General features: G+C 36.7%; 5 protein-coding genes across 20 annotated transcripts in view; 3 read left to right on the forward strand and 2 right to left on the reverse strand.

The window, feature by feature from the left end:
- The window catches only part of iqce (IQ motif containing E), a 24,122-nt gene extending 22,922 nt beyond the window's left edge, over positions 1–1,200 (reverse strand). For 3 of the 4 annotated variants that reach the window (XR_015475529.1, XR_015475528.1, XM_087235211.1), the window contains exon 1: positions 729–1,193. Coding sequence is in view for 2 of the 4 variants with exons in the window: in XM_087235211.1 (XP_087091337.1) it covers positions 729–779 (51 nt within the window). In the remaining 2 variants the exon portion in view is untranslated. Of the gene's footprint in view, positions 1–728 lie in introns of all 4 variants that reach the window. The other variant, NM_001287204.1, reaches the window with a different exon arrangement.
- Positions 1,201–3,667: 2,467 nt separating this feature from the next.
- snx8b (sorting nexin 8b) lies at positions 3,668–19,648 on the forward strand. 4 transcript variants are annotated; one of them, XR_015476296.1, is made up of 13 exons: positions 3,668–3,976; positions 4,518–4,568; positions 6,892–7,041; positions 8,539–8,659; positions 8,765–8,901; positions 9,030–9,110; positions 11,105–11,265; positions 13,076–13,205; positions 13,378–13,446; positions 13,630–13,761; positions 16,608–16,757; positions 16,842–19,047; positions 19,400–19,648. XR_015476296.1 is itself a non-coding variant. In XM_087236772.1 (12 exons), exons 3-12 carry the CDS (start codon positions 6,904–6,906, stop codon positions 16,977–16,979), a joined length of 1,257 nt encoding a protein of 418 aa, XP_087092898.1. In that variant the 5' UTR covers positions 3,668–3,976; positions 4,518–4,568; positions 6,892–6,903; the 3' UTR covers positions 16,980–19,648. The 4 variants fall into 4 exon arrangements, 1 of the variants encoding a protein (XP_087092898.1); XR_015476297.1 differs by having other exon boundaries at positions 3,745–3,976; positions 16,611–16,757; XM_087236772.1 differs by having other exon boundaries at positions 16,842–19,648.
- A 333-nt stretch (positions 19,649–19,981) lies between these two features.
- Positions 19,982–96,305, reverse strand: grk4 (G protein-coupled receptor kinase 4). Of its 7 annotated transcripts, none has more exons than XR_015475799.1 (17): positions 95,951–96,273; positions 69,787–69,882; positions 62,293–62,405; positions 61,748–61,825; positions 61,493–61,593; positions 56,434–56,526; positions 51,411–51,474; positions 50,518–50,658; positions 40,944–41,134; positions 36,802–36,839; positions 33,226–33,315; positions 32,932–33,140; positions 30,426–30,563; positions 30,184–30,321; positions 29,139–29,270; positions 20,904–25,218; positions 19,984–20,771 (listed from the first exon to the last, which is right to left on the reverse strand). XR_015475799.1 is itself a non-coding variant. In NM_001362619.2 (16 exons), the coding sequence occupies exons 1-16, from the start codon at positions 96,000–96,002 to the stop codon at positions 25,153–25,155; spliced, it is 1,740 nt and encodes a 579-aa protein (NP_001349548.1). In that variant the 5' UTR covers positions 96,003–96,305; the 3' UTR covers positions 19,982–25,152. The 7 variants fall into 7 exon arrangements, 5 of the variants coding, with proteins under 5 accessions (NP_001349548.1, NP_001073455.1, XP_087092123.1 ...); XR_015475800.1 differs by having other exon boundaries at positions 29,090–29,270; NM_001362619.2 differs by having other exon boundaries at positions 19,982–25,218; positions 95,951–96,305.
- Positions 96,306–100,340: 4,035 nt separating this feature from the next.
- tspan5b (tetraspanin 5b) lies at positions 100,341–117,155 on the forward strand (the record flags this gene model as incomplete). The annotated part of the gene is given in 9 exon segments (NM_001008591.1): positions 100,341–100,691; positions 103,914–103,964; positions 104,053–104,199; positions 108,860–109,030; positions 110,781–110,906; positions 111,186–111,233; positions 112,788–112,904; positions 113,685–113,746; positions 116,193–117,155. Coding segments are annotated over 9 exon segments (816 nt in total). The 5' UTR covers positions 100,341–100,610.
- Positions 117,156–132,139: 14,984 nt separating this feature from the next.
- Positions 132,140–144,179, forward strand: part of slc24a2b (solute carrier family 24 member 2b) — a 38,633-nt gene continuing 26,593 nt past the window's right edge. For 2 of the 4 annotated variants that reach the window (XM_087236338.1, XM_087236339.1), the window contains exons 1-3: positions 132,140–132,247; positions 136,854–137,917; positions 141,631–141,687. In XM_087236338.1, coding sequence (XP_087092464.1) covers positions 137,006–137,917; positions 141,631–141,687 — 969 coding nt within the window. In that variant the 5' untranslated portion in view covers positions 132,140–132,247; positions 136,854–137,005. 4 annotated transcript variants of the gene reach the window in all.

A 144,179-nucleotide genomic window follows, 5' to 3' on the forward strand; every position in this document is an offset into this window, starting at 1 on the left:
AGGTTTATTTTGGCTAGAATAAAAGCAGTTTTAAGAACCATTTTAAGACCAAAATTATTAGCCCCTTTAAGCTACATTTTTTTCGACTGTCTACAGAACAAACCATCGTTATACCTAACCTACATAACCATACCTATATAACTTGCCCAATTACCCTAACCTGCCTAGTTAACTTAATTAACCTAGTGAAGCCTTTAAATGTCACTTTAAGCTGTGTAGAAGTGTCTTGATAAATATCTAGTCAAATATTATTTACTGCCATCATAGCAAAGATAAAATAAATTAGTTATTAGAAATGAGTTATTAAAACTGTTATGTTTAGAAATGTGGGGGAAAAATCTTTTCTCTGTTTAACAGAAATTGGGGGAAAAATAAACGGGGCTAATAATTCAGGGGGGTTAATAACTCTGACTTCAACTGTATAGGCTAAGAGATTATTTGCTTGAATTCAAATATAAACCATGGCACTAAATAGGTTTAATATTTATTTACCATGTAATCTACACAGCTAACTATAACTGTATGGAAACAAAGTTGTTTGATTTTTGTTGACATGTTTACACGCCATGGAAATGAGGCTGAAATACAGCAGATATCCAGGTGATTGCTTCACGTGTATCTGTAAGAGGTGGTAACGTTACTGTACTTCAGGGTATTAACTGTTAGCATAGTAAATACAGAAGTACTTTGTGAGTGCTGTTGCGGTTTAAAACTGTTAATGTACTTACCAGATCCTCTACCTCCTCTTCAGTGCCAAGTTCTCCAGCTACCACAGACATTATAGCCTATCTGATAGCTGCTTTTATTTTATCATCACCTTTTACAAACAAAGGAACCATAATACTCTCTCATCGCGTGTGATTTATAGAGTTACGACCTGCAATGTCCGCGTATTATGATGTCGCCTTATTTCAAAGATGTGCATAAATCCTGATATCAAACAGCCTAAACGAGCTGTGAAATGGGTCTGTTTTGTTAAGAAGTTCCCAAGATGCAGCGGTTTGCTGATGTCGCCGTTTAGAAAAGCAGCGGGTCCTGCGCCGATTTTATGTTTGAAAGCTATACAGGTAACAGAGTAATGTTGCTCAGCCTCTTTTCGCGTCTGTCGTCGCTGTACGGATGTATTGTGCATTATTGTCGTCAAGCAACCGAAAATGTTTAACATGACAATAAACAGAAAATCAAACGTGTTTAAGCGCGTCAGCACTGCGCACCACTTGTGCACACCGTGAATGAGCGGCGGTCTGGGCGAAATGCAGCTCTACTAACGTTACATCATAAAAATTATTTGGTGACACAGATTGGGAACATTTTTTGGCTTATTCGGAAAAAAATATTTTTATCTAATAAAGCTGTCAAAGTCTCAATAAAAATCATTCATAATTGCTACCCCAAAACTAGCTAAATTTAATAACAATATTTGCCCTAAATGCTCATTTTGTTCTCGATATGAAGCACTAAATCATTTATTTTGAAGAAAAAAATTAAAATGTCATATTTTTTTTACCTCTTTCTTGCACGCACACATAATAGTAGAATCTTTAAAATATCTAGGCTATATAAACATATCTACAATAACAATAAAAAATCTGGTTTATAACATCAGATGTGTCAACTGCTATCTCTATTATGTTGGTGTTTTTAGATTATATTGTACACATACATTTTTTTATTAAAATCTACTTAAATATGTCTATTTTTGTGCTTCTTTCATGAGATTGATGAGTTGTATAAGTTTTGTATTGTTTTTAGGATGACAATTTTAACATCTGTTCAGGGACAACGAACAAAAAATATCCTTCTGGCTAATTCTAGAGCATTTGCAGAAATGCTATTTAATGGTCCTGCCCAATAAAAAAGGTAATAAATTATTATTTATTTTATTATTATTTTAATACCTTTTTTATATATTACTTCATAAATTCTGAAAAAAATTATCAGACCTAGAATTAAAAAAAAACATACAGTAGAAACCAGAAGTACATACATAACCATTTAAAAAAAAAAAAAAAAAAGTCTGATGGTAAATCATACTAAACATTTACTATTTTAGGTCCGTTATGATTACCTAAATGATTTACGAACGTTTTTGTCAATCGTTTACATCCATTTCCTTAGTATTTTTTTAGTTTTGCTTTTAAACTATATAACTTTGGTCAAAAGTTTTGGGTATCCTTCCACAAGCTCCTCGCAATAGTTTGAAGGAATTTTGGCCCATTACTCCTGACAGAGTTGGTGCAAGTGAGTCAGATTTGCTGGCTGTCTTGCTCGCACAAGCTTTTTCAACACTGCCCACAAATTTTCTATCGGATTGAGTTCAGGGCTTTGTGATGGCCACTCCAAAACATTCAGTCTGTTGTCCTCAAAGCACATTTTAACTAATTTGGCTGTATGATTAAGGTCATGCTCTGTTTGGAAGACCCATTTGTGGCCAAGTTTTAATTTCCTGGCTGATATCTTGAGATGTTGCTTCAGTATTTTTACATAATGTTTTTTCTTCATGATGCCATCTATGCTATGAAGTGGACCAGTCCCTCCTTCAGCAAAACAGCCCCACAACATGATGCTACCACCCAATACTTCACAGTTGGGATGGTGTTCCTAGGCTTGTAAGCTTTCCCTGTTGTCCTCCAAATGTAGCACTGGTCATTATGGCCAAACAGTTTAATAGTTCCATCAGACCACAGGACATGTCCCAAAAAAATATTATTTTTCCCAGAGTAATTTAGCACATTGTAATGTGACTTTTTTGTTGATTCTGGCTTGTTGATTTTTCCATGTTGTCACACAAGGAAGCAGTGTGTTTGAGGTTTTCCTTAAATACTATTCTACAGTTGTGCCTCCAATTAACTCAAATGTTGTCAATTAGCCAATCAGAAACCTCCAAAACCTTGACACCATCAACTGATCTTTTTCAGAGGCATAATAATCTTATTGTATGTAAACTTGACATTCAAGAAAAGTTATACAAATTTCTCAACACATATCTCTCTCTTTATTCTGCTATTAAGCATAACAGAAACAAATTTGATAATCCATACTTACCTAAAAGAGGAAAAATTTAGTCACATTAACATCTGCCCTTTTTTAAAAATTGTTATGTGCCTTTTTATACAGTGTATGTAAACTTCTGGTTTCAGCTGTATATGCATATAATGTTTCATACATTTCATAAATACATTTCCCCAATATATCAAAGTAGCTATGTGACATACTAATTTATCAAATTGTGATGATTTGATAGTCATTAAAATAATGTTATACAGAAACCGGAAGCGGTGAACAGCTGCAGCACTACAGGGGACATAATCCTCCACTGCTGCTATAATTTAATATTTAATGGTAACTGTGCAGGGAAAAAGCAGTGCTTATGACCTTGCGTTGGTCATTTAGCACAATCACATTACCCACACGTGATGATGGACATCTCATACTGTAGATGGATTTGCTTTAGGGATTACAAGAGTGTATTAAAAGCCACCTGTTAATATTGCTTTAATAATTTCCTTAAAACAATGTTCAGCTATGCTCTTCTTTTCCATCAATGAAACTGTAATGAACGTGTAAGTGTCCTGAATCACCCTCTCTTGCTTGTTTCTAGTCATCAAGCAGCTCTGTTGCAAAGCTTTTAAAGTCTGTACAAATACCCTAAATCTTGTGCAGAGCCATTCTCATTATTATAACACAGTTACATAAGCTTTAATTCCAGCTTGCCTTCCAAGGCTGTGATGTTTTTTTTTTAAAGAGGTCCTATCCTCTTAAGGTGATTAATGGTAATATGTGTTGAGGGATGCGAAGAGGGAGGGAAAGAGCAGTGATGGAGAGAGAGAGAGAGAGAGAGAGAGAGACTGTTATCTGATCTGTTAGTCTTTACAGCCGCAGTCAGATGTTGAGCGTGAAGAGATCAGATCGGGTCTAAACAAAGGTCCCTTGGGAATCACTGAGTGAAACGAACACTGAACACATTGGCAATCTGGTAAGCAGCGAAGAAACTTTACAATCTCAAGTCAGCTTGTGTGTTTGACGAATAGAGGAATTGTTTTATTTGTGCATTGTGTCTACATTAATCTAAAATATTACATTTATTTTTCCTTTTTTAGACATGTTTGTGACATGCTTGTTTTAATAGAGACACATTTTTAATCAAAAGTAGAAAATAAATGTACATGTATGTTTATATTTAAATTTATATATTTTAATGATGTTCAAAACAAATGATAAAACCTTTTTGGTGTATATATGTGTGTGTATACATATATATATATATATATATATATATATATATATATATATATATATATATATATATATATATATATATATATATATATATATATATATATATATATATAGGGACAAAAAAAGGCTGCATTATTAATAATGAAAATTAATTTAAAAATGTATTATATATTTGTATATATATATATATACAAAAAGACATATATAATAGACGGTTTTGTCATATAGCTAAATGTGAATTATAATATCAATTTTAAACCCTTTTTTACCCTCATCAGAGCACATCAACTTGAAGATCACCTGAGATCACCTATTGCTCCAGTGACAAGGTAACAAAACCTATTTTTACCAGCAGCTTACAACCCTACAGCATGTACTTACACACCGAGACGCGAGAGACGGACAGAACGTACTGATATTGTGTTTGCATTATATCTATATAGAATGAATGACAAATAGTACAACGTATGGTGATGAATAACAAAAGTTATTAATTAATGTGTACCTATAGGCGTATGCACATTAATATCAAATACCCCATAGATATTTACGTCAGAAATGTTCATTTTAAGCATCGCTTTTACATTTATATTTACATGTAGTCATTTAGCAGACGCTTTTATCCAAAGCGACTTTTGCTATCCGATGTGAAATAGGTCACTTTGTTCTGCTGAAGATTAAAAACGCTTCACTTAAACCATATTGGGGATGACTCTAAATCCATCACAATATTCTGCTGTATGTTTTTAGTAATTTGCTTGAGTGTTATATAATACAAATGGATATTGAATTTTTTTACTTAATCAGCCACTATTATTGAGAAATTCAAATCGTTCTGGTGTGGATAAATGTGAAGCAAAAGTAGCCATTTCAGTTAATGCCAGAATGGACATAAGTCTCTTATGCTCGCCATGCATTTATTAAATTAAAAATATAGTAAAAATATGCACATTATGAATTATTATTACTATTTAAAATATATATTTGCTATTTTAATATATTTTAAAATGACGTTAATTCTTGTGATGACATTTTCAGTGTCACATGATGCTTCAGACATCATAATCATCATGCTGATTTGGGGCTCAAGAAGTTTTTATTAATCATTTATCAATCTTTTATTGCTTATTAACGTATGTTTCAGTTAATGCATGCTTTATTGATGTGCGATTAATGTAAAGTTCAAAAGAGCAGAATTAGATTAAGGTATACACTCATCGGCTATTTGTTAGCTACCGGGTTGGACCCCCTTTTGCCTTCAGAACTGCCTTAATCCTTCTTGGCATAGATTCAACAAGGTACTGGAAATATTCCTCAGGTTTTGGTTCATATTGACATGATAGCATCACGCAATTACTGCAGATTTGTCGGCTGCACATCCATAATTCGAATCTCCAGTTTCACCACACCCCAAAGTTGCTCTATTGGATTAAGTTCTGCTGACTGTGGAAGCCATTTGAGTACAGTGAACTCATTGTCATGTTCAAGAAACCAGTCTGAGATGATTCACACTTTGACATGGTGCGTTATTCTGCTGGAAGTAGCCATCAGAAGATGGGTACTGTGGTCATAAAGGAACGGATATGGTCAGCAACAATACTTGGCTGCGACGTTGTCACAATGCTCAATTGGTACTAATGGGCCCAAAGTGTGCCAAGAAAATATCCCCCACACCATTACACCACCACCACCTGCCTGAACCGTTGAAATAAGGCAGCATGGATTCATGCTTTCATGTTGTTGATGCCAAATTCTGACCCTGCCATCCGTATTTTGCAGCAGAAATCTAGACTCATCAAATCAGGCAACGTTTTTCCAATCTTCTATTGTCCAATTTTGGTGAGCCTGTGTGAATTGTAGCCTCAGTTTCCTGTCCTTAGTTGACAGGAGTGGCACCCGGTGTGGTCTTCTGCTGCTGTAGCCCATCCAACTCAAGGTTGGACGTGTTGTGTGTTCACAGATGCTCTTCTGCAGACCTCAGTTGTAACGAGTGCTTATTTGAGTTACTGTTGCCTTTCTATCAGTCTGGCCATTCTCCTCTGACCTCTGGCATAAACAGAACTGCTGCTCACTGGATATTTTCTCTTTTTGTGACCATTCTCTGTTAACTCTAGAGATGGTTGTGTGTTAAAATCCTAGTAGATCATCAGTTTCTGAAATACTCAGACCAGCCCGTCTGGCACCAACAAGCATGCCATGTTCAAAGTCACTTAAATCACCTTAATTTCTTCCCTATTCTGATGCTCATTTTGAACTGCAGCAGATCGTCTTGAGCATGTCTACATGCCTAAATGCATTGAGTTGCTGCCATGTGATTGGCTGATTAGAAATTTGCATTAACGAGCAGTTGGACAGGTGTACCTAATAAAGTGGCTTGTGAGTGTAAATATTTGGAATCAATTTCCTGTTGATTTTGTTCATTTGATCGCATCCTTAATTTAACAAAACATGTTATTGTCTAAATAAAAACATCTGAATGGGAGTCTATTAATTGTAAAATTATGTAAACCAACTGCATACGCATATACAAAAAGACACATTTCTTACTATTAAAAATGCTAGGAATTTTCATTAACTTTTGTATTGACTCTCCTGAAAGTCATTGTATAATGTGCACACTTTTGACTGGACCTTTCGTCTGTTTGCTACCAGTGTTTGCTGAAGATGCATCTGGGTCAGCAAGGCCCTCTGATGGATGGGCTCTCCTTAAAAGAGCTGGGGGACAGTGTGCTGGTGGAAATCGAGCCCCGGAGGAAAGGCCTGCCCTTTCTCAAACATGTGGAGTATCGCATTGTTAGCAAGGTACACTCAATTTCATTTCTAATAACAAAAAGAGCTTTTTTAAAGCAATACTTTATTTCAGTGAGATGGACTGTTAGCACTGTCGCCTCACAGCAAGAAGGTCGCTGGTTCGACTCCCAGCTGGGTCAGATGGCATTTCTGTACTCCGGTTTCCCCCACTGTACAAAGACATATGGTATAGGTGAATTGAATAAGCTAAATTGGCTGTAGTGTATGTGTGCATGGGTGCTTCCCAGTACTGGGTTGCAGCTGGAAGGGTGTCCGCTGTGTAAAACATATGCTGGATAAGTTGGTGGTTCATTTCCTGATGAATAAAGGGACTATGCCAAAAGAAAATGAATGAATGAATGAAATACAAAAACTTTGCACTGACAGTAAAGTTGAGCAGAGACGAGTAAAGTTAATCACTATTATTCACATTTACTTATTTTAAGACACATCTAACCATAAACAATTGTTTAGCAACTTATTTTGTAACACCATAAAAATTAAAATTTCTTCTTGGGCACAGCATGGTCCTCAGTGCACTTTTTTAACCTCAGAGACTGCCAAATATCCGCTTTTTATTTGCTTTTAAAATGGCTTTTTGTGACTGTTACACTGAACGACCTCTAACAAACTGCATGAGCAGTACCTCTGGTCATTTTAATTTATACAGTCAAGCCCAAAATGATTCACAAGCCATTTCAGGCTTGACTGTATGAAATCTATTTCTAACTTTATGTTTGATCTTTTTACATGTTTGTTTGTGTAATAATGATGTAAGTAATAATAGTTTTGTAGTTTGTTTGTAGTAGTTAACATTATTTCAAACAAATTATGATGTTTTATTTTTTAAAAGATATTTAAAACCTTGAAGTATCTGTTTTATATAAAGTAATTTGATATTTAAAACCGTAATGTAGCTGTTTTATATGTGTATATAAAATAATCAGATACTTAAAATCTTAAATTAGCTGTTTTATATAAAGTAATTTGATATTTAAAACCTTGAAGTAGCTGTTTTTTATAAAGTAATTTGATATTTTAAACCTTAAAGTAGCTGTTTTATATGTGTATTTAAAGTAATTTGATATTTAAAACCTTAAAGTAGCTGTTTTATATAAAGTAATTTGATATTTAAAATCTTGAAGTAGCTGTTTATGGTAATTTGATATTTAAATCCGTAATGTAGCTGTTTTATATGTGTATATAAAGTAATCAGATACTTAAAATCTTGAATTAGCTATTTTATATAAAGTAATTTGATATTTAAAATTTTGAAGTAGCTGTTTTATATTCATTAATTCATTTTCTTTTCGGCTTAGCCCCTTTAGTAAACTGGGATCGACAACACTACCTACGGTGCACTGCGTCGCCTGCTGTTTTATATGTATAAAGTAATTTGATATTTAAAACCTTGAATTGGCTGTATAAAGTCATTTATTGAATTAATCTTTTTGGGGACACTAAAATAGACCATTTCTTGACCAACATATATGTGTACTTATTTGACAGTGTTTCCAGATCCCGGTTCAGCGCAGGTACAGTGATTTCGAGGTGTTTCACGGTTTGCTCCTGCAAAAGTTCATCTACAGGATGGTCCCACCTCTGCCGCCAAAGCGCATCCTTAAAGGCGGTGAGATTTGAACAAATTTCTCTCCAGTTGAGCTTGTTTTCTTAGGTCTTATTAGTTTTCAAACAACTAAATCCCCACCCCCTCTCTCTTCCTCCCAATTCTTAGTTTTGAACTCACTATCAGACAGAGAGTTTAATGACAGTCGCCGTCGTGGTTTACAGAGGTTCATGACCCTGGTGATTAGACATCCAGTCCTGGCCGGAGATCAGCTGGTCAACATTTTTCTGTCAGCCAGCAGTGCAGTAAGTCCTGTCAGCCAGCAGAGGGGGGACAGTAATCCAACTTTAGAGGACTAGTTTGTTTGCGTATGAATATTTGTTGAATATTAAAACAGGAGTTCATCATGTTACTTTCTATTTGTATGTTACAGGATGTCCAAAACAAACTGCGTGATTCATATAAAAAGACAGGTGATGAGTTTCTCATCTCCCAGATTGCTTTGCATGGCAAGGTGAGTAAAAGCATTTATTTTATGCTAAAAAATCATTAGGATGATATATTGTTCCATAAAGACACTTTCTAAATTAATTCCATCAAATATTATTTTAGTAGCTTAATATGCATCACTACACTGTAAAACCCAACAGTCAACTTTATCAAATGAAATGAGTGTAGTTAACTCAAAATTGACTGAAAGTTAATTCTGCATATTTGAAAAGAGTTTTGAACTCAGTGTTGAAGGTAATGAGTTAATGAAATTCCTCATTACTTCAACTTAAATTTAGCAAGTTCACATTTTTCATATAAATAATTTTTTAACTCAAATGGTTTGTAGCAATAGGTTTCCTCAAATGGTTTGACTTGCCTTAACGTATTGGGTTTCACAGTACACAGATGGTTTGAGTTCTCTTCATTTATCTGGATTTACTGTGCTCACGTTGCTTGGTTTACTAAAATGGATTAAGTTCACAGTACTCATTAGGATTAGTTTTTGAACTTAAATGGTTTGTTGCAATCGGTTCCCTTATATGGTTTGAATTATCTTAACTTTTTTGATTTTACTGTGTAAGAACTTAATCTGGAAAATTTTCTCATTTTGATAACTGAGATTCCTATTCATCCAAAATCCCGGACATACAGTTGAAGTCAGAATTATTAGCGCCCCTGTTTATTTTTTTTTCCCCAATTTCTGTTTAATGGAGGGAAGATTGTTTCAGCACATTTCTAAGCATAATAGTTTTAAAAACTTATTTCTAATAACTGATTTATTTAATCTTTGCCATGATGACATTAAGTAATATTTTACTAGGCAGGTTAGGGTAATTAGGCAAGTTATTCTATAACGATCGTTTGTTCTGTAGACTATCGGAAAAAAAAATTGCTTAAAGGGGCTAATAATTTAGCCCCAAAAATAGTTTTTAAAAAATTCAAAACTGCTTTTATTCTAGCGGAAATAAAACAAATAAGACTTTTTCTAGAAGATAAAATATTATCAGACATACTGTGAAAATTTCCTTGCTCTGTCAAACATCATTTGGGAAATATTTTTAAAAAAAAAATAATCAAAAGGGGGCTAATAACTGACTAATAACTAACTGACTTTAACTGTACATCACTGGAAAGCTTAGATAGATTTCGAATTATGTTAACATCTTAATTTCCAAAAATGTAGCTTTATGAGAGGTTTTGTTGTCCATGTCACATATCATTTGGAAAGAAAAAAACATGTTATTGAGACGTTGTGTATCACCACAGTACATTAGGCATAAATGTAAATTAGGAGAGTGAAATGTAAATGTAACCCGGCCAGTCCTACGCCACCCAACCCGCTTCATGCTGGTATCGAACTGGCGACCTTCCGCATGGGAGTCAGGTGCTCTCAAGGAGGCTAAAGACCATGACCTCAAGCGTCTGACGCTAGAGCACCTTTAGAGGTCAGAGGAGTGAGGTTTACCTGCACAGCACTTATAGCTAGCCTCTTCTACATAAAGTCAGAGTTATTAGCTCCCCTGTTTATTCTTTTTCTCAATTTCTGTTAAACGGAGAGATTAAACAGATTGATGGAAGATTTTTCAACATATTTCTAAACAGAATAGTTTTAATAACTGATTTTTAATAACTCATTTTGATATTTGCCATGATGACAGTAAATTATATTTGACTAGATATTTTAAAACACTTCTATAGCTTAAAGTGACATTTAAAGGCTTAACTAGGTTAATTAACTAGGCAGGTTAGAGTAATCAGGCAAGTTATTATATAACGATGGTTTGTTCTGTGGCCTATCGAAAAATATATAGCCTTAAAATGTTTTTTAAAAATTAAAACCTGCTTTTACTCTAGCCAAAATAAAAAACAAATAAGACTTTCTACAGAAGAAAAAATATGATCAGACATACTGTGAACATTTCTTTGCTTTGTTAAACATCATTTGGGAAATATTTTAAAAAGAAAAACAAATGAAACGGAGGGCTAATAACTCTCACTTCAACTGTGATTTTCAAGGTGTACCTGCCCGAGGACATCCAGAGCCAGGCGGCCGCCAACCGAGAGGTGATCGCCAGCATCCACAGCAGCTTCTACAAGCTCAGAGATGTGGCGGAGCGGATGGCGCAGCGCTCGCGGGAGAACTCCACAGACCTGCTCATGTTTGGGAAAGACCTGAGGTGAAAAACACTGCAGTCTGTAGATGTCATATTCATTATCTACAACAGTGTTTCTCAACCACATTCCTGGAGGTCCACCAACACTGCATGTTTTGGATGTCTCCTTTGTCTGTCACACTCATTACAGGTCTTTCGGTCTCTGCTAATGAGCTGATGATCTGAATCAGCTGTGTTTGGCTAAGGAGACATGGAAAATGGTGGTCCTCCAGAAACGTGGTTGAGAAACACTGATTTACATTAGAATTGCTTCTTGAGTCTCTAAGATAAACCTAAATTATGTTTCTAATCAAAAAGTTTTGAATAATAACACAAGTTATAGGACATTATCTAAAACAATACCTAATGTTTGTATGTGTAACATCTAAGTGATGTCACTTCCTCCGGCGGGAAATTCTGGAAGATATTGAGTCATGTCATTACTCTTTTATTACTTTTACATAATGTTTAGGATACACCAATAGCAGCCTTCAATAACTTATGTACTTGTGATGTTTCAGTAAATTCATTCATTTTTCTTCGGCTTAGTCCTTAGTATTAATCTGGGGTCACCACAGCTGAATGAACCGCCAACTTATACGGCATGTTTTACGCAGCGGATGCCCTTTAAGCTGCAACCCAGTACTAGGAAACACCCATACACACTCATTCACACACATACACTAAAGCCAATTTAGCTTATTCAATTCATAGCACATGGCTTTAGACTGTGGGGGAAACAGAGCACCTGGAGGAAACCCACATAAACACAGGGAGAACATGCGAACTCCACACAGAAATGCCTACTGACCCAGCCGGGGTTGTTTTAGTAAGTTTCTTATTTAAAAAATAAAATAATATGATGAAAACACATCAAATTCTGTTTTTAGACATGGCATGTGGCATCTTCTTTGAGGTTAGTATCTTGAGCTAAAGCACATAATGGTGGAAAATATCAAGTGTCTTATGTTTGAAAAAGTGTGACAGTATGTTTAATAAGTTACAAACCCTATCAAATTAAACATTTTGCATTATTTTACATTAATAAAAGTTAATTTAGTGTAAATTATTCATTTGTTGTATCTCATCCCAAAAGAAATTAATGGAAAATTCTTAAAATGTAACCACAATTCTGGAATGAGATTAGATATATATATTAGATAAATAAATAAATAAATAAATATATATATATATATATATATATATATATATATATATATATATATATATATATATATATATATATATATATATATATATATATATATATATATGTGTGTGTGTGTGTGTGTGTGTGTGTGTGTAAAATTATAAAATTAAACAATAATATAACATAATCTAATTAGATTTAGTTGACTGAAAACATGATTTTTTTAATTAGCAAGATGAGTAGTGTGTACACTGTAAAAAGTCATTCTGTGGCCTTGAAGATTTCATTAATATCAATATGTGCACTTTATTTAACAAAATTATTTTCTTGATTTTGTTTTTAGGGCAGTTTTTGCTTTGAAATTATTTTTATGTGTCTGTAATAAAATCTAATCAGTTTTATTTTAAGAATTTAGCTTTTATTTTTTAATAATTTCAAAAAGAGAACATATTGATTAAATCCAACTTGATTGAAATGTGCAATTAAAAATTAGCCAGGGGGCGTTAAGTCAGGGGCAAATGTCAGTATGTCTAGCTGAGGAAATGCTGCCCTCGTTGGATACACGAGTGATGAGCGCCAGTCATGACCTATAGGTGGACATCTCCGAAATAATCAATGTCATCAATGCATCATTATTATGTTAAAACTGAAGTGTGATGAAGGTATTACTGGATTTATCTACAGTGAACTGGGTTCAGACACATCAGACCTGCCAGAGGACGCAATAGTGAGCAAAGCCTGGAAAACACAGAGGAAGTCACTAGTAGAGCTGTCAGGAGAGTTTGGTCTTCTCGCAGACAAAGCTGCACACCAGGTATTAAAACAGGAGCATTACTGCATTAATACAATCACAAACACCACTGCACATAGTCCGCAGATCACTGGAATAGTCTGACACCCACAATAATGTGACTGTCATTTCAGTTTCTGAGGGAATTCTGTTCTGGAAATTAAACTGACTATTTCAAACCCCTTTTCCACACCAGGGCACCAGAGAAGAAGATGAAGTGGTGGAGAAACTCAACCTTCTTCTTGAACAGCTGCAGTCATATAAAGTGAGCACTGTCTCTGATAATTAATGTTAAAGAGGCATATGCAAACTAACTATATAAGATGGAGTAACTTAGGAGTTCAGTCATACACTATTTTGGAGTACTGATGTTTTAAACTTTAACAATACAATATAAACAACATAGCAATGCTATTATATATATGTATTTATGTGTTTGTGTTTGTAGGACTTGTGTGATCGACATGATAGCGGTGTGTTATTAGAGCATCAGAGAGCGTTTGAAAAGCGCAGCGGGCCTGTGGGTACACATTTAAAGTACCAGAACAGCATTGAGCAGCCAGAGTCTCGACTCTCACAGGTAACAAATACTGTACACACACACTTAAGCAGACAAAGCTATACATACAGTTGAAGTCAGAATTATTAGCCCCCTGAATTATTAGCCACTGTTTAATTATTTTTTTTACCCAATTTCTGTTTAACGGAGAGATTTTTTTCAACACACTTATTGTATAAAAATATAACTCATTTCTAATAACTGATTTATTTAATCTTTGTCATGATGGCAGTAAATAATATTTGACTAGATACTTTTCAAATCACTTCTATACAGCTTAAAGTAACATTTAAAGGCGTAACTAGGTTAATTAAGTTAACTAGGCAGGTTAGGGTAATTAGGCAAGTTATTGTATAACGATGGTTTGTTCTGTAGACTATTGAAATAATATGTAGCTTAAACGGGGCTAATAACTTTGACCTTAAAATGGGTTTTAAAAAATAAAAAACTGCATTTATTTTAGTCGAAATAAAACAGTTTAGACTTTCTCCAAAATAAAAAATATTATCAGACATACTGTGAAAAATTCCTTGCTCTGTTAAACATAATTTAGGAAATACCTAAAAAAGAAAAACTAATTCAAAGGGGGGCTAATAATTCTGACTTCAACTGTAAGTGTAGACTAAAGGGGACCTATTATGCAAAAGTCACTTTTATAAGGGGTTTAAACACAGTTGTGTGTGAATATTACCAGCTTCTAATTATTAAAATGTATTCATTTAATTTTTTTATAATCACACTTTATAAAAGCAGACCGAAGAAACACTTTGATTGACATTCTCCGATTGTGTGTGTCAACAGTGGGCGAAAGCCCTGCCCATTAATAACCATCTCTCCCTCATTAGCATAGGATGATAGTCTTGTTTTTGAATGTGCTACTATGCTGACACATAGGCATTTGTAGCTCCGCCCTCTTTTAAAAAGAGCACAATCTCATTTGAATTTAAAGCAAAAGTCACCGAAATGGCATAATAAGCATCAAGGCCTTAAAGGGGCTGTTTCAGAGTTATAAAACTTTATTTGTTTTATATATTGAGCTAAAACTTCACATACACACTAAAAATCAAAGACTTATTTTACATTTTGTAAAAACCGGTATAATTGGTCCACTTTATATCTAAAAATTAAAAATATATCTTTGTTCTGACAGTCACTTTGTCAGATTATGTGACTTTGACTCATCAATAGGCCCACACAGAATCTATACCCACCGATTTTAAACCTATCATTCAGTCTATTTATCTATTCATTGCAAGTATTTAAGCTCAATAAAACTAATAACATTTTCTTTTAGTCAATGTATTATACAAAAGACACGTTGTTGTGCTTATCGAACAAGTGGTTGGATATTTTATGTGTTCAGATTTCAGCTCCTACACTTAAAATAATTGCGCATAAATCTGCAGATTTTTTTTTACTAACTTAAGCAACACAGAAATAGTAATATAAAATGTCTGGAGATTGTTTGGCCCTGCTCACCAATTCTTCTTGTATTGCCAGATTACATGTTGCTTCTTTAGCAGTGCATGATGTGGGGAACTAGTGTCTAACTTCAAGGTGCACTCAAGTTGCTGTAAAAGATGCCAAAAAAAGCAGGACACAATAGTCAAATTAAATGCAAATGCTTTTCAAATGATTACAAGTCATTCAATCCAGTGACTAAGAATGACTGGAAAGGTCATTAACAAGTCATGGAAATTTAAAGCATCTAAATAAGTATGGAACCCCTTATAAAACATGTAGATAAAAAAAATAAATAAAAGCCGGAATGGCAATATTTAAAATTCTTGTACCATATTAAACTTGAAGGTGAAAACTTTTATCCGATTATCATTAATCAAAAATGATCAAATAACCTTAAAGTAAATACATATTTAAGAAAAGCACATATACACTTAGATTCTAACAGCATTTTAATGAGCACAAGATTAAGCAACTGCTTATATGAAGCGTGCTTCACACATCCTGAAAAGGGAAGGCAAAATATTTTGAGTACCCCTTTATGGTTGGCTACAGGTCATAAACCCTGCCTTCTCCATTTTAAATACTCCCCTATAGTGGCTGCCTGTAGTATAGCTCATAAATCCCATTCTCTTCATATAAAACAATTAGACCATACCTGCCAACAATCCCGGTTTTCCAAGGAGTCTCCCATATTTTAGACCCATCATTTCTCCCAGAAAACTCATGTAATTTCACCCCGCTCCCGGTCCTCAGCTTTTTAGATTTTTGGTACAGTCTGTGACACCCTCGGAGCGCCATCCTTGGAATAGTATCCGATTGCATTGGCCATCCGAAACCCGGTCCATCGTACAGTAACTAACAAAACAGTACAGTGCAGTTACTAACCCGGTTTTCAACTGTGTTATTCAGAGACAAACACACGTTGCCACCGCACTCCCCTAAAATGTTGCCAGGTATGAATTGGACCACTGTTTCTTAATCATGTTACTGGAGGACCACCAGCACTGCATGTTTTGGATGTCTCCTTTATCTTTCACACCCATTTTAGATCTTTCAGTCTCTGCTAATGAGCCGATGATCTAAATCAGCTGTATTTGATTAAGGAGACTCAGAAAAAGTGCAGTGCTGGTGGTCCTCCAGGAACGTGGTTGAGAAACGCTAAATTACACAATGCCAAATTAGAATATTTTGTGCACCCCCTGGTGGATGGCAGTAATATAGCTCATAAACTTCATCCTCTCCATGTAAATAAATGGGACTCAAACATTTTGAGTGCCCCCTAATGGCTGTTTGCAGTATTAATCATAAATCCCTCCATGTAAACTATTGGGACGTGAGCTAAATCAAATTATATTTGAGGCTGCAGTATCTAGACGAAAATCTAACTATCTCTTTTCCTACAGCAGGAAAACACAATTATCACCATGGAGATGAGGAGCTATTTCTCCCTTTTGTGTCTGCATCAAGAAACCCAGCTGGTCTTCACTAATCTGCCCCTCGTAACTTCAATACTTGGCACATTTGTCAACTCGCAAATACAAGGCCACAAAGAGGTGCGTTTCAAACAAGTCTTTTGAGACTTCTGGTTATTCTAGTCGTCGAACGCTGTATTTTGATTGGTGTTTTTTATTTTTCAGATGGGTGATGTGTGGGGCGACCTTCATCCAAAACTGAAGGATCTTTTTCAAAGCGCTGATGAAGCCTCGTCTCGCTCCTCTTCTCAAACAAACTCCTCTGGAGGACAGAAGAGCTGTGCTGTAAATGGCTCCACATAACCTGGACAGTAAATGAGGGATAATCCCAGCCTTTTATCAAGACGTACCCAAGAACTCAGTGTACCGCTTAATGCCACGTGCTTTTCCTATCTTGCTGATAGTACTTTAACTCCTTTCTATATGGCTTTTCCAAAAAATGTAAATACAGAGAACACAGTGGTCCCAAAACATACACTCGAACACTCAAAGAGCACCCTTCAATTTAATTCCATGCGAAATATCAAAACTTTTTACACATTAATTCGGGTTAATATTTTAAAAAGCGATCACAGTCAAGCTGCTGAGCCTTTTATTTCAGTATGTTGATGTTCATGGACTTTGGGGCGGCATGGTCGCTCAGTGGATAGCACTGTTGCCTCACAGCATGAAGGTCGCTGGTTCGATTCCCGATTGGACCAGTTGGCATTTCTGAGGAGTTTACCATGTTCCTCCGTAGGTTTCCTCCGGGTGCTCTGGTTTCCCCCACAGTTCAAAGACATGCGCTATAGGTGAATTGGGTAAATGAAATCGGCTGTAGTGTAGTACTGGAATAGTTGGCGGTTCATTCCGCTGTGGCGATCCCTGATAAATAACGGACTAAGCTAAAGGAAAATGAATGAATGAACATGGACTTTCATGAACGTTTAATTGTAAAGTGTTCAAATATATTTTGAGGCCACTAAATTTTAAGATAACACAGAAAATATTTATTTTTAACATTTCCAGTGGAAAAAACACCATTTGAGTCTAACACAGTGTCTTTGTTTTGAACTTTTTCATTTAATTCCTTCTTGTTTACCTTTTCTTTTATTATACATGTTATGAATTCAAATAAATGATCCCAGATCTTCCACAACCTGTGCACGATTTGTACATATTTCTTAAGTTAACCCAAAAATAATATTGGATTTTGGTGGGAACGTACATTATATTCAATGATTATATGTGGTATCATTGAAATATAAGGCCACAATTTGAGGACGAGTGAAAAGGTTAATCAGAAATCTTGTTTGCAGAAATACTTTTTATGCAAGACAATGTTGACCAGTTGATTCTTCTGTCTTTTAAAATGATTTGTAGCATTCATATATATACTGTATACAAGACAAGATATTTTATACAAATGGCAGTGTGTTGATTAATAATTCCAGACGCCGTGTTTGACACAACACCTCACAGTTGGCATCCATTAAATGGCATGTTGGCACACGTAGTCATGCAACTTGCAGCTAGCTTTAAAAACTAAATAAAATATTTATATAAATAACTATTCATATTAAATATACAGTGCTCAACATAAAAGAGGACACCACTACAGGTTTCTCAAAAAAATATCAATTTCACTTTTAAACTAATCCCAGCATGCACACAATGTCGAAAGAAGTTAATATTAGGTTAGATTTAGGCTGTGACATCAGGTGAACAAAATTCAATGTCTATCCAGCGTCTAAGGACAATGTTATTTTGACGTCCAGTAACGACATTAAATGATGCTGATATTTGGTTGACAAGTGACCAAAATCCAACATTGAGCCAACATCTTAAATCAACATCATATTGACAGCAAATACTGACATTGATTCGTCAGGTATGGCAACCAACATCCAACATCTGATAGACGTCATAGTGGTAACGTCCACACAACGTCAAGCTGTAACATAATTAGACCTTATGTTGTTGATTTTAGGTTGCGTTGGAAAGTGACCAAAATCCAATGTGGAGTCAACATCTTGAATCAACATCATATTAACATCAAATACTAACATTTATTCATCAGGTATGGCAACCAAATCCAACGTCTGATTGAAGTTACAGTCGTAACGTTCACACAACATCAAGCTGTAACATCATTAGACGTTGATATTTGGTTGATTTTAGGTTGGACGCTGGACATTGACATCGGTCTGACGTTGAGTTCTGACATTAACCGACACTGGGGTACAACGTCAATCTGACGTCATGTTGACATCCTGTGCCTGCTGGAATATTATGTGTACAATAATATTTTGTGAAAATCTGTTTTAATGGTTTCACATACCAAATTCAAAACTGAAACAAAAAAACTTTTAGGATCATTGCGAAAGAATAAGTGCACCCCAATAAATGTGTTAACAGTATAAAGTTAATCAAGATTGCCAAAAAAAATTACAAATTAAATATTACCATTAATATTACATGTGTACAATTAAATGTGACTATTGTGTATAGTTTAATTTATTATAGTATTAAAAGTTTTAAAATTTAGTGTATTACTATTATCCTAGACTAGGGGTGTCCAAACTCCGTCCTGGAGGGCTGGTGTCCTGCATTTGCTCAAACTTCCTTCAAGACACTTGCCTGGAAGTTTTAATATACCTAGAAAGAGCTTGATTAGCTGGTTCAGGTGTGTTTAATTGTGGTTGGTACTAAAATATGCCAGACACTGGCCCTCCAAGACCGAGTTTGGGCACCCCTGTCCTGGACTCAAGGTGACCATACTTTTGTCAATAAATATGTGTGTCTGTCTGTATATATGTGTTTTTTAAACTTGTTTTGTAAAAATGCAGCAATATATATTGTCAATATTCACAGAAAAATGGATTTAAAAAGAAAAAAACTCTTTTCCAAGTGGGTTGCACTCATTTATGTTAAGCATTGTAAATTGTCTAAGAAAATGTACACAAAAAATAAGAGAACAACAGATCAAAATTCGTATAAAATTATTTGGCATTTCTACAACTGACCACTAGATTTATGTAGTTTCTAAGCCATTACATTACAGTCTCTAAACCAAAAACAGAGTGCCAAACAGCAACAGAAAGAGCTTTCTTTCAATGTCTGATTGAGTCACAAAGTCTAATCCATCTCATATTGAACACGGTTTTGAATAATAAATTATTTTTATTATATATAGAATATTTGAATCAAAGATGTGACCACAGAGAAGGGGGCAAACAGGATAAAAGGCAGTGTAATATATACAAGTTAAAACAAACGTCCTTGTGAGTTATAGAGAATAAAAAAAGTACATTATAATGGCCATATGTCAACTCATAACTTTATTGTCAACTAAAGTGAGTGCTCATCCTCTTGTAAAACCATGGACACAGTAGAACATGCACACATATGGGAATAACAGAAGAGGAGTTGTTTTCAGTTCACAGCTTTGCAAACGGGACCATAAAGATCCTCATAAAGACAAAAATGGGTGATGGAGGTAAAATAATGGTTCCTATTTGAGCTTTACTGTCAGTGCTGAAGCATGTTATAGCCCCGCCCCCGACTCACGCCATTGGTTGGGACTCTGATTTCGAAGGTGCGTTAGACAAAAGCATTTTTTAGATCAAAACTAATTTCCACTTCCTTCATTTAATTCAAATGTAATATTATGCAATTTCCGAATGATACATTTGACATTTGAATACCAACGCAATTCTAAATTCGTAACTTTTTGATGTAGTGGCTAATTTGTATTAATTGTACGATCTAATTCGTAAATTTTAATAAGATTCGATAATTCCACCCAATGACGGGTAGGGTTAGGGGTGGGGTTTGGGGCCACACCCACTTTTTAAAAATTGTACGTTTTCATACAAATTAAATTGTATGCATTTATACGAATTAGCCTCTTTTCTGACATGTAAAATAGTTCCTCGTGAGATCGAGCTGCTAATTCCCACCACTGAATGGAAGCAAAACTAATTTTCACTTCCTCCATTTAAATCAAATGTAATATTACCCAATTTATGAACAATACATTTGAGACTAATTCCAACACAATTCTCAATTCGTAACTTTTTGATGAAGTGGCTAATTCATATTAATTTGTACGATCTCATATGTACATTTTAATACGATTCACTAATTCCACCCAATGAGGAATAAGTTTTGGGTGGGGTTTGGGGCCACTCCTACTTTTAAAAAAATCTTATGTTTTCATGCAAATGAAACCGTACGAATTTGTACAAGTTAGCCACTTTTCTGATGACATGTAAAATAGTTTCTCGTAAGATCGAGATGCTAATTCCCATCACTAAATGGAAGCCTTCATTGCGATTAAAATATGCCACACAAATACATACAAAGCAAAATGTAAAATGTGCAAGTGTTTAACGAACAAACTGCACAGTCATTAATTACATCATATGATTATCGTTAAGGGATCGATCGATACTCCGTTTGGAATGTCGACCGAACACATGACACCTAAGGCAAAATCGACAGCTCGTTCAAGAGCAAATTCAAAGATGAAGCTTATTTCGTTGGTTTAAAGTTTCCTGATGGCACTAAATGTAACCATGAGAGTGGATATTAGCAAACAGTCAACAAAACGGAAAAAATAAATCATTTCAGATTAGCGGCCTGAAAACTACTGACACATAGCTAGAGTAATTAACATTTCCTTGTATCAACTCCAAAAACCGAACAACAGCCATGTTAATGGATAGTAAACATTTTATATGTTCAATCGTATGTGGGTTTTGAGTAAATATAGTGTAATATGCCATCATTCAGTCACTTATTTACGTACATGTCCATATTACTAGGTACTAGATATCGATTATCTGCCACTGAAAAAAAAAACTCATATTAGTCTATCGTTGAACAACATGCCTGGTTCCCTGTCGTTGATGCATCTGAAAGCTACGGTGACTACGTTAATTAACATACATATGTGTCTTGTTAATGCGTAACCAAAACTGGGATTAGTCACCCGATGCACAGAGATTATTGGTTTCATGCATTTCGTTAAAGCTGCATGAATTTAATGAAAGAACAATTTTACGACTAGTGCTGACGTTCACTTTTTCTGAAAGTATTTGCCTGTTCATTTTACCATAGGGATTAAAAAATATTTATTTTTTTGAGTAATAAAACTGTCTAATCATCTGAGGTGAATCACAACCTTACAAATCTGAGAAGAAGTACAAGACATACTGAACAGGTTAAATGAGAAAAAGAACTACAATCCCATAAAGCATTGCACAAAACATAATCAGATTAAAACGATTAAGAAATAAAAAATTGTTCAATTAAAGGTGTTTGTTTTATCCATATTTTAAGCTTTTTTGGAAAATATTTTGGGGTGCTTCATGGAAGTTTTTGGAGTTAAAGATCTCTTGACGTGCTATGTTAGCTGCAACTGTCTAATTGGTGGGTTTTCTGCACAGCATCATGGGTAATGTGGTTGTTGTGTCCCAATTCTACCATTAAAACGCTACAACTGTCTGATTGGTGGGTTTTCTGCAAAGCATCATGGGTAATGTGGCTGTTATGGCCAAATTCTACAATCAAAAATGCAGCAACTGTCTGATTGATGGATTTTCTGCACAGCATCATGGGTAATGTAGTTGTTATGGCCAAATTCTACTATCAAAAATGCTGTAAGTGCCTGATTGGTGGGTTTTGTGCACAGCATCATGGGTAATGTAGTTGTTATAGCCAAATTCTATAATAAAAAATGCTGCAACTGTCTGATTGGTGGGTTTTATGCACACAGCATGTTGGGTAATGTAGTTGTTATGGCCAGATTCTACAATCAAAAATGATCGTTAAAATAAAAAAGGTGATTTAATCTGAAGTTGCTTTGTTAGCAGCAACTGTCCGATTGGTAACTTTTCTGCACAGCATCATGGGTAATGTAGTTGTTTTGGCCAAATTCTACAATCAAAAACGCTGCAACGGTCTGATTGATAGGTTTTCTGCACAGCATCATGGGTATTGTAGTTATGGCGAAATTCTACAATTAAAATCGCTGCAACTGTCTGATTGGTGGCTTTAATGCACAGCATCATGGGTAATGTAGTTGTTATGGACCAATTCTACAATCAAAAAAGCTGCAACTGTCTGATTGGTGGCTTTTCTGCACAGCATCACGGGTAATGTTGTTGTTATGGCCCAATTCTACGATCAAAATTGACTATAATAAAGTGATATAATGTAAAGTTGCTTTGTCAGCTGCAACTGTCTGATTGGTGGGTTTTCTGCATAGCATCATGGGTAATGTTGTTGTTATGGCCAAATTCTAAAATGTAAAATGCTACAACTCTCTGATTGGTGGGTTTTCTGCACAGCATAATGTTTAATGTGGTTGTTATGGCCCAATTCTATGATCAAAAACACTGCAACAGTCTGATTGGTGAGTTTTCTGCACAGTATCATGGGTAAATTGGTTGCTTTTGCCAGATTCTACAATCAGAAACGCTGCAACTGTCTGATTGGTTGGTTTTCTGCACAGCATCATGGGTAATGTCGTTGTTATGGCCAAATTCTACAATCAAAAATGACTGTTGAAATAATAAAGTGATTTAATGTGAATAGACAAGTTCAGCAACAGCATATACAATCAAGAACCTCAGAGCTCACAACAAGACTGCAGTTATCAGTTTAAAAAAAAAAATTCCCTATGGAGAAAATGAATGACGTTACACTTCCACAACCCGCAAGTTACACATTGTTATTAGTCATTGGATTGGACCTATTAATCATCTGGTTGTTTTGAGGCTATTGGCACTAGCTATTGGCACACCCATTATCATTAACATATGTATGAACACTTTCCTTTTGTACAAAATCCAGACAGCTTGTCAATGAGGTCAACACACAGGTGGGGTTCAGAAGTCTGAGGACACACTGAAAATCTGGAGTTATATATTCAATTTAGCCCTAAAAATAAACATTTACAAAACAACAACAACAACATAGGCTCACTCTAAAAACATAGCCCTATATACATTTAAGAAGATCATGAATTATGTAGCCAGAGGTACATATGGCAGCATTTCGTCTTTAAAATGAAGGCTACAGGGTGGTCTTTTCTCGCTTTCCAGCTGACCGCTGACTTCCATGTAAACAGCGTTTCTACTGTTATCAGTTTGTCCAGCAGCTCGCCATGTATGTCGAGTCATGTATGACTTGAGACGCAGAGAGGAGTTGACCCCAACGACAGGGTTCGAATGGTTCCAGAAAGCGGGTAAGACAAAAACAGAAGCCAAAAAATAAAATGAAGTAAATAACGGTGAGAATGTGGAAAAATCTGAAAACATGGTAAAAATCAGGCAAGGGCTTTTCTTTTTTTGGATTGCTTTTTAAACTGTCGGTTGTGGTTAGCGAAGGCGGGTCAATCGGTGCTATTGGAAACACTATTGGTTGGGTTTAGGGAAGGAGGAGGGTGGGTCAGTCGGTCAGTCAGTCAGTTGACAGCAGCCTCTGGTGGATTTACGCAAGAACAGCAGGTTTAAATGGTACTTGCTAGAAAAAATTTAGATTTTAAAAAGCATACACAGCGGCCTCTGGGGAATTCGAAAAAAAAAAGCAAAAACGTAGCTCCAGGGATGTAATTAGTGCTCTCCAGAAATGTATACGGGGGTACATTTTCAGAATGAGCCTGGGTTGAAGAAAAAGGCATGTCAAATTTGACAAAAATTGGGGGGGAATGAGTGAAGGTGGCAATAAAGCATTAATATGTTTTAATACATCAACATTAGGCTAATTTTGAAATTATGAGTATATTTCCTAACAGTTTGAATCTCAAAATTAGCCACATATTGCTTAACAAAGGTGTTATTATTGCACGCAATTCATTTTCAGTCCAGATTTTTCTGAATATATATTTTGAAGCATTTTACTTGGTATTCTCAGACTTTTGAACCTCGTTTTTATATATCTAGGCTATATACAGTTTGTTTTTTTGTTTTTATTTGACCACAGCCACCCCTGCTTTTGATATTAGCATTCTGGTTGACCACTGTAAATGATATGATATGAATAGATCATTTGTACTGCTCCCTCTTTATGTGTGATTGATCTTACCCTGCTGTACAAAAGAAGCACGGTTTACTGTCCAGCCAAACGATCTAAGTTAACATACAAACAAAGGCAGTGCTAACAGAGCGTTAGCATTGGAAACAAAAGGTGAGTGTTTATATTGTGCTTAAAAAGAAATACACATTTCATATTCAGTACAGATGAAAAATAATAACAATAAAAACATTATATATGCATTCAAGTGGTATTTCTATGGCTTTTTGTACAATACAACCTTTAGTGAAAATATACATCTACACATAATTCAAGTACAAATGTACAAAATTCTTTAAACTCATACCCTTTTCTTTAATTATGATACAGTTTGATACAGTTCATAAATACAGTTGAACATTCATACGTTTAGCATTCTGATTGGCAGCTGATGGGAAGTGGGAGTGGTTTTAAGTCAAGATGGCTCCTCCTCCTTCTCCTCTTTCTCCTCCTCCTCACTGTTGGCACTCCCAAAACAAACCTGTACAGGACACAGTGACCATACATCAAATGAAGCAGGTACACCGCAAATATTAGGGTTTCTGATGTCTAAAGGTGTGGTAATGTTAACAGTATATACACTGTCAATACTGCACAGCTCACAGAGACGCTTTAAGACCAAACAGCTTTCTGTTGGGCAGTCTAACAAATTCACATGACCTTTTTAAAATCCACATATACAGTTGAAGGAGAAATTATTAATCATGCTGTGAAATTGTAAACATTTTTCAAATATTTCCCATGTAATATTTAATAGACGCAAGAACATTTCCACAGTATTAACTATAATCATTTTTCTTGTGAATTAAGTCTTATTTCTTTTAGTTTGACAGAAATAACAGTATATATACACATGTACAACTGCTCGTTAACACAAATTTCTAATCAGCCAATCACATGGCAGCAACTCGATGCATTTAGGCATGTAAACATGCTCAAGACGATCTGCTGCAGTTCTGGATGTTTCCCAGTGATAGGTTGCAGCTGGAAGCAATAGAGTCTGGCTGCACTTGCACCTCCAGGCTTGCAGGCTCGGACTTGCAAACTCAGGCAACCGCGCTTACTCTCAATTGACGTCACTTACAATCGCCACCTGTGGCTGCTTGCATGAAAGTCCTTTGGTAATTTAACTTAAGGGTGTCCCTGAGGCGGAAAAATCTCTGAGGTAACGGATTTCATCAAGATCGTTGCAGCAAACTTCTTATCTGTCACCCTTACTCAAGTGCCTTCTTTTTTAAGCGTTTCGCTGTGGTTTCTGGCAACATACGGCGACGGGCACCGCAGTTGCTATAGTTACGTAAACAGATCATAACGAACCACGAATGCTTGCCTTAAAACAGCTCTGCAGAAATGTTACACATCATCTGTGTCGCTTTCTTTCGTTAAGCGAGTCGAAACGTTCCCGTATCTCGACATTGTGTTTGGAGGACCTATAAAACTGGGCTGGGATCATGTAGAGACTGTCGAAGCTGCGCTGCAACTGGGATTTCATATGGATGCACTCCTGCGCAGACGTGTTTTCAAGAATAGTTATGAAGAATAGTTTCCCAAGTCGTTCAAGAATCATTGCTGTAAGTCTATAATGTGTTTCTGTTAGTTGTAATACTACCACTCCTTGAAATGTTTAAAATAAAAACTAAAATTCTAATTTGTCTGGTGTTTTTTTATTCATAACTGTGGAAGAATACCTTGTGTGTATATTTAGACTGATATTTAGTTGATATAAATAATAAGCTTTACTGGTATGAATGTTAATAGTAGCCTGCTTTGGTAAAATTACATCAAAGCATATAATCATATGATGAATATACTAACTGCTTTTCGGGGGGTTGGGGGGTCTGTCATGTTGTACAATGTAAGTAGACTACTTAGAATTATTTGACAACGCTGTCACTGGAAACTTACTTTTGGTTTATTTGTGTTGATTTCAAGTGACGTGACGGGTGCAGGTGTCGATTGTAAATTACGTCACTTGCATAGGAAGCGTGGCATTATTATATGCATATTTTTACGGTGTAATGTCTTGGCTGTGCATAAAAACATGACCGTTCCTTTCTTTTCATTCTGGCTAGCTTCACACGAGCTTGTGACGTGTCTCTGTAACCAATCAGCGTTCAGCTGTGCGTGTAGCTCCACCTTTTGGTACCCTTTCTCGTGTTTGTTACCCTTTCGAAAGGGTGCCGAAAAAGTGGTACGGTTCGGATCGTTACACCTTTTGACAGCGGAAACGTCTATAAAAGCGCACCGAGCCGAACCGTACTCATAATCATTTTTTGGGTTACCTGTCCCTTTAATTGATCGGTTGTTAGTTTGCTAGTCTCAGAGAAAACAGTCAAAGAATGAACTGGAAAGAGTAGTGCTGTACGTGGTAAACCACATAGATTCAAGCGTCTAGCCAACTAGTCATCAAGTCAAATAACCATCAGCTTTGAGCTTTGCATTACTTTGGTTAGGGTTAGTAAGCCTAAATTAAAGGGTTAGTTTTTAACAGTGTAATAGAGGTTTGTCCCTATCACCACACACATACGCACACACACACACATGTTTGTTTTTGTGGAAAGTGGGGACATTACATAGGTTTCCATTCATTTTATACTGTCCAAACTGTATATTATATTGCCCTCACCCCACCCTACCCCTAATCCCAACCATCACAGGAGACTGTGTCCAGCTTTACTCTCTGATTAAACTCATCCTGTGGAATTTATAAGCTTTTTGAGAAATGAGGACGTCACCAATGTCCTCATATTTTACCTTCTTTTTGTAATACCTGTGTCATACCCATGTCATTATACAGATTTGTGTCCTGACATGTCACAAAAACACAAACACATACACACACACACACACACACACAGTCACACATAGATACACACAGACACACAATTCATAGTCCAGGGCTTAAAATCAACAAAAATAAAATAAAAAAGAATTTATAATTTTCTGTTTAATTCATGTGGCATGGTGGCTCAGTGGTTAGCACTGTCACCTCACAGCAAAAAGGTCGCTGGTTTGATCCTCGGTTGGGCCAGTTGGCATTTCGGTATGGAGTTTGCATGTTCTCCCCCAAATTCACGTGGGTTTCCTCTGGGTGCTTCAGTTCAGTCCAAAGACATGTGCTATAGGTGAATTGAAGAAGCTAAATTGGCCAGTGTGTATGAGTGTGAATCTCAGAGTGTATGGGTGTTTCCCAGGAAAAAAAAGCATCCAAAAAACTGGAAGGGCACCCGCTGCATAAAAAAATATATGCTGGATAAGTTGAATTAATGAATGTTTAGAAATGTGTTGAAAAAATATTTTTTCCGGTAAACAGAAATTTGGGGGAAAAACACCCGTTTCTAATGTTATCAGTTAATTAAAAGGGCGTTATCAGTGGTTATCAGCCATTATCAGCTGATAGATATGGGCCAGTAGGGGCCTTCTTTGATAGACTAGACTTCAGATCCAGATCTGCTTTTACATTACAGTGATGGTTGGGTTTAAGGTAGGGGTAGACGTTAATAAATTAATGGGATATTTATTAATTCATATAAATAATTCTTGTTGATAGCTGATTAACCATGAATATGGATGATTACAGCCTTCTGAGCCTACCAGTTTGCGTAAACGGCCCCTACTGGCCCATATCTATCAGCTAATAATTACTGATAATGCCCATTCAATCGAGTGATAATATATGTATATATATATATATATATATATATATATATATATATATATATATATATATATATATATGTATGTATGTATGTATGCTTAACAGAGGCCAGCTAGAGAAGTGCTATGCAGGTAAACCTCATCTAGCGAAAGACGCTAGAGGCATTGGTCTTTAGACTCCTTGTTAGAGCAACCGACTCTCATGCAAAAAATCGCCAGTTTGTACCCAGCTCAGACCAGGTTGGGTGCAGTAGGACTTGTGGTTTACACTTGGGGGGTCTTCCTGGATGGGAGTGAGGTTTAGGGGGGTTAGCATAAACGAGGCCAGCTAACAAACTTTGCAGGTAACTCTCACTCTTCTGACTTCTAAAGGTGCCCTAGCTATAGACGCTAGAGGCCATTGGTTTTTAGCCTCCTTGTTAGAGCAACCGACTCTCATGCAAAGAATCGCCGGTTCGATCCCAGCTCAGACCGGGTTGGGTGCAGTTGGACTGTTGGGTTACATATGTATATATAGTGCCACACTAATTACATGTAGTCAGCCCTGAAGTATGAACACTGGCAGACAGACTGAACTGAGACATCGTCTGGCCATTGAGAGACATTAAAGTTCATAAATGTTCGAAAAAGGTGAACTGGAAACAAAACCAAAGAGTTGGTGTTAGAAAAGTCTGTGCAGAAAGATCCAGAAGTACCTCAAGCCCCTCCCCCTCTGAGCACGGCGGGCGATGCACTACCACTTGCCTCTCGGTGAAATAAACGGTAGAAGAATCCTCGCTTCGGTGCTGGATTGGGTCTGTTCACATCCAGATCAGCACACAGCGCTCCGTCCATCTCGAACACGTTGATCTCCTTAAAACACTCCATCTCAATCATCTGAAACACACACACACACACACGGTTCACATCATGTTTGCATTATAAGTGTAGTCGATTTTGCATTTCTAATTTTTAAAAAAAATTCAAATCCTCAGCTGACACAGTTTTGAACACACTGTCACTTTAATATATACAAACATAGGTCACACTTTACAATAAGGCTTCATTAGTTAATGTATTTACAAGGGCTGCAAGATTTGGAGAAACAAATCTAATTGTGATTTATCTCATCAAAATTGAGATTGCGATTTAAAATGCGATTTACCATAATCTTATAAAAGAGCAACAGGTTTGATGTGGTGTATTTATTACATGTATGCATATATAAGTACACACATATATACATATTTATTCGATTTTTTGCATAAATATATATATGTACATGATACAAATTAAATATAAATTAAAAAAAACTATGCATGAAAAATTGTTTTGTTCAGATTTGTTTTATGTATGTGTGTGTATTACATGTATATATAATAAATATATAAAGTTCACACTCACATCTTATATCAAAACAAACTTTTATTTTGAATGTGATTAATCTTTGCCCAGTACTATTGTTAATATATCTGTGATCAAATAAATGCAGCCATTAAAAGCATAAGCATGTTTTTATTTATTTTTTTAATGAATTAACATTATGCATCTGCTGCATAAAACATATGCCAGAGTAGTTGGTGGTTCATTCTGTTGTGGTAACCTCTGATAAATCAGGGACTAAGCTGAAGTGACATGAATTAAATAAAATGATCAGCCTGAATTAGATTAATGTTCAAGAATACAGTTATTTTAATTGCTGATAACTCTTTACTAAAAGCACAATAAAACATAAAAGAAAAAAAAAGAAAAAAAAAAATATATATATATTAAAAAACAACTTTTAATTTACCATACTAGAGTGTAATACCTCATTTTGCCATGGGATGGAGACACTCCCTGTTACAAACTTGTGGTAGAAATCGTCATCTGTTGGGTCCAGGTTTACACCTTTGACTGTCGAAAACTGCTCTATGTCCAGGACGTCCTTACAGTAAACTGCTCGCGGCTAAAACACCACAAACATCCATTTTAAACTATCATACATGCTCTGTTTTTTTCATTAAAGCAGATAAAAACTGTGGAAGAAAGCAGGCAGTTTTCTGGACTCACGTCTGGACAGAACGGCGGGTCCAGCATGTTGGCCTCCAGCCGCTTGAAGTTGATGTTGCGGAAAATGGGATGCAGTTTGACTTCGGCCGCTCCACTGCCCCGACAGCCCAAGCGCTCCTTTGGATCTTTACATAACAACTGTGGAAAAGAGAGGGAAAGAGAGGCTGAAATCCCAGTGGAAGTCAAACTGACCTCGAGGTCACAGTCTTCCATGACACCATGAGAGAGGACTAAACAACACACTCCTCCACAAACTCCGCTTTCCCATGCAGAAAACATTACTGATCACAAAACAACATTTACATTGTCAGCTACAATTTGACAAATGAATAACAGAGTACAAGATAAAGAAAAATAATATAATGAAACAGTAATAAAAATGTGTTGAAAACAGTTTACAAGCTTATTTTTTTCACCTATTCTAGGTATTCATCCTACATTTTTCAGTAGATTTAAATTCAATGAAATCTGTTGTGTTTTGTTAAATACAACTATTAAAATTCTTTAATTTTTCATTGTTTAAATTATATAAATATATATATATACATACATACAAACACACACACACACACACACACACACACACATACATACAGCCTCTTCACTCTTCTGTATTACTCCGCCCACAGAGTGACAGCAGACCAATAAACTCACTACAGTTTGACATATATTGCTACTGTTGGACAACATAATGTACTTTTGAGGCTTTTTTAGGCATGAATGTAGTTGTTTAGATTGCAACTATGCAGTTTATAAGGACAGTGTCTATTTTAAAAATCTATAATTGCAAAGATTAAGCATGTTGGCAATACTGAGCAGAGCAAAGACAGTTGTGCCACAGGATGGCAACAGAGACTGCATAATAAGTCCTTAGGGGAGAAAACTATTTATTAGCATGTTTTCTTTTCGTATTTCAAACTACAGCTGATCAAATAATTATAAATCAGGTAAGTGACATTCTAAGTCGATTTCTCTCATTTGTATGTTGTAGTGCTGCATTTATACCATAGTAATTTGCTAGTGTTTGCTTAGCTTTGGCTTTTTCGGGGTTTATTTTTGTAATCTTCCAATTGCAAAAGAGAAATACTGGGAAATCTCTGTAGACTGATGGCAATTCATGATGTTTAGCCCTATAATCTTATAATGTGAGCAAAATCACCTGTTTTGTCATCAATTTAGACATTACACTAGAGAACCATTCAAATGCTAGCTCTAAAGTGACGTGTTTTTAAGCAACGGTTTCTGCTGTTCTGACGTTAGCTGCAGATGTGAATGAATGGCTGAAGAAAGTAGTTCCTTGTGCAAAAGTATTTTTGAGACTCCGTGTTTGATTTACTTTTTTATATACACATTTATAAAACTGCTGTATAAATGCAAATTCACAATCGTAGCAGGTCGCACACCAGAAGCACCGCTCGGTGACGTGCAGCGTCGCGCCACGCACTGCCATGAATTTTACAATTCTAAACATACGTTTCTATCAAAGTACACACACTGGCGCCGCAAGTCGGCGACTGTCTGAGGTGCCCAGCCACAACTCAGGACACTATTGATATTTCTGGCGCGCCACAGAGCGCCATCTGAATAGTTTCATTTTAAATAGCATGCGAATGTGCTCATCTGGTGTGAGATACTTTCAACTGTCATGTGCGCACCGTGTCGCTGCGCTGAGCTTCGCATCTGGTGTGTGACGCCCTTGAGTCAGTGTAATGTCAATGTCAGTTATATATACAAAGTCAATGTTGAAATAAATTGAAGCGGAAATTTGTAAAAAAAAAAAAAATTAAATTTAGTTTTATCTATATAAAATAAATATACTAAAAAAACACTGATGTGGTTTACTTATCAATTACAATCAAAAAGTGTCTGCTTCTTGAATTAATGTGTGAAGAAGCTATGCAAAAATTTCAATGATCTTTTAATGAAATAAGTTTATATACTCATAAATTATTTTCATCCCAAAACTTAAAAACAATTAATTAATTTTCTTTTCGGCATAGTACTTTTATTAATCTTAATTAATAAAGCGGAATGAACCGATAACTTATCCAGCACATGTTTTACACAGAGGATAATTAAAAACAATTGTATAGATATATATATATATATATATATATATATATATATATATATATATATATATATATATATATATATATATATATACATACACATACACACATACATACAATTGTTTATATATATATATATATATATATATATATATATATATATATTTAAAATTTAAATAAATATATACATTGTAATATATACATATAAGAAAATGTATAATTGTAAATTGTGTTATGCCACTGATCCTAGTATCTATTGAATTCACTATAAAACTCACTATTCAGGAAAAGTTTCCTGCAAGAGTTTCCCACTGGTTACAAATGACTTCATTCACATGGCTTCATTCACATGTTCTCATCTCATTAATAAGATCCTTCCTGCATTCTCTTTACGAGCAACAGCACAAAACCCCTGAAGAGCATTAAGTGTGCACCTGACGGCAGATGTCTTTAGCATCTTCTGAGAACTTCTCAGTATATTCCTCCTGGTCCTCACAAACTCGCCGGTCCACTTCCTCTCTCTTCACTCGCTCTTTACGGCGACGGAAAGGAGACTGACCCTGAATCATTTCGTAAATTAGACAGCCCAAACCCCACCAGTCAGGACTGAAGGTGTAGCTCTCGTTCTGGATGACCTCTGGTGCTAAAAACACATATGCATAAGAATGAGGTCAAACACTCCACGACAGGCACAGCAAAAGAGATAAGGGAAAGTGTCTGGCTCTTACCCATGTACCCCACTGTGCCAACACGCCCTCGTATCGTCTCGCCCTCTGGAATTTGCACGGCCAGTCCCAGATCAGAAATACGGATGTGCCCTGAAGAACAGCATTGCATTAAAAATCTGCAGTGTTGCCATTCCTAACGAGTCTAAACACGACATGCTTCAAATCAGCTCAGGTAAAAAGAATCTTCCCTCTAGATCCTGTTTTAAACTGCATAATCAGCGATCACTCACATCGCCGTTTACACATGATATTAACTGGCCCTTCAAATTATGAACACATTTAGTCGGGTTTTGTTTAGATACCTTCCCCTTATTTCATCATACTCAATATTGCACCAAAGTAAACTCGCCGCAACATTACTTTCACTTTCGATTTTGCAACTGTGCACAAGTTTGATCGTTATTAGTTTGCCTACAGGGAAAAACACTGCACTGAGGCACTACAGTCATTACATTCATTCTGCATTCAGTCACAAAGAGCATGCAGGAAATCTTGCAATGGCTGCTTTTCATAGATTTAAGCTTAACCTTTAAAGTCTGTGTGAACCAGAAGACTTTCTGCAGACTTTATTTCAGTATGACGATGTATTTTCAATGGGGTACATGACCACAGACTTTAGTTTTCAGTGTCCTTACATTTTCTTGTCATTACGAAATGGTTACGTTAAAGACTTAATTTCTTTCAAAATCAGAGATCTTCTCTGCCTGATAGATATACAATATGAAGTGGGTTTCAGATCAGACAAGATGCACTGAAAATTAATTTTCCCTGCCATTACTTTAACATATATGAAGCTTTATTTTACAGCACTATTTTTAATGAAGTTTTTGCTTTAGCCTGCTGGTACTGACGCCACTAGCGTTTACACGTTATTTCATCTCGTTTTATGCTTGAACAACTTAATTAATTCTGGAGTCTATTTAACTGAATGTATTTTAATTACATTGCAACACTGGTGCTGTAAAAGAAACCTTATTAAATTGAAAATAGTCACATTAACCTGTCACCAGAAGTTTATCATTGGCTGAAAAACACTACCTTCTACCTATGCCGTTTAAAGGCAAAAGGGGTACTAGTAAGGTGTACCTAATAAAGTGGCCAGTTAGTTTATATCGCTAGATTATAGTGTTTTTATTTATTAAGTCCAAACAATTCGATCCATTTCCGTATTATTTAAACTTTAATATCATTCATGTGTTTAAGTATTTTCTATAATGAGCTTAAAAATTCGAGATACCCAGCCACATAGCAAGTGGACTTGGCCCAAATGTGGCCTCATTATGGCACTGCTGGATTGTTGCTAGCAATGGCTTGCATAACGTCAGCCGAATGTGGGCCATGCATGGCAATGATGGCACTGCATGCATGACGGCAAATTACATTTGGGTCAGTTGTGGATGGGAGGTGTGTGGCCAGGTCAGTGTAGCAGTTGTTCACATTGTTTAGGTAACATTAGGCTGGGTTATGGCTCAGTTTTTGGGGTTTCTAGTTAAAGTGTAAACTTATAGCTGAGAATCTGTACCAATAATAAACCTGTTTTGGCCCAGTTCAGGGGCAGTTAAGGGTGATAAATTGGCTGAGATTCGGTTATGGCCCATGTGTGGCTCTTGTCTTTAATCCAGTTATGGGCCACTTCAGGCCTGTCATTCTTTGAGGTACTTGGGCCAAGGGAAAAGTTATTGTGTGGCCCAAAGCTGGGCCAGAAAAGATTTGTTATGTGGGCAGGTAGCAAAGAATTCTGGCCCACATTTGGCATAAAGCTGGCAATGCAAGCATTCATCCGGCACTGGCATATAGCATGTGGGTCAAACATGGCCCGGGTTTGTCAGAGGTGGCACCCTCTTTAAGGCAAACACAAGATTTAGGCCAGATGTAAAATGTAGTATTTGGCCCAGAAGTTAAAAATTGATATGTGGGCCATGTAAGTTTGGCCTGTCTTGACCCATTTTTAAAATATATTAAAATTATTGGTAACACTTTAATTTGATGGTCCATTTGAGTATTAGCAGACTGTCTGCTTAATATCTGTTGATACTGATTTATACTTCTGCGTCAAACGCCGGCGTATGCTAAGGCGCTGACGCATAGCCCTTCGCCGTGGCCGTTGGTGTCGCTGATGTGCACCTCTCAAAAAATGTAACTACACGTCGCTACGACGCGTAGCGCAAGCTCTGTGATTGGTCGGCTTGGTAGCGCTAACGAGTCTGGGCGGGACCGAGAGCCGCGTGAATAGCGCGAGCCTGATAGAGCGATTGTTTACAAGTGTGGAGTCACGTGAAGGAGCTCCGGATGGAAAGTTTTGTTTTGTGTTTACCTCATAGTTAAAGTTGTTACACGTCCGCCGGTTCCTGCCTCAAAATGAGCAAGTTTGAGCCACTTGTACATCCCAGAAGTGTTCAGGAAAAGCAAAACAGAAGCGAAGAAACTCGACACAGAGGAACATTTACACCTCACTGCCAAACTAGCGTTTCAGAAGTGTTAATGCAGACCAACAGAGACAGCGCGCAGAAGTATAAATGCACAGCTACGCGCGTTGCATGCGCCGTGGGTTACGCCGGTCACTTGACGCAGAAGTATAAATCAGGCTTAACCCTAACCTCAACCTAACAATCTACTAATAATCCAATAAGATTTAGTTGGCATGCAGATGCATTGTAACTTAAATTCTACAAACGAACCATCAAAATAAAGTGTGACCAAAATATTTGCAAAAGAAGTAAAGAAAAAAATTCTAACAATCAGGTCACTTGAACAAAAGCATGCCCATAGTGTGCCTTGTCAATTTCATTGCAATCGTGACACACCAACCTATCTGGCCCAGTTTAGGCCCCGTTATGGGTTAATAAATTGACTGAGACTTGACCCAGATATGGTCCATGTTTGGCCCTTGCCTGGAAGCCAGATCTGGTCCATTCATGTACCGAAAATCACTGCGGCATATGGGTCAAGCAAAACCAGATTGTGTGGGCCAGAGAAATTTGGCTATGTGGGTATACACTTAAATGTGTTTCAGTTTAACTAAACCTGTTATGTTAGTCGACAAAAGAGTTGAAAAAGTATGTTGATGGCAACGACGATACTTAATGTAATCGGGTTGTTTTGGTGCGCTTCATCACAACAGTATATACAAATGTTTGTTCAGTAGGCAGACTTCTGTGGCTGTTCGAATGCATTTCACCACATGAGCATCTGCACGACAAAAGTAATCAGATCAAATGCTTTTCTCAGGAAGTGGTTGAAAGTGAAGGAGCTCAAAATACTTTAGTTTCCATTTACACGTGAGTTCAGGGTACTTCACTTGTGATCGTACTGAGTAAAAAGCATCTTCATACAAGGAAAAGCCAGATTTGTATATTTTCTGAAGGAATGTGAGAAGTTTTTGTTTGTGTAAAACGTGCCGCCGCTGTGCATGGGTGTTTTGGGTGAACGCCAGGACATTGCAGTGTGGTTACTAAGATGTTGCTTACAAGCAGAACTCAAGAGAGCGCATATTTAAGTCAAGATAAACATGAACAACATAAACGAGAGGGAAAGCAACAAAAAGAGGCTGTGAAAAGCTGAATAAGAAATGCTTACCACGATCATCTAGCAGAATATTTTCTGGTTTCAAGTCTCTGTGAAAGAAAGAGAAAACATGAATTGGACTGAACTGAGTGCTAACTTTGTCATTACCTAAATTATTTAAAAGATTGTTTACTGCAGGATGATTTTTTTTTGGCTTATGTTCATCAAGGATGCATTTATTTGATCACATATGCAGGGGAAAAGATAACATTGTGCAAGAATCATTACAATTTACAACAACCAGGGTTTCTGTGGGTTTCATCAAGTCAGATTTAAGACTTTTTAAGACTCCTTTTAAGACCATTCTAAAATTTTAGACTTATACAGGGCTAAACACTAAAGATTTTTTGTAATGAGTTGGCGCCAATGGAATTGGAAAAAAAACAAAAGTAGTTTTTTCTAAACCACATATTTTATTGTGTCAAAACAAGAGAATTTTTGTTGTGTACACTTTTTTCACCATAATGTTTTTTGACAAGTCAACATTCTTAAAAGTATATTTATTATAAAGAAAATTACATCAATAATCATATTGATTATACAAACAAACATATATATATATATATATATATATATATATATATATATATATATATAGTTTCAATCAGAATAATTAGCCCCCCTTTGATTCTATTCTTTTTTAAATATTTCCCAAATGATGCATAAAAGAGCAAGGAAATTTTTACAGTATGTGTGATCATATTTTTTTTTTCTGGAGAAAGTCCTATTTGTTTCCTTTCAGCTAGAATAAAAGCAGTTTTTAAATTTTGAAAAACAATTTTAAGGGCAAAATGATTAGCCCTTCAAGCTATATATTTTCCAATAGTCTACAGAACAAACCATCGTTATACAATAACTTGCCTAATTACCCTATCCTGCCTAGTTAACCTAATTAGCCTAGGTAAACCATTAAATGTTACTTTAAGCTGTATAGAAGTGTCTTGAAAAATATCTAGTCAAATATTATTTACTTTCATTATGACAAAGATAAAATAAATATGTTATTAGAAATGAGAAATAGAAACTATGATGTTTAGAAATTATAAAATCTTTTCTCCGTTAAATAGAAACCTTGCGATGTCTCCTGCCTGTTTTTAAATCTTATGTCCACTCACCCTTACTTCTGTAAATAGTTTTTGTGGAAATGGATTATGTGAAGGGATTTATTGTTGTTATTATCATGAGAAATTGTTGAATTGTTTTACTTTTCTTTTGCTGATTTGGGTATTTAATTAAGAGAATGTGCTGTAAAAATGTCTAATAGATGTTGTGAATTGTATCACTTTGAATTAAAAACTTAAATACATATAAATAAATAAAAATATATAGATGGATTGCTGGTGATTGGATGAGTTTCGGCCTGATTAGCTTTTAAAATTACCTTTTAACATTTCAAATTAAGACCTGTTAAAAATTATTACAAATTTTTAATTTTAAAATGCCGGCAGCTGGCTCTCTGCATCTCTCCTATGGTCGCCCACTGAAGCTAAGCAAGGCTGCACCTTGTCAGTACCAGGCAGTGGCGTAGCGCAAAATGCGGAGGCCCCCCTGCAGGGATCGCTGACGGGGCCCCCTGATGAAGGGGGGGAAGAGGGGAAATACGTCATACGTCAATTTGCATATCACTGACGTCATCACGTTCTGCCGTTTCTGTTTGTTTAACAGCATATGGTCAATAAAGGGGTATTTATAATTGCACTACACTTTATTTAAGTATGTTTATTTAAATAAATTTATTGCTGTTCGAATAAAGTATGTCATTATAGATGTGTGAATGTGCAGTAATCTCTCATATGTAATAAACTCAGACAAGTTCAGAAACTGTCACTAAAATATCTGTGATTGTGAACAAGAAAAGAATAAACGGTCCAATTAAATTGTTAAAATAAAGTAGAAGTACATCGGTTTGACTGTAAAAGGGAAATACCTTCACACTGCCTGTGCTAAATCATTTGTCGTCGGTACGCAGAGGGGTGATCTGCTCTCGGGCTGCAGGTGGGAGAGGCTGCTGTAGAGGACTGACTGGGCCGCCTGTCAGGGCTGTGAGGCGGGGGAGGGGCCAGCGGTATCACACGCAGCTCGTTGAGAAGAGTAGGGACGGTACAGTATGGACAAATGACAGTCTAAAAAAATCTCCAATAACCCACAAAAAAGTCGCTAGATTTGTCGCTAGGGGGGTCTGAAAAGTCGCTAAATCTAGTGACAAAGTCGCTAAGTTGGCAACATTGGCGGCAAGCAATCAGAATGAAGTAGTCCACCGCTTGAGAGGTGTTCAGAGAACACAGACCTGTGAACTTTGGTTCCGACCACAGTTGTTCCCAAGAGTTTGATTATTGCGGTTGCCGGTGGATTTTCAATTACTGCGGGCCCGTCCGCTACGCCACTGGTACCAGGAGACCACATGGGAAAGCTACGATTCTGCTGGAAGTGGTGTTAGTGAGGCCAGCAGGGGGCGCTCAACCTGTGATCTGTGTTGGTCTTAACGCCCCAGTATATTGATGGGCACTCTAAACTGCTCAGTGATATGTTAAACCGAGGTCCTGTATCTCTGTGGTTGTTAAAAATCCCAAATTTGCCCACTGGCCTCTGTCCATCATGGCCTCCTAACCCTCCCCATATCATAATTGGCTTCATCACTCTGTCTCCTCTCCACCAATCAGCTGGTGTTTGGTTTGCAATCTGGCACAATATGGCTACCATCGCGTCATCCAGGTGGATGCTGCACACTGGTGGTACATAGATTTCCCCAATTGTGGACCCACATAGGAGACTTCCCCCATTGTGTAGTGCTTTGAGTGTCTAGAAAAGCGCTTTAAAAATTTAAAGAATTATTGTCATTAAAGACCTACAACAAAATATTTAGAGAATTTAGGCCTAAAATTTAGTTTTTGAGTTGTAAGACATTTTAAGTCTTTTTAGGACCCCGCGGACACCCTAAGAACTGATTTCTATTTGATTATATTTTACATGTCAAAGCAGATTTTTCAGCATCATTAATCCAGTCTTCAACCCCTCATAGTCCTTCAGAAATCCTTCTAATACTTATTTGGTGCTCAATAAACATTTCTTCTTATTATCAATGTTGATCATTTTAATAGTGCGGCTTAATCATTTTTTGTTTAAAACCAGAGTCCATTTATTAAGGATTCTATTATTAAAAGAAAATTCAGAATAACATAACATAACATTCACTCAGATTAATAATACTACTAATAACTGCTTATATTTATATTATTTTCTGGACACTCAAAGCGCTTAACATATTTTTGGTGGGAATCTCCTCATCCACCAGCAGTGTGCAGCATGACATGATAGCAGCCATTTGGTGCCAGACTGCAAACCACACATTGGTGGAGAGGAGACAGAGTGATGAAGCCAATTATGATATCGGGATGGTTAGGAGGTCATGATGGACAGACGCCAGTGGGCAAATTTGGCCAGGATGCCAGGATTAAACCCTTATTCTTTTTCGAAGGGCATCCTGGGATTTTTAACAACCAAAGAGAGTCAGGACCTTAGTTTAACGTCCCATCTGAAAGACAGCGCTTACTGAGCAGTATAGAATGCCCTTCGCTATACTGGGGCATTAGGACACACGGACAACAGGTTAAGCACCTCCTGCTGGCCTCACTAACCACTTTCGGCAGCAACCTAGCTTTCCCATGTGGTCTCCAATTCAGTTACTGACCAGGCTCGGCCCTGCTTAGCTACAGTGGGCGACCATATAAAAGTTGCAGAGAGTTAGCTAATCTGTGTCAGTGCTAAATAAAGGTATTAAATGGTTTAAAATAATAATAATAATGACAATAAATTACTAACATGAGTAAAACTGTGGTGACAAGGTAAATATAAACCGAATCTGCCTGCTTTGAATAAAAAGCATTTGTTTATATTCCTTTTGCATGAAGCATGAGTCCTGCCAACATAGATGGAAAGTAAAGATTCCCAAATATGCACACAATTTAAATACATTCAAATCCTGCAGCTGAACATCTACGTGACCACCGGATTTCTCTATTTTCAAAATTTGCAATTTTTACCATGCAAATTGTGTGAAAAAATCTCCCACATAGTAGCAAGACAAAATCTACAGACTGAATCACTGATTTCCTGAACAATCTGTCTGAAGATTTGGGAAATGTATGCAAACGCACCTGTAGACGATCCGCTCTCGATGCAGATCCTCTAATCCGCAACAGATCTCTGCCGCGTAAAAGATGGCCCGCTGCTCATCGAAACCTGAGTTTCCCATGTTATAGATATGAAACTTCAGATCACCACCGTTCATTATGGTCAACACCAAACATAGAGCGTCCTTAGTCTCATACGCATATGCCAAACTAACCTAGAGGCAGAAAAGAAAGACATAAAGAGGCGCATTGTTATCCATTCATGAACGTATGAAACATGAAACTCGTGCTGCATGCGAAACAGTCAAATGAGAAATGTTTGTTCAGGTGTGAGCACACTGACGTAAATCATCTGGATGACTGGCACCTGTAATACTGCGCAATTCAGTAAGTGCACAGTTATTCCTGGAGAAACAGACTAAACTGTACAGTCCAAAAGGGAGACACAGGAAGTGCACTGTATATGGTTTTAAACTGTAGTGCTTTTTGTCTCACAGAGGCTAATAGGGATACTCAGGGCTGTGTGATATGAAGTTAGAAATTCATTCATTCATTCATTCATTCATTCAATTCATTCATTCATTCATTCATTCATTCATTTGTTTTGGGCTTAGTCCCTTATTTATCAGGGTTCGTCACAGCGAAATAAACCGCCAACTATTCCGGCATGATAGACATTGTACTGACAAAATATAAAGTCGGTCGTTTCATATTGTGAAGTTTCACACACTAATTTAGAGAGGAGCACGTGATATTATTGACTGCAGCTGGTCACTTATCTGCAATTATTAGTTAGCCAATCAGATTATTCCAAACTCACTATAAGTAGCCTAGCAAAAACTACTCCCTTACCTTCGTTTTCCAAAGAAACCCCCATCTACCCCTTCTCCCACTCTCCTCCTTCACTACAGGGAGCTCTCGAGAACCACCTGATCTCGTACTCCCCTTACATGCTCTATCAACCAGGCGGGAGCCCTGGGCTCAACTATCTCCGAGCTCAGGGTTTTCTCCCGGGACAGCATGCCAAACCTGCTAACATTTGTCAAACAATATCTAAGTGTGAACTCTTGAAATGCTCTTTCATGATGTCACAAAATACATTGTTTACTGTAATATTTTTATGAGCCCAATATTACACACTATTACAGGAATGCAGACAGAAACCTGAATAACGGCATAGCAATTGCAATGTTAACCCCTTCCGACCCGAATAGTGTTCAAAGTTTCTGAGACCAAATTGTAAAAATAAAAATTCAACACCCTTTAAGTATATTTATTTTTGACCATTTCAATGGACATCAGGTCAGGGGTGTGTTTACAAAAACCATCGTAAGCCAACTAAGGTCGCAAGTTGCATTGTTTCAAACAGTTTGTTAAATTGGCGATTCCCAAATCCGTTGTTCCAACGAACATTCGCAATTTTTTACAATTCAGTTTGAGCAATCTTCATACTGACAATTGTGCTCCCTTTGTAGTGCACTTTGAAAGCATTGATGTCATTTTAAACACAGTCGTGGGTCAGGTGACCTATTATTTAAAAGTGGAATTTACATTCAACACCAAAGCTTGTGAAAACAAAAATATATAGCATTCGTTAAAGCTTATATTTTCTAGTAGGTTATTCATTAAGAAATATATCTGTACTGTATATGACATGGTTAGAACATTTCTGCAGTGGTTTAAATGTGTCAAACTGTAAAAGTAGACTTAAGAAAAAAACAATATCCTACTTAATAATAATACATTAATAATAATAATAATTATTATTATGAAGTAGTATTTTTTTCTTTGCTTAATAAACAGCCTACTGTAAATTACAACCATTAGCCTAACAATTTATATGATTTATATGAGATAAATCATATAATTTTGCCAGGATGCCGGGATATAATATGGAAATATTAATATGGAAAATGAGTGCATGTTTTTACTAAAACTAATATTGGATGTTTTTTTTTTAAATGTGTGCGTGTAAAACAATATAATTTGCACAAAGAAATTCTGGGTTTAGAGTGTCATTATGGGCATTTTACGTTAGCAATAACATGGTTCAAATGGATCTGCGACAAAGAAACTACCCTTTTGGAAATTACTCGTCACTGCATTGTTTAATTTTGAAGATTTAGTTGTATAGATTGCACCTTGTTTTTAACAAATTTTATCTTCAGAAAATTCTTCTTCATTCTATTATATTCTTCGTTCCAGCATTAAATTGATACATTAATATAGTCTCGTTTTTTTACATAAAAAGTTAAATCAGCATTACTTGAGATTTAATTTCACTAACAAATCCCATTAAACCTATTGTACATCCTAATAGACAGACATATTTGAAAAAAAATCCTGATGTTAAAAAGATTTTAAAATTTAATTAGTAAGAGCAATCTCTGTTTTTTACATACAATCTATGAAATACTGATAATACTGATAAAATATTAATAAATCTGAATAAAAACATTGTAAATGTGGCTTATGTCTGTGTATGAAGTTATACCATGCTGCTTTTCAGTGTAGTGGATTTTTTTTTCTTTTCAAATTACAACATGCCGAGCCTTACTGCCATTTGATTGGCTGATAATCACCCACTCTCATGGACTGCAGGCTTTAAATGAGATGAAATGCTCAGGAACCACAAAATACATAGGCTGGCATGTGATGTCCATTGTAATGGACACAGCGTCCAAAGGGGTTAAAAGTACAATGTTTACATTTTGCATTTTATATAGAGATGTTTTTAATGTTTATTCATTTTTTTAAATGTTTTTTTTTATATTTTATTCATATTTATTTCACAAAATCGCCTGAAGTTCTTAATAAAGTGAGAAATATGATCACATATGAATGAGTATATTTCTGAGTACAGACTTTAAAATGTAAAAAAGAAATAGTCCTTTGCATGTGGTCCATATATAAAAACTATTAATTGAATTATATCTACATCGCAATTTCTATTATTACATATGCTAACATTCAATCCATTGCATCATTTAAGGTGTTTGAGCAAACTTTGTTGTCATATTTTGGACTGTACTTGTCTTTCCTGAGGATGTTTTTGTTTATGTGGTGAGTTTTTGATGAATATTTATGTTTGAAGCCATTATTACACCAGTTTTAACATCTGCCAGACTGAATAAAAGCATTGAAAAGTGCAAAAAGTACCATACAGTTTGAGGAATCACTCATTTCTGTAACCCTAAATGACTAGTAACTTTAAGTTTAATACTCAGGATCAGGAAAGGTTTAGAAAGAAAGCCTAAGTTGCAATAATGATGGTGACGTTTGCCTCAGAAAGTCTGTTTAGAAAGGTTAAATCCCTAGCGGTGTATTATTATAACAGCAGTATGTCCTCAGCCTGTGAGTGACGTGTGTGCAGAAGTTGGAAACCGCCGTGTGAAGGAGGGAGCGGTTCTCAGTCTTCAGCTGTTACACCCAGCATTGTGGGTGGTTTGGGTTTCTGAAGCAGACAGATGTGGGAACAAGCTGTGAACTCAAACAAGAAGATGATGGTGCTGTGAAAATCTGCAGCGCTACAAGACCACGAGGACCATCAAAAGACGCTTTACAGGAAACACAACACCAAAATCCGAGTGGACTGAAACTAAACTGTGAGCACATGCAGTAATTTAGTCATTTGTGGTGAAAGTGGTGCTTTGTTTTTAATTTAAAGGAAATAAATGATTCCTCAAATACTCTGGTAACTAAACAAATTAACTAGTTGAAGCAGCTTGAGTTTCCAGAACACATACTTCATGTAAATATACTAATGGCCGATTCACACAAGGCTTCAGTGTCAGTGCTTGACGGAGGCCGTGTCTGAAGTTGGGGCTGACACTATCATCATAGTAGCCAATGAAACAAGTCCGCAATCGGCAACTGTCTGAGCTGGGAAATTTGCATGAAGCGATCTGATTGGCTGATGCTTCCGTTAGCGCATGAAAATTTCAAAAATTCCCAAATGTTTTCAGCAAGCAACGCCCCTAATGCAGCCCCGAGGGACCCACAACTGAGTTCTGCAACGCTTGACGGGTAAAGTCTAGATCTGATATGTTGTTTAACGGAAGTGCGATATGCACATCAATATAGCAGCATTTTTTAGGACACTGTATAACATTAATTCATATTTTTACAGTACTGTGACGGTTGGATTTGTGTTTAGTGTTGTTGTGGGGGTAGACATAAAAAAAAAATTTAATGGGTAATTTAATAGATAACATAAATATTACTCAATACAATCACTGTTTTTACGTTACTGTGACGGTTGGGTTTAGGGTAGAGATTAATAAAATACAATTAATGAGAAATTTAATAAATAAAATAAATAATTTTTGTTAACTTCTGGCCGCAATCGTGTGCGATCTAGCAACAACCCACTTGATGTTAACCATTCAAAGTGAATGGGAAGTGTTGATGCTGATGCCCCGTGTGAACGAGGCGTAACATTTGGGCAACTTTTTTTCCCCTTAAATAAGAAATTACTACTTTTTTATTTATATACTTTTAATTTTGCCAAAATTAAACCCAACACGTGTTAAGCTTTGAACATTAATTCTACAGAAAATAGTTAAATTGGGCGACATGGTGGCTCAGTGGTTAGTAGGCATGGGACGATAACTGCGTTCAAGGTATACCGCAGTATGGAAAAGTCAAAACCGTTAAAGTTTTCTGTATTATCGTTTCTAAGGTATGTGTAAGATTTTTTATTTACATTTACTTTGTTGGTTTTTTAGGACAGCAGTATCTTCAGCAGAAAAGATATCCAAAGATGCCGTTTTAAATGGTAAATAAATCTGTGATTTTGAAACTAATGAATACAGCAGAAGTCAATGATTCATTGGAATTATTTGGCCTGACGTGTTTACTGCTCCAAAATATTTTAAATGTTTCTCAAAATAAAATATAGTGTGTAAAAAAGAGAAAAAAGTTTTAGTTTTAGGCCAGTTGGCATTTCTGTGTGGAGTTTGCATGTTCTCCCTGTGTTGGCAGTTTCCGGTTTCCCCCACAGTCCAAAGACATGCGGTGTAAGTGAATTGAAAAAAATAAATTGGCTGTAGTGTATAGGATGTAGGATGTATCCCAGTACTGGTTTGCAGTTGGAAGGGCATCCGCTGTGTAAAACGTATGCAGGATAAGTTGGCGGTTCATTTTGCTGTGGCGACCCCAGATGAATAAAGAGACTAGGCCGAAAGAAAATGAATGAAAAAATATATTGGATTACACTAATTTAGATTAAAACTGAAGGTTCATATGATTTTATTTTAATATTATTTAATTATTGTTTTTACCCTGCAGGCACAGGACGCCAACATGATGTCATATTGATGTTGTACCACAATGTACCCCAAAATCAAGGGGACATTGGATTTGATTTGGAAATGAAAATCAGGCTGACATCAAAATCCAATGTCAGGCAGAAAATGTCTAACGTCCAACCTAAAATCAACATCTAATCATGTTACACCTTGTTTGGTTTTGGTCACTTTCCAACACAACCTAAAATCAACCAAATATTAACGTAATTTGAGTTCCTTTTTGGACATTAAAATAACGTCGTCCTTAGACACTGGCTAGACATTGAATTTTGGTCACCTGATGTCATGACCTAAATCTAACCTAATATTAACGTCTTAATATGCTGTGTGCCTGCTGGGTAGCTATTATTATTTTACTTTCTTTTGTATTGTATATATATCGTATGTTTTATTGTAATTGTTGTGTAAATGTTTGTTGCAGATGTGTTTGAATATTATATTAAAATAATAAACAGAGTAAAAAAATTAATATATTAATAATATATTATATATAATAATGACAATAATATATATCATAAATATAATATATCAAGCTTTACAGAAGACTTCCATTTTAAATAAAGGTTTGTTTTCTCATCACGCACATATGTTGATTACAGTTGTGTGTTGAATAAATATTATTTAAACACACTAGTACATGAAAATACAAGTTCAGTTCTAGTTCAGCTTTTTTTATTTACTTGAGTGTGTTTATATAACTTGCAGTGCTTTGCATTTTTTTTACATGTGTGTGTGTGTTTGTTTCTTTTTTAAGTATATATACACATAGTATATAGTATGTTAACAGTGCAATAAGACACAAGCAGAGAACAGCGAAGAGCATAAAAGCTGTTTCCCATCACACACAGCTCATATTAGTCATGCTATTATGTCACTTTATACTGTTAGAGTTTACTTGTCGTCCTCAACTTTTAAACATGAGTCTGTTTATACATAGTGAATGCACTCTGGGGCTGCAGAGTATGTTTGTGTGTGTGTATGTGTGTGAAAGAGAGAGAGTGTGTGTGTGGGTTTAGGGTTTAGAGCACTTGACTTCACTCTCTAACGCTGCTGTTTGGTCAGTGTTGCCAGGCAACAGGGATGTTCTCATTTGTGAAGTAGTTCATGAAGAGCAATCGTTCCTGCCTGTGGCATGAATGCACACAAAGACACACACACGCATGCTTTTGCATACGCATAAATACTCATTTGTCTTTGCTTTAGATTTGGATTTACATTATATATTTAAGACACTTGCGCATATTTGCAATGCTCAGCACCTCTTACCTGTGTGTGTGTGCGTGTGGCAGTGTGTGTTAGTGTTAGTGTGTGTTAGTGTGTGTGGGTGGCCAGAGGCTCAGGTGCTCTACAGCTGTAGTGGAATGAATCACAGGCCGACATTACACTGCAGGGACTGTGTGCAACGTCTGTGCACATGTTCTGCTGCCTGCTCTCCTTTAAAACACAATGCTTTTCAGATCCTAGGTTATTTACAATGGAGCCACATTCCATGTCCTCAAAATTCTACAAACAATACCCCATAAAGACAATGTGAAAAAAGTTTATTAAAAATAAAAAACCTGAAAAATCACATCTACATCAGTATTCACAGCCTTTGCAATGAAGCTCTAAATTGAAAACAAATCAGAAAAATAAGAAACAAATGTTTCAGCAGCTTAATTGGAGTTCACGTGTGGTAAATTCAGTTGATTGGACATGATTTGAAAAGGCATACCTGTCTATATAAGGTCTCAGGGTTAACAGTGCATGTCAAAGCACAAACCAAGCATGAAGACAAAGGAATTGTCTGTAGACCCCCGAGACAAGAATGTCTCGAAGCACAAGGCTGAGGAAAGTTACAGAAAGATTTCTGCTGCTCTGAAAGTTCAAATGACCACAGTGGCCTCCATCATCCGTAAGTGGAAGATGTTTGGAACCACCAGGACTCTTTCTAAAGCTGGCCGGCCATCTAAGCTGGGTGATTGGGGGAGAATAGCTTTAGTCAGGGAGGTGATCAATAACCTGATGGTCATTCTGTCTGAGCTCCAGCGTTCTTCTGTGGAGATAGCAGAACCCTACGGAAGGACAACCATCTGTGCAGCAATCAGGCCTGTATGATAGTGTGGCCAGTCAGAAGCCGCTCCCCGCCTGCAATTTGCCAAAAGGCATCTGAAGGACTCTCAAACCATAAGAAACAAAATTCTCTGGTCTGATGAGACTAAAATTGAACTCTTTGGAGTGAATGCCAGGCGTTACGTTTGGACAAAATCAGGCACCGCTCATCATCAGGCTAAAACCATCCCTACATTGAAGCATGGTGGTGGCAGCATCATGCTGTGGGGATGTTTTTCAGCAGCAGGAACTGGAAGACTAGTCAGGATAGAGGGAAAGATAAATGCAGCAATGTACAGAGACATCCTGAATGAAAACCTGCTTCAGACAGCTCTTGACCTCAGACCAGGGAGACGGTTCATCTTCCAACAGGACAATGAACCAGAGCACACCACCAAAATATCAATGGAGTGGCTTCAAACAACTTGGTGAATGTTCTTGAGTGGCCCAGCCAGAGCCCAGACCTAAATCCTATCTAACATTCCTGGAGAGATCTGAAAATGGCTGTACACAGTCACTCCTCATCCAACCAACCTGATAGAGCTTGAGAGGTACTGCAAAGAGGAATGGGCAAAAATTCCCAAAGACAGGTTTGCCAAGCTTGTGGCATCATATTTAAAAAGACTTAAGGCTGTAATTGCTGCCAAAGGTGCATCCACAAAGTGTTGAGCAATTACATTAATATAAAATAATTGAGCAAAGTATTGACAATTGTGTTAATGTATTTTTGATCAAGCATTTGACTCAAAAAATAAATAAATAAAATTCTGCTTGTTTAAAAAATACTTATTTATAATAAGCTGAACCAACACAATTCTAATGTTTAATTTGTACAAACAATTAAGTTGACTTGATGAATTTGTGTTAAGACAATGTGAAGGAAGTCTTTTTTACAGTATTGTCTGTGAATGTTCAGCACGGAATTTTGATATTTACATTGTTACCAAATACCAAATACATATAATTCAAAAACGTGTCAAGCTATTTCAGTTGCAATTGTTCTCTATGGGACCAAAAAATAAAAAGAGAAACTCTGTAAAGCCTCTTTCCTCCATTCAGTGAAAGTGAATTTTTCAGGCAAAAATGATGATCAAATAGAGCTTTATAAACGTGGTTCTTATAACCTGTGCATTGAAATCATGTAATATCCTTGTGTAAAGATTAGACAAAAACACACAAACCATTATTCTCTATTTTTGTTCGAAACATCACAAAGCAACACTTATACAAACTTGGAACAAAGATTCCCATAAAAAAAAAAAAACAGTACAGTTGAAAATAATGACAAAATCGTTTGAACGTTTCAGGAATGCCTTTCCAGCCTTAAGTGGGTGACTACTTCAAGATTGTTACAGGACTACCCTGTGAAATATGCTTTGTTTGAATCTCTTTATACCATGAAAATAACCTAAATTCCTCTGTTAACACAGCAAATATTAAATGAATTTTTATGGCTTGCCGCAGCTGAACGGCTGTCATAAACCAGCAGCATCGCTTTGTGGTTTAGCTAGTCAGAAAGTAAACAATCCATTTGATTTTGAACTACTGCTCTGAGCAAGATTTATCCAAACTGCTCATGACAAATGCATTTGAAATAGAGATTTGCCTCACATTAAACTAGAATATATAACAAACCTTCACACCTTATGAAAACCTCACAGAAATTAAATCACATAGATAGACAGTTAGATAGATTGATAGACAGACAGACAGACAGACAGACAGACAGACAGACAGACAGAGGCAGATAGATAATTGATCAGACAGACATAGAGATAGATAGATAGATAGATAGATAGATAGATAGATAGATAGATAGATAGATAGATATATAGATAGATAGATAGATAGATAGATAGATAGATAGATAGATAGATAGATAGATAGATAGATAGATAGATAGATAGATAGATAGATAGATAGATAGATAGATAGATAGATAGATAGACAGACAGACCAATAGACAGACAGACAGACAGACAGACAGACGGATAGATAGATAGATAGATAGATAGATAGATAGATAGATAGATAGATAGATAGATAGATAGATAGATAGATAGATAGATAGATAGATAGATAGATAGATAGATAGATAGATAGATAGATCATTACACAAATAATACAGACAAGACCATCATGCAACCATCACATCAGGTCAAGTAAAAAAAGAGGAATAAAAAGAAAGTAGTACTTACTACAAAACTACTGTTAACTTTTTCTAAAATGCGTTTTTCATTTAATGCCATTGCTTCACCTTTTCTTTTCTTCACACGTTTCTTCTCCAGCTTTTTACAGGCGTACATCTTACCAGTGGCACGAACCTGGCAGGCACAAACCTGGTGGAAAGAAATAAACATTCATTTATTTATAAAATTCAGTGTACTTATAGGGCCACACACTACTTTTCCAGCCGATTTCAATTTTATCACTTGATTGAATAGGTGTTATTAGTGGTTATTAGCTGATAGATATGGGCCAGTAGGGGCCTTCCATGCTTGTGGAAGGCTCAGAAAGCTGGTAACATCCATACTCATGGTTAATCAGCTATTGATCACATACGGCTGCAGCCAAAAGTTAACAAGAATTATTTATATTATAATCTGTAAAAAACAGATTTGGATCTGAAGTTTTCTCTATAAGTATGCCTACTTAATCATGTGGATGGATGATAACAGCCTTCTGAGCCTACTAGTAGGCGCAGGAGGCACCTACTGGCCCATATCTATCAGCTGATAACCACTGATAACGCCCATTCAATCAAATGACAACATTCGAAGCGGGTGATTATTTTAATGTTATTTTTTATATTAGTGTTTACAACTTTTATATTTAACTGTAAGCAAACAGTTAACAGCAAACAGTCATTACAAAAGAACAGACTTGTTAAAAAAAACAGTTTTTGTTTTTATGTATTTTGTAATCACTGTTTTATTGACTATGTGTGAAAAATTTGTAAGAAAATGTAGAATTAAATAACTGCATTTTACTTAACAACCACTGCTGTCCCTTTTAACAAGGGTTATTGTTTAATATCTTAATAGGACATGATATCAAATTCTTAAATAAGCAAAAACATTAAACTACTCACCTCACCAAATCCGCCCTTGCCCAATACCCTGTAATGTCTGAATGTGTTTTTGGTTACTGGTTGCCTGCGAATTAAATAGAGTTCAAGTCAATTCATTGCATGAGTCATAATGCACTAATAACAATGCACCGTAAATCCCAAAGTATACTTTATTCGTACATACACAATTTACACATGAGTTTTCAAAATGTTGTCCATTATTGGTTATGCATAACACAACTTCTGTTTTTATAAAAACATTTCAACTAGGGATGTCGAAATTATGGATCGAAGGAAAAAAACAGCAGGAAATGTGAGCCAAAAAAAGCAGCTTTCACACCAGACATGGAAAGAGCTAAGCTATGAAACCCATTCATTTTAATGCACCATCTAAAGGCTGCTGTGCTGTCATAGCAATGCCTTTTTAGTTGACACCTCTAGACTCATTTAATGTCAATGCCCATGAGATTGGCTGACATTTTTTAAAATCATTGTTTTAAACTATGATTTAATAAAATAATAAATAATAATTTCGGTTTTCGTTTTTGGTTCAAGTACATCCAAAATGTTCTGTTTTGTTCCGGAATATGTTTGTTGCTTTCTTATTTAAGTTATGGACACTGCAGCTTGTAAGGCTGATATTCAAAAATAGTTTTTTCCTTTTGTTTTTTTTTGTATGATGGTCTTGTTAAAGAGATATACTAAAATTTAAAATGTTGTCATTTATTATACACCTCCATGTTGTTTGTAAAACATATAAGACTAGTGAGACTGGACTTGAATGTCCAGAAAGGTAGCAAAAACATCACTGAAGAAGCTGATGTCACTTCATGTGCAAAAAACTATTTTCTTTTAATGTTCTTTTACTTCCAGATCAATTTCCAGACAGGAATAAGAGTCAAAATGAAACTTTTACTAAGTTTGTATGTTTGACTACTTGCATGTGCTTACGTGTAATATATAAATTATATTTTGGGCTTTAGTGCACATTCATGATAAAATTCAGGCTGAATCACTGGACGACCTCAATGGAAGCATTTACACATAGCATAGCTACAGATCAGTTATGACCCATGATCATATAAGCAGAAAAAATAGCACATGAATTCTGATATTTTCAGATCGGTTTCAGTCCTCATTCAAATGTGGAAATAAAATCCAGTGTTCCCACTCTTAACCAAATGTCCAATTCCCTGACTTGTTAAAAAAGCTGAATTTCCATGGCCTATAATGAATGGAAAAAATGCCATGCTTTGCATAATATTGAAATAGTTTGAGCTTGAATATCAGTTTTCATGAATTTAAAGCCATTATAAAAGCAAAAATGGGTAATTTACCTTAACATTTTAAAACAAAAGTAAAAGGAATGAACACCCAGTCTTTTAAGTGATTATTTTGAAACCAAAGCTCTTGAAAATGTACATTTTCTTTCCATGTTTGTTGTAATTAACAGTTTTATCGTGGTGACTACACACGTCTTAAGTGACTGCCAGGAAAAGGATAAAATGGCATGACATGTTATCAAATATTTAAATTTTGATAAATGACAACTAAAAGCAACAAACAAAAGACTCTTAGGGTGCTTTCACACCTGTGAATCGATTTAGTTGTTCCGAAACAGGGATTAAAATTGTTACATTGTTGCTCTTTGCGCGGTTCGCTTTCACACTGCAAAGTTTCTAATCGGACCAAAAGAGCTAAAACAAGTCACATGTGAGTAAACTCTCCTCACATTGGTCAGAGAATCAGGGTTTATTTTGCAGAGTCCCTCTCAGCTATCAGGGGAGGTGGTGGTTTGATGATGCTTGACAAGGTGTGCGTGACGTGTCTAAAGAGCAAGGAGAGATGCAGTGGGGAGGGGTGAGAAGCGTGCACGACGTATTTGAGGACCGGGAGGGAGACGCAAAATTACCTGGAGATTATCACTCGTTTGCGGGCATTCGGGAGACTCCTGAAACCTCCCGTCCTACTCATAATTCTCTCTTCATTTAGCCGTATGCCTATTACATATCCATAAAACACTGTGATATAACCGTGCTCGGATTGTATTGCTTTCTCACTGCAATCGATCCGCTCCAGAGCTTGTTTCAATCGAGCCGAGACCACCTCATTCAAGCGATCTCGAAGCGATAGATTTGGCGCGGATAACTGGGCAAACGAAACAGGTTTCGAAACAAAAGTGTAGTTGTGAAAGCACCCTTATATTCTATGACCTGGACTAACATTTTCTATCACATTCCCTAACATTCGATGTCTGGAAATTCTAAAACTCTACGATACTCCAGAAATTCAATAACCAGTGGGAACCCTGAAATCTGATATGAATTGAATTTGCGCATTTGCAACTGCCATTTTAATAAACGGATCAGATATTCACCTGTCAATATTGTTTGCAAATAACATTAAAGGGTCACGAAACACCAAAACACATTTTTTGAGCTGTTGACAGTCGTATATGTGTCCCACACTGCTAAAAACACTATTAGGACACCTATATTTCACTAAAAAGTGTAAATTGGTTGTTTTTGCGTTATTTCAAGCAAATTCGTACTTCCGGTTTGAAACGAATTTTTGAAGCTGCGTCACGGTCATGACATAATAGCGTTGTATTCCAGCGTGCAGACTGGACGCCTGTGCCAGAGTGAGTCTTATTACGTCTTACAGTGTGCTGCATTAATGCATGAGTAAGGCTTGGTTCAAACCAATCAGCGCGCTCTATTGTGCAACTTCATTAATATTCATTACTATCACCGTGTTTTCAGGACAGAGACGCCACGTTGTGTTGGCAAAACAAGCGTGAAGTGTTGCTTTTATAGTTTGCTGCGGTTAAGTTTCGTTTTCATTTTCTCTCTGTGAGAGCGCAGCTGGAGTCACGTGTGGATTAACAGTGTACGCGACGCTCGACAACAATAACTTACGTGTCTAAGGAGGATTATTGTTTACCTGAGAGCTGTTCTCATCTGCAAACGCTGAGATCTGGATTCGTTTGTAGTATTCTCTTCATAAAGACGCGGCTCTAGTTGCTGGTGATTGTCCTGTCTCTACAGATTTGGTAAGTGAGCGACCAGTGCTCTTTGTTTATTCAGTTTGTTCGTATCTAACAAACTATTGCACAGAGTGTAAACACATTAGCACCACAACCAAACTTTAACCTCGTGTAGGGTTTTTACCGCATTTAGTGACCGGAATAACACGCGCGGCTTTCTGACACTACCTGTCGTGTGCATCTAAGTTTCTGGGAAATGCGGAGGGTTTTTTTCTCTTATTCGCCGTGCGGTATAAAACATTGCATGAAAAATACACGCTTAGAGCAGTTCCTCGAATCAAATATCTCGTGTGTCGCGAGGGGCATGAATGAATTCCCTGAATGAAAGAGCCAAACTGCAGTTAAAGTCCACCATTTAATAATTTGGCAAATAATTCGACTAGATGTCCATGTAGGTTAAACACCATCACTTTCTCCTGTATGTGTGTGTGTATTTTGACTCTGAAACTCACGCGTGCCCAAATAGACACTCTCACACCATCCCACTTTTCTTCCTCCGACACTCCCCCTAAACAGAGCTGGACACGCCCACTTTTCTGACTTTTTCCAAAGTAGAGGTGTGAAAACACCCTGCTGAAAAGAGGGGGTTTCATGGCACTTTAATGCTGATGTTGACATCAGAAGTAATTCCTGCATGTGTTCTAAACCTTTAATCTCACATTTAAAAACAAACCACATTTTGTATTACCATGTGGTAGTATACAATATATAATAAAGAGAGTGAGAGAGAGAGAGTGTAACAAATATAAAATTATTTCGGTCAAATGGTGCAGAAATCACATCACATGGCCATGATATAGGTCAAAAAAGCATAGATTAACAGAAAATAGCCAAATGTGAACTTTTCTGTAACAACCTCACAAATCAACTTTATTAGGCTGTCAAAAAAAATATGCTTGGCAGCAGTGTTGAGAGAGAGAGAGTGAGAGAAATAGCACACAATGCCAAAGACGATTTGCACAAGGAAAAAACTAAACACTGTGTACAGATTAAATACAGGAAGCAAGCAAAGAAATCCCTTTTATTATCACTACAGCTATCAGTCAGTGGCCACTCTTCAGACAAAGCGAGAACACAAGTACAGTACTGAATTGTATAATAATATTGAATTGTTTTATATAATAATAAAGACATTGTATAATAATGAATTGTCTTGGTCCAGTGCTTCCACTGATTCTTATAACTGGGTTTATTTTTTTTCAGGGTCAGAACATCTACCTGGGTTGTTTTGCTTTGTACAGTATTTATGCAGACATTGGATATGAGTTACTTTTAAAAGAAAATTTATGCAGCTCACAAAAAAATAAAAAATAAAATCATATACAGTCCCAAAATCGACATTGGGTATATAGACCTGCAGTGTAAATGTGGCCAGTATTGTCTATACTACCCCAGCAGGCACAGGACGTCAACATGGCATCAGATTGACATTGTATCCTAACTTCGTGGGATTTTCGTATTTTAAAATGAAAATTAGGTTGATGTCAGAACCCAACATCAGGCTGATCAGTGTCCAACATCGGACAGATGTTGCATTTTGGTCACTTTCCAACGCAACCTAAAAATAACAAATATCATCGTCTACCATCGTGATGTTACAGCTTGACGTTGTGCAGATTTTATAACTATGACATCTATTAGATGTTGGATTTTGATTGCCATATCTGACGAATAAATGTCAGTATTTGACGTCAATATGACGTTGGTTTAAGATGTCGGCTCAATGTTGGAGTTTGGTCACTTTCCGACACAACCTAAAATCAACAACATATCAACGTCATTTCACGTCATTATTAGACGTCAAAATAACATTGTCCATAGACGCTGGCAACCTAAATCTAACCTAATATTAACATCTTATGATGTTGTTTGTCTGCTGGGACCTTACTGAGCCTTGATAATGCATAGCTTGCCATCAAAGGGACAAAAACAAAATGTGCATTTCCTTTTCATAAATTAATTTCCAATCACAATGACTGACGTAGATCAGCTACTCACCTCTCCAACCACTTCCACTGAAGAAAACGGGAAAAGTACATAGTCTCCTGATAAGCCGAGAATGGCGCTCCACTTAAATATTCACGAACTATCCTGAAAAATAAAGAAGAAATGCTTGAGAAAGGTGTGGAGGAATGATATGGTACTTTAGAGCACATGTACAAATAAACACCAAACATCATACCTAAGCATTGAACCTCAGTGGTGGGTGTGATTTTGCCAAGTTCAAAGCGATCATGGATTAACATCCATGTTTCCCCTTGAACATCATTTTTGTTTGAAAATGTAATCCATAGCTATTCCCTACCCCTAAACCCAACCATAACTGTAAATTATTCCCAAAATCAGAGGGGAATAATAGGTGGAACAACTATCCATGCAGAAACAATCATGTAAAGGTGCATTCACTTAACCGTGAGCCTAAACTTAACATAAATGGTAAACATATTCTTTAATTTTGATTGGCTGATTGGAATGTTGTTCCAGGATCAACAGAGATATTAATCCAGGAACATGTCCAACTTGGTGAAATCACACTTACCATACATCAGTACTGCCATGAGAGTGCTGCAAGTAATTCATTCAGGGATAGTTCACCCCAAAATGTTAATCTCTGTTATTATTTACTCAGCCTTGAACTTGTTCTAAACCTATTTGAGTTTCTTTCTTCTCTTGAACAAAAAATAATTCATTTAAAAAAATGCTGGATCCCATAGACTTCCATAGTCATTTCTTTTTCCTACAATAGAAGTCAATAGGCACCATCAACCAACATTTTATTATTCAACATATCTTTTATTGTGTTCACCAAAACAAAGAAACCCATAAAGGTTTAAAACCACACAAGGATGAGTAAATTCTTAAGTCATTTTCATAATGATGTTATTTCCTACAATGGAAGTTAATGGGTACCACAAACAAACATTTATCAACATATCTTTATTTGTGTTCAGCAGAAGAGAAACTAATAAAAGGTTAAAACCACACGAGGGAGGGTAAATTCTGAGGTAATGTCCATAGTAATGCTATTTCTTACAATGCAAGTCAATGGGTACCGCCAACCAACATTTTTCTAAATATGTTTTTTTAATTTCAGCAGAGGAGAGAAACCCATTAAGGTTTAAAACCACATGATGGAGGGTAAATTATGAGGTAATTTTCATAATGTTATTTCATACAATGGAATTCAATGGGTACCGCAAACCAACATTTTTCAAAATATCTTATTTTGTGTTGAGCAGTAGAGAGAAACTCATAAAGGTTAAAAACCAGATGAGGGAGAGTAAATTCAGTGGTAATTTTCATAATAATGTTATTTCTTACAATGTAAGTCAATAGGTTCCGCCAACCAACATTTATCAAAATATCTTCTTTTGTGTTCAGCAGAAGAGAAACTAATGAAGGGTTAAAACCACATGAGGGATGGTAAATTCTGAGGTAATTTTCATTTTTGGAGAGCTGTCCCTTTAAGAAGTTAAATCACAGTTGAAAATAGTCAATGAATGAATTAAAGAATAAATGAATGACTAATTCATTTCACTAAACTGAAAACAGCAATCAAATTAAAAGGTAAAAGTAAGTAATCTCAAGCAAGATTTTCTTTCAGAAAAATAGAAAGGGAGATGATCCGGATGCATCTCATGCCATCTCACCTTCTAATGTGACACACATACACATGCTTCAGCAAACAGCATGCCCACAGAGACTTGACAGGAAGGGTTAAAGTACTCCACCTCACCCCCTCTCAAACAGAAAGGAAGCTTAAACTAAACAGAACTAAAAGACCGACCGAGGCAAAACACAAACACACCGATCTCTGTTTAGATTCAAAGTCACGTGTTTACGTTTCTCAGCCAAACAGCGCAAGCTAACGGCTAACAGTCCACTCTATAACCATCAGTCTTCACACTAATACCAGTAAAAACACAAACTGAGATCCACCAATGTGTCACCGCAAAGTGAGCGTGTAGGATAAACTGTTGATTTCACTTCGGGTCTTGACAAGCCAAACATAAATGACTGTAACTAGCGCGTATTAGCATAGATTACTGAATAATCTCGATGACGGAAGCACCGCTGTGTGCTACAGTGTGTCTCTTGAGGTCAGATGATACACCTAAATTTAAGTTGTTATTCAGTAACCGGTTTTTAAGATAATGAACACAATATGGTCAAAGTATGTCTTAACTTTGGAGCAGTGTTGTGTAATAAGTAGTAAGCTGTGGCTGCTGCTGCGTGCTAGCAGTGCTTTTTAGAGCAGAGCCAAAAACAATTGAAGCTCAACATGTAAAGAACATCTATATGTCAAACAAGGTGTGAACTAAAATAAAACTGATGGTCTGAAATATGCACAGCCACTAAACCACAATTGGTTTTTAAATTAAATGAATTAATTTTTTTTTAAAGTGACAGTAAACTCTTTTAGGCTATAATCTAAAATTAATAATTAAAATCCTAAATATTAAAAAGAACAACAGGTATTTTGGTAACACTTTAGTTTAGGTCACAATTCATGGTATTAGCAAACCATTAACTAACACTACTAGCTTAATAAATGACTAATTAGGTGTTAATTAATAGTTAGTATGGTAGAAGTTTAGGTGTTGGGTTGGATTAGGAATGCAAAATAAAATCATACGTTTTAACTATTAAGGAACAGTTAATTTCTTAATAATCGTCAGATAATAAGTCAATAGTTAAAGGTGCAGTAGGTGATCTGCCTAAATGCTAGCCAGTTAGCATAATATCTGTCAAATACAACTCCTTCCCTGTCATCCAAAGCCACGGCTCCTGAAATCACGCAAACATGCAAATTAAAGATTGCAGAGACCCACTAGATCAGGGGTCACCAATGTCTGCCCTGGAGGGCCGATGTCCCTGCAGGGTTTAGCTCCGACTTGCTTCAACACACCTGCCTGGATGTTTTAAGTATACCTAGTAAGACCTTGATTAGCTTGTTCATGTGTATTTGATTTGGGTTGGAGCTAAAATCTTTAGGACGCCAGCTCTTCTGAAGCAATTTTGGTGACCCCTGCACTAGATCATGTCATTCGCCAGTTAGAAAACTTTATAGTTTTTTATAATACTATAATTCTGCAGGAAAAACTAGCACATCAAACTAGACTGACTTCCATCAGTCTCACAAATCAGTCTTACTCTCTCACACGCTTAGTCCTAAAGTGACTACTGTATGCTTAGTGGTTGGCTGGCGGGCTGCAGGAATTACACTTATTACTAAGCCATACTTACATGCTATTTCTGACTGAATATTCAGAGTAGCGGTAAACAATACAGGAAGTTGTTGTCATTTAAAAAAAATGAATCAATGTGAATATGAAACCAACTTCACCTTAATAAAGCAGGCTAGGCTAGCGCTATTTACTTATGTTTTGTTGTTAAACTATATAAAAATCTGCATTAATGAAGCTGTAAAAGGTCACTTATAACACTGAAATTAGTCACATCAATCATTCCCCGAAAGATTTCAGTGGCTGAACAACACTTCTGTGCATATAACCTACAATTATTTTATTCCCAACTCTAGAAACCAGCATCAGTAAGGATACTGTTGGACATCGCCACTAAGGCACAATCCCAATTCTACCCCTTAGCGCTTCCCCTTACCCAGTTCTCTTCTGCTTAAAGGCATATGGCTAAGGGGAAAGGGTAGATAGCCCTTCAAACAAAGATTTTTCAGGACCACACTCGAAACCATTGGGTAAGAAAATTTCCCAAAATGCACCATCTACAACGGCAGCATAGCTGCAGCCGGAAGTCAGGGGATCCAAAAATTTATATTTTTTTTCATTATCACAATTTTTTACAATAAACACGCACAAGTTTTACTATCCGCTTGTTAAGTGTGACGTCACGCGAAGCGGCTTCCGGGTCCAAGCGCTCTATTCAACTGAATGGGGGGACTCATGAAATGGTAATAAAAAACGTTTACAAAGCGACTTAAGGCTTTCGAAAATCACGATCGCAGTATATATGTCCATGCCTAATATCCGATGGCCAGAAAGTGATTAATTTTTTAATAAATTGTTACATTTTTTTTGGTATTTGTGATGCAGCAAGCCCAGAGATTGTTGTGTACACTATGATTTTATATAAAATTAACTTTAATGTGTGATAGGAATAAAACGCGATCATAAACGAATGATTTCTCCACTCAAATGAATGGCGGCTTGGACCCGGAAACAGTATTACTTACGTCACAAACACGTCACCACTTAACAAGCGGATATTCAAAACAGGGTTTGTGTTTTACCCTCACACTTTCATAAAAAACACAAAAAAATAAAAACTGCAAAATGTCACTATCTATTATCCATAATCATGACTCCTGTACAGCAGTCCCACAACATTCTGTCACTCAATGACACTTGAATACCCTGTAAGAAAAGTCTAGTGGCTGGGAATGAGCTTTTTACAGTGTCTGCTATAACTTTAATGTTGTTTTGGGTAGTTTACATAGATGAATATGGCCATGGTGTATATGCGCAGTATAGTTAAGATCTTATTGCCACATTAGATCGTAATAATAACATAATATATGCCAAATACCAAAAAATAACACAACTAGAATAACTACAGCAGTCGCGATTGTCTGATTTCATATGAAGCAAGAGATTGCGATGACATATGATGCCGTGTGCAGGTGCTGTAGTGCTGTCCCAATTCTTAGGGGTACATTTTGAAGCCCTTCCCTTTCACATTTGTTTTTAAGGCGAAGGGGAAGGGGTAGGGGTAGGGTACTAAAAAATAGAATTGGGATTGGGCCTAAGAAACAGTCTTGTAAATGTGGTTCCCTTTCGCTCCAGGGTTTGATTGGTTTGCATGTAAACCAGTAAAACAGGTTATTTCAATTCTCATTTTTGTAATTTTTCAGTTTATTGGTATGCATGTAAATATGCTCAATGAAACTCGAGAGGACGCCCTGGAGTTTTCTCCTCAAAGTTGTTCCACTGGTGCTGCTTGACTACAAAATAGATTTTTTTAAACCACAGTATAACATTGCTGCCGAGCGAACAGACTTGTTTTAAAATAACTTTATTACCTGGTACACTCCTGGAACAGCTCTTTACATGGACTCTGTTCCAGTTTCTGCCTGCATTCCCCGACCACATCCTGAGCCATCTCTGGTAGATGAGCGGCTGACTGCATGAGGACGGCACAATGGGAAAGAGGGAGAGAAAACAGGAAGAGGGGTTGATAGGATGTAATTGACAAAAAAGGCTAAAGTTCAACCACTAATTCAGCAATTCTTTCAATGAATAGGAGAACAGGTGCAAAGAAATGAATAAATATTTACCCCGTTATTAAAATATGTGTCTAAAATATTTAAACCGGCGTCTCTCCTCTTCTCATCCGGAGCCACCTGATACATTGCCTAAACACACACACACAAAGAAATAATGCTTAAATTACAGATAATAACAAAAAATATGATGCAAATTAGGGTCAACAAAATTCCTGTTGTAGTCGAGTGAAATTATATCTTTGTCTCATTAATTTATTCTTATTTTCCCACTCCATTTATAAAGTTTGACTAAGTAAAGGTACCATAAAATTTAAATAAAGTTTTTAAGATATCTATAAGCTAGTTTGCTCCAAAACATTGACAAAATTTGTGTTTAGGAGATATAAAACTGATATAAACATGTAAGGATTGTTGTCAGTTTCGCCGAAATGGATCAATGGCCACCTCATACTTAGATATGCTCCACCCCCTTCAAGACGCTTCTCATCAACAATACTGATACTAACATCTAAAAACTTTATTTTAATTTCATGGGACCTTTAAAGGCAACATCTGAAAAGTGTGCATATGTGAATGTTTGTGCCGAGATTTCTTACCACAGAATCCAGGAACTCTATACAGCGCCGTAATTTGGGCTGAGTGTCACAGAATTGACGAAACAACTGACGCCCAATTGGCTGCTTTTCACAAAGGCTTGTATAATCCCTCTCTGAAAATGATAAAAAAGCAGAGAAACAAGAGTGTGAGAAAAAAAAAAGGTTAACGGTCACATGTTTTTTTTTCTTATCTATAATCTTTAAACGGTCGTATTATTAAATATTAAATTGACCTTTTGGAATGAAACGTTTCAGTGTGCCAAGAAAACAGACTGAAACTTTCACAAATCAAACATTCCCTCAGAGTGCAATAAGACCATTTATTGAAACCAGAATTAGAAAGAGTGCAGGCATTAAGACTTAAGGAATTGTCCTCTTTTCACGCTTTGAATTCAAGCATTTGTTAAAACCACAAAGAACCATAAAGAAACAAACTTAACAGGTTTAGTGAGGAAAAGGACTATCATCCCATAAAGCCAATGATAATAAATATCACTATTTATTTTTTCTCAAGTGGTTCCACTGTTGATTGATTAATTCAATTATTCATTCATTCATTTTTACGCCAAGCCAAATTCATAAAAAATGCTGTCCTTACACCAGGGGTGGGCAAACCGGTCCTGGAGGGCCGGTGTCCTGCATAGTTTAGCTCCAACACTAATCAAACACACCTGAACATTCAAATCAGTGTCTTTAAGATCACTAGAAATCTATAAGCAGGTGTGTTTGATTAGAGTTAGATCTAAACTGTGCAGGATACCGGCCCTCCAGGATCGAGTTTGCCCACACCTGCCTTAGACCCTGGCTAGGCATTGAATTTTGGACACCTGACGTCATGACCTAAATCTAATCTGTTTATTTTATCTCTGCCATGATGAGAGTAAATAATATTTGATTAGATATTTTTCAATACACTTCTTTACAGCATAAAGGGACATTTAAACACTTAACTGGGTTAATTAGGTTAACTAGGCAGGTTAGGGCAATTAGACAAGTTATTCTATAACAATGGTTTGTTCTGTAGACTATCGAAAAAAAAAAGCCTAAGGGGCTAATAATTTTGACGTTAAAATGTTTTTTAAAACTGCTTTTACTGTAGCTGAAATAAAACAAATAAGACTTTCTCCAGAAGAAAAAAAAATTATCAGACATACTGTCGAAATTTCCATGTTCTGTTAAACATCATTTGGGAAAAATTTTAAAAAGAAAAAAATTCAAAGGGGGGATAATAATTCTGACTAGAGCTATAGATTATATTAAGGTTTTAAGCTCTTTTTAACTAAAAACCAAAGACTCTAGAATACACAAGACATATCACTAGTATAGTTTTGAATGGGGAAAAGTGTAACGGTCAATATGGCGATTGAAGACCCGCCTACAAGTACAGTAGCCAATCATGAATTGCTATAGACTCACGATTCTTCGGGGGAGAGGTTCAGATCAGACGAGTACCTTTACGACACTTTATGTGATCAAAAAACACACTGGAACCTCAGTGAATACTTGCTTTACAGACATGAGAAACATTTCCACGTGTGTGTACGGTCAGTGGGGTGGGGGTTGGGGGGTTTGGTTGGGTTCAATTTCAATATAAGTGTATGTGACAAATAAAGGCCTGATTTTGATAAAGCTTGAAATCTGTGCTTTTAATTTAATCAAGTGCACTTGAAAACAAAAGTTTTCTGGTTTTGTAATCTGTATAAAATGAACGTGAGGTACAGTCCGGCCTGTCAAACGCAGTAACGCACATCACATGACAGCAGCAACTACTCAAATGCCCACAAACTTGTAAACAAAAAGTCGCTGTCATTTCTGGAGGAGACTCGCCATCAAGACCAAGTAGTGAATTATTTCAGAAGAGCAGCGCGACCGGAGCATTTTAATCCAGAGGATGATAATGTGTAGAACGGCCATAAATGAGATTGGTGTCGTGATTGCTTTCCTTTCGAGTGTATTCGCTTGAGCAACCTGAAAATATGCCAATTTTATTTGAACACTTAGAAATGAAACTAAATAGACAGCTATTGTTTAATTGTATTGGTGGTTCCAAATATGTGATGTAATCGTAAGCTTGGCAAACAGTTTTGGAGACTATGATGTTTCCCGATTCAGACAGAATGCCCCAGCATACTTCCCAAGAGGTGTTTCAAAGACGACCACCGAGTGAAATGACTTGCCTCAAAGAGACTTTGTTAAAACTCTAAAACTGTATTTGGGTTAACACTGTTAACAGTCTCTTCAAAAGAATGCACTGAATAAAATAAATTCCTCACTGAATTAAATCCAACACAATCAAATAAAACATGCTTCATAGTTGAAGTGGAGCATAACATTGAGTATGTTTACATGGACACCAAAATTTGATTTTAATACACATTCAATATCTCATTTGTCACGGGGGGCATGCATGAAATGTTCCTGAATGAAAGTGACAGCGACAAACTGCAGTTAAAGTCAACAAATTAAAAATGAAACACTCACAATTACACAAAACTCCAGAGGAAATGTGGATAGCGTGGTGACACAATGATATTAATCGAATGATGTGATGTAACATGTCAAACAGGATCATGAAAGAAACTTTTAAAAAGGAACTCATGTAAACACCTTAATCATAATATTGTCCTATTCAGATTAAGGCAAATCATTTGATTACTGATGTCCATGTGAATGTAGTCAATCGGAGGATTTTGGTTTTACTGTTGAACACAAAACAAGTCATTCTGAAAAAAAAGCTAAAAACCAGTAATCATTGCCTTTCATAGTAGGAAATAATAATAATGTAGAAGTCAATGTTTACAGGTTTCCAGCTTTCTTCAAAATATGTTCAACAAGTCAAAGCATTTTGGAACAAGTGAAGGGTAAAAAAATGATGACAGAATATTTTTTTTGGTTGAGCTACCACTTTAATGTTATATACATAGAAACATTATATTTATGTTTACTGCAAAATATGCATATATAAACAAGTAGTTTGAGTCCATAGGGAGTTCAGACTGACAGTTGCGTCATTGGGAAGTGCTCAGTCTTACAGAGTTAGTCTTGCGTGTCCAGATCTTCAAACTGACGCCAGAAGGTCTGGATTCAATCACAGTTTTCATTGGCCAAGGGCCACCGAGTAAAGCAACCAATCACAGCTCATTTTGTTCATTTGTTTAGTTATTTTTTTAGCACTTTTTGAATGAACTTAATCATTTTTTGCCCTCTCATCTTGATTTTTTTATTTAGTTTCTCACACTGACACCATAGTGTGCAAAAAATGTATTATATCAGCAAGTCAGTAAAGAATAGCCACTTTTTGTTTACCCACATTCTTCAAAGTGTCTTCTTTTGTGTTCAGTAGGAGAAAAATAACCTGTGCAGGTGTGGAACAACTTATGTTTGAGTTAATTATTATTATTTTTATTTTTAACAAGACAAAATTGTGTCAAAACTATAACTGCCTTTGATTACATTTATCATTATAAGAAAAGATTCATATAAAATGCCTATTTTAAAGATGCCAAAAAATGCATCGAGGTTATGTGAATTGAAAATTCTCCAGAAACGGTTTCATAGAAATGACCCCGAGTACTAAAAGTTCCATTTTGACCATATTTGAAATGGTCATGAATATTAATGAGCTCTGCTCTGACGCTCAGCAGCTTGTCAGTCCCAGTGCACTCTCTCACACACAAAGCCTAATGTGCTCTGAAATAAACATGCAAAGTAGTCAAACTTTATTTGTCAAAAAAATATAATGGCATCGCAATTCAGCATCTGTCCACGTCACTTAGCAATGTATAGAAAACTATGGCTGTTTCTCAATTTCACTAACGCAGAGAACGGACTCTTGTTCTTGTGTAGACCAGTCTTGCTAAGTTACCTCTGAAGATCACGAAAACAGAGAACGAGTCCTGTGAGAAATTTGATGCTGCGTTCCTCCCTGGTTCTTCCTGATGGTCACATGACCTTCACATGTTTTTAATTGAAAATTATTTCAATTATTTAAAAAATATTTAGCGTTTTCCCCCTATGCATAAAGACATTATAAATATACGTTGCACAATAAAAATGAAACAGATTTTAATACAAATTTCCAGCAAATATTAAGAGTTCTTGTAAAGATAAAGATGCCTTTATTAAGATTTTCATGTTAATGTTTACTTTCACCGTCTCATTTAGGGAAACTCCTGAGATAAATAAGTTATATTTCTGAGCGTTAATATTAAACAGGTATAGAATGCTGTGCTTCTGACCTCCTTTATTCAGCCACAATGACTTCTGGGATTTCTCGAGTGAGTTTTGCACTTAAGTCTGTATCTATGCGTCCTTGATTTCAAGAACACATCCGCAAACTTTCATGTGTCCTCTGTTCTCCGGTCTTGAGTTTTGGAACTGAAATTTGGCAGTTGATGCTGATGTTATGTGAGAACATGAGGACGCGAGAAAGAATATTGAGAAACAGCCAATGGCTGCTTCCGAAACCGCATGCTTCCATACTATATAGTACGCTAAAATCAGTATGCGAGCCGAGTAGTATGTCCGAATTCATAGAATTCGAAAATCAGTATGCGAGAAGTACCCTGATGACTTACTACTTCCGGCGAGATTCTGGAGTGCGCATCCCATGCACGCTGCGCTATCCCATGATGCCCCACGAGCGAATTCATGAATGGGAGTGAAGCGACGCAAATGACGCAGGTAGGTCGCGTGACCATGACAAAATGGCGGATGTAGTACGTCCGAATTCCTTTCATACTTTTCACATTCATACTGTATAGAACGTACTTTTCTACCAGCCGAGTAGTACGTCTACATTCAAATGCAGTACCTACTGAGTAGTAAGCGGTTTCGGACGCAGCCAACGTAAAAATGTGGCACAGTGCAGCAAGCTTTAGTCTCCCTGCTTTTCCTGTTTTCAAAATAAGAGTCCCACTTACAGTAAGTTAAATATAAGCTTCAAAAAACCTAAAAACACGGCAGAAAAAAAGCTACCATTGCTCTGATCTCACTGGAAAACATTGCGGCCAATCAAACTCAGCATGACGTTTGCATATTAATGATCCAATGTGCAACATAACAGTCCATTTTTGGATTTTACACTTACGAAATAATATGAGAATTAGGAAACAATGGTGTTTGATACTAACAGTATATCCTCTCCATGTACTGAACTCTTATTTTTCAGCTATGCCTAGGTATATCCAGTTTTTCATTTAAAGTAAGATGCCATTATTTGTGTAAATGTAGACACTTTTGTCGTCAATGGGTTATAGCCAAACTTTATATCTGACGCTCTAATTTGGAAATAAATCACCAGACACAAAATTGTAGCACATTTGTGGAATGTGCCAGAGACAGTGGAAAATTCCGACAAATTCTAACATAATTGTGGACCTAAGGGGAGAGATTAAGTGCTGTAAATATTTGATTTGACCCTTTGATGAAGCGTTTCCTTAATATGCGCCATAAAAAAGTGCAGAACTCAGCATGCAGTGCCAACAGTAAATCACAGCGATGGTGATCAGAGAGCTGAAGCTGAGCTCTGGTGCTGCAAAACTACAGGCCTGATGCCTTCTGGGCCAAGAGGAAACAGAGGACTTCCTCACAGAGCCAAGGTCTACAGCTGCCTGACACAAACACACATACACACCTGCCCACACAACCAGCATAAATTTATAACTGGCAGCTACATTCTAAACAATATAAACCCTTTAATGAGGAGTACACTAGTAAGCATGCTTTGTTTAGAGGCTCACACAATAAACCAATCCTTTTAAGGAACTAAATGAAAACAAACATTTGAATAGGTGCTCCTTTAATTTGCAATGGGTGCAACCAGTGCAAAACAATATATTTTAAATGATCAGTTATCATTTTAATATTGAATAAAATTATTTTTTTGTAATTTTATTATTTCTTACTTTATAACAACACATTTAAAAAATAAATATACATACAAGAGTTCTGTCTGGTTCTCAAATCTGATTGGCTGATAGAAGAGCAATATTCCCGTAATATCAGAACTTGTACAGCCTTCTACTCTTGTGTATTACTCCGCTAACATGTAATACATTGAATATTATTATCTATATTTTAATTTAGATTATTTTTTAAATATATTTATTAAAATTTAATTAAGAAGACAGCTTTTCTGAAACATCTAATGCCTAGTTCAGACTGCGCGATTTTAGCCCTGATTTTGGCTCGCCGACAGGTTTTGAGAAATCGCCAACAAATGCCTGAAATCACAGGCAAATCGCTGCTCGTGCACGTGAGTGACAATCACACAGTATGAACTATCAAAGACGCAATCTGAGAGAATCGTCAATGAGTCGCCAATGCCTGTGAGATATTTGGCGTGCTAAATATCTGGAGCTGTCGGCGATTCAAATCATGCCGTGTGAATTGAGTTTTTAACTGAAAATAACATCGGCGATCGCCTACAGCCAATGAGAGAGCAGCTTTCACTTGTGAGTGTGTGTGTGTGTGTGTGTGTGTGTATACCTGCTGCAGGCCAGCGGGAGGCTGGGGGAGAAGTTAAAAGCGCTCATTTTCGGTTTATTTGGACCCACGAAATGGAGGAAAAACTAGTGGAGGTTTGACAGAACTCAGAAGCAACCGTGTCTGTTTGACATTTCATACAGAAATAAATTACTTTATTATCAACGTTGAGGAGAAATGGCTAATTCCCTTTAAACCCAGGTGAGCAAATATGTACATTTTCTACCCCATTAAAGGCTTCTTTCTCATTATGTAGTTAATAACAAAAGATATATACGTGTTTTTGGCTGTGAGACGTAGTTTGGACGAACTTGTCGGTGATTCTTCCTATAGTAAAGTCATGCAATGTGAAAGTCCCTGTTGCCTATCCATCTTGCAGTGTAAACAAAGCAGCAACGAAACGCTAGCCCAGATAGCCATGCAGTGTGAAAACATCTGTGACACGACTACTTTGAAAATCATGCAGTCTGAACTCGGCATAAGTCACCAAACATGCCTTTCCCACAATATTAAAATTTAGTTCTGCGTGTCAGCCAGACAGAAGATGCTTGAATGACATCAAATAGCAGTAATGACAAAAGATTTAACTTGCAAACTTTCATTTAAGCCACTGAAAAAAAAAAAAACCTTGAGTGACCAAAGGGCATCCAGACTGCACCTGGTGCTTGCACGACTAGAACAGTTTGTCTGTATACAAATTCTAACAAAACAGTATTTATAAATATCTTGCAACCGGAGCTGTTTAGCGCAAAACATGAAATGCATTGAAAAAGTAATGCAATTAATCATGCCCTCTGACCCGTGTCTAAATTCTGTTTACAGACCATGTTTTGCTAGTCCATGCAAAATGCCTGTAGGCCCATGACAGGTTTATGTTTGACGAAACAACCAATATTTTGACCCCTAAAACCTTCCGTAATGAATGTTTGGTTTTGTGATTAATCTCATTAGTCAAGAGCAATAAATAAAACACACATTCCGGCGGTCTCTTTCATTCATGCTTCTCACCAATTGTGCGTCTCAGTTCCTCACACTGACTGATATGAGGCAATTTCAGCATCTCCTTCCATTTCTTGCTCCGTCCATTACGCTTCCCTCCGCCTCCTACAACAGAGATTGAAAATGAAGGTGAACTCAATGCAAATGGCAATACCATCCAACTCTCACACTCAGGCTGAATGCTATTGTGAGTCTAAATCCATGGTTAAAACACATAAAATGCAGAGTTTTTATTATTCTACACAATTCACACAACTATTTGCATGTTCTTTTGGTAAAAAGAAGAAAAATATGTATTGATATACAGGGGTTAGACCAGGGATGGGCAAACTTGATCCTCGAGGGCCTGTGTCCCAGCATAGTTTTGTTCCAACACCAGTCAAACACACCTGAACAAACTAATCAGTGTCTTCAAGATCACTAGAAATCTATAAGCAGGTGTGTTTGATTAGAGTTGGAGCTAAACTGTGCAGGACACCGGCCCTCCAGGACCGAGTTTGCCCACCCTTGGTTTAGACAGTGAAAGTGAAACACCTGGTTTTAGACCACAGTAATTCATTAGTGTGGTGTAGGTTCTCCTTGTGGCCATTACAACATCAATTTGTCTTGGGAATAACAGATACAGGTCCTGCACAGTGGCCAGGGGGATTTAAAACCATTGCAGAATAGTGGCCAGGTCACTACGCGATGCTGGTGGAGTAAAACTTTTCCTGACTCTGTCCTTCAAACTCTCCCAATGCGGTTCAATAATATTTATATCTGGTGACTGTGCAGCCCATGGGAGATGATCAACTTCGCTTTCATGTTCATCAAGGCATTCTGTCTCCAGTCTTGGTGTGTGTATTGATGCATTAGCATTCTGATACACAGCACTGCCTTAAGGATAGAATGTTTTAAGCATTGGGTGCACATGGTCCTCCAGAATGGTTCAGTAGTCCTTGGCAGTGATGCGCCCATCTAAGTATTGCCATGATATTGCAGCCCAAACCATCACTAATCAACCCTTATGTTTTACTCTGGGCATGCAACAGTCTGGGTGGAACGCTTCTTTGGGGCTGTTCCACACAGTAACTCTACCGGATGTGTGAAAGACAGTGAAGGTGAACTCATCACGAAACAACGCATTTTTCACATTGTCCACAGCTTGTTCATCTTTCTTTGTGGTATCTTGACATTATATATACAGAGGTTTTTGAAACAACATAAGACTTGTTGTCTTGGTCACAGATGAGCCAGAGAAAACACATCAACAATTTGTCCTCTTTTGAAGTAAATAGCGCTATTCCGCCTAACCTGCTTTGAGCTGAAGTTGCTTTTATATTCAAATTGGTTGAACAATGACAGCCCACCTATATTGTTTACCGCTACTCTGAATATTTCCTCTGAAATAGCATGTAAGTATGGCTTTGTAATAAATGTAATTCCTGCACGCCGCCGGCCAAACACTAACCAACTGGTGAATGACATGAACTAGTGGGTTGTCTGCTGTTGTTGCGCATTGCACGCATTCGCGATGTCAGGAGGCATGGCTTTGAATCACAGTCCCTTCCCGCATTTTGGCAGATCACCTACTGCACCTTTAAAGGGGCTAATAATTTTGACCATAAAATGGTGTTTGAAAAATTAAAAACTGCTTTTATTCAAGCTGAAATAAAACAAATAAGACTTTCTCCAGAAGAAAAAATATTATCAGACATAATGTGAAAATTTCTTTGTTGTGTTAAACATCATTTGGGAAAGACCCACCCCCCACTGACAAAGGTCCAGAATTTGTCCCAAACATCAGCTCATTTGTCCTACTTTGACTCCTTTTCCATCATAAATTGTAAAAATAACGCACCACTTCAGCTAATCGATTTTGTCCAGTGCAAACAATTATTTTTCAGACAACATCTGTGCAAGAAAACATACAATCTGACAAAAGTTGTCAACTTTTAATACTGACCAATTGAATGGTTGTTAAATAGAGAAAACATTTTACTAGTAAATAATACTGTAAATCTTGAACTTTATACAACAAAAAATTATCAAAAAAAAGATGTGGAGCACCATATTCGCGGCAGCCCATATTAAAGTTGATTTTATTACTAATCAGGCTACAGTTATCCATGACTTTTCAATTTAACATTTTTACAAGAGAAAAATCTAGAATATTTGTGATTGTTAAGCTCTACATTATTATTTTTCATTTATTTGTTTTATTTTTTTATTCAAAGGCCAAATTCTAACTGAGCAAAGTTGATTGTGCTGGCCAGATTGCTATTTGCCTAATAAATGAATATAATACACAGTTTTTAATTAAAAACATTTGAACGAATCCTATTTTTTTTTTCTAAATGATAAATAATGTTATAAATAAGTGTTTTAAAGTATGTTTTTTTTTTTTCCAAAATCTTTGAGGAAATGTTTTGGTACATCAAAAAGTGTGGTTATGATGACCATCTGACAAGCTATTTAAACAAAAAAGTGCTTAAAATTGCATTAAAATGCAGCATTTAAACTTCATAATCAAATAGAAAATGACACGAATAACTGCAAAAAGGTAAAAAAAAAAATTTGAGAAAAAAGATCTCAAGATCTCCCAAAACAGTAAACAGGAAAACTTTAAAAATGAATTAAATTAGTCATAAGATTTAAAATGTTTAAACTTTAAATAAATAAGCCCTTTTAATACAGTGATCCACCATAACACTGGCACAATTAAAAACAGATGCACAAGATCTGACAGGAGAACGAGAGAGAAAAAAGAAACATATGGACAGCATAAAACACTATACAGGTCAGTTGACTATAAAAGTGATTTTCCCCCCTCAAAAAATTCTTCTTTCAGTCTCCACTCTCTTTCAGTTATTTTCTCTGATCTACTTCAAACCTTGTTACACACATCTGGTAGTCAATGCTATCCTAAATGCATTGGGTAAAGCATGAACCTGTAAGATCATTTAGATAATCAGAAATTCACTCTTAAATTGCATACAAGAATATAATCAAAAGTTTGTCTTCTTGAGACCAATAGTAATAATTTAAAAATGAAATAAATAATAATAAAGTGTTCTTCATTTCCGGGAAAAACTGTTTCCTCAAAAGCCAGGAATGAAAAGACTCCCTCCTCCAGGATTTAGTGTAATTTAAGTGACTGCAAATTCCAGCAACATTACAGACAGCCTTTAAAGTCATGCTCTAGAAAAAATACACACATAAACAGAGAGCTGCTGGCCTCCTGAAATTACCTTAGGGAGGTCAAAAACTGTTAGGTTGATTAGTCTGGGTCTTGAGCGTAAAGTATACTTCAGTGTTTAGGCACACTAATGAATCCACTGCGTGATTTCATCATAACAGAGTAAGTGCAGATTGTATGGAAGGCAATTGAGGCCAAAACTTAAAAAAAAAACGATGAAATTTAACTGTCAACACACACAGAGGCTAGCGTCCAAAATCGCATCCTTCCATACTATATAGTACACTAAAAACAGTATGTGAGCCGAGTAGTATTTACGAATACATAGAATTCAAAAATCAGTATGCGAAAAGTACCTACTACTTCTGACGAGATTCTGAAGTGCGCATCCGATGCACGCTACACTATCCCATGATGCACCACGAGAAAATTTATGAATGGGAGTGAAGCGACACAACTGACGTGGGTAGATCACGTGATCATGACAAAATGAAGGCTGTAGTATGTCCGAGTTCCATTCATATTGCTCACATTCTTAATGTATCGAAGATACTTTTCTAATGGTCGAGTAGTACATTTAAAATGAATACAAGCATTCAGAGTTTGAGGCTGTGCTGTGGAAGCAATTTTTAGAAGGTGATCAAAAAATATGACATTTGAATATAAATATTTAAATAATAATAATAATAACAATAAAAATGAAACAATAAATAATTTGCAAATGCGATTAAGCAAAGCTGCGACTCGTGTATCTTTTTACAGGAGCCTCCGAAAGCTAGAGGGCGCTCTTGTGTAAACTCTAAACACCAATGAAGAAACTCAGGAAATCTCCACAGCTGTTGCTGAATGAACAGAAGATTTTATTGGTTTAGCATGACTAACAAACAGGTCTGTGAAATCATCTCACATTGATTTATTTCAAAGCTTAGAGTTTGGAGTAAAACGATGTTATTATATGAGGTGTATTTTATGTGCTGCATTTACTACACATAGTCGTAGTTCATTGAGATGCTATGCAAACAGCTGTCATTAGCGCACAATGATTGTGTCAGTGTCATTATCCACCAGATTAAATTGAATTCTATTTTAAAACTGTGTTGCATAGCTTATCAGTAAACTGCGGCTCTGCGTAGCAATTTCTGCGTTATGTTAATACACATGCTGGATGTTTATTGGAACTGGCTTCTTTGACAAATGTGGATGAATATCGTCTTTGATTAATCGATATATATACTGTATATATTATGATATATTGATCTATTATTATATTTTGTTTGTGCTTGTATATATCTCACTATTTGATAACGTCACATTTGCAAATATAGTTTCAAACACAGCTGTTTATTGGAGGACATGTCAAACTATACATTACAGTCACATTTCACACATTTCGATTTGACCCTAATGGCCCTCCATAGTGTTGTACAGATGCATGCTGATATTTCTAAATATGAGCGAGCCAGTGTGAGCCAGCCGGTTGGCTTTCCATAGTCACTTCCAGGGCCTGATTGGGCCAAAGCAGGGCTTTCTCGGGGTCAGCGGCCAGCCTTTTTCAGTCCGCTGACTACCTAGGGCCAAACTGAGCCAGCTGGGGCTTTGGGGTGGAGTGGACTTTGCAAGATGGTGTGCCGCTGTCCTTGCACTTGTTTTCCCATCATGCATGAGTACATGCGTCAATTTTTTTTTTTAAATAATAAATAAATTAATTCATTTCATTCATCCATTTTCTTGTCGGCTTAGTCCCTTTGTTAATCCGGGGTCGCTACAGCGGAATGAACCACCAACTTATCCAGCAAGCTTTTACGCAGCGGATGCCCTTCCAGCCGCAACCCATCTCTGGGAAACATCCATACACACTCATTCACACACACACTCAATACGGTAAATGACCAATTCACTTGTACCACATGTCTTTGGACTGTGGGGGAAACTGGAGCACCCGAAGGAAACCCACGTCAACGTGGGGAGAACATGCAAACTCCACACAGAATTGCCACCTGACCTAACCAAGGCTTGAACCAGCGACCTTCTTGCTGTGAGGCGAAAGTGCTACCCACTGCGCCACCGCGTCGCCTTACATGGATCTATTAACTGATCATTTCTGTGGTTTTATATTATGGATGGTGCGCTTGGTCATCCATCTGTTAGTGGCGAGACCACTCGATGTACCATGCCAACTGTCGGTCAGTGAGTAAATGAATATAATGAATGAAAATACAAAGGCCTATGACACCTAATGTAATGCTGTACAGTAACGTGTCAGTTGCTTGTTTCGGTTGTCTCCATTTTATTCGTTTCGTGATGATGCAATGATGTGCTTTGTCTGCCTGATTTCCGCTGAACTGGGCGGGTTGTGTGACATCTGATTCGTGGGGTGTTCTGGGGGTGGGGTTTGCGTTCTTTGCTGCAAGTTATTGGCCCGACAGTGGAAACGTAATTTCGGCCTCACTGCTCAACCTCCCGGGCGATTGGCCGGCCCGGCCTGATAAAAGCCCAGGCTTGCACTAGCCCCAGAGTGGAAATGCGGCTAATGTAAACATATGTGTGTTAAATTGTTTCTTTGTTTGTCCTCTAGACATCAACCTTGAACTAAGCTGTAGGGATGTGAGATACCAAATTTTTGAAAAACTGATAATTTTGTTAACATTTTAACAATGTCAATACTGTGTACTTATTAAATGGGTATGTGATAAAAATAATAATTTACATTCATTCATTTTCCTTCAGCTTAGTCCCTATAATATACATTTTATGCAAACAAAAAAGTCATAAAGATCCCTATACATAAAAGTATCTTCCTAAATGCCATATTTTACAGCAACCAGCAAAATAATTGATTATTGACAAAATTATTTATTAAAACAAAACATTATAACCAATATAAATATGATGATTTATTGGATTCACTATTTTTTTGCAGGCTGCAAACAATTTAAATGGGCTGAATTTAAACATACAAATAAACTTTGCAATGTTTAACTTAATGTTTGTTTAAATTCAGCCTAAATAAATTGTTTACAACCAGTTACCTTAAAAATAATTTAGCAAATCCAATTAATATTTGTTCTCAATGCAGTCTGTACAGTAGACACATCATTACGTCAATGAGAGTCCCCACCGGAACTGTCTGTGTGTGTCCATACCTTTGACGTAGCTACTGCCAGTCTGTGTTCAAGATTAATTAGTTTATGGAAATGTGTGTTATGCGGCCGCAAGCAGTGTATCAAAATGTCACTCATTTCTTGAAATACACTTTATATTTGAGAATAATCTAGAGCAGCTCTTTGATAAGGGGGTGAACTCTCCTTTCTCTCTGTGCAGAGGAGTGGACAGACATAATATTTCCTCTTTTTTTGAAGAAGAGAGGAGAAAAAAGCATCACTGCTTGAATTAACTCTGAATTGTTTTGCCGCAAACACATATAAAATTAAAGCTGCAAGCAGCGATGATAGGGACCTCGCACCCGGGCTCACCGCCGCCCGGTGGCCTTAGGATGACAGAAAACAGCGAACAATAATAATTTAAGCCGATATATATAAAGAACCTGAGAAAAATCTCTCATTTATGCCAAACTTCCTCTTATCAGCAGGTGGCGCTATAACTGTGACTCAAGATTGGCATGTAGATGCTTTCAATATAGGAATCTTATCAACCATGTGAAGTTTCAGGCAGATCAGACATTGTGTGGTTGAGTTATAAGGACTTCCTGTTCCATGGCGAAGCGTTGAGGTTTGTCATGCCGCCACGGACACGCCTCTCTGCGAAAACTCTAGATCTTGACAATATATCATCACTTGAGCTTTCAGATAACAACCAACCAAATTTGGTGCTGATATGAAAAAATTTGTGGGAGGAGTTTATTACTCTGTAAATCATGACATTTCCTGTGGCCAGCAGGTGGCGCTATAACTGTATCTGGATATTGGCATGTAAACGTGTTCTGGTCTGGACACTTATTAAACATGTGAATTTTGAGGCAGATTGGATAATGCATGCCTGAGTTATAATGACTTCTGGTTTTGTGGCGAATCGTCAAAGTTTGCGGGGCCGCCACGGACACGCCCATCGAAAAAAACTATAAAGCTTCGCAATTTAACATCGCCAAGGCCTTTAGATGACAAAACCCAATTTTGGTGTCGATAGCATAAAATCCCTAGGAGGAGTTCGTTAAGATACAACGCCTGGAAATGGCAAAAATGACACTTATTTGCAGCAGGAAGTTAAAGATATCCGACTTCCTGTTGTGTTTGAGATATGGCTCCAAGAGACTTTTTCGTATGTTTTGGCGTGTTTGAGGTGTGTGCCAATTTTCGTGCATGTGCATGATTCGTAGATCAGGGGCTCGTCCGTTTAATTTTTCTAGGTGGCGCTGTCGAGTCATTTTGCCATGCCCACTTCAATATTGTTATGGGGATGTGTTCAGGAGAGGACTTTTATCAACCATGTGAAGTTTCAGGCTGATCGGACATTGTGTGGCTGAGTTATAAGGACTTCCTGTTCCATGGCGAAGCGTTGAGATTTGTCATGCCGCCACGGACACGCCCCTCTGCAAAAACTCTAGATCTTCACAATATATCATCGTTAGAGCTTTAAGATGACACCACTTAAATTTGGTGCTGATACCATAAAATTTGTGGGAGGAGTTTGTTACAGTGTAAAACATGTCATTTCCTGTGGCCAGCAGGTGGCGCCATAACTATATCTGGATTTCGGCATGTAAACGTGTTCAGGTCAGGACACTTATCAAGCGTGTGAGTTTTGAGGCAGATCGGATAATGCATGCCTGAGTTATAACAACTTCCTATTTTGTGGCGAATCATCAAAGTTTGCGAGGCCGCCACGGACACGCCCATCGACGAAAACTCTAAAGCTTCGCAATTTAACATCGCCAAGGCCTTTAGATGACAAAACCCAATTTTGGTGTCGATCGGATAAAATTCCTAGGAGGAGTTCGTTAAAATACAACGCCTGAAAATGGCAAAAACGCCACTTTTTTGCCACAGGAAGTTAAAAATATCCGACTTCCTGTTGGGTTTGCGATATGGCTCCAAGAGACTTTTTCGTATGTTTTGGTGAGTTTGAGGTGAGTGCCAATTTTTGTGCATGTGCGTGATTCGTGGATCGGGGGCTTGTCCGTTTAATTTTTCTAGGTGGCGCTGTCGAGTCATTTTGCCACGCCCACTTCCGAGACCCACAATAAACGTAAATTTTCGCCACTTCTGAGGCGTGTGCAAAGTTCCGTGAGTTTTCGGGCATGTTTAGCCCCTCAAAATCGCGATTCATTCCGGAAAAGAATAATAATAATAATAATTAAAGCTGCAAGCAGCGATGATAGGGACCTCGCACCCGGGCTCACCGCCGCCCGGTGGCCTCAGGATGACAGAGAACAGCGAACAGTAATAATTTAAGCCGATATATTTAAAAAATCTGAGAAAATCACCGATTTATGCCAAACCTCCTCCTCTCAGCAGGTGGCGCTATGACTGTGACTCAATATTGGCATGTAGATGTCACCAGGAGAGGAATCTTATCAACCATGTGAAGTTTCAGGCAGATCGAACATTGTTTAGCTGAGTTATAAGCCAAACTGCCTTTTGTCAGCAGGTGGCGCTACGACAGACTCAATGTTGTTATGTAGATGTGTTCAGGGGAGGACTTTTATCAACCATGTGAACTTTCAGGCAGATCGGACTTTGTGTGGTTGAGTTATAATGCAAACTACCATCTGCCAGCAGGTGGCGCTATAACTGTGACTTAAGATTGGCATGTAGATGCCTTCAGTAATGGAATTTAATCAACCATGTGAAGTTTCAGGCAGATCGGATGTTGTTTGGCTGAGTTATAAGCCTATCTACCTTCTGCCAGCAGGTGGCGCTATGACTGACTCATTACTGTTTTGGGGATGTGTTCAGAAGAGGACTTTTATGAGCCATGTGAAGTTTCAGGCTGATATGACTTTGTGTGGTTGAGATATAAGGACTTCCTGTTCCACGGCGAAGCGTTGAGGTTTGTCATGCCACCACGGACACGCCCCTCTGCAAAAACTCTAGATCTTCACAATATATCATCACTTAAGCTTTCAGATAACAACCCACCAAATTTGGTGCTGATACGATAAAATTTGTGGGAGGAGTTTATTACTCTGTAAATCATGACATTTCCTGTGGCCAGCAGGTGGCGCTATAACTGTATCTGGATATTGGCATGTAAACGTGTTCTGCTCTGAACTCTTATTAAACATGTGAATTTTGAGGCAGATCGGATAATGCTTGCCTAAGTTATAATGACTTCCGGTTTTGTGGCGAATCGTCAAAGTTTGCGAGGCCGCCACGGACACGCCCATCAACAAAAACTATAAAGCTCCACAATTTAACATCGCCAAGGCCTTTAGAAGACAAAACCCAATTTTGGTGTCGATAGCATAAAATCCCTAGGAGGAGTTTGTTAAGATACAACGCCTGGAAATGGCAAAAATGCCACTTATTTGCAGCAGGAAGTTAAAAATATCCGACTTCCTGTTGGGTTTGAGATATGGCTCCAAGAGACTTTTTCGTATGTTTTGTCATGTTTGAGGTGTGTGCTAATTTTTGTGCATGTGCGTGATTCGTAGATCAGGGGCTTGTCCGTTTAATTTTTCTAGGTGGCGCTGTCGAGTTGTTTTGCCACGCCCACTTCAATATTGTTATGTGGATGTGTTCAGGGGAGGACTTTTATCAACCATATGAAGTTTCAGGCTGATCAGACTTTGTGTGGTTGAGTTATGAGGACTTCCTGTTCCATGGCGAAGCGTTGAGGTTTGTCATGCCGCCACGGACACGCCCCTCTCCGAAAACTCTAGATCTTCACAATATATCATCGCTAGAGCTTTCAGATGACACCACCCAAATTTGGTGCTGATACGAAAAAATTTGTAGGAGGAGTTTGTTACAGTGTAAAACATGTCATTTCCTGTGGCCAGTAGGTGGCGCTATAACTGTATCTGGATATCGGCATGTAAACGTGTTCAGGTCAGGACCCTTTTCAAACGTGCGAATTTTGAGGCAGATCGGATAATGCATGCCTGAGTTATAAAGACTTCCTGTTTTGTGGCGAATCGTCAAAGTTTGCGAGGCCGCCATGGACACGCCCATCGACGAAAACTCAAAAGCTTCGCAATTTAACATCGCCAAGGCCTTTAGATGACAAAAGCCAATTTTAGTGTCGATCGGATAAAATCCCTAGGAGGAGTTCGTTAAAATACAACGCCTGGAAATGGCAAAAACGCCACTTTTTCGCCGCAGGAAGTTAAAAATATCCGACTTCCTGTTTGGTTTGAGATATGGCTCCAAGAGACTTTTTCGTATGTTTTGGCATGTTTAAGGTGTGTGCCAATTTTCGTGCATGTGCGTGATTCGTATATCGGGGGCTCGTCCGTTTAATTTTTCTAGGTGGCGCTGTCGAGTCATTTTGCCACGCCCACTTCCGAAGCCCATAACAAACGTAAATTTTCGCCACTTCTGAGGCGTGTGCAAAGTTGCGTGAGTTTTCGGGCATGTTTAGCCCCTCAAAACCGCGATTCATTCCGCGGAAGAAGAAGAATAATAATAAACGGAGCAATTCCAATAGGGCCTTGCACCGTTCGGTGCTCGGTCCCTAATTAAAGCTGCAAGCAGCGATGATAGGGACCTCGCACCCGGGCTCACCGCCACCCGGTGGCCTCAGGATGACAGAGAACAGCGAACAGTAATGCCAAATGACTAAATGTAAATGTAAATGTAATAATTTAAGCCGATATGTTTAAAAAATCGGAGAAAATCACCGATTTATGCCAAACCTCCTTTTCTCAGCAGGTGGCGCTATGACTGTGACTCAAGATTGGCATGTAGATGTCTTCAGGAGAGGAAACTTATCAACCATGTGAAGTTTCAGGCGGATCGAACATTGTTTAGCTGAGTTATAAGCCAAACTGCCCTTTGTCAGCAGGTGGCGCTACGACAGACTCAATGTTATGTAGATGTGTTCAGGAGAGGACTTTTATCAACCATGTGAACTTTCAGGCAGATCGGACTTTGTGTGGTTGAGTTATAATGCAAACTACCATCTGCCAGCAGGTGGCGCTATAACTGTGACTTAAGATTGGCATGTAGATGCCTTCAGTAATGGAATTTAATCAACCATGTGAAGTTTCAGGCAGATCGGATGTTGTTTGGCTGAGTTATAAGCCTATCTACCTTCTGCCAGCAGGTGGCGTTATGACTGACTCATTACTGTTTTGGGGATGTGTTCAGAAGAGGACTTTTATGAGCCATGTAAAGTTTCAGGCTGATCTGACTTTGTGTGGTTGAGATATAAGGACTTCCTGTTCCACGGCAAAGTGTTGAGGTTTGTCATGCCGCCACGGACACGCCCCTCTGCAAAAACTCTAGATCTTTACAATATATCACCACTAGAGCTTTCAGATAACACCACCCAAATTTGGTGCTGATACAAAAAAAATAGTGGGAGGAGTTTATTACTCTGTAAATCATGACATTTCCTGTGGCCAGCAGGTGGCGCTATAACTGTATCTGGATATTGGCATGTAAACGTGTTCTGGTCTGGACTCTTATTAAACATGTGAATTTTGAGGCAGATCGGATAATGCATGCCTAAGTTATAATGACTTCCGGTTTTGTGGCGAATCGTCAAAGTTGCGGGGCCGCCACGGACACGCCCATCGACAAAAACTATAAAGCTCCGCAATTTAACATCGCCAAGGCCTTTAGATGACAAAACCCAATTTTGGTGTCGATAGCATAAAATCCCTATGAGGAGTTCATTAAGATACAACGCCTGGAAATGGCAAAAATGCCACTTATTTGCAGCAGGAAGTTAAAAATATCCGACTTCCTGTTGGGTTTGAGATATGGCTCCAAGAGACTTTTTCGTATGTTTGGCATGTTTGAGGTGTGTGCCTATTTTCGCGCATGTGCGTGATTCGTAGATCAGGGGCTCGTCCGTTTAATTTTTCTAGGTGGCGCTGTCGAGTCATTTTGCCACGCCCACTTCAATATTGTTATGTGGATGTGTTCAAGAGATGACGTATATTAACCATATGAAGTTTCAGGCTGATCAGACTTTGTGTGGTTGAGTTAAGAGGACTTCCTGTTCCTTGGCGAAGCGTTGAGGTTTGTCATACCGCCACGGACACGCCCCTCTGCAAAAACTCTAGATCTTCACAATATATCATCACTAGAGCTTTCAGATAACACTACCCAATTTTGGTGCTGATACCAAAAAATTTGTGGGAGGAGTTTATAACTCTGTAAATCATGTCATTTCCTGTGGCCAGCAGGTGGCGCTATAACTGTATCTGGATATCGGCATGTAAACGTGTTCAGGTCAAGACGCTTATCAAGCGTGTGAATTTTGAGGCAGATCGGATAATGCATGTCTGAGTTATAACGACTTCCTGTTTTGTGGCGAATCGTCAAAGTTTGCGAAGCCGCCACGGACACGCCCATCGACGAAAACTCTAAAGCTTCGCAATTTAACATCGCCAAGGCCGTTAGATGACAAAACCCAATTTTGGTGTCGATCGGATAAAATCCCTAGGAGGAGTTCGTTAAAATACAACGCCTGGAAATGGCAAAAACGCCACTTTTTCGCCGCAGGAAGTTAAAAATATCAGACTTCCTGTTGGGTTTGAGATATGGCTCCAAGAGACTTTTTCGTATGTTTTGGCATGTTTGAGGTGTGTGCCAATTTTCGTGCATGTGCGTGATTCGTGGATCGGGGGCTCGTCTGTTTAATTTTTCTAGGTGGCGCTGTCGAGTCATTTTGCCACGCCCACTTCCGAAGCCCATAACAAACGTAAATTTTCGCCACTTCTGAGGCGTGTGCAAAGTTTCGTGAGTTTTCGGGCATGTTTAGCCCCTCAAAACCGCGATTCATTCCGCAGGAGAATAATAATAATAATAATAATAATAAACGGAGCAATTCCAATAGGGCCTACGCACCGTTTCGGTGCTCGGTCCCTAATTAAAGCTGCAAGCAGCGATGATAGGGACCTCGCACCCGGGCTCACCGCCGCCGGTGGCCTCCGGATGACAAAGAACAGCGAACAATAATAACTTAAGCCGATATATAAAAAGAACCAGAGAAAATCACAGATTTATGCCTAACTTTCTCCTGTCAGCAGGTGGCGCTATGACTGTGTCTCAATATTGGCATGTAGATGTGTTCAGGAGAGGATTTTACTAAACCATGTGAAGTTTCAGGCTGATCAGACATTGTGGGGCTGAGTTGTAAGCCAAACTACCTTCTGCCAGCAGGCGGCGCTCTGACAGACTAAATATTGGCATGTAAATGTGTTCAGGAGAGGAATTTAATCAACCATGTGAAGTTTCAAGCAGTTCAGACATTGTGTGGCTGAGTTATAAGCCAAACTTTCTGTTGCCAGCAGGTGGCGCTATGACAGACTCAATATTATTATGTACATGTGTTCAGGAGAGGATTTTAAACAACCATGTAAAGTTTCAGGCAGATCAGACATTGTGGGGCTGATTTGTAAGCCAAACTACTATCTGCCAGCAGGTGGCGCTATGACAGACTCAATATTATTATGTAGATGTGTTCAGGAGAGGACTTATATCAACCATGTGAAGTTTCAGGCAGGTCGGACATTGTGTGGTTGTGTTATAAGGACTTCCTGTTCCATGGCGAAGCGTTGAGGTTTGTCATGCCGCCACAGACACGCCCCTCTGTGAAAACTCTAGATCTTTACAATATATCATCGCTATAACTTTCAGATAACACCACCCAGTTTTGGTGCTGATACGATAAAATTTGTAGGAGGAGTTTGTTACTCCGTAAATCATGTAATTACCTGTGGCCAGCAGGTGGCGCTATAACTGTATCTGGATATTGGCATGTAAACGTGTTGTGGTATGGACTCTTATTAAACATGTGAATTTTGAGGCAGATTGGATAATGCATGCCTGAGATATAATGATTTCCGGTTTTGTGGCGAATCATCAAAGTTTGCGAGGCCGCCACAGACACGCCCATCGACAAAAACTCTAAAGCTTCGCAATTTAACATCGCCAAGGCCTTTTGATGACAAAACCCAATTTTGGTGTCGATCGGATAAAATCCCTAGGAGGAGTTCGTTAAGATACAACGCCTGGAAATGGCAAAAATGCCACTTATTTGCCGCAGGAAGTTAAAAATATCCGACTTCCTGTTGGGTTTGAGATATGGCTCCAAGAGACTTTTTTGTATGTTTTGGCGTGTTTGAGGTGTGTGTCAATTTTCGTGCATGTGTGTGATTCGTAAATCAGGGGCTCGTCCGTTTAATTATTATAGGTGGCGCTGTCGAGTCATTTTGCCACGCCCACTTCAATATTGTTATGGGGATGTGTTCAAGAGAGGACTTTTATCAACTATGTGAAGTTTCAGGCAGATCGGACTTTGTGTGGTTGAGTTATAAGGACTTCCTGTTCCATGGCGAAGCGTTGAGGTTTGTCATGCCGCCACGGACACGCCCCTCTCCGAAAACTCTAGATCTTCACAATATATCATTGCTAGAGCTTTCAGATAACACAACCCAAATTTGGTGCTGATTCGAAAAAATTTGCGGGAGGAGTTTGTTACGATGTAAAACATGTCATTTCCTGTGGCCAGCACGTGGCGCTATAACTGTATCTGGATATTGGCATGTAAACGTGTTCAGGTCAGGACTCTTATCAAACGTGTGAATTTTGAGGCAGATCGGATAATGCATGCCTGAGTTATAACGACTTCCTGTTTTGTGGCGAATTGTCAAAGTTTGCGAGGCCGCCACGGACACGCCCATCGACGAAAACTCAAAAGCTTCGCAATTTAACATCGCCAAGGCCTTTAGATGACAAAACCCAATTTTGTTGTCGATCGGCTAAAATCCCTAGGAGGAGTTCGTTAAAGTACAACGCCTGGAAATGGCAAAAACGCCACTTTTTCGCCGCAGGAAGTTAAAAATATCCGACTTCCTGTTGGGTTTGAGATATGGCTCCAAGAGACTTTTTCGTATGTTTTGGCATGTTTGAGGTGTGTGCCAATTTTCGTGCATGTGCGTGATTCGTGGATCGGGGGCTTGTCCGGTTAATTTTTCTAGGTGGCGCTGTCGAGTCATTTTGCCACGCCCATTTCCAAAACCCATAACAAACGTAAATTTTCGCCACTTCTGAGGTGTGTGCAAAGTTTCGTGAGTTTTTGGGCATGCTAAGGCCCTCAAAATCGCGATTCATTCCGGAAAAGAATAATAATAATAAACGGAGCAATTCCAATAGGGCCTTGCACCGTTCGGTGCTCGGTCCCTAATAATAAACGGAGCAATTCCAATAGGGCCTTGCACCGTTCGGTGCTCGGTCCCTAAATAGCAGATTTCAGTGTGCAAACACCTGTACTGATTTCCTAAAATGGTATGGCATTTTAACAACCATACAAACTGTATATCGCCATTTGCATTATTTAGATCATTTTGTTATATTGAGCTGCTCTGAGGTGTTTGCATTTGGCGCTTGAAATGCTGGGAAAGATGAGACGTATTCAATGACGTCAGACCTGGCTCTGTTGCAGCTCTCTACCCATGGAAAAGCAAACCGTTTCTTAGAAGGCTTGCCAGCTGAACCAACTCCGATCCAGCAATAGCACTAGCTCTGAACTAGCACCTGGTTTATGATGGAGGAAAAGTCTCTCGTAATCACAGACATGACGAGTTGACACGTGCATGTGTGAAGAGAATAATACATATCTGCTACTGTACTTTAAATGAGTGCAAAGGGCTTTTTTATCATTAGACTGAAACTTAATCGGTGCAATGTCAGGCTATTACATTTGGAATATTCTGTGAAAATATAGTTCATGGTTTTAAACAATCTTACGATCAGAATATGCAACAGCAGGCAAAATGGTAATCTTTCTGCAAAAGAAATTCTTAAATTTAAAGTTGATTTGTTTTATATCAAGATTACTTATTTGGTGCTTACAATTATGTAGTCGGGTGAGGTAGATTGCGTTTTTGTTGTAACTGCAACTCCCAGAACTCTTAGAGCCCATCAACTCCTGCAATAGCTGAGAATAATCAAAACATTTACACAAAGACAGCTGTTGCTCATTTCCACTAATTACAAGGACTCTATCTATCTATCTATCTATCTATCTATCTATCTATCTATCTATCTATCTATCTATCTATCTATCTATCTATCTATCTATCTATCTATCTATCTATCTATCTATCTATCTATTTATCTATCTATCTATCTATCTATCTATATACACGTGTCACTTTCACTCATACATTGCTGAGTCTTGTTTCTCATTACGAAGGATTTTCCTTGTTTGTTTTTCCCGTGTTTTGATTCTTGCTTTATTCCTCATTTTGATCCGTTGCCACCAAGCCTGACCTCTCGCCTGTTTTTTTTTTACCTTGTTTATGGATTACCTTTGTTATACTGTTTTGCTCCTGTTTTTGACACAACCTCACCTTTAAAAACTGCATTTGGATCCGCAAGTCTTTTCTTGGCATCTACTTCGTAAGAGTTTTATTGTAAATTTGATGTACTTTGCAGTTACTTATACTTTTATGTTTATATACAGTTGAAGTCAGAATTATTATATCTGTAATATTTATATTATATAACAATCTGTGATATTTTATACACAGACTAAATTACAGAGTAAATAATGAATAAATTAAAAGACAACAAAAAACAACAACACAATACATCCAGACATGCACCTGATAGATACATTAAATAACATTTTTTTAATCTGGTTTTAAATGTCGTTCGACATCATTTTGTACGTCTTTTTCAAAAGCACTGATTCAGGCACTTCTTAGGCATCGTAACTGGTTTAAAAATATTGATTTGCATAAGTATCCTAAACAAAAACAAAAGACACCCCACCCTACTTTCTAGTGTGCATGTGTCAACATCAAATGTGTGAAAGCACACTATCAAATGAAGTAAACTATGCAATCATGTTGATTTAACTGAAAATGTACTCATTATTTACTCACCCTCAAGTGGTTCCAAACTAGGCCTGTCATAGTAATCAATATAACAAATTATCGTGCAATATTTGAAGATGACCTCAATAATTTTTGCTATTGCAATATATATTTACTAGTCAGGGTATAAGCAGGAATTCTAAAGGCAATTTCAATACGTTTGTAAGACTTTTTAAAACCTTCTCAGATTATTTTAAGACCTCGTCGCCACTTCAAATTCTAATCAGTATCAAACCTTTAACTTAATAAACAGTTGTTAATAAACGGTTGTAGTTAAATCAATGGAGCACAACCATGCAACAAAACTCAGATAAGCTCTGAAGAAATAAAGCTTGAAATTATAAATCATGTGGTTGTTTTCAGCGACAGGCTTTAGCTACTGTTTAAACTCATCTTTCTCCAACCAGGAGTACGTAAACTTGTATTTTCCCATTTTGTCGTCTGTTTCGCTCTATGGTTTCGCTACATGAAGAGCGTCACATCTCTTTCCAACGTTTATCGCAAATTATGTGACATCACCTGGACCGAGGAGCTTGGCCGGACCTGCCCTGCATGGCCGAACCAGTCACGTAGATCGAGCACCCAGTTGTTAATATTAGGAGCAAAGTAAATATATTAATGCTTTTTTTGGAGTCAAACACTTTGGACAACGCTTGAACAAAATTTAAGACCTCGTAAAAACGCAATTAAGGCTTTTTAATAAGTTTTAAGGGTCTTAATTTTCTTATAATTGATTTATCAACTTTTAATACTTTTTAAGGCCCTGCAGACACCCTTCAAATTCACACACACACACAAAAAAAGTTTTACAATGACATTTACCTTCTACCTCACTGGTGTCTAAGTCTATAATAGGACATTTACCTGACAGGACATTTAATAGTATATATAATAGGACATTTATCTTTTTAACATCAAGTTATAGAATCTAAATAACCTTAAGTTATCTTAATGCTAAGTGTCTTAAATTGGTTATAGCTATTTGCACTATTATGCTGCTATATAATCTTTATACAATCAGAGGCATAAAATGAACTCAAAATGACAATAATATTACAACAATTTCTGTGACAATATCATGACAGGCCTATTGCAAACCTTTACAAGTTTCCTTTTTCTGTATACATTTTGAAGAATGTTGGTAACTGGTAGACACTAGCTATGTTTCCACATGCGCAAAACTGGAATATTGCATAAAAGATGTGCGAATAAAACAGTGTTACCATCCAAATAGTCAAACCTAACAAAATCGCCATTTCCTGATTATCTGGCGCCAAGTATCAACAGTAAAAACAGAATTTGCTGCAATAAGAGAAGCTGCATGAATCTTTTCTTCATTTAATTAATGACTTGTGCCTCAGAAGGCAATCCTGACACTCAGTAACCTCGCGGTGGCAATTGAAGGCGTAAGATGCGTAGCACAGACGCTCTTGATTCTGGAGGTCATTAATAATATAATAACACTAATACTTTATCAATAGGGCATTTTAGAATGAACAAAACATTTCCGAGGATTTACAGCGTGCTCAGCCTGCTGGTTTGTTCATTCACACACATTTTCATCACCACATGATCTCTTATTACAAAATCCCATTACTTTTTTTAATGCACATACTGGAATTTGTTCGGTAAAAGTTTTTCCATCACAGTTTACGCACACCTTTTCTTGTCGAATAAAAATGTTCTCCTACTCAGTTAAGCGCATATGTTTTTTATGCGCATTTTCAACATTTATGTGCATCTTGGCGTTTCCATCAACCGTTTTTATGTGCATATGCAAAATAAAAATAGGTGGATGGAAACAGCTACTGACACCACCAGTATAAAAAGAAGACATTCCTCAAAGTACCTTATTTTGGGTTAAACAGATGAAATAATCTCAAACTTGTTTGAAACAAGTGGAAAGTGAATAACTGATGACAGAATTTAATCTTTGGATGAACTATCCCTTTGATAAAACTCTCGATTCCTGTGTTTGAGACTTCATAACACTCCCACAACACTAAAGCTATAACACAGACACACAAACACACAACCAAACGAGCTGTTTGACCGGTCAAACACTGAGTAGTACACATCTGTCCAATCTACTCTCAAATCTACAAGGGCAGCTATTAGCAACCACTGAAGTTGAGACAAAGGAAACAGATGAAAATAAACATCTTGGGCAAGACTTCATGACACGAGTGAAAAAATGTGTCTGTGTGCGGCTATTAGACGTTTTTTGGAACAGTAAATGTAAAGCTAGCCAAACACATTTTCAGTATTTACATAAAGAGACAACAAGATAAACAGGAAGATGAGCAAGATGACTGGTCGAGCGCATCAGATAAAACATTTTCACAAGGGATTAATTTGCTTATGGACGCGCACTAGTAAATCCAACCATTTCCTCATTAGCCAACACAAACGCACACCTTCGAAGAAACACAAGGATTATGCTGTTTCAGCATTCCACTAAAATGCACTTGGGAAGTTGACATGGAATACTTCTGGAAAGCTGGCATGTCCTGTTGTACTCCCCTTACAACCATTTTAAACAGCATTTTGTTTTTTAATAATGAAACACTGTGCATGGTGCTTACCAGTTCAGATAAAAGGTAGAGTTTAGCCAAAAATGAATACTTGCTAGTGCTTTTTTTTAACAAAAAATAAAATAATCAAACAGGCTTGGAACAAGAGGGAGGATAATTTATGACAGAATATCCATTTTTAGGTGAACTATCCATATATTTGCCAGAAATTACAGCATGATGAGAACAAACACAGGACTGACACTTTCCTTTGCATATTTGTATACAGTCTAAGTCTATAATCAATACATTCTAAAACATATGAATCTATTTTGAAACAATCTTAGCAAATGTTGAATGTCTAAATCAATTAATGAAACAACTTTGCATGCCCCTGTTTTGGACAAAAAACCAAGGCCCACTTGAGAAAACTGTGCACGACCTGTTACTTTCTTTAACAAAACAAGTAGTGAAGAACATCTAATCAACACCCTCAAAGAAAAGAAACAGCTACTGACGCAACTGTGAACAAAAAAAAAAGCTTTTTAAATGAGCTGTCTTTTTAACTCCAATGTCCAAGAACAAGTATAAAACTCCCTCCACATACAAGCGAAGATATTTACTTGGATATTTCTGCTACACTCAAAAAAATAGTTTTGCTGCTTGTTCAAACAACTTTTTAAAAGATAAGCTGAAACAACACAATTCTTGAGTTTTTTTGGCAACTTAATTGTTTTATGTTTAGTCCACTTATATTTGTTAGAACAATCAAGTCAACTTAATCGATTTGTGTTGGGACAACATGAAGGAATTAAGTGAACAAAAACAATCTTGAATAAAAATATTCGTTTAACCATCTTTTTATTAATCTAATAATAATAATAATAGGCTGATTCCAGCGTTATGAAAGTGACATTTGCAGTAAAAAAATGAAACGTATATACTCAGAGAAGGTATATGTTAACAGTATATTGAAATATCTGTTTATATTTTTCTTACCTCTTAACCTTGGATTTCAGGCATTAAAAAAATATTAGTCTATGAAGGTGTTTTATGTTTAAAATGACGCCAAAATGAATGCGTTACGGACGTGACAAAAAAAAGACATGAGTTTTGTAAGTTGACATACTTTGTGAAAATTCTGTGAATAAAAATGCAGAAGCCAAAAAAATATATATCAGTCTAATAGTGTTTGATTTGCTCCTTTTATGTTTACAAAAACGAGAAGTGTCAATTGATTAAAACAATTAATCTGAATGAAATGTTATTGCAGAATAAGGGCTGATTTATATTTCTGCACTAAGTGACTGGCATGACCCATGGTGCATGCTTTGCTCATGGTGCATGGTGCGTCATGCATTTATACTTCTGAATGCCGTTATGTTGCTCAGCAAAACATAAGTTTCCATCTGGAGCTACTTCAAGGAACTTGACACTTGTAAACACTCGTTCCTTCGGGTTCGCATGGCTCTCGGTCTTATCCACACTGGTAACAGCTACCAAGCCAACCAATCACAGAGCTTGTGTGGTTAAATTTTTTGAGAGGTGCACATCAGCCTCTGCAAGAGCTATGTGACCATGTGAAGGATGCACCAGAGCATACGCATGCACTTAAAGCAGAAGTATAACTGTGCGTTTACACTGAATGCACCGAGACAGTCAAAGTTCGCTCTTGCCGCCCTGGCAACATTGCTGTCTGCCTTCACAGCTCCAGTGTCGAGAGCGTCAAAGTTTGTTATATTGATCTTGTATTTAAAGGAGCCGTTGCAGCATATCAGCAAATCAGTTACATTCCAGCATAAAAACATGCTTTCTAGTGTGAAAATGGTCCGCGCTTTTTATTAAATTCATGTAACTATGGAAGATCAAGTTGTTGTATGTGGTGTGACTTTGCTCCACCTATCCAATATGTATCCATATGTCTGAAATATTCTAAAGTCATTATAGTTAGCATGAGATTCCCGCTTTTTTAAAAAACAAAAAAAAAAATATATATATATATATAACATTAATGCACATCAGTAACTCGCCAGTTACTTTTTTTTAAATGTACGTCCCTGTAAGAAAACATTGTAAATAATTATACATCCGGCGACCGCAACAATCAAACCCTTGGGAACAACGGAGGTCGGAACCAAAATGTACAGGACTATGTTCTCTGGTTCCTCTTAAGTGGTGTACTTCAACACTCCGATTGCTTGCCGCCAAACCGTGTCATAGCTCATTACCATAAAGTTGACTTGATTTCAACTCTCCTCAACGCCCACATTGGCGAAGACGCACTGCGCCGATCCTCGCCACTTGCATCCATTAAAAATGAATGAGATCCCATTACTTTGACGCTCTGGCCACTTTCAGTGTGAACGCACAGCCAATCAGCCTTTAAGTGTCTGTGAACTCTCTTGTGAACTGTGCATTCAGCAAAAAAACACATTCTGGGGACATATTTAAATAAATCAGAAATCAGTTTACATGTTAATTTGAATGATTAAGTCAGATTTTTTTATCTTGCAATCCCCTTAGAGGTTTGCACAGGCCTCTGGCTCCACAGTTGAAAACTATTGCTTTAAAAGTAGACATTTTCCTGAGCATTATTGAGTAGATTGTATTAAGAGCAGCATGAAAGGAAAATTCACACTGTATTGTGTTGTATAGTATTGTATTCTCTTGTATTGTATGTGCATTGTAAACACATTATAGATTCTACTGTGAAATAGTCATTCATATTTTTCTTTTAATTGTTTGACCTTGTTCAAATCTCTAAAAAGACGTAGAACCAAATGCTACTTTTTTTTGGCCTGTTAATACATGAATGGACATTACATCTGAGAACTGCAGTCCTAACATCGAAATCCTAATCAGGCTAATTTGCATTTGGTACCCACAAGATTTCCCTATGTGTTTCTACAATGGCGGTTTTCAATTCATGAGAAAAAAAAGGTCTGTGATGAACACAGCTCAATGATTCTTAGACGTTTGTTATGCAACACAGACTGCACATGCTCACACACCAAACCTTACTTATGTAGTAACTTATTAGAAACGTTCATTCTGAAAAAAACAAACCATAACTGAATCAAAATGTGTGTAAGTATTGTCAACTTAAGATTACAACAGATCTTAATTTACGCATGATGTTAGTCTAAATCTTGTAATCGGACGCTCGAAATACATTGCCGTCCCAGACACACACACACACTGGCAATTGGTGCATGTGTGCGTACATTCGCAAGTGTGTTATTTTCTTCCCAAATGTTCATAAGATATTGTGCAATTATCAAGCAAACATGGCGAAAGTGAAAAAGTCAATGTTTACTCATGAATGGTCTTGACGTGAAAATGCTTACGCCAATTATTAGTCCATTTCATTGGTCTTTACGTACGTGATAATCTATTTTAAATAAATAACAATCTGATAAAATGCTCTCCACAATGCAACACACAATCATGGATGGCAAATTGATGCCCTGTTCTGCCTCTCCACATTTTTGCTTACCAACTATTAAGGTGTAATAATTGAAAGGATTATCAAAAATTAATCAATGGTCTATTAAACTTTGGCATCCCTAGTGATAACCTCAAAGAGACATTTGTTGGCTCTTTGATTACTATCTGATTAACCATAAAATACTATACTTAAAGCATTGTTAGGGGAGTGCGACGAAAGTTACCCGGGGCGAAAGTAACAAAGACATTTTCTCAAAGCCCTGACATCATTTGATTTCCAAGTTATGACAGAACATTCTGCATGCAACCCTTGACAGAGCTGTCCAATATCACGTGATTTCATCACTGTCTCCTGTGGTTAGGTGAGGATAGCACCTTTTAAGTGCAAAAAGTAAATCAATGGGGCTACATTTGTCCTTATTACATGTTTTTCTCTTTTCATGTGTCAGAGTAATGATCAATCTACAGGTTATTGCTATATAATGCCCTTAAGTTTGCATTGTCTGAAAGTCAGGTATACACCGCAGTTCCTGAGTAAGTTAATTTTGTAGGACTATTAATTCCCATACAGTACCTTTCACTTCCACATTTGAGTTTCCATTTAGATGTTTTATAAAATTACTGAAAATAGCCAATAATAAATTACATAAATTAAACATTATTAATTTTTGTCATGTTGGGTTACTTTTGAAACATTTGAGGGAACTGAAATTTAAAATGATAAGTTATTTAATTGTTTTTGTGAAGATGAATTACAAAACATGTTTGCAGATAACATGTTAACAAGTCATAGTCAGGTATATTTACTATAATCAAAAGTAAGCCAGTAAATCTAGCATATATTGTTGTGCTACTTTTGACCCACCCATATGTTACTTTTGGTCCTACTGATGGGATTAAAATTTGTTTAAAGTGAAGTTGAATTGAAGTTGTTCTACATTTTGTACAAAATACCACCTGATATGGATAGACCGAACATATGAGTTAGTTATTACTGCAAAAACATACTTCTGTATAAAACATTTTCTTTGAAATTAGGTTTTTATGAAATATCGTAACTGCTCTCACCTAATGTAGCCTTAATGTTGTTTTTTATTTGTATGTAATGATTACTTTTAGTTAAAGAACGTTGAACGCATCTGTTAAATGTAAATGATTTGATAAGTCCTGGTTAAGTCACTAGAGTCAAGTTTGTCATTTTAATCCAAAACTTGAGCTATGACATATTTTGGGTACAAAACTTAATATGTATCAAACTAAAAATTGTTTTAAAGTTAGGGTTTATCCAAGAACATTTTGACACCAAAATTAAAGCAATGCGAAAGTTTGAGTACGCCAAAGAGATAAACAGCACAAGACATGTTAAGCGTATCTTTTTGAATGGGGAAAAGTGTAACCGTCAATATGGTGAATAAAGCCCGCCTTCTAGTACAGGAGCCAATCATCGATCACTATAGACTGATGATACTCCGGGGGAGGGGCTCGGAACAGACGTGAGTTTCGTCAGATTTTGTGTGATTTGGACATTTAGAAATAAAAACTAAAGGGACAGTTGTGTTTTAATTTTATTGGTGATTTCTATGAAATTCTGTAAGTTCTGTTAGCTTGGCAAGTAGTTTTGGAGAATTTGATGTTTTACCCATTCAAACAAAATGCCCAGGCATACTGTCTGAGAGGCATTTCAAAGATGGCGGCTGAGTATATAAATAGGTATAAGTATATAATAAACTAATAAGTATAATAAGTATATAAATAACTTGCTATAAAAGGACTTTGAGTATGCAGATCGATTCGTGAAACATAAAAGTAGCGAGAGTATGTTCTAGTACAAATATTAAGTTCTGCAATGATTATACACACACAAAAACAAACATCTTTGTGGTTAACATGTTAAAAAGTCATAGTCAGGTATATTAATTAAGGTAAGCCAGTAAATCTAGCATATTGTTGTGTCACGTTTGACGCACCCATATGTGACTTTTGTATGACAGGATCAAAATTTGTTTAAAGTGAAGTTAATTCAAAGTTGTTCTACATTTTGTACAAAATGCCATCTGCGATTGATAGACCACAATTATGAGTTAGTTACTAAAACATATTTCTATGTATATTTTCTTTGAAATTAGGTTATGAAATGTTGTATTTCCATCCCTGATCTCTTCTGTTGTAGCCAGACCATGATTTTCCATTTGTAATGCTTAATTTTAGTTAAAATCTTGGATGAACACAGAAACAGTTGAACAAATTACAGCATCTGTTAAATGTAACGTTAGATTGGATAGGTCTGGTTAAGTCACCAGAGACAAGTTAACAGTTAGTCCTTTTTATCCGAAACTCAAGTTGTGACATATTTATGGATACAAAACTTAATATCAAATGTATTAAACTAAAATAAATGTTTTGCCGTTAGTCAAGAACATTTCAACGACAAACTTGCGTCGACGCGAAAGTATCGAGTACGCGGAGCGATTCGCGAAACATAAAAGTAGCGAGGGTACGTTGCCATGGGCAACCGTAAAATATTCAGTTCGGCGGTGATTACACACACAAAAACAACACATTTGACCACTCGATACCGCGCTTCACCAACCAGGAACAGGTCGTCCAATAATAGCCAAATTATTAGAGATAAGATTGTGGTCCAGGCAAGGAGCAAGCCGACCTCACTCGTATCATAGTGTACTCCTTTGTGCGCAGATAGAGGGGCAACCTTGCGGCCTACAACTGCAGTTCAACCTCCCTCCCAGGTGAAGAGACGGGGATGGGTGTTCACTGCGGTCCCTGCGTTACGAATCCAGGGGAAAAAAACACACAGTAACCTCCATTAGGCATCCGACAGAGGAGACAGAGCCTGGGAAGTGCGTACTAGCATACTAAATGAGATGCTATTCAAGAGGGAGGACTCCCGAAAGCGCCTTCAAGACTGTATACAGATGTGGCGAATGTGGATAGAGCCAATAAGACGCGATAAAGTTAATAACGCGGGCTCGATTAAGGATAAGCGAGTGCGCCATCTCTTACCTTCCCTCGCCTTCAGCAGCACGGTGTTGGCCACGATATTCTCAATCTCCATTGTCAGAAGAAAGATCCCATGCAGTCCCGATACATTTCACTTCTTAGGAGAAAAAAGACGAGGTCGGTCGCGCCGTTGCTGCTGGTGGTGGTGATGAGGGTGAGGATGATGATGATGATGATCGGTGGTGAGGATGGTTATGATCGGCGTGAGTTTGGCGTTGGCACATTGCAGGTTAATTGTATTTCTCCATATCTCGCTGTTGAACCCCCCACCTTTCCGCTCGCCGTGGACATGTACTCTCTCTCCCCCTTGTTAGCATTCAGTGCTCAGCAGTCCTTCCTGTCTCGAGCTCTCGCTTACACCGTCAGCTCTGGAGGAGGAGGGATCATCTTACAACCAGAATCAAACCCCACAGCCCCGAGCTTCAACATCATCTTTTACAACACCGACCAAACCTGTAAAAATGCACTGTGTATGACGATGACATATGTATATGAAATGTGTTTGACGTCCCCTTAATTAACCTGGCAGATTACAGTTCAAATCTCACTTCTAAAATCGTCTAGATTCCGAACAAACATGTGTAGTGAAACTGAGCATAACTACGCATTTTACCTGATATCAGAATCGTACTTTGAAAAAGATTCATCATGACGTGCTGTAACTGTATATGAAAACAGGTCAACTAACTGTAGCTTTACATGCATGCATCGTTGGAAAGCTAATAAGATAGCTTCTGTCTTAATATACTGTTGTTTTATTAAATATATTATGTTTAGGCCAGTTATGGTATAAAAAAAATCCACATCTGCGGTACTTTACAAAAAGGAGACGATGTCCACAAGAGGGCATCCGCAAACGAACATTTGAAAACTTCAAGCATCAAATCAACATGTAATAATTAGGTTTTAACATATTAGCTAATACAGTAGAATGTTTCTAAACAAAAATATTGCCTGTTATGTATTTTTAGCATGATTTACAGAAAACACCCAGTAAAAGGACCCCCAATGTAAAATATTTAGATATAAAAATAAATAAAAGACTTTATAAATACACAAACATTTTAATGAAATGTCATTTTAAATCTTTATAGCTTGCCAGTGTATTTCAAATGAAAAACGATTACGATTATCAAATAAATAAAAATGTACTATGATCACTGTTCTTTATGTATTTTAATTCACAACCTAACAAAAGTCTTGTTGCCTATCTAAGTTTTAGGAACAACAAATAATAACTTGACTTGATCATTTAGTATCAGAAATGGCTCATATGAAAGGCAAAGGCCTCTAGATTACACTTATTTTACCAAAATAAAATATGATCATACTGTGATTTTTAATTATTTAATTAGGACAGTAAGGTCTGACTTTGCTTAGACAAAAGTCTAAGAATATATAGAATATAAAGTCGTGATTCAGTGGAAAAAGAAGTAATATAGTGTATGACTCCATTGAGCTTGGAGGACTGCATCAATACATCCCTGCAAGACTCAAATAACTTATTAATATAGAGCTCATCAAGAGTCTTTGGATTCATCTTCAATGCCTCCTCCTTTATCTTTAAATTGGTCATTTTTTAGAAAAGAATTAATATTGTGTTCGACTCCATTGAGCTTGGAGGACTGCATCCATACATCTCTGCAATGACTCAAATAACATATTAATAAAGTCATCTTGAATGGCAAAGAAAGCGTTCTTTTAGGACTCTTGCAGGAGCTCATCAAGAGTCTTTGGATTCATCTTCAATGCCTCCTCCTTTATCTTACCCCAGACATGCTCAATAATGTTTATATCTGGTGACTGGGTTGGCCAATCCTGGAGCCCCTTGACCTTCTTTGCTTTCAGGAACTTTGGTGTGGAGGCTGAAGTATGAGGAGGAGCGCTATCTTGCTGAAGAATTTGCCCTCTCATGTGGTTTGTAATGTAATGGGCAGCACAAATGTCTTCATACCTCTGGCTGTTGATGTTACCATCCACTCTGCAGATCTCTCACATGCCCCCAATACTGAATGTTACCCCAAACCATGATTTATTATTATTTTTTTGCAGGTTCCAATAGGCCCTCTGCAGTTTTTGTAATAACTCGAATGCAGTTCAACAGATAATTCATCTTAAAAATCTTCCTTCTGCCACTTGATGATCAACTAGAAGTTGCTCTTACAACTGGCATCGACAACAAGACTTTTGTCAGGTAGCGTATGTTCAAGTTAATAAATACAATGAGTATATTGCTGTTATACTTATTGATGGTGAAACATTATTTCAGCCACATCGTGATAATATTATTTTCATTATCCATTTGTTGTGCTTTCTATGTTTATACAAAAGTCACTGTTGTAAATGTAATGTGTTGCAGACAGCAAAGTAGGACTTCTCGACTTTGACTCATAATCTGACATTTGATTATAATTTGTCCTGAGCAAATGCTTTTATTGAAGAACACAGAGTTCTTGAACCATTTGGAGTCGTAAAATGAATCATGCCTAATTATTTTAACTTATTTACACAGCTAGTAAAAAGTCTGCAAACAAACAGCATTGAGAAGTATTTCAGCAAAAATAAGCAAATGTTTGAATGTTAATGTTTAAATGTTTTAACTCATTTTAGTCACACTTTAAAAGGTAGCTTAGCATTCTCGCCCTCCACTTGTTTCAAACCTGTTTTGCTGTTGAACACAAAGAGAGATATCTTAAAGAATCTAGCCATTGACTTCCATAGTATTTTTTCCCACTATGGATCTCAACGGCTACTGGTTTCCAACATACCTTAAAATATCCTCCTTTGTTTTCTAGAAACTCATAAAATTATTAATCACTTATTTACCAATAGTTAATGGTGAATAAATTTTCATTTTGGCTGAATAATCGTTTTTAAAATATCTGTGGACATTTAAAATGCCTAGTAATACATATTTTACATGTGTTTACTTAAGAATTTTATAAATATTTACAAAAACAGAATATGTGAACAATTTTGCACATTTTTTTATACTCAGTTATGCTTTGGATACATTGTAGGATATCAAAATATAGCACTTTCTCAAAATTTGGTATGCAAATACGTTTGTTGAGGCCTTTCACAAAATACATCAGCATTGTGAGCTATGCAAAGCTTGTACTAAAGACTGCATGTGAGATTTTGTTTAATGACTGAGATAGTCTTTAGTGTGCTCAACATAATCACCATTTTTAGAGATTATTTGCTGGAATCTGTATGATAACTGCTGTGATTTGCTGACTCATGGAGGTGATTGTGGATGACCTTAATGCAGAACAGTGTGGTGGTCGCAAGGCCTTGCATTTTCACTGCCCTTGGGGTTATTACAGCCTGCTTCACTTTTACACAAGGACACACACACACACACACACACACATTAAAAACCACCTGTCTAGACTGCACAGTCCACTGTATGATATTTAATTAATCTCCAAATAAGCTTTCTATATTAACCAATGCACAGTATTAGACCCGGAAGCTAACCTGTTTCACTGAATGACTCTAAACTGGAATGGAAATCATTGAACTTTTGATCTGTTTAAAATTTACATTTGGGAAGCAAAGCTCTTGAATGGACCTCTTTAAATCAGTAAATCTTTAATGCTATCATTTAATATTTAACCTTTGGATCTCTACAGGTACCCCCCCCCTCCCAGTTTTAAAATGGCCGCTACGAAAACAGATGCATAAAAGCACATTGCAGTGTTTTAATTCAGGACATGATTAAAAAAATAATAATAAAATAAATTGAAGCTTTGGTTATCAAAAAAAAATTTCTCATAGCCATTAAGATGGACAAAAAGTATTCTTCTGACTGATCTGAATAAACCTGCGCCCCAAAAGTATCCATCTAATATAGATTTAGTCATTTTCAGTGCTTTTGGCACATCTGTAGATTAGATAAATGTGACCACAAGTAATAAACAGGTTATGTGGCATCACAAACTTGGATTTTCAAAACTTTATCACAGGACTTTTATTTTAAAATTGTAGCCTTGCCTTTGTCAAATGGGTGTGGTAGCCTACTGAAAACTACTCCTCAGTTATTACAGTGGTAGAGACGGTTCACATTATACATTGAGAAGGTAGTAAATGAACATGATACATCTGAATATCATCTTATAATCTCAAAATTGCAATGGCATGTAATTATAAAAAAATAGTATAGTTATAATAAGCCATACTGCTACAACTGGAAATCATACGGATAAATAAAAAATATAAGTATGCATAATATATGTGTATTTGATTTCACTTAACAGACATGACGATCATTATGAATATTCGCGATTTTATAAGTTATGTCATTGTCAACACTGCGGCTCTTTGTCACTTTAGCGAAACCTTTATTTTGAAAAACCGTGTTATGACATAATTCATTTAACCGGAAGTCACTCTCGAATCTTTATTTGCTAAGGAGCGCTCGTCCCGTTATTCGCTTTAATTATCTTTATCAGTAATTATTTGGTTTGTTCGAATAAGCAAATTACTAATTTTGGCGAAATAGGCAAAGCCCCGCGTGGCGTTGCCTGCCAATCTGTAGAAATGTCATAAACATGGTGTGAAAGGAAAGAGCTAGTTTTCCAGTCGGTGGGCGATTTTTTTTTCTCCATCATTAATAATCACCGGGAGGAATTTCTCTCGCTTCTTATCAAACGCAACCATGTCTGGAAAACACTTCAACGTGCACGAAGTGGGATGTTGCATCAAATACTTTATATTTGGATTTAATATTATATTTTGGGTGAGTTTCCGACATTGTGTTTGTGTGCGTGTGTAATCTTACGTTTTATGGCTTGAGATTTGCATTAAACCAACCTCTGGGTGTCTGACACACTCTGGCTGTGCCTCAAATCATACCGAGATGCCTACTTAGAAAGCACTGTCAAACGTTTTAAACGCCAGATACCGTTGAGCGTACTAGATTTAAGTTACTTGGTTGTGTCAAAATTGTTTATTTATTTATTCATTTATTTTTTGTAGGGTTGTAATATGCTAGAATGAATATACACACGTTTAACGTTCCCAAAATAACCTGCATTGCCCATATTTTGCAGCGTAACGTTACATTCGAGTTTATAAAGTCTTGAAAGGTTTTTTTTTATCTTATACCCCTCACCTTTGAATAATTTCAAACCCAAAAATGTTTAAATACTCCTAATCCAACCAGAAATTCTATTAAACCATAAAAATACACATATGTTGCTCTGTAGGGTTATGCTAAGCCACAAAAATAGTCTGCAGTGTCCATATTTTGCACTGTTAACGAGTTTATAAAGTCTAGAAATGCATTTTGGACATTAACTTATCTTATACCCCTCATCTTCGAATAATGTCAAATCTAAAAGTGTTCAAATGCTCTTAATCTAACCAGAAATGCTATTAAAGCCTTCCGAATACACATATTTTGCTCTGTAGGGTTATGTTGAGGTACAACAAAATATTTTGAATGTTCAAAAAATAGCCTGCATTGACAAGATTTTGCACTGTTAACGTTACAGGCGAGTTTATAAAGTCTAGAAATGCCTTTTGAACATTTACTCATCTTATGCTCCTGATCTTCGAATAATTTCAAATCCAAAAGTGTTCAAATGCTCTTAATCTAACCAGAAGTGCTATAAAAGCCTCCCAAATACACATATGTGGCTCTGCAGGGTTATGTTAAGCTGCAAAAAGTATTTCAAGAGCAATTCCAGCATTATGGATGTGACGTTTTCAGTAAAAACTTCAATTATAAATACACCGAGAAAGTTTATGTTAACATTATTTTGAAACATCTGTTTATATTTTCAAAAGAACTAATCACAGATTTATTGGATCAGAAAAAATCAATCCGTCAATTTATTTTATATTTTAAATTAACATGCGTTATGGATGTAACCAAAAAAGTTTGCAAGTTTACAGTATACAACATACTTTGTAGAAATTCTGTGAATTAAACTGCACAACACAAAATAAATAATGCTAATCATAAAGGTATGAGTTGCGCACGATAGAACAAACATGATTGATTTTATTTGACATTTTTTGCATTTATAAGGAAAACTCTTGGTTATGCATATTACGTCTTTTCGTTATGGATGTGACAGATGTGAAATTGCCACTTTTATGACTTTGGTAAATCAAATATAATTGTTTGAAAACATTGACAGAAACATTTTTGAGTATTTTTACACTACTGTAAAATACAAGCCTACACAAAACAAAGCTGTTCAGCAGGCACACAACATCATAAGAGGTTAGATTTAGGTCATGACGTCAGGTAACCAAAATTCAGTGTTTAGTCGGCGTCTAAGGACAATGTTATTTTCACGTCCAATAATGACTTCAAATTAAGTTGATATTTGGTTGATTTTAGGTTGTGTTGGAAAGTGACCAAAACCCAACGTCTGATAAATGTCATAGTGGTAACGTTCACACAACGTCAAGGTGTAACATGATTAGACGTTGATATTTGGTTGATTGTAGGTTGGACATTAGACATTGAAGACCTCACGTTGGGTTCTGACGTCAACCCAATTTTCATTACCAAACAAATCCAACGTCCCCTAGACGTTGGGGTACATCGGGGTACAACGTCAATATGACGTCATGTTGACATCCTGTGCCTGTAGAGTAGAAAGGTTTTCGCTATTTGGGTGAAAACGTAATTTTTTATGGCATGATTGACATTTGCATGGAATTGCTCTTAAACATTCAGAAATAGCCTGCGTTGCCCAGATTCTGCACTGCTAACATTACAGGCAAGTTTATAAAGTCTAGAAATGCTTTGTAAACATTTACTCATGTTATGCAATCTAATCTAACTTGAAATCCTATTAAAAACATCCCAAATGTGCATGTGTAATCTTACATTTTATAGCTTGAGATTTGCATTAAACCAACCTTTGGGTGTCTGACACGCACTGGCTGTGCCTCAAAACATACTGAGCTGCCTTTCTAGACAGCATCATTGGACATTTTAAATGCCAAATACTTATGAACATACTACATTTTCTTGATAGTTTTTGTAGTGTTATGCTATGCTATAAAAATAGTTTAAGTGTTCAAAAAATTGCCTGCAGTGCCCGTATTTTGCACTGTTAATGTCACAGACGAGTTTATAAAGTCTAAAAATGCCTTTTGAACATTTACTTATCTTATACCACTCCATCTTTGAATAGTCATATGCTTAAAAATGCTATTAAAACCTTCCAAATACACATATGTTGTTCTTTAGGGTTGTGTTAAGCTACAAAAAAAAAATATTTTGCTCTGTTAACGTCACAGACAAGTTCAAAATGGCAATCTAATCAAAAATGCTATTAAAACATTCCAAATACACATATGCTGCTAAAAAATATGGTTTAAATATTTCTAACATGAGCCTGATGGCCAAAAGTATCATCAGCTGTTTTAAACATGTTGTCTACTCAGGCAGCTAACTAGATTTTGAAACGCAACCCATCCCAGCAAGCATTTTTTATTTCTAAAAGATGTCTAATATATGTCTAATAGACATCTAAACATAGTCGTCTTGGCTAAAACAAGGCTAAATTTGGACTGTCAGTGAAAATCTAATAGACGTCTAAGAATAGGCCAAAACTAGACTATTCATCAAATAAACAGAAATGAATGACAACACATATAAAGTCTGTCTATTTGATGACTAGTCTAGTTTTGGGCTATTCTTAGATCTCTGTTAGATCTGATTTTCACAGACAGCCCAAGTGTAGCCTTGTTTTAGCCAAGCTGTTTACGTTTAGATGTCTATTAGATGTCCATTAAAGACAAAATTATTTGCTGGGATGTGACAGGTGATTTTTGCCTTGTCTGTATTAGAGGGCAACTTAAAAATAATTATATATATATTCTAAAAAAAATCAGTATATCAACACTTTAAATCAATAAATAAAATTTAAATGTAATCTTTTTTTAAATATTGCTGATTTGGTCTTTATCTGTCAAACATTTATACACCCTTTAGCTGCTCGGGGTGGCGTTCCTGTCTGTGGCTCTGTGGGCCTGGAGTGAGAAGGTTAGTGAAGACCATCTTCATAAGTGAAACCTTCATCTCATCAAAGTAAAGACAAGTTATTAATCTCATCTGTTGTCATTTCCATCAGGGAGTTCTCTCCAACATATCCTCCATCACAGATCTGGGTGGCTTTGACCCGGTGTGGCTGTTTCTTGTGGTCGGTGGAGTGATGTTCGTCCTCGGCTTCGCAGGGTGCATTGGTGCTCTGAGAGAAAACTCCTTTCTCCTTAAGTTTGTAAGTCTTTTTTTAAAGTCAATATGTTTTACAACATATTATGTTATGCTTTATATATTAATAGCAGGAGTGTGCAAAGTTTTCGGGCTGCTTATTATGTTTACTAGCTGTGGTTTGGCATAAATGCCTTGAACTTGTCATGACACTTGGCGCATATCTGGTTATTTTTGTCTTAACTGCTGTGCACGAGAAATGTTCTATACATAACACAGCTTCTGTGTTTTGCAATGTGCTCTCAAACTCCGCTGTGATTGCTCTATTAATGCAGTGTGAACAAGACTGTAGTGTGGTTTGACTGAAAAATGTATGCAAAGACATCTAAACAGTTAAAAAACAGGACACTATGTCACAAGACGCAGCCCAAAAATGGACAGCATAATTGTTTAGGGCATGGTAGAAAGGAAATCGTTTTCTCCACTACATTGTGAATTCATTAAGAATACCAAAAGAAGACGTTATCCGAGCATATCGAATACCAAGCCACATTAGTTTTAATTTGCACTGCTCCTGGCAGAATGCATTGGACATTATGGAAATGAGCTGCTGGATCAGTGTTTCTTAATGTGCACATTGCCAGTAAAATCCGCTCTCGTTAAAGAAACACACTTTTTTTTGGAAATAGGCTCTTTTTACAGCTCACTTAATGTTAAATTGTTGAGTTTTACCATTTTTAAAATTCTATCAGCCAAACTCCGGGTCTTACAAGATCACTTTTAACTTAGCTTAGCATAATGTACTGAATCTGATTAGACCATTAGCATCTCACAAAAAAATCAATAAAGGGTTTAAATCTCTTTCCTATTTAAAGGGCCATGTTTAAATGTCAGAGGAGCAAAAGAGGGAGGGTCTGTAAAAATGTGCATAAAAATGGGAGTGTCGGTTTGGGCACACGTCGATTTTCACAGAAGGAACACACACACACACACACACACACACACACACACACACACACACACAGGGGAGAAAGACAGTGACTGTGTTTACATGGACATCATTAATCCAATTATTTGCCAAATTATTAAATGGTGGACTTTAACTGCAGTTTGGCTCTTTCATTCAGGAATTTCATTCATGCCCCTCGTGACAAACGAGATATTTTATTCGAGGCACTGCTCTAAGCGTGTATTTTTTATGCAATGTTTGTTACCGCACGACGAATGAGAGAAAAAAAAACTCTGCATTTCCCGGAAACTTAGTTGCACTCGGCAAGTAGCGTCAGAAAGCCGTGTGTGTTATTGCTGTCACAAAATGCAGTGAAAATCCTCCACGACGGTAAGTTTGATTGTGGTGCTAACATGTTTACACTTGGTGTAATAGTTTGCTCGATACAAACTAACTTTGCCATCTGAATTAACAAAGTCCACTGGTCGCTCACCAAATCTGTAGAGACAGGACAATCAAAACTAACTAGACCCGCGCCTTTATTAAGAGGAGACGAGCAGCAAATGCGGATCTCACCATTTCCAGATGAGAAAAGCTCTCACGTAAACAATGTTCCTTAGACACGTATTGTTGTCGAGCGTCGTGTGCACTGTAATTCACACGTGAGTCCAGCTGCGCTCTCATAGAGAGAAAATGAAAGCAAAACCTTCACTGCAGCAAATTATAAAAGCAACGCTGCACACTTGTTTTAGCAACAACGCAGCGTCTCTCTGCCGTCTGAACAGGTAAAAAGAGTCTTGGAAGCTAGCATGCATATTAATGAAGTTGCTCTCATGAGTAACCAACTCTTACTCATGCATTAATGCAGCACACTCAGAGACATAATAATGCACTCCCAGGTACAGACGTCCAGTCTACATGCTGTAATACACTCTAAGATCTCATGTCCGTGACGCAGCTTAAAAATAAATTTCAAACGGGAAGTACAAATTTGCTTGAAATAACGCAAAAACAACCAATTTTCACTTTTTAGTGTAATATATGTGTCCTTATAGTCAACAGCTCAAAAAAGCTGGTGTTTCGTGACCCTTTAAAGCAGGGGTCTCAAACTCGCGGCCCGCGGCCCATTTGCGGCCCTCAGTGCAATATTTTGTGGCCCGCGCCGACCGCTGTACTCTGACAGAATCAGCGGAGCGGGGAGAGAGCGCGTTGTCGCGCGCGTTCTGATCAGCTGTGTTGTCGCGCGCGTACTCAAGAGCGGTGTTATCGGGCGCCTACTGAAGAACGGGACCGAGGGTGTGTCGCGTCGCGGGGGCACTTTTGATCATTTTGGAAGGGCACTTTCTATGCAAGACTAAACAGGGCATGTGCTCTGCACAGGTTGAGCCCTATGTGTGCACGTGCCTGCCCTGCATCTTGTGTTGATATTATAGGTAGATACAGACTGGTACAGACTGATGTGACTGGAGTGGGGTGGGGGTGTTTTATTTATACATATATACGCCTTTTTTTTAGGTGAGGGAATGGAAGTTTTGAGTGAGTTCCCCCACTTTTTCCCCTAGGACTTCAATAAGTCAAAGTACAGGTCTAGACTTAATGATGATCATCTTCAAGCCATACTGAGGGTCTCAACTGCTTCTGCTCTAAAGCCAAATGTGGTTCAGATTTGTGAGAAGAAGCGCTGTCAAGTCTCTGGCAGCAAGGAGTAGGCAAAAGATGCCATGTTCAGAAGAACTGTTCATAATCTTCACTCAATGTTCTATTAATGTTCAGGACACTTCATGTTCAGAAGAAATAATTAAAACTGTTAATAATGACATTTGAGGACTTTTTTTGTGAAATCCCTTATGCGGCCCAGCCTCACCCAGACTTTGCCTCCTGCGGCCCCCAGGTAAATTGAGTTTGAGACCCCTGCTTTAAAGCTTGTCTCTTCTGTAGTTACATTGTGTACTAAGACAAACTGAAAATTAAAGGTTGCTATGGCTACGAACTATACTCTCATGTACGGAAGCAAATATCCTTAATAATTACGCTGGAATGAGACTATAGTTCCCTGGCATATAATTTCCTGGATAATAGCAATTTTTCAGTTTCTATTGATCTTAGTATACAATGCAACTACAGATAACTCAAGCTTTAAATAGGATTTGCTTTTGTTTTTTAAAGTTTTTTTTTTCTTTAACTTCTTAAAAAATATGTTGAGTGAGATGCTAACGGTCTTATCCGATTCAATCATTTATGCTAAGCTAAAATTGCTACTGCCATTCCCGAAGATCAACTGAATGGATAAAAAATAGTAAAACTCAGCTGTTTAACTCTAAGTATATTGTAAAAAAATTTTTTTTGAATTATATTTACCCCAAAAAGTGAAGTGCATTTAACTCTGCCATAGAATCACAATCTCGTACTAACATGCCCTGTTTTTTTTTATTTTTTAAACTGGCTCTTGATTTCTAGCCTAAATGTTTGAGAAATAATACCAACACAATTCTTTATTGTAATCTCTGTAAATGGTACGTTAGTCCAGACAATCGTGAACAGAGACTGCAGGTGTGCTTTAAAATAATAATAATAATAATAATAACACACATAAAAATCAAACCACAGAAAGGGTTTTCTTTAAGGTGAAGTGTAGTCTCAATTTAATATGCATTTCTTTAAATATTAATAACAATAATAATAAATGCACACTTTTAAAATGTTGCTAAGTTTGAGTAGTTTGGTTTATTTGACAATAATCTGTTTACTAAGACTGACAGGAAATGAAATTCAAATCCAAATTCATTGATTATTATGCTGTAATGAGAGAATAGTTCCTAGGTGTACAGGCCTAGAAATGAGCTAATTTTACATTTTTTGCAGTCTTCGTACATGATGTGACTACAGAAGAGTCTGGCTTGACATAAGAAAAATATCTAAACTCTTTTTATTTATATTTTTGAGTGACATGCTAATGGTCTAATCCGATTCAATGATTTATGCTAAGCTAAGCTAAAATTGCTTGCGCCATTCCCAGAGATTGACTGAAAGGTTTAAAAATGGTAAAACTCAACTATTTAACTCTAGGTGAGTTGTAAAATTAGCATATTTACCCCACAAAACGGAGTGCATTTAATTAACACTTTTTAAAATTTTGACCCTTGATTCCTTAACCTGAAAAAATACCAATGCTTCTTTCTCTGTAAATGGTACACTAATCTAAATAGTGTCCAGACAAATGTGAACTGAGACTCCAGGTGTGCTTTTGAATGGCTGGAAATGAGTATCTACGTCGAGAGGTGGGATTGACTGGCTTTGAAAGTGTGTGAACTTCCTCTCACGCAGATTCTGGTGGTCTGTGTTTGCTGCTTTGTGGGAATGTCAAGAACGGTGTTGCGAAAGAGCCTTACAAGAGGCCCATTTCCTCTATAGGGTAACAGAGGCTTCTTAAAACATCTGGAAACAGCTGTGATGTCACCCTGGAAGTATTCGTTGTGGTCACAGTGACAAATCATCACTCACTACGCTTCATATAAGACATTCTGTGTGCAAATGGAGATAAACAATGTGAAAATATGTGACTGTTTTGAGACAGGAACTACGTCATGTCTAAAAAATGTAAATTTCTCTGTAAATGCGCCGAGGGATTTTGGCAGGGATAGAAACCCCAAGCCGGAGAACATTAGCTTAAACTGTTGTGGGGATTCAACACATTCTTGACTCGCTGGATATCCTCAGGGCAGAATTATGTTATCCATCTTGAGTTGTGTAACCTGAACTCTGCTGTCCTCTTTCACAGTTTTCCGTTTTTCTGGGAATCATTTTTTTCCTGGAGTTGACGGCGGGAGTCTTGGCATTTGTCTTTAAGGACTGGATTAAAGACCAGCTCAAGTTCTTCATCAACAACAACATCAGAGCATACAGAGACGACATTGACCTACAGAATCTCATCGATTTCACACAAGATTATGTAAGAACGCACATAAAAATATAAAAACAAAAGGGTTTTCTTTAAGGTGAAGTGGAATCTCAATTCAGAATAATAATAATAATAAATAAGCATTTTCAAAATGTTGTCAAGTTTGAGTAGTTCGGTTTATTTGACAATAAACTGATTAGTTAAATTGTATTAACTATTATTATTACGTGATGTAATATTATGTATGTATGTATATTATGTACTAATACATTTATATACAGTTAATGTGTGAATAATTAATGTACAGTGGGGGAAATATGTATTGAACACATCATCATTTTTCTCAGATAATATACTTCTAAATGTGCTGTTGGCTTGAAAGTTTTACCAGATGTTGGTAGCAACCAAATATATATATATATATATATATATATATATATATATATATATATATATATATATATATATATATATATATATATATATATATATGCAAAAAAACAAATATAATTGGTTTACAAATAAAGGTATGTGTGATAAAATTAAATGATGCAAAATAGTATTGAACACATGAAGAAAGGGAGGTGTAGAAAGGCATTGAAAGCCCAGACAGCAGCTGAAGTCTCTCAGTAGTTCTTTAGCATTCCTGTTTCAGTCCAATATCTACATTACCAGGATGATGAAGATGAAATCAGAGTTGACATTTCAGCAAGACAATGATCCAAGACACAGCCAAGGAAACTCTCAAATGCTTTCACAGAAAGCAAATAAAGCTGTGGAATGGCCCAGCCAATCACATGACTTGAATCCAATAGAAAATACAAAATAAAGATCAGATTTGGATAGACGAGACCCACAGAATCATGATCAGTTTTACACACTGTTGAAGTCCTTGGAAAAACTCACACCTGAGCAATGCATGTGACTTTATTCTCCTCATGAGAGATGTCTTTAAGCCAGGGGTGTCAAACGTATGGCCCGCCGCAAACAGGTTTAACCCTGCAAACTTAATTTCATCAGTTTCCAAAGCCTAAATCAGAGTCAGTTTGACATCCTTCTGAGAAAAAAGAACCCATCTATGCCCTGCCATACCACACTGAGGTGTTCTCACATGGAAACGTAACTATTTCACGTTTTGTCAGTTTATTGCTAATTTGTACGTTTTCAGTCGTACAAAAACATATGATATAAAAAAGGAGGTGTGGCATCCAACCACACCCCTGAACCCAACCGTCATTGGTGGATAAGCAAATCGTACTAAATTGTACGAAGGAGATCATACGAATTTTATATGAATTAGCCACTACATCAAAAAGTTACAAATTGCCGTGAGATCGTGTTGTACTTGGGCTCCAGCTTTAGGTTTTATGTTGATCATATTAAAACAAAGAAAACAATCTGAAGTTGTTGTTTTTAAATTCTACCATGTACCATATACTATTATTTTACAAGTTCAGCCCACTTGGAAATAGATTTTCCTCCATTTGGCCCCTGAGCTAAAAAGAGTTTGACACCCCTGTTTTAAGCCGTTTTTTCAATGTTTAATACATTATTATAATTAAAGAAACTAAGCAATTATTATAATAATAACCTGAGCTGACATGACCTATTCATTTACAATTGTCAAACATAAATCAATACGCTAACAAATAATTAAAGCTGTTAACTACTCTGACATTACTTTAAAATGTTACTTGATTAGCAATATAGCAAGCAAGATTGAATCTGCTCAACATTGAAATGGCTTTCAGCTATTGGTTGATTCACACGTGAATGTTCAACACACGTTTTGTTCCTGCAGTGGGAGTGTTGCGGAGCTTTTGGACCTGAAGACTGGAATCTGAACATTTACTTTAATTGTACTGACACTAATTTGAGCAGAGAGAAGTGCGGGGTTCCCTTTTCCTGCTGCACCAAGGACCCCGCTGTGAGTAAACACATAAAAACACAATTAACTTGCATGCAGGACACACAATCACACATCCTCTAGTCATCTCACCACCTAGAATGTGTCATTGTCTCCTTCCAGAAGACCTGGGAACATAAACGGGAAATGATGTAGATCCGTTGCAGACAGAGCAGAGTCATAAACAAAACAACAGCTCTCACTCAGTATATTACATTGCTCAGATATAATGTGGAATGTTAAGTTGGAGGTTGGCGTCTTCCGAAAGATTAAATACGACTTTCTTTTTTCTTTTCAAAGGAGGATGTGATCAACACACAGTGTGGATATGACATACGAGGGAAGGGTGTAAGTATGCTTTTGTCAAACAAATAATAAACAAATGAATAATATTCACTATAAAGTCACTAATCCTTTATTCATACTTTTAACACAACAAACTGGCCACTATTTTTCCATTTTATTAAACTAAGTCTGTCAAGCTCCAAAATGATACAAAAATATACACAAAGAGACATAAAATTGATTTATATGGATTCAGTTCATATGCACTAGGGCTGTGCGATTTGGGGAAAATGTCTAACTGCGAGTTTTACTGCAATTTCGATTTGATTTACGGTTTAATTTTGTAGTCAAGCTTTAGCTCAATAGTCTGTATCGTCGCTTCTTACTGCTAAAATGCAGTGAGTGTAAGTTAAAGTTTCACAAAACACGTTTTTTTGGGATGTTGACAGTCATATATGTGTACCACATTGCTAAAAACACTACTAGGACACATATTTTGCTCAAAAAAAAGGGAAAATTGGTTGTTTTTGCGTTATTTCGAGCGAATTCAGCCTTCCAGTTTAAAAAGAAATTTTGAATCTACTTCACATCTACGACTATATGTTTGTACTGGTGAGTACAAAGTGACGTCTTTGAGTTTTCAGCATTAATTCATAAGAAAGACAAGTCTTTCCAGACCGCCAATCAGTACGCTCTATTGTGAATGAGGTGCAACTTCATTATCATGAACACTAGCTTCAAAGACTTCAAAGAGAGATGCCACGTTGTGTTGCCAACCGTAATTAAAACAAGTGAAAGAAGAAGAATTGTTCGGAGACATGGGTCATCATTGTAGTTTATAACTGTGCCGCAACAAAGGTTTTGTTTCCATTTTTTCACAGTGAGAGTCCTGCTGCTAAATTTTGAATCCCACTCCCGCCCGCACCCGCCAGGTTTTAGCCTGAACCCGACCGCGACATCGCTGTTAAACCTCGCTCACCATAAAACACATTTTATTAGAATGTGAAATTTTAAAACGTCTAGACAAGATTTTTATATTACGAGCACTTTGATGGATGCTTTTTAAAAATGTTTCCCAAGGAAGAATTTTAAGTTGTTATTTTTTTTATTTAACTGAAAATGTATTTATCTAAATGTTTTATTGTAAAACATTGACAATCATTTTTATTTATTAATTTAAAAATAATTTAATTATAATGATATATTTGTATAATTTCATCTTTATTATTATGTAATATGTTATATTACAAAAATATTGATTGATTACATAATATACTGTTATATGTTTATTGATCTTGTCATGAAATAGCCATGCGTTGCTGATGTGGCAATAAATAAACAAACTTAAACTGAAAAACATCTTGAAATACAATTCTGAACAGTGTCTTACAGGTGTTCTACCTATTATAAAATCATAATAATTGACTCTGGTCTATTTAATTATTATCCTCAGGTCATGGCCTTATTTATCACTCTAATAATTCAACGGCCTGTTGTCAATTATTCATTACTAGAGAACACCTTTTTCTATCTATGCATGGTTTATAGAAAGTTTTACAGAATTATTTAGCATGTATTTAAATGATCTTGGGTAATGTGTATTTTTTTTGTGTGAAGGACATTGAACACAAGACGTTTATACACACGAAAGGATGTGTGCCGCAGTTCGAGAAATGGCTACAGGAGAATCTAACCGTAGTTGCCGGAATCTTCATAGGAATTGCACTTCTACAGGTGAATGAAGAGTGACAGGCACAGAAATACACACGCATTTGCATGTATGTTAATTTAGTTTCTATCTCACTGGAAACAGCAGTCATTTATGAAGTGAATGGGTCATTTATTTTCATGACAATCACAGAAGAATCATTTGCAGAATTCACCCACCTTAATTATAAAGATATAATTACATTTTATTAAATTAAAAATAATGTTTTTTATTATTATTATATTTATTACTCTGTATTTGACTATTTCTTTTTAGTAAAAGAAAACAATATGACATAATACAATATAATAACAAGCTTTTTATTGACAATATTAAGAAGTCATCCTTGATCAGCATATGAAAATGATTTCTAAAGGATCATGTGACATTGAAGACTGATAAAATTATGCTGAAAATTCAACGGGAGAACATCACAATTTATGAATTGTGTTAAAATATGTCCTGATACTCCCATATTTATACTTTTGATTTTAAAAACACATCCTTGGATTTGATACCGCATATCAAGTTATGTAAATATTGTAGTTCATGCACCGCCATGGAATTTATCTCCAGCTTCTTGTAAGTGCTCTTTTATTTCAGCAACTGTCTTTCATATTTACAGCCTGAACTAGATCTGCCAAGTGTGGTTATTTTATTGATTTACAGGGAGCTGTATTCTCTTTGGACATTTGAACACTGTTGAAAGGCATTAAGATTTGATTTAATAAAGCTACCTAATAAAGTGCTTTGCTGTGTAATGCATAGTGTTGCCCTGCAGGCATTAACTCATCCTCTGCTTCTAGATATTTGGGATCTGTCTGGCACAGAATCTACTGAGTGACATTGAGGCAGTCAGGGAGAGCTGGTAAGAAACACCATTGATAGAAGTCTTGATCACACTATAATGTAAGGCTGGGAAACACTGAAAAATAAAAGGAAAGATCGAAAACTAGCAATGAACTGACAAATATAGGTATATAACTGCTCATTTAGGAGTCTGTTTACTAGAGCTGTGGCAAATGAAACAAAATGATTTTCTGTTGATTCTAAGATTTACAAAATACATTGCTATTCTGTCTTGAATTGATCCTGAGCTTAGCTTTTATCAGCAAATGAGGCTCTAGGCTAGTTTTTAACAACAGATTTGGCTCCAGACTAGTTTTTAACAGCAGATGGCACTCTAGACTAGTTTTTAATAGCATATCAGGCTCCAGACTAGTTTTAAACAGCAGATGGCGCTCTAGACTAGTTTTAAACAGAAGATGGCGCTCTAGACTAGTTTAAAATAGCAGATGGCGCTCTAGACTAGTTTTAAACAGTAGATGGCGCTCTAGACTAGTTTAAAATAGCAGATGGCGCTCTAGACTAGTTTTAAACGGAAGATGGCGCTCTAGACTATTTTTAAACACCAGATGGCACTCTAGACTAGTTTTTAACAGCAGATGGCACTCTAGACTAGTTTTAAACAGCAGATTGGGCTTCAGACTAGTTTGTAACAGCAGATGGCGCTCTACACTAGTTTTTAATGGCACATCGGGCTCCAGACTAGTTTATAACAGCAGATGGCGCTGTAGATTAGTTTTAAACATTAGATCGGGCTCCAGACTAGTTTGTAACAGCAAATGGCACTCTAGAATAGTTTATAACAGCATATCGGGCTCCAGACTAGTTTTTAACAGCAGATGGTGTTCTAGACTAGTTTTAAACAGCAGATCAGACTCCAGACTAGTTTATAACAGTAAATGGTGCTCTAGACTTGTCTTTAATAGCATATCGGGCTCCAGACTAGTTTTTAACAGGAGATATCACTCTAGACTAGTTTTGAACAGCAGATGGCACTCTAGACTTGTTTTAAACCGTGCTCTAGCCTAGTTATTAACTGCAGATCGGGTTCCAGACTAGTTTTTATCAGCAGATGGCGCTCTAGACTAGTTATAAACAGCAGATCAGGCTCCAGACTAGTTTTTTTTAACAGCAGATGGCGCTCTAGACTAGTTTGTAACAGCAGATAAGGCTCCAGACTAGTTTTTATCAGCAGATGGCGCTCTAGACTAGTTTGTAACAGCAGATCAGGCTCTAGACTAGTTTTTTTAACAGCAGATGGTGCTCTAGACTAGTTTGTAACAGCAGATCAGGCTCCAGACTAGTTTTTTAACAGCAGATGGCGGTCTAGACTAGTTTGTAATAGCAGATAAGGCTTCAGACTAGTTTTTATCAGCAGATGGCGCTCTAGACTAGTTATAAACAGCAGATCAGGCTCCAGACTAGTTTTTTTAACAGCAGATGGCGGTCTAGACTAGTTTGTAACAGCAGATCAGGCTGCAGAACTAGTTTTTTAACAGCAGATGGCGCTCTAGACTAGTTATAAACAGCAGATCAGGCTCCAGACTATTTTTTTTTTTTACAGCAGATGGCGCTCTAGACTAGTTTGCAACAGCAGATCAGGCTCCAGACTAGTTTTTTAAAAGCACATGGCGCTCTAGACTAGTTTGTAACTGCAGATCAGGCTCCAGACTAGTTGTTTTAACAGCAGATGGTGCTCTAGACTAGTTTGTAACTGCAGATCAGGCTCCAGACTAGTTGTTTTAACAGCAGATGGCGCTCTACACTAGTTTGTAACAGCAGATCAGGCTCCAGACTAGTTGTTTTAACAGCAGATGGCGCTCTACACTAGTTTGTAACAGCAGATCAGGCTCCAGACTCGTTTTTTTGACAGCAGATGGCGCTCTAGGTTCGTTTTTAACAATAGAATGGCACTCTAGGCTTTATAATCAGCCATACTCTGCCTGCATTAACTTCCATATAAATACCACCTGAACCAAAAATAATTATTAATACCTTTACGAAAGGTTTACATGAATGACAAGAGTGTGAGTGTTTATAGGGAGCAGCGTTTACATTTACCTTGTGATATAAAAGTCAACTTGCATGACTTGGCCAATTGCACAAGCACTCTTCCTTGTGAGCGTACTTATTAAATTAAAAACCATTAAAAACTATAATACAGCGCCATCTTCTGTCAAAAACTACCTCAGATTCGATTCAGGACAGAATAGAGATGCAATTTCGAGTCAGATTTGGGCCACATTTGCCTTCAGTTTGAATGAATGTAGCTTTAGAACCTTAGGCCATTTAATTAAACCCATCCATTCATATTGACAGCAAAAATATGATCAGCTCAAAGCAGCCTTGGTCTGCACTGAGAGAATTCTGATCTTCTTCTATTGTCAGTTTGATGCTAATGTGCAGGTAGAGATTGTCTCATCTTGCTAACATTGCTATTTCTCTCTCTTTTTTCCCTCATCGTCCAGTTTGTTCACCTGAAGCCGGTCTGCAGCCAGAGCCTCCATATCTGTCACTCAGCAACAGGGTTGGCACATTGTCATCACAGTATCCTAGCAACCAGAGAGAGATTCTATTCACGTACACCGCCTTTATTACAGTGTACGGCGACATCTTCATGTTTCCATGATAATGGTGTCCGCTGGTAGATTTGTTTTTGTTCCTCGTTCACTTAAACTAAATCCACCCAGTGTTAGCACACCAAGTCTACATTCAACTCATTTCTGTTCTGATAACAAAATACTGACCACTTGCATTATGTCTGTTCTTTAAGTGCCCCTATTATGCTATCATTAAAGGTTGCTAACTTTAAATATGTTTACATTCATCCAATTTTCTATAGCATCTACATTGCAGCAGTACCTCTTTTCTTAAGGTGTATATATTACTATTGATTTAAGGGTGCGGTCTCTTTAAATCCCTCCTCTCCGAGTGCCTGCTCTGCTCTTATTGGTCAGATGAACCAGTCTGTGATTGCTCTACCGCCTACAGCACATGTCACCATATCTGAATTTTTAGCTTCAGTGGTTTTCTTAGCACTTCTAAAACAATAAACAGTAACTCATTCGAACAGAACTCAATCGTTTGTTAGTGCATACAAAATGGATTTGTTTTTGCAGTGCAACAAAATAGCATCTTCTCACCACGTCAGCCACATTAACCAAACGCTTCCAGGCCTCTGCTATGACTACAGTGATTGAAGGTCAAAGAAGACAATGTTTGCGAGCAATTAATGAAAACTATATGCCAACATTTAAGCAAATTTGTTACCAACCGATTTTTGTGTGGAAAGTAATGCTGAAATTACTGACAACTCATTTCGGGGAGTTCAGAAACAGTTCTTTTATTTTGGAACTGCATTTATCACGCACTTTCGTTTTTTTAAATCAGATTTTATATTTATTTGTAGTATTATTTACTCCAATAAAATAAACCAATAAAATTTGTGTGTGTGTGTGTGTGTGTGTGTGTGCATATATATATATATATATATATATATATATATATATATATATATATATATACACACACACACACACACACACACACACACACACACACACACACACACACAATGAGTAATATGGCTGTATATTGACACTGGTGGGAGGTGTGCATGGGCTCGAGGCTGCAGGCTGAGTGCCTTAGTGTCCCACCAGTGACGGTATACAGCCATATCGCACTGCTACAAGCATGATATTGCATTTATACAACAGTTTGACGGCATAATCGCATATAGAAAAAGTAAATCTAACATGGAGCATCTAAAAATCTGTTTGTATGAGGAACTACTTTCTTCCACCATTCATTCACATCTGCAGCTGACATCAGAACAGCACAAAAAATTGCTTACACGAGACTTTAGAGCTAATAATTCTCTAATGTAATGTCTAAAATTATGACAAAACAGGTGATTTTGCTCACATTATAAGATTATAGGGCTAAACAACATGAATTGCTATCAGTCTACAGAGATTTCCCAGTATTTCTCTGTTGCAATCGAGATTTCACAAAAATTAACCCCGCAAAAGGCAATGCAAATACTACCAGATTACTATGGTATAAATGCAGCACTGCAACATACAAAAGAGAGAGAGATTGACTTAGAATGTCACTTACCAGTTTTATAATGATTTGTTCAGCTGTAGTTGAAAACTTGCGCTGAGAAAATGCTGTTTTTCTCCCTTAAGGATTTGGAGGTGGAACGTCAACTGTCTTTGCTCTGCTCAGTATGACAGGCTTGCCGCCGACTCGCTGAATCTACAAAATTATGAATATTTAAAATAGGCACTGTCCTTATAAATAAACTGCATGGTTGCAATCTAAATAGCTACATTCTCAACTAAAAAGCCTCAAAAGTACGTTGTTGTCCAACTGCAGCAATATTTGTCAAACTGTAGTGAGTTTATTAATCTGCTGTCACTCAATGTGGGCAGAGTGAATTTGCTATACGAGTTCTTATATTGCAGAATTTCGCACTGCTATCAGCCAATCAGATTCGAGAACCAGACAGAATTGTTGTAAAAATATATGCAATTAAAGTTTCCAATGTGTTATTGTATTATCTTTTGATACGTAACCACGGTTGTTACTTGTTCTGCTAGAATACAAGATATCTGAACATTGTAACTGACATTTAAAAAGGGGTTTGGCAGCTCAAGCATCCCAAAATGTCACACCCTTTGATTATTTCATATTCACTAAGAACTGTATCATACACTACATGAAATGTAATATAGAAACAGCATAATAGGGGCACTTTAACTGTTTTTGTACATGCATCAGTTGAACATTTGATACAATGAGCATTGCATTTTTAAGCTAAAATTAGTGCAAACATTTGTAGAAATCTGCTTTCAGATGTGTGGATCACATTTTATTTGGGCAGAAGATGCAATTATTTAGTCACCTGAAGTGTTTCCATATGTTCGTTGGCAAAAAGAAACCAGTTGAGTATTTGTAGGTTATTAGTAGGTTGAATGAATCGGTGCACTTTTTTCCCCCTCACATTTTCTGCACTGTTTGTGAAGACAAATAATGTAATTGTGCAGAATAGATGAATATGACAAAATGTATTCGTCAGTGCTTAAAGTACTATAGTTCTGTTCATAGCTAAAAACATGATGACATTAGGCAGAATATTTATTCTTCCGGGGGATGTGTTGAATTTTGTGAATGACTAGCATTCTGTGAAAACTGGCTTTGATTTCTGCAATTCTGCAAGCATAGATTCAGAGATGATGAAGAGTTAACTCGTGTTTGAATCGCATTGTGACTCACAATTGTACATAATTAATCGAGACCTGTTTATTTTCTTCACATTGTCAGATTGTGTGTGTGTGTATTACTTGTTTAATGGATTTTATAAAACACAGTCGCTTTTGAAACTAAAGGGAAATTCTGCATGCTTAACACAACGTTTTCCCAGCGTGTTCAGCTATATGAAGATATTTTTGTGAATCGCTATGTTTATCTGTACTGGATTTTGAAATGATAGCCTGTTTAAGTAACAGTGTGACTAGAATGTTTTAAAACATTAGCACTGGGATCGAGACTCTCTGGTGAGGTTTGAACTGATCAAACTGGGTATATGGGTGAATCTCATAACAATTTCCGGTCATGTTTTTGGTAACATTTCGATCTTGTTGAAAAATGTACAATGTTTATTTGGTCAGCGCACCAAATGTTATTCTTTTTTGGTCAATCATTAATCTGTCCAAGTTAATTCGCTGAAAAACATTTGGTAAGTTATGGTAATCTTTAATCAAATCTGAATATGTGTTTGGAGTTGCGGTATTCTCTGTTGACGTCAGTTTGACGCTTCTGCCACATTATTCTTAACCGTTATGCTGAGTTCAGACTGCATGATTTAAGCCCCGATTTTTGACTCGCCGACAGGCTTTGAGAAATCGCAGACATATGCCTGAAATCACAGGCAAATCGGTGCTTGTTCACGTGAGGAACAATCACACAGTGTGAACTATCGAAGACACGATCTGAGAGAATTGTGGATGAGTCGCAGACACCCGTCAGATATTTGGCATGCTATATATCTGGAGCTGTCGGTGATTCAAATCATGCCATGAGAGCAGCATTCACTAGTATGGGTATCTGCAGGCCAACAGGAGGTTAGGAAAGAAGTTAAAAGGGCTTCTTTTCGATCTATTTGGACTCAAGAAATGGAGGAAAAACTTGAGTAAATTTGGCAGGAGCACCCATGTCTGTTTGACGTGTCATCTGAGCAATACCACAACCTGGTCAAAACAGAAATAAAGTTGAGGAAAAATTGCTAATTGCCATCTAAAGCCTGGTGAGCAAAAGAAGTAGACCATGTGTTTGTCTGGTTGTGAGACGTAGTTTGTGGTCCGAGACAAAGTTGTCGGCGATTCTCCTTTGTAAAGTCATTCAGTGTGAAAGCCCCTGTCGCCAATCCATCTTGCAGTGCAAACACAGCAGCGATGGAATCCTACCCCAGAAAGTCATGCAGTATGAAACCATCCGTAACTTCGAATATCGTGCAGTCTGAACCTTGGCATTAGTTTGCTAAGAGGGAATGATGCGCAAAAAGAAAGCCCCGCCCCCTACTCAATATTCAGTTTCAGTTGGAAGTACATCAACACTGAAATAAAAGTCTCAGCCATTTGTTCACACAGACTTTAAGAACTTTTTCACTTCTACTTCTCAGTAATGTAATGCAAACTTGTATTTTTTTTATTAGTATTATTTTGTTATTCTAATGTACTTAATCAGTACATCGAGAATCATCGAGTTTAAGGTCAATCACAAAAAGAAAAAAATTATTTTAATTAAAGTTAATTCACTGGGAAAAAAGTTTGTTTTGGTAATCTTTAATCAAATCTGATTATTTGCCTCTGTGTTTGGAGTTGTGGTAATTCTCTGTTGATGCTTTAGCAACATTATTCTTAACCGTTAGTTTGCTAAAAGGAAATGATGTGCAAAAAGAAAGCCCCTCCCCCTACTCAATATTCAGTTTCAGTTGGAAGTAACACATTGAAATAAAAGTCTCAGCCATTTGTTCACACAGACTTCACTTCTATTTCTCAGTAATGGAATGCAAACTTGTACATTTATTTTTATTTTATTTTATTAATCTAAAGTGCTCAAAAATATTTATATGTAGCTATGCGCTCTACTCTTTACATTTTATAACTAATGAAATGTAGAGTTTCCACTACAACGAGAATTATTTAAGTCCACATGAACCGGAAGCTGTGACCTTTTTTGTTTGTTTGTTTTTTTTCATATTGTGACGCAGTTCCTAGAGAAACTGAATATTAAATGACAAACAGTGGGCGTGGCTTGTTTTTTCTGCTGCAAGTTGATTGGATGTAGTAAAGTAGGCACTTCATTCAGAAAGGTGGGCAAAAGGGTTAGTTATTACAACCTAACAAGACACCTCTTTCTCACCATTTCTGTTTGTAGTCAAAACGGACAGTTGGAGGGGGAGGGGTTAAGTATGTTAGCCACGCCCAATATCTCAGACAGATGTAATATGAGAATTAAACTGAAAACAAATAGGAAGTGCATTTTCAGATTTCAATTAAATATTCGATTGGCCTGCTATTTTTATTTTCTTAATGACATGCGCAGATAAATTGTTCACCACAAAACATGCAATGTGAGCTGACAAAATCAGTGTGGTTAGTTTTGATTTCATTTATACTTTTGGTCAATTAATTTAATTAATCATTTGGTCAATTAAGGAAGAAAATAAAATTGTGATAGTACAAAATGAGCTTTGACTTCTGACCTTCAGTGCAAGTAGATTTGGATTTGGCATTCATATAAATGGGGTAACTACGTTTGGGAGATGTTGTTAAGAGATTCACCTGTATATATATATATATAAACATATATGTTATTGATGAAACGTTTCTGAAATCAGGGTGCCAGGAAGATGACGAGAATGTTTTACTTTGATTGTGAAATGAATCTGCAGCCTGTTGATGGTTTTTGTGACTTTTGTAAAAGCAGGGTTTGTGAGATTTATTTGAAACACGAGCTCATTTGACGGATTCACGTGGTTGTGATAACGCCTCACTGTACACTTTCCCCATATGTGTAACCCTTAATATTTAACGATTATGTTAGTTTTGAGTTTATTAAAGATTTTGGACAGTCTTTGTGAAAGGTTGAAGTCCAAAGAAGTTGGAAAGACTACATTTGAACTGGTTTTCAGTATGTGCACATGCAGTGAAACTGTACAGCAGATGTTTTAGTATTATGTAGGTCTAAAATAATCTCACTTTTGATTAGCACTTATAATTTAGCATAAAAATATAACCCAGTGTTGGGCTTAAAAATAACATCAGCTTTTGGTAGACTTTTTAACAGAAAAATGAATAAAGATGTTGGATTTTCTCAAATATAAAAGGCAAATACTATGTTATGTTGTAATATTGACAGTTAAAAATGTAAACAAGTGTTGCAGCTTGATCATATAATCATGTTTTTATTACTATGGAGCGTTGTTCTGAGTGAATATGGCATACTTCAATGGCTTTAATTGAAGAAAATGAGTTTAAGCTGGATACGGATGTCTTTTGTTTGTTTTGTTTTTATTTATTTCAAATTTTCCCATGTTTCTGTGTAATTTCTCATTTTACATTATGTTATTTAACAGATAACTGATGTAATAAACCATTTATATTGTTTCCCAATATAGTGGTATTGGAAACTTGTCCTCAAGTGGTTCAAAACTTCTTTCTTCTGTTGAACACAAAAGAAGATATTTTGAAGAAAGCTGAATGCCATTGACTTCCATAGTAGGATGTGTGTTTTCAGCTTTCTTCAAAATAAGTACAAAAAAAAAAAGTCAAATGGGTTTGTGACAAGTAAAGGGTACATAAATAAAGACAGATAAAGTTTCAATTTTGGGTGATCTTTCCCTTTAAGGCAGGGGTGCCTAAACTTTTTCTTGGGAAGGGGCAAAATCCAAATTCAAATTTTATTAAGGCTAGTGGGCTGAAGGTAAATATAGTTTTTATGGGTAATGTTTATTTACAATTATTCATTTATTTTATTTTCGGGTTCGTCATTTTATTAATCAGGGGTTGGCACAGCGGAATGAACTGCCAACTTATCCAGCATATGTTTTACGCAGCAAATGCCCTTCCAGCCGTAACCCAACCCTGGGAAACCTAATTTATTTAATAAAATATAAAAATAACAACAACAAAAAAAAAACATTGCTATACTAACTAATACAATATCTTCTGCATAGCTCTCTTTTTGTCGAGTGACAGTTTTTACGTTTTTAAAACTCAGATTCATTTATAGTTAATTGAAACATTTAATTACAATTAGCGAAATGAAACAAACGAACAAATAAAAAACTTCAAATGGGCCTACTTTGTTCTAAGGGCCCTACTTTGAGCATCTCTGCTTTAAAAGACCTCTCAAAAAGCAAAACTGATGTCCACATAGGTGTATGCAGATAAAATAAAAACATTGTAAGTCTGTCCACTAATGTTTATAATATTTATAATAAATACAAAAAAGCACAGTCGATTCACAATACGAAGCACTTGCTTATGTTAGCAGATTAACGTTACCTTAAAGTCCAGCTTTAAAACTCAGACAAGTGATGGCAAAAAAAAAAAAAATTGCCAGTTTTCCAGGGCACAACAATGAACAATATAACTGAAGTACGAATAAAACAAATAATACATATCATATGCGGCTTGATTACAGAAAATGTGTGCGCTCAGTCTGCCACAGCCATCTAAGAACACTCATAACTGATCGAGATGACCAATCAAAATATAGTAGGCGGGGTTTACGCTTCACAGAGCGCGAAAATAAAAGGTGAGTAGAAACATTTTTTGTCAGTTGTTTGTACGATAAAATTATTAAACTACTTTTTTTTAAAAAAGTATTAACCAGTAATGTGAACTCACGTTACACAATCATTATCTTCTTATTTCGTCGAACATTAGTAGAAGAATCCAACGTTTTATTTTTTCGACATGCTCATTATCAAATGAGAAATGTATACGCTAACAAGTAGGACTAACGTTAAACACTAGTGTAATACTTCCCAGCTTCTATTACACATGCTATTTCCTTCCTTTCCTGTTTTATCCATCAAATAACTGCAACAAACAAACAAATCAATCTCTTGCCAGTACACCAGAATTTGCCATTTAAGATGTTTATATCTCTGAAAATGGTGTTTTCCACTCATTAGTTCTAAGAATTCATTATATTTACTTCAAAAATATCCTAAAGTGTTGAAAATATATACTTAAGAAATTATCTGTATTATCTGTTTGTATATTTATGAATAAATAACAAGCTGTGTTTGTTGATATTTATTCTGTGAATGATCAAACAGCAAACAGTCCATTCAGACTAAACAAATGCATGACATGAAAACATTAGTTCTGCTTTTCTACCTTTACCATAAAGTGACAAATCAACCATTTGGTTGAGCATGTTTTTGAAAAATTATTACAAACATACTAAATATTTTTCATGGCACCAAGTAACAAAACTTTATAAAGTTAGGGCTCTCAGAGGGTTGTACTGTTGAAATTAAAATCATTAGCCCCCCATGTTTATTTTTTCCCCAATTTCTGTTTAACCGAGAGAAGATCTAAACAATAGTTTTATTAACTCATTTATAATAACTGTTTAGATCTTTTTGAAGACACTTCTATATAGCTTAAAGTGACATTTAAAGCCCTAACTAGGTTAACTCGGCAGGTTAGGGTAATTAGGCAAGTTATTGTATGACGATGGTTTGTTCTGTAGACTATCGAAAAAATATATAGCTTAAAGGAGCTAATAATTTTTACCTTAAAATGTTTTTTTTTTTTTTTATTAAAAACTGCTTTTATTCTGGTCAAAATAAAACAAATAAGACTTTCTCCAGAAGAACAAATATTATCAGACATACTGTGAAAATGTTCTTGCTCTGTTGAACATCATTTGGGGAAAATATTGGGAAATATTAAAGAAAAAAATTCAAAGGGGGTTAATAGTTCTGACTTTAACTGCATGTCCAAAAATATGCATTACTTGCATATTTAAAATAATATGCAAATTTTCAACAAAAAAAGTTCACATGGCAGGAGTGATTTCCTTGTTTTTGATTTCAGTGGTAGAAGCAATGTTATGATGAGTGCTGTTGATTGAGTTAGTGACAATAGTGGATTTTTTTGGTATAACATTCTTCAACCAGATGGTAGAGTTGGCTCAATCAGGTTTAGTCACAGGTACTCCTCTCAATAAAATATAGTCAGTCAAAATATGGCCAACCTTTTGATCGAGCAGGCGGTTAAAGGGTTAAACAATTCAAATTGGTTGTAATTTCAGGGAAAGTTTCAACATAAAATGCTGTTATATATATATATATATATATATATATATATATATATATATATATATATATATATGTGTGTGTGTGTGTGTGTGTGTGTGTGTGTGTGTGTGTGTGTGTGTGTGTGTGTGTGTGTGTGTGTGTGTGTGTGTGTGTGTGTGTGTGTGTGTGTGTTTAGCACAGGATATAGCAATTCAGCTTGTAATGGTGTGTACATTATGCAGTTTCGAGTATGAGCGTTAGATGGCGCTGGAGACATGAAAGATAGTCAAGGTGCCAACTAGTATCTGCCCACTGAAGCTGACAAAATCCGGATTTAATTGTGTGAACATTTTATATAAATTAATATTCACAAGATGTACAGCAGCCTTTACAACCTTGCCAACACGCATGGGCTACTTATATTAGTGCTTCTGTAACACACGTGACAGATTAATCTTTGCCTCAGTCTTTACGGCTCTTGGGAAAATACTGTTAATAGCACAAAGCATAGATTTTTATCTACATTAAACACTATTTCACAGATGACCTGATAATGAAATGAGTCTTTGAAATCCACTTTTAGACATTAAGTTATGGATGTGAAGTGTAAATGTAACATCATTGCAGTATATCAGACACAAGCAAGTACTTATCTAAATTTCAGCAGTATGTCCACCCCGAGACCTTGCTGGGAATGAAACCGCGATCTCTGAATCACCTTAAGTGCACTTGCTTATACAAGCCTCCTTCTTCCTTTTGGAAGCAGCATGGGTAATCTGAGCAGATTAGGATCTGCTGTGTCTTCTTAATCCCACCACGATTAAAATAGGATTAGAAGTCATCTCCTGGCCTCGGTGTCACAGTAACTGCTCAGTGGGTCTGGCACTCTCTGTCTTTCTGTCCCTTAGACCAAAGGCACAGCAATAGGGGTCACTGTGTTTTGAACTTTGATATTGTCAATGTCCAGGCTCAGGCAACAAAATGGCACTGGTCACAGTAACAAACTCTGTTTATTCATTCATTGATTTTACTACAGCTTAGTCTCTATTTCACAATTTTCCACAGTGGAATGAACCACCAACTATTCCAGCATTTGTTATACGCAGCGGATGCCCTTCCAGCTGCCACCCAGTATTGGGAAACACCCTACACACTCATTACACACACTCATACACTAAAGCCAATTTAGTTTACCCAATTCACTTATAGCACATGTGCACACATGGGGAAAAGCACAGCACCATGGTTTCCCCACCCCAAAACCAATGCAAACACGGGGAGAACATGCAAAGTCAATGCAAACCGGCCCAGTTGGTATTCGAACCAGTGACCTTCTTGCTGTGAGGCGACAATGCTAACCATTAAGCCACCATGCCACCCAAACTATAAACAAATACATAAAAAGTGTGGCTATACTGGAAGAGCATAAAAGTGTGGGTTTGAAATCAAAGGGTTAGTTCACACAGAAATTACAATGATGCTATTAATTACTCACCATCATGTTGTTTCAGACCTCATTCATTCATTTTCATAATACAAATTAAAGCATTTTAGATTAAATCGGAGACCACCCACATTCTCCACGTACAGCAACAGTCCCAGCTTGTTCAAGAAAAATAACAAAAAACTTAACCTAAATAGATCATATAGTGATTAATTTTAAATATTTTTAAGCTAAATTTTTTTTTGTGTGCACATGAAACAAAAGTAATGACTTTATTCAATAGTTTTTTACCCTCGATGTCAATATAGAAGGTGCCTGTGCTTCGTTTCAAACAGATGAAGTCGCACACAGGGTATACATCAGTGCACAGTAGAGCTGGGGTGCGTTTTCGAAAACCATCATTGGCCAATTAAGGTCACAAGTTCCGTCGTTACAAACATGCTTAATTGATTTGACGTTTCCCAAATCCCTCATTCCAATAAACATTCACAAACTGCTTCGCAAACTTGTGCACTTACAACTACACCTCTGGAGCTGTAGTTAGAAACATTGTTCCTGAGTGAGTTCTACGCCCATTTATCTCCCCTATGCCCTATTCGTTTAGAACATTCTAACATTTAAAGTTGTAATGATTAAAAAAGGATTAAGGTTATCTCTCTTAGGTGTAATTTGCTTTCAAAGTATTTTTACAGTTCAGTTTTAGCGATCTTCATGTTTACAACTGTGCTCTCTTCGCAGTGCACTTTGAAACCATTTATGCCATTTTGAACACAGCTGAGCGGAATTTATGTTACGTCTTCAAAGCTAGTATATTTTTAACAGTCGTTGCTCCAAAGCTTGTGAAAACAAAAAATATAGCAGGGTTCAATGCTAAGGATTTTTTCTACTGGCCCGATTGAACCAGCAGTTCAGATTTTTACTTGCCCTGCAAATATTTTCACTGGCCCACCAAAAAAAAAAAAAAAAGTTAATAGCTATTTCTTAGCCACATGTTTTAAATATCGTGTCACAAATCTGTTTGAATCTAGAATTCAAATATTTTAAAAATGTTAATAAATGGATAATGAGCAAATCAGCGCGCTGTAACCAGGTAAATGTCTGCTTCCAAGACATTCTTTACTGTACTGGTTTTAACCAGGTTACAAAAAAACGACATGCTCACAATATCCAATCAGATAAGAGCAACCGAAAAGCAATAGAGAATAGAGAAGGTAGCATTTAAAGGCTTAAAAGCACAAACTGTTTCTCGATTCTAAGACTGTATTCATACTCAACTGACAAATAGTCGCAAGTACATTGAACGTTTTGTGTCAAGGCAGCAAAGATTGAGCCAGTAACATTCCTGTCTACTGTCCCGAGCGCCTCGCACAGTGGCCCCGGGCAGTCCTTGTTATTGAGCCCTGCATAGCATACGTTAATGCTTTTATTTTAGGTTATTTATTAAGAAATGTAGCCTACTGTATATGACACGGACCTGTTGGTTAGAACATTTCTGCAGTGGTTTGCATGTGTCAAATTATAAAAGTAGACTTTTCAAAAATTAAAAACAAATAACCAATATCCTACTTAATAATAATAATAATCATCATCTTCATCATTATAAATATTATTACTAAAGTAGGATTTTTTCATTTCCTAATAAATAATACATATTTAATTTATTTTCTTAATAAATAGCCTCATAATTTATATATTTATTTATATGATTTATATATGATATTAGAAGATGTGTTAGCTTTTGTAAGTGATTTTATGTTTTAGAATAGAATATGTTCTCAATAACATTTGTGAAGGAAACAGACCCTTTATGTGCCGTTTTCATATATCTCAATTAAAATAGAAAACAAGTGCAGGTTTTTAGCAAAACTAATATTGGATTCTATTTTAAATGTGTGTGCGTGTAAAACAATATAATTTGCTCAAAGAAATTATGGGGTTCTTCTCTAAAGAAGCTGATACTCCACCCTGTTTAGAGTGTCATTGTGGACGTTTACATTATAACCAAAGTGGTTTAAATGATGGATCTGCGACAGAGACACTACGGGTTTTGGGAAATACTCCTTACTACATTGTTCTTATCCCAATTGATGCATCGTACTATGATAGTTCAGCCGAGTAAAAAGTGACATTTAAAGCCTTGACTAGGTTAATTAGGTAAACTAGGCAGGTTAGGGTAATTAGACAAGTTATTGTATGACGATGGTTTGTTCTGTAGACTATCGAAAACAATAATGATAAATTTAAGGCTAATAATTTAGACCTTTTTGAGTTTTTTTTTTTTTTATTAAAAACTGCTTTTATTCTAGCCGAAATAAAAAATAAGACTTTCTCCAGAGGAAAAAATATTATCAGACATACTGTGAAAATTCCCTTGCTCTGTTCAACATCATTTGGGAAATATTAAAAAAAGAAAAAAATTAAAAGGGGGCGAATAATTCTGATTCAGCTTTACATCTTCAATGGGCTGAGAGTGAGTACATCAGTTGTAAATGTTAATTTTGGGTAGACAATCCCTTTAAGTTTGTTTGTTTTTACCATGTAAATTACCTTTGAGGTGGCACGATTACCTTTGAGGGGTTTGCACAATTGCCTCACAGCAAGAAGGTCACTGGTTCCAGTTTGCATGTTCTACCTGTGTTGGTGTGGGTTTCCTCCGGGTGCTTCAGTTTCCCCCACAGTCCAAAGACATGTGCTATAGACTGAATTGAATAAACTTAATCGGCCGTAGTGTATGTGTGTGAATATGAGAGTGTATGGGGGTTTCCCAGTGCTGGAAGGGCATCTCCTGTGTGAAGCATATGCTGGATAAATTGGTGGTTCATTCCGCTGTGGCAATTATATATGATACTCTGATATATGATAACTGTAATATATGAATATTGTTCCTGAAAATTGGTTAGTGAGAAGAAGAAACCACGGTCAAGTGAATTAGATCAAGATTATAAATAGGAAGTAAACATTTTAATAATATATTAAAGCAACGCTCTACTATTTTTGGAAACAAGCTAATTCTATCTTTGCTGCAGAAAGTAAACAATATTACAGAGCACCTGAATATAGTTCTGAATTGTCTCTCAAAGATGTCTCTATGGTTGGTGCACACTCACTGTGCATGTTGGATATATTGACAGAAGTATTAGCAGATTTTCAGGTACTGTGTAATATAATTGCGCCTGCTTCAGCCTTAATTTGGTAGCAAAATTCCTTGATTATTACGCCAGAATGAGAGTATAGTTCCTAGGCATATCAGCTTAGAAAATTGCAGTTTTTAATTTTCTGTTGGTCTTACTACAGAAGAGTCAAACTTTAAATAGCAAAATTATCAAAACAAACTTGAGCGAGATGCTAATGGTCTAATCCGATTCAATGATCTATGCTAAGCTGAAAGTGCTTAAATGCAAATTGTAAATTGAGCCTATGTTTTCAAAAAAAGTGTAGTGTTCCTTTAATATTTTAAATGTATATATTATGCCATCCCACAATGCCTAAAGTCATACCTGGCGTCAAGAGTGGCTTTGTGATTAAACAGTGTCGTTTGTTTCTCCAGAGCGTGAGGAGGATGTTTCACCCTGCAGAACACAGATAGCCTTGGGTCAGATGTATTTGCACCCTGTACATGATTTTCCACAGAATGGCAAGGACCAGACTCCTGGCCCATTTCCTGGAAGATTGTGTGCTTGATTGGAGGTGGAATTAGTCAATAGTTAAGCTCAAATGTCCTCTATGCAGTGCAGGGTCAGGTTCAGAAGCATCCAGCATGCTGCGCTCATATGCTATTTAAAGCTGAGAGAAAGCTTTGGCCTTACAGGACTAATCTCCTCCTCACAAAGATGCATTAATCTATGGCTTCAATCTATGGGGCTGGATGGCGGCTTTAAGGTCCTGTAAGAGTGGGATGGGTTACAGCTGTCTAGGGACCCTGCGGTGGATCTTGGCTTTGTGTGAGGGGCTCGCTGACATGCATCTGTCTGAGAACAGGCACTTGAGAAAGACTCGGAAAGTTTTTCTGGGAGGGAGGGAGGGATGGATGGGAAGCGTGTGGAGATTGTATAATATTCTTAAGAGAGCGGTTAAAGGTAATCTTAACCTTACAACACTGGTGGCCACTCAAGAGGGAGATCAGGGCTAAAAATGACTGTTCTAGGCTTGTGAGATCTGGAAGGTGAAGAACCAAAACTCAGTGAACTATATGAAAGTATCATAAAATATTATGTAGGTTATTTACTTATTCATAGTCCCTTTATAAATCAGGGGTCACCACAGCGGAATGAGCCGCCAACTTATCCAGCATATGTTTTACGCCACGGATGCCATTCCACCTGCAACCCATCACTGGAAAACACGCATACAGTCTCATTCAGGTTTTTATTTACTTGTCCAAAAATCTACTCATTTAGAGGACATGGATCATATTAAAGTACACTGTAAGAAAATTCTGGGTTCCACACTATTCCTACATGTTGTCCCAACACGAATCGATCAAGTTAACTTACTAGTTTTTACAAATTTAAGTAGATTGAACATAAAACATTTAAGTTGTCCCAAAATAAACGCAATAATTGTGTTGATTCAGCTTATTTTAAGTAAGTAGTTTAAACAAGCAGCGAAAAGTCATACTATTGAGTGTAGAAAAGGTCACAATAATATGATTTTACCAGCCTGATCTCACGAGGAAACGTAAGCATTTTACGTTTTGTTAGTTTAGTGGCTAATTCGTTCGAATTTTACCAGCCTGATCTCACGAGGAAACATTAGTAATTTACGTTTTGTTAGTTTAGTGGCTAATTCGTACAAATTTTACCAGCCTGATCTCACGAGGAAACGTAAGTAATTTACGTTTTGTTAGTTTAGTGGCTAATTCTTACGAATTTTACCAGCCTGATCTCACGAGGAAACGTAAGTATTTTACGTTTTGTTAGTTTAGTGGCTAATTCAAACAAATTTTATCAGCTTGATCTCACAAGGAAACGTAAATATTTTACGTTTTGTTAGTTTAGTGGTAATTCCTACAAATTCTACCAGCCTGATCTCTCGAGGAAACGTAAGTATTTTACATTTTGTTAGTTCAGTGGCTAATTCGTACGAATTTGTACGAGTTCAGTCGTACAAAAATGTACGATTTTAAAAAGGAGGCGTGGCACGTAACCCCAACTGTCATTGGGTGATGAGCAATTTGTACTAAATAGTACAAATTAGATCATACGAATTCATACGAATTAGCCACTAAATCAAAAAGTTATAAATTGCCGCGAGATTGTGTTGAATTTTACAGGTGAAAAATAAATATATTAGGTGATTTTAAATACTTTGAGCAGTTTAATTATTATTATTTTATATGTTAATTGTTTTAAAATAGTTTTTAATCATCTGAAATTAAGTAATACATTCATTATTTCCGCTTTAAAGCAATTACACTTGATAATTAAACGTTGGTTATGACTTGTGGGACCAGATCCCATATGCATTCATGTACTGTGAATTGCAAGCGAAAATCCCATTGACGTTATGCGTTCATTACAGAGTTGCAGGTTATGTAGCTAACTTGTCAAGGACAGAACAAAGGGGTAAGGATGGGGCAGGGAAGGAGAGCGTGAGACGAGGGAGGGAGGAAAGATCAGACCTCCCCTTTAACCTGTGGCAGCAGGAGCAGCATTCTTGATCCATGACACTCAAACAGCAAGTGCTTGGTCTCCGTAAGTCTGTGGGATTCTTCAGAAAGATTCACCATCCACGCTCAACTACCAGATGCGAAGGTAAATTTCATTATTTGATAGCGCTATTTTGGCATTTGATGTGCTTTCATGCATTTTCTTTTTTTAAATAAGTGAGATTCCATGTATACTGTAATTGTGTATAAGTTCTGCAAATTTTGGAAAATTGGCAAAATTAATAAAAGGACTAGTGGTTGTTCAATTACAATCAAAAGATCGCATGTTTTATTCCTTATGTTTAGCTTTCAAATGTCTTAATATCAAGGTGACCGATGTAAATGGTGTTCATGTACTGTACAGGTGCATTCAACTGGTTACTTATTTATTTCTTAATGTTCCTATCGTGCTGATGATATTATGGGTGGTAAAAAAACATTTATTTAGTGTGTGTGTGCTACAGGATGTGTTGAGATATACTGTGAGTCGGGGTGAAAGTAAAGGCTGTGTAAATCAGGATAACAGTGGCCTATAGATCCGATTAAATCCTTAACTTGACAGATGGACTCATCGGAGGAAGCAGCCAGGAGTTTTAACCTTTTAAATTCATATTCAGCAGTTGTTTTTTCAGTATATAAAATGTTTTTAAGCCAGATTTATATTTATATATTTTATTTAATAGCATTTATATAAATGTTAACAATATAAATGACATAATTGTAAAAAGTTATCAGTTATCGTTCATGTCTAAATTCAGTTTTTGTTTGGAAAAGGTAAATTGGTAAATGGTTAATTAGCCAATATGCATTGCTATCCATTGTTTGTCATTCTGTCTATGTTACATCAGCAAAAGAATTGCTCAACTTGATATTGTTTAATAAACCAGTAACTATTTTCTTTTTATATCTTAGTCAATGCAAAACTTCTAATAGGTGATTGGTTTAAAATCTCACTGTATTATTTATATGCATTGTGTGAGAACAGGAGCTGTCTGCCAGATTACCATGGTTATTTATTGGTTTAGACATATGAGCACATGTCCTGCGGTAACCTGCACATGCCAGATCAGAACAAAAATGGCTCTCTTTAGAGCTGCATGCTGTGATTGGTCAATTTTTGGAAGCAGATGGCTATATTTAGGTATTGGGATACTGTAAGCTAAACACTAAGCCAAATTATTGACACGCTTACACTGTATAACTTTTTTGTTTGTTGTTGAATTAAAGGAACTTTTATAGTCCTCTTAACTTACATCACCCAAACTGACTAAAAATATCAAGTTTGTATAACAAAAAAAAAATTTTGAAATTTGATTAATTGCTTAATATCAGTTAAAGTAACATAAATTTGTTCTCATTTAATTTTTTAGAGTGTACTCTGTAAAAAAAAATTAGTAAATTAGCAGTTTTTAGTCTGGATTGGTGTTTATATTGCAGGTTGGTGTATGTTACAATACAGGCAGTTTTCTTAGGCAGTACATTTTTTGTTATTTTACAGACTTATTACAGACTTATCTCTATATATTATTACTTATACATAATATTATTTCAAACTGCACTAAAATATGAGTTCTGCTAAACTGTTGCAAAGAATTTATATGGGTTGAATTTAAACAAACAAATTAAATTTGAGTAATGTTCAACTTAATTTGTTTGTTTAAATTCAGCCTAAATAAGTTGTTCACAACCACTTAGCTTAAAAACACTTAGGAAATCCAAGGATTGATCTTTGAATATTTTTTTCTCAGTGCATTAAAATGTCAATAAAAGTCACTTTGTTAAACTGTAGAGTTGAATTTTCAACATCAAAAGTCGACAGAGCAGAGATCAAGGTCACATAATGCAATTTACAACCAGAAATAAACGTAAAACCAAAATACTGAAAGTGAAATTAATCCCGAAATACAGAAATATTTTTACAGTGTATTATTAAGTGTTTGGGACTATTACAGATTGGTAACCGTGTAATGAAATTTTTAATTTAGGACTTGCAAGGTGGCCTAAAACAGAATAATAACTTTGAAATCTCTATTATAATTTGATACACTGTAAAAAACGCTGGGTTCCACACAATCCATTCATGTTGTCCCAACACAAGCTGATTAAGTTAACTTAACACTTCTTATAAACAAATTGATGTGGATTGAACATAAAAAAATTAAGTTGTCCCAATGAAATCTCAAGAATTGTGTTGAATCAGCTCATTCTAATTCAGTAGTTTGAACGAGCAAAAAAAAAATCATTTTTTCCGAGTGTATACAGAGTGCTTAAAGCAACATGCATATATTTTTTACTTAATGTATATTTTAATACACTTGATATTGGACTCTCCTATCATATGGAGCAGCATTTATTCCACACTGCGAGGCACTGAAAGACTGTTATCATGAGCTGCTCACGTGAAAAGCTCACATTGCTACACATCAGGTTAAATATGTACACTTATATCTTTAAAATTGTCATAATTGTTCTAATTCATAATGCATTCTCAGACATTCTTTGAATGAATAGTTTCCCATTACCAGGCTAATAATGCCAATGCATTTATTCACTAATGCAGATTTGTAGTCGAAAGTTTAGTATGAAATCCAGTATTAGTGGGATCTAAAATCTTTTTAATGTCCTTGACCGGTTAGATAGCAGTGATGTTGATTTTATGCATGCTAAAAAACTTAGTATGGTACATTTCTGATTTGTTTTATTTTATATATATATATAGAATATGTATCTTCTTCATAGCGTTTTTTCTGCCTTGTATTTTTTAAGTGTAAAGTACTTTGAGAATTAAGTTTTTTGTATATTTATAACAAATCTGCACCTACAATTCAACATTCAGATCTTTTTTGACTAACTGAATCTCTGTTTAATGTTTATCATTTTTTTGTTTATATTTATTTTGTGTTGTCACTTGTCACTTTATGTACACTGGAAGCTTCTTTAGCCAAAACAAATTCCTTGAAAAAAAACTGATTCTGATTCTATACAAAAATAAATGATGATTATTATTATTATATTATTATGGTAATAATAAAATTAAAGATATCTTTTTATATTAATGTATTAGAATCTGAATTAGAAAAGTAATTGAGGTGAAAACGTTAAGCTGCTCTGTTGCTTTGGTAACATAGTCCAGTTGTCACACCAATTAGATCTATAGCTCAGTGGCTCTATTGTGCTGCAAAAGAAAGCTTGTTATCGGTGCCAAACAAAAACCACAGCATCTGCCATTGATATTAACCTGTACATCACCATTATGTTTGCCTGAATGTTTTGCCACACAAAATCTCTTCCTAATAAGGTTTTTTGGTTTGCCCAATAATAATAAATTAATTCCTTTTATTTCAGACTCTTGGGTCCACATAAAAATGCAAAACACACAATACAATCATGATTGTACATACTACAACAAAAAAACTTAAATTTATTTCAACGCTTCAAATACCAGGAGTGGTCTGATCACTTAAAATGTGGGATCACGTAAAACCACTATAATTGAACTTACTCAATTGACATGTAATATTTTACACCAATAACGCAGCAATAATAAATCAAAAAATGAAAAAAAAAATAAACAAACAAATTAATTAATTAATTAAAAAAAAATTTGCCTAATTATTATTATGTTTCATTAAATAACAAATTACAGTCCAAACCTGTATGTCTTCTGTTGAAATTAAAGGAGGTAGTTTTGGTCACAAAAATTGTGACAAAATTGGAAGACTAATTGCATGTTGCATGAGATATTATTTGTAACAACATTAGGCATAGAAGTGATAAAATAATTTAAATTTTATGGATGATATTAGGCCTGTCACAACATCTATATTTTGTTGTATGATATATTGCACCAAAATATTGCAATAAACGATATTATTGTCATTTTAAGCAACTCATTACACAGTATAAAGCCAGAATGAAAATATACAGTAATATAAACACAATGTAAGTACACTCTTCCAAGGAACATTTAACATTTTATTTTTTTAAATATTGAATTTAATTATAGTTATTTTAACTATTTAATAATCAGGCATCTAAATGGAATCAGAATGTGGAAACGTATTTCCTAATCAAATAAATAATAATAAATGTTAACAAAAAAGCGCAGGGTACAAAGTAACAGACTGCGATATCTGCTACCAGATTTGTTTTTAGTTGTCATACACCCACATAAAAATATACTATAGTAATTTATATTAAATACTATAGTGTTTTTAACCATACTGACACTGACTGTAGAGATAGAGATATTGCACAATGAGCTAAAATGTTTCTAAAATTGTTTTTTATGTAAGGGTGATATATATTGCATCACCAAAAAGGATTGAGGTCATGTCCATGTGTTGTGCGATAAGTTGATATATTGATTATTGTGACAGGCCTAGATGAAATATCCCTTTAATGCTAGATGGTAGAGCAAAGCTTGCTTTAAATGAACGGCCATGTAGAACGAGTGTGGACTCAGTTTTAGAAAATTGGTCCTTCTTTGCTACCTTTGCCAAACAGAAATGAGGATTTTTTGAAGAATGTGAGAAACCAAACATAGTATGGAAGAAAATGGCTCATTTACTTCAGCACATTCTGCAAAATGTCTTCTTTTGAGTTCAGCAGAAGAATGAAAGTAAAGCATAGCAGTGTTTGTAAACAGAACTTTTTCTCAACTCTAAATTCGTAAGTCTTTCTCACATGATTTTTGTGATGTGTCATTTCAGAGATTATTATGAGGAAACCATTAGAGACTCTGGATCCTGCAAGGAATCGTGGAATACATTGTTCCAGTCAGGTTTAAACACAGCAGGCATTTAAACATGCCCGGCGCTCCATAGATTTCAGCCCACTGGACCCCCAAGCTGCACCATCAACCATGGATCCTACATTCCCCAGCATCAACCTGGGGGCCTTTTGCACCCCTCTGGAGCGGAACAGCAAGCGCCACCACCGACTGCAGTACGTCAGGAGGAAACTACGTCCTTCGCGGATTTTCGGTTTTATCCTGAGCGTCTCTGCCGTCACGTCGTTCCTGTCCTGGAGTGCCTTTACCTCCACTTTGGGCCCGATCCCGAGATGGACGCCACTCAGCTCTCTCACCAACCATGAGGGACTTGCAGAGCCAGTGCCACACAGAACTGTTCTCTCTTCCGACGAGGAGCGCAACGTTTCGGCAGACGTGCCTATCGCCATGGCCTCGTCCGCCGAACACAGCAAGGGAGAATATCCTGAAGATCTGTTCACGCTGGAGCAAAGGAGGCAAGGTGCCGTCGTGCTGCATATGTTCGGGATGATGTACATGTTCATCGCCCTGGCCATCGTCTGCGATGAGTTCTTCGTCCCGGCCCTCACTGTGATCACGGAGAAACTGGAGATCTCGGATGACGTAGCAGGAGCTACATTTATGGCCGCCGGTGGCTCTGCTCCTGAGCTCTTCACCTCAGTGATCGGTGTGTTCATCTCACACAGCAACGTGGGCATCGGGACCATCGTGGGCTCCGCCGTCTTCAACATCTTGTTCGTGATCGGGATGTGCGCTCTCTTTTCACGTGAGATCCTCAACCTCACCTGGTGGCCTCTGTTTAGAGATGTCAGTTTTTATATCATTGGACTAATAATGCTCATCGTCTTCTTCCTGGATAACTACATTACCTACGTCGAGAGCTTTGCGCTGCTGAGCTGTTACGGTAGCTATGTCACTTTTATGAAGTTCAACAGCAGTGTAGAGACTTGGATCAAGACTCGACTACTGGGGAATCAAGTGGATGACATTGAAGCTCCTCCTAAGGTGAGTCACATGTTTCCAGGTGAACAAAATGCAGGTCAAAGTTGGCTTTTGGTGGATGTGATTAACCTGCCACTGGTGTTAGAAAACTGTGTATCACAGTCAGGGATGGGCAACTTTGGTCCTGGAGGATCATTAAGCTGCGGTCACACTGCACTTTTCGCCCCATAGACTTCCATTCATACGCAGGTGAGTGCAGCAGACCAGAAACGCAAGCTCATATGACATGGCGCTGCATTCTGAAGTTCAAGCTTGGTGAAATCTGAACTGCGATATGCGTCAGACCAATAGAAGATCAAGACTTGAGCCCTCTGTGTAGAAATATATTAAAGAAAATGGAGCAGTCGTTCGTTTTATCAGTCACATGATCTTGTTTTATTTGTCACAGCACCGTATGACAGAATCAAGACGGAAACAAAATATAGTGCTGAGGTGCTCAACCCTGTTCCTGGAGATCTACCTTCCTGCAGAGTTCAGCTCCAACCCTGATCAAACACAGCTGAACCAATTCATTAGGACCTGAACAGCACTTGATAATTAAAGGCAGGTGTGTTTGATATGGGTTGCAACTGAAATCTGCAGGAAGGTAGATCCCCAGGGACAGGGTTGGTCATCCTTGCTCTAGTGTGGCCGTGGCTTTATCCTGCAAAGTTTTGCTCCAGCAGTAATCAAACATACCTGAACAAGCTGATCTGTGTCCTCTAGATCACTAGAAAGCTGCAAGTATACGTGTCTTTTTAGCTGCTAAAGCTGCGTTCACACTAGAGTTTGAGCTTGCGAAATGCTGTAGTACGGCGCTGCGAAAAGAGGCGGGATAATACAAGATGATTAGACATTTAATAAAGCGAGCAATTGGTCCATATTTTAAATTTCTGTCCAGAGAGGTCATGTTTTGATCTTCGATTGGTCTTATGCAATCACGTGATGCGATTTCGCAGGTCAGAGTTGGAAACTTGTCGCACGAGCTTGCATTTCCAGTCTGATGCATTCAGACTCCCATAATTTCATGCAATTGATGGCAATTTTCGCCACTTTTGGTACTTTATAGTATCCGAACACATCGGCCTCCCCAAAACCCGCTCCATAGTAAAGTTGCTAACACCACTGTATAGTTATTAACCCAGATCTCTACAGTGCTATTCAGACACCTCAACCCCGAAAACCCATAACCCCCTGCCCCCCCAGTCTTCCATAATATCAGAGACAAATGTTGACAGGTATGCTGATTAGGGTTGGAGATCAAATCTGCAGGATAATGGCTGAAGTTGCCCATCCCTAACAACAGTAGCTCCCGACAAAGGGTCCAGGACCCACTAGAGGCCCTTCACAGGGGTTACATAATATATTCACTGCGCATAATAAATTAATGTATTTAGAGTCGAAGCTAATAGTATTGAGAGAATCATTCTAACGTTACACTTTTGGGCCCCAGTTTGAGTCCAGGCTCCTGGACCTTAGAGATCCTGTTACTCACTTTCTCCCACTTTTCTTGCTCTCCATTTGTAATGGCCTTTTTTCAATTGATTTATTATTTTTAAAACATCTTTAGCAAAACATATATGTTTATATCCAGTGTATGAATTATACAATGATGATCGGGGGTCAACTTTTTCGGTAATGTTAGTTTGTGTAGGCTAATACACGCTTCAGTGAATCAAATTTATGTATTTATTTAAATTACACCTAATTTATTCATGGTGTTTGTGGGACAGGCTATTTAGTGTTCATATTTCAGCTTACTTTAGTTCAAACTTTACAAACTATGCATCTAATTTGACTTTACTTTTAGGCTTTATGTAGAAACAAACATCTATTTTATGAGAAATCAGTCTTGTGAACTCTTTCGGTGCTCTGAAACTGCCGGTTTCAGACTGGTGAATGACATTTTTCTTGCATAAACTGACTGGCGTGATTATGCATTCACAATGGTATGAACTGTTATAGGGGGGGTCAGGTGAATATCTTTTATTTAAATTATTAACATCATTATTTAAAATGCAGATCAGAGTGAATTTTTTCTTCAATTCAAAGGGACATACAACTTGTTTTGACATCCTTTAAGGGGGATTAAGCCTTAATTAGGGGTGTTAATTCCCCCAACCCCCGCTGTAATTTACACCCTGGTTTTATCATGACTGATAAAATATGAAATCTTATATAAAGTCAAATATAAATAATCAATTTAAAATATATAGAACATTGAACAATTGGATTTTAATTATTTTTTTAAAAGAAACTCTTTAATTACCTTTAAAAACATGTGAAGCAAAGACATTTATGTAAATAATATTCAAAGATAAAAGTAAAAGACAAATTCAAGGGCTATTGAAATAACTCATATTTAACAACAAATAAAGCCCCCCGTTTTTAAATATCCACTTGTTATGTATTTTGCTTGCAAACAGAACATTCAGCATAGACATTCAGACATTAATCACAAATAAGTTGGCTATTAAAAATGCCCCTTATTATTAAAAATTCCAGGACTGCATCTTTATGCTCATTAAAGAAATAGTTTAAAATAATTCAAACGAAGGCACATTTACATTATTACACTATTGCATTGATTGAAACTACATGTTTCCTACAATATAGCAGCATATACTCAGTGGTTTTAATCGTGCATTCTGCGCTCTTGAGCACTTAACAAACCTACATAGGAAACTATTTGCAACAGCAATGACAGCAGACCCTGATTGTTGGCTGAGAAATAGTGTTCCCAATGAAAAGAACACAGACAGTTTTATCACCTCTCTGAGCCGGATTAGGACTTATAGCAGGTGTCACCTGGACAGAGCAGACAACGCAGCTCTGAGTGCACAGTCAGCTGAGAAACACCAGAACCCCTACTGTTCTACAGGCAGCAGAAAAACACAGCGGAGTGGAGATGAAGCAAGATAAATAATAACAACTCTACTAAAAACAAGTCAAGACATTGACAAAGAAAGTTTTTATTTTTGACCTGACACATTAAGGTTTCTTGACACCAGCTTGAAGAGCTCTTGGAGTTGGTTTTGTGGTTAATCGTGCATTTTAACCACTGTTTTTTCTTCTTTAACAGTTTGTTCAATACCAGTATACCAGTTTCACTTTTGAGTTTACTCTTTTTACAGCAAAACTGTAGTATATCTATAATCAGTGAACTAAATTTTGTATTGTTGTTTTAGACATCTTTAATGTATAAATGTATAAGTTTAAATGTATAAGCAGTAGTAATCAGTATGCATTTGACAGACATAAGGTCCTAATCAAACAGTAAGCAGCTTATTTTTGCATGTATGTGCCACACTTTTCATTAAAACATTTCATAAAAAGATGTTTGCGATTTTAAATGCTAAAACAATACTATTGAATGTTCAGATAAGTAGCATAGTGACACTTTTTGATAGTGAGGAATCATCTTGGGTTCAGCTGGTAAGAAGTCAAGATAAAGTAACTGCAAAAAGGGTTGGTTTATATACTAAAATATTCACCAATATTCAGGCATGTTTTTACTTAATTGGCCAAAAGTGTCCACATTATTTTGGCACCAAACATTATATTGCCTCAACTCTGGAGATGAAACCAATAATAATTCTAAATTATCACCTTATAACATACACTGTTGATATAACATGAATCTGCTGGTTGTGGATTTAGTGGTGATATTTATCACTGGTTTGATTAGGTTAATCTTTTGTATCTCCTGTCCTATCTGCTGTCTTTCGCTCAAACAGCTGGAGACGTTGGAGTTGTTGTTTGCAGATGCGGTTTGTCCCACATATGGAACGCAGGTGAATCAGCTGACCGTGCTGTTTTGATAGGCTTCTTAGTGATGCATCAGGGCCATGTACATTACTTTTAAAAACCATTAGTCGCATGTTATCTTCACGAACCTACATTTATTAGTGGTAGATTGCTGGTAGATTGCTTATTGTATATTGGGAATGTGATTTCTGAAAGCTTGTTGTGATAAATATGCTTTTTTTATTGAGAAATGATTTATGCAATGATATGGACAGACAAGTAGAACTTGTAGAACACAACAATATTAGAGAATCTGGATTTCTAAAATGAAAATAAATTGTGGTAGGGACAGGAGGTTGTTGTAGGGCAGTTGGTACATGTGCTTTTTGCTCCTTTAGCCGAAGCTCGGAATAATCCAATTAGATGTGATCCTTTTAGCACTGCTAAGTATAGACAGGTGTCCTGTTCTTTTTTTAAGCTGTGCTCAAATACAGGGTATTGCCGGAAACCTGCAGGTTTTTGAATCACCTCGTTAGATTTCCATTCACGGCAACACCTTTATGTTTGTGGCTGATCCATGTAAGGTCTGAAACATGGTGGGTGTCTTCATTTCTTCATGTGGTTTATGACTCCCAACCTGAAATCCTTTGTAATCCCAAATCAACTGCTTAAAAAGGGTGACGCCAACCAAAGTAAAAAGACTCTTAGTGCTTAGGGGAGTGACCTGCCTTCTGAAGAAGACTTTTAAGGGAATAGAAAGCATTACAACAACTCTATTTTCGAATAATGAAATGCACAGAACTGCTTGCAATGAATATTTTAAAACATTTTAAATTATATAAAATATTGAAAGCAAATCTGGGTATCAATGTAAAGTGAGAAAGCAGCACATGCTTGTTATGTATATGATAAAACAAACTCCAAAGATAATGAAGAAAAATAATAGTTATTTTATAATTGCTTAAATTGGCAGTAGGCATCTAGCAGATGCTTTTTCAAAACTACTTGCATTGGTTCAGGATACACGTTAACATTTGTTCATATGTTGCATTGCTTGGGGGACTCAGACTCAAAATCTTTAGCATTACATTGTGGTTATCAGACCCATTAACTTTGCCATTGTTTACAAGAGTCAACCTATAACCTTAAGCGTTGGATTGTGATTATCAGTTCCAATAACTTTGCCATTGCTTTGGAGAGTAAAACCCACAACCTTTAGCACTGCATTGAGGAATCAGACCAGTAACTTTGCCATTGCTGTGGGGAGTCAACCAATAACCTTTAGCATTACATTGTAGTTATCAGACATATTAAGTTTGCTATTGCTTTGAGGAGTCAACCTATAACCTTTAGCATTGGATTGTAGTAATCAGATCAGACCCATAACTTTGCCATTGATTTGGGAAGCCAAACCCACAACCTTTAGCACTGCTTTGGGAAATCAGATCCAGTAAGTTTGCCATTGCTTTGGGGTGTCAACCCCACAATCTTTAGCATTGCATTAGGGTATCAGACCTATTACCTTTGCCATTGCTTTGAAGAGTCAACCTACAACCTTCAGCATTGGATTGTGATTATCAGTCCCAATAATTTTGCCATTGCTGTGGGGAGTCAACCTATAACCTTTAACATTACATTGTGGTTATCAGACCTATTAAGTTTGCCATTGCTTTAAGTAGTCACTCAACCTATAACCTTTAACATTGAATTGCAGTAATCAGACCCATAACTTTGCCATTGCTTTGGGAAGTCAAACCCACAACTTTTAGCCTTGCATTGGAGAATCAGACCTGATAATTTTGCCATTGCAGGGTGTCAACCTCACAACCTTCATCACTGCATTGGGGTATTAGACCCAATAATTTTGCCATTGATTTGGGGTGTCAACCTCACAAACTTTAGCATTAAATTGGGCAATCAGACCGATTAACATCGCCCTTGCTTTGGCTAGTTAAATCTATAACATTTAGCATAGCATTGGGGAATCAAACCCATTAACTTTGCCAATGCTTTGGGGTTTCTAACACACAACTTTTAGCATTGCTTTAGGAAAACAGGCCCATTAACTTTGGCATTGCTTAGAAGAGTCAAACCTATAACCTTTGGTATTTCTTTAGGAATCATACACACACTCTCTATTTATTTGGCCCTTTGGGGTTCAACCTAAATCTTTTTGACTTGACCTACAGGAAACTTACTGTAAATGTAACCAAATGTAGTATTTTGTGTCACTCTATAATGTACTATTTAAGTCTTTGCTGGTGTAATGCTAAGTACATGAGGAAAATTAACTCTATATGAAAAGAAATTAGGGGAAAGAGTGAGAGCTCATTGCTGTGTGTTATGTGAGTTAATATGTGAATCCTTAAATGACTCTGCTTCTAAAATTGTCACCTGTCACCTTAAGCATCTTTAATGCGCTCTCCTGCCTTCTCTGGTTAACTACAGGACCCTTGCTAAGAAATATCAGAGGCAGAGAGTTCCTATGGCGCATATACTTAAATCTGAAATTAATTTACAACCTCTAAAGTTGGTCGTA

This window comes from Danio rerio, chromosome 1 (genome assembly GCF_052040795.2).
Source record: "Danio rerio strain M-AB ecotype USA chromosome 1, GRCz13ab, whole genome shotgun sequence".
Taxonomy (NCBI): Eukaryota; Metazoa; Chordata; class Actinopteri; order Cypriniformes; family Danionidae; genus Danio; species Danio rerio.

Coding starts and splice junctions, on each gene's coding strand:
- snx8b (XM_087236772.1), top strand. CDS start 6,904: ATGCATCTGGGTCAGCAAGGCCCTCTGATGGATGGGCTCTCCTTAAAA. Junction 9,111..11,104: donor AGATTGCTTTGCATGGCAAG/GTGAGTAAAAGC, acceptor GTGATTTTCAAG/GTGTACCTGCCCGAGGACAT. Junction 13,762..16,607: donor CAGAGTCTCGACTCTCACAG/GTAACAAATACT, acceptor CTTTTCCTACAG/CAGGAAAACACAATTATCAC.
- grk4 (NM_001362619.2), bottom strand. CDS start 96,002: ATGGAGATTGAGAATATCGTGGCCAACACCGTGCTGCTGAAGGCGAGG. Junction 61,594..61,747: donor ACACATATTTTAATAACGGG/GTAAATATTTAT, acceptor GTCCTCATGCAG/TCAGCCGCTCATCTACCAGA. Junction 50,659..51,410: donor GCAAGGGCGGATTTGGTGAG/GTGAGTAGTTTA, acceptor TCTTTCCACCAG/GTTTGTGCCTGCCAGGTTCG.